Here is a 144,179-nt window from a genome sequence, read left to right as displayed (position 1 = left end):
TTTATGACATTTATGACAGCTGGAAAGCTGTGGAGAGAGGGATAAAGAGGGGTTGTGGGAAGCAAAACATCTCATTGTCTCAATGTTACAGCTAAGGCTGTTGAATGGCTCAGCTGCCCCTATAGGATGCCATGTGACTTAGCACTTGGACGGTGTCATTTTGTTAATGACACCGTTAAAGGTGTCATTTTGTTAATCTCCTAGACCTTCAGTTTCACCACATCATTCACTGTCATATAAGGACACACAGTCATGGGAACCAACTCCAGCCTTCCCATGCCAGAAACTTTTTCATGGTCTTCCTTAACCTTTGCAAATAGACTCAAATATCTGGGAGTAAAAACAAAAATTTTTTTAATAAAAAAATGAACTCCAACTATTCCCTGGTGGGATGTTGAACTGAAAAAACTTCCAATGTCTCCTTCTAATTCCGAAATACCATTGTCCTTCCTGCCAGATTGCAAGTCATTCATGTAGCAGGCTCTGAGCTTATCTTACATATGACCTATAAAAACTTTAGCACTCTGTTAGAAAAACAACTGCTGAATCTGGGAGATAGGGTAGAAGATGTGTATGTCACCCTGGAAACCTTCAGACACCCAGGACTAGTGATTCCCAACTGTTTATTCTAGGAAAAACTTCAACAAGGTTTTGTGTGTGTGTGCAGACGTACACACGTGGCTGTATCAGAAAGAAAGCAAGAGAGAGGGTGAGCGAGAAAGAAAAAGAAAAAGAAGAGAAAAAGAAGATAAAGAAAAAGAAAGCTCTCCACTTTACGTTGTATTATATTGCACTTCAAGAAAATGTAAGCAACACAGAGCTGAACCTCGTATTCCAGGACCCTCTTTCATCAAACTGTTAACAATTGGGCAGCTGACAGTTACAGTATAGCGCCATCTAGCTCTTACTACCAAAGCCTGACGTCCTAATCACAGCCTGGCTGAGAGGTTTAGGGTTAGTCGCTACCCAGTGTAACTCAGCTGATTTCATCCCATTATGTGAGGATGAAAGCAAGCAAAATCCCAAAGCAGGTTTATGTTTAATAATAACTCATACTTAAATTTTGTTGTCTACATTCCAAACCAGTTTTCAGTAAAAATATAAAGACTTAGATCTTCCTTGTTGAACATAGGTTTAATGTTGCCCTGGGTTAGTTTTGTTAACCAAATTTCCACAGAGTTTGCATTACCTCCTGTCTTCTTTGGAAAGGCTGTCAGCAGACAGTGTTACAGACATAAATCTAAAGTCAATAGATCACTGATTTTGCATATTCTTAGGACATTTACAAAAATCTCTAATGAGGATACTTGGTAAAATTTTACTTTATTTCACTTACATTGAATAGCAAAGTTGTTCACATAGTATGTGTGAGGAGGAATGTTGAGAAGGTCATATAAATAAAATAATGAATGGGTGTCATGCCTGCAGAAGATCAAAGATCCTTGCTGAGGGCATGATCTAGAAAAAAGTCTAAGAACAAAATTCTATGAAGCTTCCACATAATAAATTATTTACTAAATTAACCAATTGCATGGGATTGTGCCTGCTTCCCATCACTATCGCTGGCTAGTGCAGGGGAGTGGGAAGGGCACACTAAATGTCAAAGGGACAAGAACACAAGAATTGGATTTCTTCCCTCTAATAAACAGTGTCATGGTGGAAAGATCATGGCTTTTGGCTTTACAGACTTGCATTCAAATATTCAAACAGGCACTTTCTAGATGTTTAGGGGGATTAATCTCCCTGAGCTTTTCAGTGTTATTGCAAAAAATAGTGGAGATAATGTCTGTAAAATATCTAAAACTATTTTTCAGGAAAATGGTGTTTATGATTCTACGTAAATACTATTGAAACATCAAAGAGGAATATAATTGTGTACTGGCATCTTTATGGGCATCATTAGACAGTACCTATTTGGATCCCTCGTAACCTGGTGATGATTTGAGTCAGTGATTTAAGAGGGGCAAAATGTTCCCTATCGCATTACCTTTGTTCTGCGTCATCCAGCTTTCAAAAATAGGGACAGTGCATCCTTTAACAGGAGTAGACATCTGAAATAGCTGTTAAGCTGTGTGAGTGACAAAGTTGTAAGTATGAGGTAAATTAACCTGAAATAGAGCTGCAGTGGAGAACAGTCAAACATGTGTGACTGTATTCAGCAATGGGGACAGTGCTTGCGTGCAGGATTCCTTCTGGCTTCAGTGGGGCAATTTGCGAGGGAAATAGGCAACAGACCGACTGCATCTAGAAGCCCGAGTTTCCCACACAGCCTCTCCATTTACTAGCTGTGTGGATAGAAACAAATCTACACTCTCAGAGGCTTAATTACCTTATTTGTAAAATGGAGATTATATTTTTACTACCTCTCAAGGATTGTTGTAAAAGCAAATGAGATAATATATCTGAAAGTCTTTTGCAAATCATAAAGCTGCAGGCAAATATTGTTCCCCTTCTCAGTCAATTCACCCCCATGCAGTGATGGCTGAAGCCAAAATCCAGCAGCTTCTCTAAAACCACACTGTCTTGATTACTGCAACTTTACAGTAAGCCTTGAAATCTGGTAATGTTAAGACCTTAAACTTTGTTCTTTTTCCAAATGGCTTTGACTATTATAGGTCCTTTGTATTTCCATGTAAATCAACTTATCAATTTCTACAAACAACAAAAAAAAACTTACTGTCTCCTAGTCCCTTTATACCCCACTGGCTCATTTTATTTCCTGTATAACACTTAACAATTTTTAAATTGTTTACCCAGTAGAATATAAGCTTTAAGAGGGAAGGGAATTATCTATTTTTTCTTTTTTTCTCCACTGTATCTCCAGCTCCTTGAATAATGCCTTTCACATAATAGGTTTTCAATAAGTATTTGTTGAATAAATGAATTCAGTAGTCTCAAAAGTCATTTTTCTTATGAAAACCCCTATTGTTTTGAAATCTCTCCTTTGCCATTGAAGAATTCAGGGTTAGAGCAACTTTCCATAGTATGCTCTTGAGTTAGAAAAATGTTCAAGACTGCCATCATCTCCTCTTACCTAGAAAGAATGAGAACAGCCAAAATGTAATAGAAGGAGCATTGGCCTAAAATTTAGAAGATCAATATTTCTAATTCTACTCTGCAACTAACTAGGAGTGTGACCTCAGGAAAGTCACTTAACTCTCCAGACCTCTTTTTTTTTCAATCTGTAATTTGGAGATAATAATTGTATCTACCCACATGTGTATCATGAGAATTCAATGAGGTAATGTTGTAAAGTATTTGGTACACGCCCTGTCATATAGCAAGCAAGTGATCAATAAATATTACTGTTGTCATTGTGTAAATGAATAAAACTTTTGAAAGCTTCTTTGGGGTTGTTTCAGGACAGATTGAAAGCTAGGGAAAAAACAAAGAGAAAAAAATAATAATAAATAAATAATAGAAAATTTTCCAGAGGTAAGAGTTAGAGAATTATTAGTAACTCTGGGCCTGGCTGCCGTGGGTGTAAGGTTGTACCACTTCCTGGTCTGAAATAAAACTTCTTATTAGAAAAGTCATTTCTCACCAACAAGCCTCCTTTCCAGAAAGTAGGATTCAGATCTTCACCGACAAATGTTTTAATTCCCAAATGTCTTTTGCATTTTACCCAAACCCAAGTCTTCATGCCATCACCCCAGAACCTGTCTCCCTAAATGCTAAAGATATATATCAAACCAGCAGTTCATTCAGGCATGTTTAAAGCCCTAGTTCTTTAAAATCAGGCTATGTGAAGTTGGTGGTCTTCCTTGTCAATGTCATCATTCTCTAGAAACAAGATTAGACTGGGCAAGAGGGAAAGAAAGGCTGGAAGATGCTGAGTGAGGGTACAGCCTGCTTTATGTGTGAGTGTGTTCGGGTGTCTGTGTGCGTGTGAGAGAGAGAGAGAGAAGTAACAGGGGAAAGCACTTGCACTGGCAGTGGTTGTAACTGGAGAGGACACCTCAACCACCTTTCTTAAGGGCTCCACTAGGGACTCAGACATTCCTACATCTGCTAGAATAGGGTTGGAACCCGAAGCAGCAGACTGGAGGGAAACAGCTCTATACTGCAGTCAGGATGAGGTAGACGTGACAACTGGATAAATTTGTCCATTCATTGGCCTCAGTTAGGTATATACACAGCACAGGGTGGGCTGGCCAACTGAAAGGCATTCAAGCGATGTGGGAATAGAGACTATCTCTATAGAGACTATAGTCTATGGGATAGTCTATTCCCATAGACTATCTATGTATCTCTTTGAACAGCCTTTCTTGACCCTCACTATTTGAAGGGCCCAAATAGGGGATAGGACTCTCCTCCCTTCCCAGGGCTGGAGGGAAGAGAGAGTGGGCAAAATGCCCTATTATGGCGAAGCTTCAGAACTGTTCAAAGGAACCATGACTCTCACTGCTAAACACTGATAAACAGCATGGGGCAGGTGATCAGACTAACCCGAACCCAGAGGAGAACAATCAGTGTATGGGAGAGGTGGGTCCCGTTGTTGGCACGCAAGTAGCTGCTCAAACTGCCCCGGCACAGGCTTCCAGGAAGAACACTGAGCGCCACAGGGCAGGGGCATGGTTCACAGTTCACTCCCCATTGAAAACACAGGGGATGCAGGAGACTGCTAAGAATAGTCTCAGTTTCCTCCACAGTGGATCACACGTTAAAATCTAGACAGACTAGAAAAACATTTTGTTTTGTTTTTTTTTTCCAACAGGCCTTGCTTCCTTGCCTCCCACTTGCCAACCATTTGTCCCACTCACTTCCTCTGACAGAACAGTGTATTGGGCACACAGAAAAGGGGCACCCAGGAAAGAGGAGGCACAAGGAGCTAACAAAACCTTGTCACCAAAGGCTACCTTCAGGACAACTGGAAAGTACCACGTCCTTGGAGGAGAGTATACAATCCTCCAGAAATAATACTTTTCAAAACAACATAATAAGGCTCAGAAGAGCATCCCCTAGTTGTAGTGCTCTGAGCTTGCAAAGCAATTTTGAACATCAGAGCTCAAAGCATATAGGATGCTTCACCTGGCTGCATTCTAGTTCCCACAAGGTAGAAGACAGCAACTATCTCCAAAGTACCCGAAGGAAAAGGTTAAGGAAAACAAAACAAAGGGAAGGAGCTTAAAAGCCTAAAGACCCTCCTCTGCCAGGACAGTCCCACCAACCACCCTGCAGGTGCTTGTCCCAGCTCTGTTTAAACCCACCTGGTGACGGGAGTTTGCCACTTCCTCAGGAAGCCCGCTTGAATACTGGCAGCAATCCTGATAGAGTGATTTCTCATACTGTGTCAACATCTGTCTTCTGCAACTGCCACGGAGGTGACAACTGTCCCTCTGCTCAGCCTTTGGAGCAATACTAATAACTCTATTCTTGCTCTTCTATACAATGACCCTTCAAATATTTGGATATGACTACTAGCCAGCCTGAATGCATCCTCAGCCCGTCTGTGTATCCCCTCTTCCAATCAAGTTGCATGTGATGGGCCTTTTAATCCTCAGCATCTTAACTGCCTTGTTTTTCCCAGGTCAGATCAACCCCTGGACCATCAGTCTGAGGTCGGAAGGGACCACTGTCCTCCTTCTTGCATCTGACAGGCAACAGATCTGTAATCCCTTCTGAGAGCTGGGAGAAAGGAAAGCCCTCTGTCAAGCAATGCAATTTCTGAACCTGGTATAGGATGGTCTCTATTGACTGTGGTATTGTACAGAGAGAATCCGGACAGAAACTGCCTTAGGTTATTAAGGATGGACATTGGCATAAAGTTTAATACTCACCTTTCAAATGTAGAAGCAGATTTTTCCTGTTCCTCTTATTTTTGGCAATGGGAGCGGGGGAGTACTCCACCCACCACCCCCTGCACACTCACACACACACACGTGCTATATGAATACTCTGAAGAAGAGTCAACATGCTTACTGTGTATCTGAGGCCACCCAGGAGCTGGTCCAGGAAGCACTCTGAAAAAGAGCTCGTTTTCCTAGAAGACACATGACACCCAGAGGGAACAGTTGATCTGAGAATTTCTCATTGCTTCACAGCAAAAGTAAGTGAGATTTCCCCAAGAGAGAACAGCTTTCTACCTTGACTCAGTTTTCTGAGTATAGCTAAGAAGAGTACTGCTAATTTAGCTAAGAAGCTAAAAAATGTTAAATGACTTTTGGGTGGCTTTCCTTTTTTTTTTTTAATTTTAGAATTTTATTTGTTTTATACATCAGGTTCTTATTAGTTATCCATTTTATACATATTAGTGTACATATGTCAATCCCAATCTCCCAATTCATCACACCACCACCACCCCCACCACTTTCCCCCCTTGGTGTCAATACGTTTGTTCTCTACATCTGTGTCTCTATTTCTGCCCTGCAAACCAGTTCAACTGTAAAATTTTTCTAGGTTCCACATATATGTGTTAATATATGATATTTACCTTTCTCTTTCTGACTTACTTCACTCTGTATGACAGTCTCTAGATCCATCCACGTCTGTACAAATGACCCAATTTCATTCCCTTTTATGGCTGAGTAATATTCCATTATATATATGTACCACATCTTCTTTATCCATTCATCTGTTGATGGACATTTAGGTTGCTTCCATGACCTGGCTATTGTAAACAGTGCTGCAATGAACATTGGGGTACATGTGTCTTTTTGAATTATGGTTTTCTCTGGGTATATGCCCAGTAGTGGGATTGCTGGGTCATATGGTAATTCTGTTTTTAGTTGGGTGGCTTTCTTCAAGGAGTTCTAAAACACCATCAAATAGCTGATTCTATACCATCAGAAACATGCTGATGGCTCCCCCAAAATTTATCATCGTCATTTGTTATCTATGTCTCCAACACCCACTTTGGCCATCTCTGCTCTTTCTCTAGGTTTAGAGAGGACCTAGATAAGGGTCTATTTTCAGCAAATGCCTCCTCATGCTGCAAATGCATGCATTCAGCAAATGCCCTTCTTCCCATGCATTTCTCCCTCCTCACTGGATCTGTTCAGGTTTTGGGGGTGTGTGCATTTGAGCATCAAGCCTCGTGCTTTCTGTCCTGGTGTCTCTCATATGATTGTCTTCTACATTTGATCCATGACTTTATGTGGATTAGTGATAAAAGCCTGAATCAAAGAAATAGTAATGTAGTTAAAATAAAATACCAGGAACAGGAGCAACGGTGGAGAGACTACTAATTAGGGAAAAATTATATAGCAAAGGTTTCTTAGTTGGTGGCTTAGACTTCTAAGTAGATTTTCTCATGGTAACCATGTTATGCACAGCATGTGATGCAGTTGAAATAGTATAATTATTGTCCTACTTTGAGTAACAAAGGTCTTGGGAACTAGCCTGATTACCCTATCATCATTTATAATAATATCTCATGGGAAGATACTCTCCTGTTCTTTTTTTTTTTTTTTTTTTTTTTTTTTTTTTTTTTTTTTTTGCGGTACATGGGCCTCTCACTGTTGTGGCCTCTCCCGTTGCGGAGCACAGGCTCCGGACGCGCAGGCTCAGCGGCCATGGCTCACGGGCCCAGCCGCTCCGAGGCATGTGGGATCTTCCCGGACCAGGGCACGAACCCGTGTCCCCTGCATCAGCAGGCGGACTCTCAACCACTGCGCCACCAGGGAAGCCCTGATACTCTCCTGTTCTTAATCGCCATGACCCTTTCCTGCAATGGCCGGCATGATTGGGTTTTACTTGTTTTTGTAGGACAAGAGAATAAATACTTTCACTCATTCCTCAGATATTCATTAAATACCCACTATAGTCAGGTGCTCTGCTAGGTGCATATAGAGACAGAAGGAGCCCACAGTTGATAAGAGACAGATAAATAGACTGTCAGAGTATTGTGTGATGGTGCAGAATGATGGTTAAAGACAGGAAGAAGGAGAAGAATGTGATTAAATACAGAATAAAAGACCCCAAGGAATACCATTAATGGTGTTGGTGGGGAAGAGGAGTCTGCCAGGAAAACTGGGACAATCCAAGAGAGACTGGAAAATAGAATGGCGTCACAGAAGCCAAATAAGAACACTTCAAGGAGTGAGTGGTAATCGTACCTCGTCCATTTAGTCACCCACTTCCTCTCTTTGGAATGTATCTTGCCAGCCCAGACCTAACCCCTGAACTCAGAGCATCCACCTGTCCACTCCACGTCTCCACGTGGATATCTAATAGGCATCCCATCAAAAAGCCAACAATTAGGAAAAAACATTTGGATAAGTATAAGAGAATAGATATTAAACCCGTATTTATAAGAGCTAGAACAAAACCCTGAGGCATGGGGGATGTCAAAAAAGCTTCGTGGGGGAGTGAGCTATAAGATTTGCCCTAGGGAAGTTGGAAAAGATGAGAAGAGGGGAGGTCCCAATTTTGGAAAAAAGAGTTTGGATCCTTGAACAGTTCGTCCATTAACCAAAACTTGACCAGTCAGATGATACATAGATTATTTAGGGCAAGACCCTAAGTAGACAAACATTTGTTCTGCCCTCCCGAGTACTAATTATCCAGTCTAAGAGAAAATCCTCTCTTTTTTTTAATTTTATTTATTTATTTATTTATTTATTTATTTTTTGGCGGTACGCGGACCTCTCACTGTTGTGGCCTCTCCCGTTGCAGAGCGCAGGCTCCGGACGCGCAGGCTCAGCGGCCATGGCTCACAGGCCCAGCCGCTCCGCGGCACGTGGGATCCTCCCGGACCGGGGCACGAACCCGTGTCCCCTGCATTGGCAGGCGGACTCTCAACCACTGCGCCACCAGGGAAGCCCGAGAAAATCCTCTCTTATTAAATAGAATGATGCTCAGTTGGTAGGCAATTTCATCAAGCATGAATAGGTCAGCTCATCAGGACAAGAAGCTTAGGACAATAGGAATCATTTGATTCCTCTTCAAACCACTTATTTTTATTTGAAAGGTTAAAATCTAAAGAAGCCTTAAGAGCCCCTCATTTCCCATGCATTGGTTCATAGGATAACCTGGAAACCAACAAAAATATCACTGAACCAGATGGTCCTTCCTACAGTGGGTTGGAGCCTAAATGTTCTAATTGAGAAAACTGAGGTGCAGCAGGTGCTCCTGACATTTAAAGCAGTAAGCATCCTGCTTCTTTGCAAATGCACTTAATAAGTAGGGAATTAATAGAGAAGTGGATTTCAACAAAACTCCCTGTCAGCAGATGTTCAGCAAACCCTTTCCAATATGAGGGACTTTCACGTTAACTTTTTAATTTGGTTTAATTGCCTCTCAGGGTTCACATTAATTACATTTTATGTGATGTCAAGTAATGGAACACTATCAAAGATAAAATTTTATTTTGGGCTTTCTTGATTTATTCTATTTTCTTCTGGAAGAAAAGGTCTATACAATCTGCCCAACTGTGTCCCTGCTCTAGGCTCTGTGATCTCATACACCTTGGAGGTTGCCTTAGAAACTTGGCTAAAATTGCTGATTTCCTCTGGAAATCTGTGAACATGCTGTCTGGAGTATTCGGGAGGCAATGACTCCTGGTTTGTGTGTCAAAGAGTTAGTTTTTCTAAGGTTTAGATAAGTCTTGACCATTGACACTAGATTGACTTTTTAACCAAAGGTCAGGTTATCTCCTGTTACCATCCACTGTCTGCATTGGGATAGGAGGCATTCGAGTGTACTTTTCTACCAGTCATTTTCTCTGCTCGAGGCACACTGAGAACTTAGCTAATGCTCTTACCAGGTCGTGACTGTGTACAACCTTTCACCCCCTCAGTACACAGGACACTGAGGCCTGGTATAAAACATAAGGAATGAGAATTCATTAGATAGGATGCTTGCTAAATTAGACTTCTTGCTCAGAACATTGATGAATGAAGTTGGGATGAGTGGGGATCATCCACTATTATTATTACAATATGTGAGGGCCTCTCAAAGTAAGGCATAGTAGGAGGTATAAAAAATTAAGACAAGTTGCTTCTGGAGAAAAGACATTAAAGGGTCACATAAAAATATAACAGTGCAGGCAGAATTTGGTCTTCTGAAAACTAACATCACTGCCTTACCACCTGCCAAGGACAGCATGCCAAAACGTCCCCATGCAGTATACCCCAATCTCTTCGATGTTGCTGTGACCTTTGCCCACTTCCTTTGATGTCACTGATCTCTAGGATCACCTTTTTTACCCACAGGTGAAAGAGTTCCTGTCCTGGAACCTGTGGACCGCACTTGAAGAACTTATTGTACCTTCTCCTCTCCCCACCACTTAACCCCCCTCCTCCCCTCCCCCATCCTCCTTGCCATTGCCCGGTGAGGCTTTCTGCAAATGTTGTTTTAAGATGTTTATCTTTCAGGGTCTTTTGCTCCTCTTTATGGCTGTTGTAGTTTCTCTAAGAGGAAAGGTAATCTGATAAATTATTTCACATAAGGTATTAAGGATTTGATGGGCTGACTTCTCTCAAGGACATTACTTTTCAAAGAGTTTGACTTGAATAGCTATTAAGGCATTTTGGCCCCTGAAATATACAGGTTGGAAAGGAAATTTGGGGCTTCCAGGAGGTCTTCCTCCCCAATCTCTTCTTCAAGTCATAATTATGAAGGGTGGAGGTTCAGGAAAAGCAGTGAGAATAGACAGAAACTGGACCCTGGTCATCTCTTGGTGCTCCATGGAAATAGTTCAGGTGTAATATTGATATTTAAGCATGAAGTCTAATCAGATCATTAGTTTTCAGTCTTTGTCATTACTTCCCCTACACCAAACTAATGTTTTCATCCTCTAAAATAGTGATTTCTTTTCCACATCAGTTCTTATCATGTTTCTCCTGCCTTGCCCCCAGCTTCTCTTCTCTAGATTGGTGTCTGGAAAGACTTAGGGGTCAGAAGACCTGGAATTAAGTGTGCTCTAACCACTTGCCAGCGGAATGACCTGGAGCTTTTCCCTTAACTTCTTTGACTGTCCATTTCCTCATGTGTAAAATGGCCAGACTAGTAATAACACTCCTAAGATTATTGTGGGGATCTGACTCTGTCATGGATGTGAGAGTATAGCTTTGTAAACCTTATAAAGTCCAATAGATATTTCACCAGAGAAGAAACTGTTCTACTCTGAAGGATGCTGACTACATGATGGTGACATCTGGGCACAGAGACTGACCTGGATGGACACGTGTCTCAGAAGCAACTGTAACATGGCCATGAAAGGATCTCTCAGGGGTGATGGTGATTATGAATCCACTAGTGACTCTCCTGGGCGGTTCGGGGCACATGCCAAAAAGTCAGCACTTAAAAGTGGGAGGAAGAAAACAAACCAAAAAACATGGACAGGGGAAACAGCAAGGCAGAGTCTATTAAGGAGAAAGAAGGGAATAACAGGAAGAATGGCAAAGGGTAGCAGAGCAACCAGCACAGAGAAAACACTAGGGCAGAAACCAACAGATGCCTGCTGCTGAGTGGGGACAAGAAAACCAGATTGCTCAGGCTACACCAAACCCTAAATGACCCAGTTTCTAAACAACAGTCTCTGTGTGGTCTGGCATTTCAATGCTTCCTTTCCTTCATGAGGTCCATGCGGTACAACTCCTATTTTCCTTAATTCCCTGTGTATGTTTAAAACAAACCCTGTTACCTGAGGAAACCCCAGTGGACCTCTTTCTTCCAGCCTGAAAAAGCCTAACATCCAAATGGTAAATCTTATTATTTGAGGCCATTTTCCTCATTTATTTGGCCCCAAACCCTTGGGTTACTTACTAATTATCATTTTTAAAAATCTAGCAAAACTTCCTGAAATTAAAAAAAATCAGTATATTGAATAAACAAATAAATATGATCGTAGATAGATTGAAAAAGAAACATTCATGTAGTTGAAAAGACACTAAAAAGATAATATTCATAAACTTTTTGCTTGACTTTCAGACTTGCCTGAGGAAACTCCAGACCTATCACTATCTCAAAATAATGTATGTGAATATATAAGTCAGAATCTCCTAGGAGGAGAATCCATGGATTGGCTTTAGGGAATCTATGAACTCCACAAAACTGTACACAATATTTGGAATTGTTTTTTGTCCATGGGTTTCATCAGATTCTCAAAAATCACTGACTAAGTTGTTCCTAAATGCTTTCTTCTTGGGACCCCTTTGACCTCTGGATATATTTTACAAATTTAATCTTCTTTTATTGGTCATCCCTATAGCTTCAATCCTAGAAAAATAATGACATTCCTTTTCTACCTTTTCCTCAGGCCACCCTTTCCTTTCTCTTTTTTGCTTCCCTCCTTTTGTATTGAGCTCTTCCCTTTGTCTTTTCTAACTCCAACTTCCCTCTTTCCTACCTTTCATGTGACTTCCATGTTTCTCATCTCTCAGAGCTAAAGAGGGTGCTACTTCCCCATTTAAAATATTTCATCAAAGTCTCAGTCCCTCTCCTCCCTCCTTATTTTTGTAAATCTATCCCCACCCTTCCCCTCCCTCCAGCAAGTGCCTGAAGAGTCACACAGTATGAGTCACTGTGATATTAATAATGTCCTCTGTGTAGGAAGATGACATCACTAACCCACCATCAGTGGGACATGTGCCCTTGAGCAATTTCTCTATAGTAGGAACAGTGGGCATTGATGTCTTCCCACACCCCAACTCAGTGCCCCTAAGAACAATTTCAATAATTTTCTAAACTGAGATTTGTGGTACAGAAGAGGACCCAGAATAGAAAAAAGTCAATTTACTGTCTTCTGAAGTTTTGATCCAGGGCAAGAAGAATCTTAGGAGGCCCATGCCCCAAACTAGTCAGAGCATTGAACTGAATTTTTTTTGGTTATGGTTAGTTTTTATTATTATTCTCTAATTTGAAAAAGCTCAGGTGTTTCTCAATGATAGAGTCCTCAATGATGACATTGCCAGTCAGTGAGCATGGATATGTTACATCACCTCTAACCCTCCCAACCATCCTCAGGAAACTGAAAATCACTGAGATTCAGTAATTTACAAAAGCCACTGAGCTAGTAAGTAATAAATCCAGGACTGAATTTCCCTTTCCTTCTATTACACCATACTGCCATATGTGTTACAGCTTCAGTTCCTCTCTTCTTGGATATTAATAAAATGAACCTCAATTATGGCAGAGAAGAGCCCGTGAGCAGCTTAAGTGACTGAGATGTCCTCCTCTGTCTGACCTTCCAGTTCACAGTCACTTCCTACAACAAATCTGAGACTCTTTCAGTCACTGGAGGTCTAATGGCTAACACTCGTCCTCATAGTTTTTGTTTGTTTGTTTGTTTTCAATTAATTAATTTATCTATTTAAGTTTGGCTGTGTTGGGTCTTCGTTTCTGTGCGAGGGCTTTCTCTAGTTGCGGCAAGTGGGGGCCACTCTTCATCACGGTGCGCGGGCCTCTCGCTATCGCGGCCTTTCGTTGCGGAGCACAGGCTCCAGACGCGCAGGCTCAGTAGTTGTGGCTCACGGGCCTAGTTGCTCCTTGGCATGTGGGATCTTCCCAGACCAGGGCTCGAGCCCGTGTCCCCTGAATTGGCAGGCAGACTCTCAACCACTGTGTCACCAGGGAAGCCCCATCCTCGTAGTTTTAAGTGTACATTTTTACAACTTGCTACCTCATCCCTGGCACGGAAGTAGGATTCATTTTTTCCCTGACTTTACCGGTCACTTATCTGCTCTAACTACTTTGATCAGCTAGTGCAGGAAGCAATGTAAACCGCCTAGGAACAGTTTGTTTCCTTTCTGTCATCCCCGGAGAGTGATCTTTTCTTGATTGGAACCAGCTGTGCTATCCTCGTGCTCCAAGAGGAAGGGAGGGCTAGTAAATATTGGTCTTGTACTGTGCTCTGGTGGCATTTCATATGTGTCTTCCTTCCCTACTTAGAGTATAGGCAGGACAGACATTGTCTCTCTGTTGATGATGATAATACCTACAATGACAATAATAATAATAGATAACATAATATTAGCTGCTTACGATATATCAGGCAATACACTCTGTTACTGCTGAAATGCGATTCCATAAGAGGTCTACTGACTTCAGACACTATACATTTACTCACGACTCTATATTGTTCCCAAAATTCTGATAGGGGAAGTTTGGGAAAAGAGAGAAATGAGCCCCTTCTAAATGTAGGTCAGTTTCTCAGCTTTGAAGATTAGAGAAAACTCTCAATGAATTCTACAAACACTTGTTACACGTCTACTACATCCTAGTCTTTCTGCTAAATGGTAAGGAGATTCAGAGATATATAAAAAAATTTAAATCTAGCTTAAGAGACAGACATGCAAGGAAAGAGACTTCCAAGATGAATTGGGGAAGGGGAGTGACAATGATGCAAAATGGAATAGGAGCCCAGAGGAAATAAGATTAAACCTGTCCAGGAGAATCTGGGCTAGAATTTTTGTGGAGACTGGCATCAAGTTGGTCCTGAAAAGGTAAAAAAAAATTCTGTACATGGAGAAGAGGAAGGATTTTCCCACATAAGGAATCCACAAAACTCACCAATAATCAGAGGTACCATTGTTGGATATATACTATATACCCAATGCTATTCATAATACAATTATATTTATTGATTTATTAAATTCCAATAACAATCTCAAGGATGGGTTATTGCGGTCTCATTTTATACTTCAGAAGAGTAAGGTTCTTGGAAGTTAAGTAGCTCATCTAAGTGCAGGTGAGCTAAAGTATCTCTGTCTCAAAACCCCATATCTTCCCACTACTCAAAATGTTACTTCACATCACATCTTTGCTGAGTTTCAGAGATGGGGATGTCATCCTTGTATAAGATCCAAGTTAATCAATCTATTAATTTTTGTTGCTTATTTATTTATTTATTTATTTATTTTTTTTTTAAACATCTTTATTGGGGTATAATTGCTTTACAATGGTGTGTTAGTTTCTGCTTTACAACAAAGTGAATCAGCTATACATATACATATGTTCCCATATGTCTTCCCTCTTGCGTCTCCCTCCCTCCCACTCTCCCCATCCCACCCTTCCAGGCTGTCACAAAGCACCGAGCTAATATCCCTGTGCCTTGCGGCTGCTTCCCCCCAGCTATCTACCTTACTACGTTTGTTAGTGTGTATATGTCCATGACTCTCTCTCGCCCTGTCAAAACTCACCCTTCCCCCTCCCCATATCCTTAAGTCCGTTCTCCAGTAGGTCTGCGTCTTTATTCCTATCTTACCCCTAGGTTCTTCATGACATTTTTTTCCCTTAAATTCCATATATATGTGTTAGCATACGGTATTTGTCTTTGTCTTTCTGACTTACTTCACTCTGTATGACAGATTCTAGGTCTATCCATCTCATTACAAATAGCTCAATTTCATTTCTTTTTAAGGCTGAGTAATATTCCATTGTGTATATGTGCCACATCTTCTTTATCCATTCATCCGATGATGGGCGCTTAGGTTGTTTCCATGTCCTGGCTATTGTAAATAGAGCTGCAATGAACATTTTGGTACATGACTCTCTTTGAATTTTGGTTTTCTCAGGGTATATGCCAAGTAGTGGGATTGCTGGGTCATATGGTAATTCTATTTGTAGTTTTTTAAGGAACCTCCATACTGTTCTCCACAGTGGCTGAACCAATTCACATTCCCACCAGCAGTGCAAGAGTGTCCCCTTTTCTCCACACCCTCTCCAGCATTTATTGTTTCTTGATTTTTTGATGATGGCCATTCTGACTGGTGTGAGATGATATCTCATTGTAGTTTTGATTTGCATTTCTCTAATGATTAATGATGTTGAGCATTCTTTCATGTGTTTGTTGGCATTCTGTATATCTTCTTTGGAGAAATGTCTATTTAGGTCTTCTGCCCATTTTTGGATGGGGTTGTTTGTTTTTTTGTTATTGAGCTGCATGAGCTGCTTGTAAATTTTGGAGATTAATCCTTTGTCAGTTGCTTCATTTGCAAATGTTTTCTCCCATTCTGAGGGTTGTCTTTTGGTCTTGGTTATGGTTTCCTTTGCTGTGCAAAAGCTTTGAAGTTTCATTAGGTCCCATTTGTTTATTTTTGTTTTTATTTCCATTACTCTAGGAGGTGGGTCAGAAAGGATCTTGCTGTGATTTATGTCATAGAGTGTTCTTCCTATGTTTTCTTCTAAGAGTTTGATAGTTTCTGGCCTTACATTTAGGTCTTTAATCCATTTTGAGCTTATTTTTGTGTATGGTGTTAGGGAGTGATCTAATCTCATACTTTTACATGTACCTGTCCAGTTTTCCCAGCACCATTTATTGAAGAGGCTGTCCTTTCTCCACTGTACATTCCTGCCTCCTTTATCAAAGATAAGGTGTCCATATGTGCGTGGGTTTATCTCTGGGCTTTCTATCCTGTTCCACTGATCTGTCTTTCTGTTTTTGTGCCAGTACCATACTGTCTTGATTACTGTTGCTTTGTAATATAGTCTGAAGTCAGGGAGCCTTATTCCTCCAGCTCCTTTTTTCGTTCTAAAGATTGCTTTGGCTATTCGGGGTCTTTTGTGTTTCCATACAAATTGCGAAATTTTTTGTTCTAGTTCTGTGAAAAATGCCAGTGGTAGTTTGATAGGGATTGCATTGAATCTGTAGATTGCTTTGGGTAGTAGAGTCATTTTCACAATGTTGATTCTTCCCATCCAAGAACATGGTATATCTCTCCATCTATTTGTATCATCTTTAATTTCTTTCATCAGTGTCTTATAATTTTCTGCATACAGGTCTTTCGTATCCTTAGGTAGGTTTATTCCTAGATATTTTATTCTTTTTGTTGCAATGGTAAATGGGAGTGTTTTCTTGATTTCACTTTCAGATTTTTCATCATTAGTATATAGGAATGCCAGAGATTTCTGTGCATTAATTTTGTATCCTGCTACTTTACCAAATTCATTGATTAGCTCTAGTAGTTTTCTGGTAGCATCTTTAGGATTCTCTATGTATAGTATCATGTCATCTGCAAACAGTGACAGCTTTACTTCTTCTTGTCCAATTTGGATTCCTTTTATTTCCTTTTCTTCTCTGATTGCTGTGGCTAAAACTTCCAAAACTATGTTGAATAAGAGTGGTGAGAGTGGGCAACCTTGTCTTGTTCCTGATCTTAGTGGAAATGCTTTCAGTTTTTCACCATTGAGGATGATGTTTGCTGTGGGCTTGTCATATATGGCTTTTATTATGTTTAGGAAAGTTCCCTCTATGCCTACTTTCTGGAGGGTTTTTATCATAAATGGGTGTTGAATTTTGTCGAAAGCTTTCTCTGCATCTATTGAGATGATCATATGGTTTTTCTCCTTCAATTTGTTAATATGGTTTATCACATTGATAGATTTGCGTATATTGAAGAATCCCTGCATTCCTGGAATAAACCCCACTTGATCATGGTGTATGATCCTTTTAATGTGCTGTTGGATTCTGTTTGCTAGTATTTTGTTGAGGATTTTTGCATCTATGTTCATCAGTGATATTGGCCTGTAGTTTTCTTTCTTTGTGACATCCTTGTCTGGTTTTGGTATCAAGGTGATGGTGGCTTCGTAGAAGGAATTTGGGAGTGTTCCTCCCTCTGCTATATTTTGGAAGAGTTTGAGAAGGATAGGTGTTAGCTCTTCTCTAAACGTTTGATAGAATTCACCTGTGAAGCCATCTGGTCCTGGGCTTTTGTTTGTTGGAAGGTTTTTAATCACAGTTTCAATTTCAGTGCTTGTGATTGGTCTGTTAATATTTTCTATTTCTTCCTGATTCAGTCTTGGCAGGTTGTGCATTTCTAAGAATTTGTCCATTTCTTCCAGATTGTCCATTTTATTGGCATAGAGTTGCTTGTAGTAATCTCTCATGATTTTTTTTTTTTTTTTTTTTTTTTTTTTTTTGTGGTACGCGGGCCTCTCACTGTTGTGGCCTCTCCCGTTGCGGAGCACAGGCTCCGGACACGCAGGCTCAGCAGCCATGGCTCACGGGCCCAGCTGCTCCGCAACATGTGGGATCTTCCCGGACCGGGGCATGAACCCCTGTCCCCTGCATCAGCAGGCGGACTCTCAACCACTGCGCCACCAGGGAAGCCCTCATGATTTTTTTTATTTCTGCAGTGTCAGTTGTTACTTCTCCTTTTTCATTTCTAATTCTATTGATTTGAGTCTTCTCCCTTTTTTTCTTGATGAGTCTGGCTAGTGGTTTATCTATTTTGTTTATCTTCTCAAAGAACCAGCTTTTAGTTTTATTGATCTTTGCTATTGTTTCCTTCATTTCTTTTTCATTTATTTCTGATCTGATTTTTATGATTTCTTTCCTTCTGCTAGCTTTGGGGTTTTTTTGTTCTTCTTTCTCTAATTGCTTGAGGTGCAAGGTTAGGTTGTTTATTCGAGATGTTTCCTGCTTCTTAAGGTGGGCTTGTATTGCTATAAACTTCCCCCTTAGAACTGCTTTTGCTGCATCCCATAGGTTTTGGGTCGTTGTGTCTCCATTGTCATTTGTTTCTAGGTATTTTTTTATTTCCTCTTTGATTTCTTCAGTGATCACTTCGTTATTAAGTAGTGTATTGTTTAGCCTCCATGTGTTTGTATTTTTTACAGATCTTTTCCTGTAATTGATATCTAGTCTCATGGCGTTGTGGTCGGAAAAGATACTTGATACAATTTCAGTTTTCTTAAATTTACCAAGGCTTGATTTGTGACCCAAGATATGATCTATCCTGGAGAATGTTCCATGAGCACTTGAGAAAAATGTGTATTCTGTTGTTTTTGGATGGAGTGTCCTATAAATATCAATTAAGTCCATCTTGTTTAATGTATCATTTAAAGCTTGTGTTTCCTTATTTATTTTCATTTTGGATGATCTGTCCATGGGTGAAAGTGGGGTGTTAAAGTCCCCTACTATGAATGTGTTACTGTTGATCTCCCCTTTTATGGTTGTTAGTATTTGCCTTATGTATTGAGGTGCTCCTATGTTGGGTGCATAAATATTTACAATTGTTATATCTTCTTCTTGGATCGATCCCTTGATCATTATGTAGTGTCCTTCTTTGTCCCTTTTAATAGTCCTTATTTTAAAGTCTATTTTGTCTGATATGAGAATTGCTACTCCAGCTTTCTTTTGGTTTCCATTTGCATGGAATATCTTTTTCCATCCCCTTACTTTCAGTCTGTATGTGTCTCTAGTTCTGAAGTGGGTCTCTTGTAGACAGCATATATAAGGGTCTTGTTTTTGTATCCATTCAGCCAATCTGTGTCTTTTGGTGGGAGCATTTAGTCCATTTACATTTAAGGTAATTATCGATATGTATGTTCCTATTTCCATTTTATATATTGTTTTGGGTTCGCTACTATAGGTCATTTCCTTCTCTTGTGTTTCGTGTCTAGAGAAGTTCCTTTAGCATTTGTTGTAAAGCTGGTTTGGTGGTGCTGAACTCTCTCAGCTTTTGCTTGTCTGTAAAGGTTTTAATTTCTCCATCAAATGTGAATGAGATCCTTGCTGGGTAGAGTAGTCTTGGTTTCAGGCTATTCTCCTTCATCACTTTCAGTATGTCCTGCCACTCCCTTCTGGCTTGTAGGGTTTCTGCTGAGAGATCAGCTGTTAACCTTATGGGGATTCCCTTGTGTGTTATTTGTTGTTTTTCCCTTGCTGCTTTTAATATGCTTTCTTTGTATTTAATTTTTGACAGTTTGATTAATATGTGTCTTGGCGTGTTTCTCCTTGTATTTATCCTGTATGGGACCCTCTGTGCTTCCTGGACTTGATTAACTATTTCCTTTCCCATATTAGGGAAGTTTTCAACTATGATCTCTTCAAATATTTTCTCAGTCCCTTTCTTTCTTTCTTCTTCTTCTGGAACCCCTATAATTCGAATGTTGGTGCGTTTCATGTTGTCCCAGAGGTCTCTGAGACTGTCCTCAGTTCTTTTCATTCTTTTTTCTTTATTCTGCTCTGCAGTAGTTATTTCCACTACTTTATCTTCCAGGTCACTTATCCGTTCTTCTGCCTCAGTTATTCTGCTATTGATCCTATCTAGAGTGATTTTAATTTCATTTATTGCATTGTTCATCGTTGCTTGTTTCATCTTTAGTTCTTGTAGGTCCTTGTTAACTGTTTCTTGCATTTTGTCCATTCTACTTCCAAGATTTCGGATCATCCTTACTATCATTATTCTGAATTCTTTTTCAGGTAGATTGCCTATTTCCTCTTCATTTGTTAGGTCTGGTGGGTTTTTATCTTGCTCCTTCATCTGCTGTGTGTTTTTCTGTCTTCTCATTTTGCTTATCTTACTGTGTTTGGGGTCTCCTTTTTGCAGGCTGCACTTTCGTAGTTCCCGTTGTTTTTGATGTCTGTCTCCAGTGGCTAAGGTTGTTTCAGTGGGTTGTGTAGGCTTCCTGGTGGAGGGGACTAGTGCCTGTGTTGTGCTGGATGAGGCTGGATCTTGTCTCTCTAGTGGGCAGGTTCACGTCTGGTGGTGTGTTTTGGGGTGTCTGTGGCCTTATTATGATTTTAGGCAGCCTCTCTGCTAATGGGTGGGGTTGTGTTCCTGTTTTGCTAGTTGTTTGGCATAGGTTGTCCAGCACTGTGGCTTGCTGGTCGTTGAGTGAAGCTGGGTGCTGGTGTTAAGATGGAGGTCTCTGGGATATTTCCACCGTTTAATATTATGTGGAGCTGGGAGGTCTCTTGTTGACCAGTGTCCTGAAGTTGGCTCTCCTACCTCAGAGGCAGAGCCCTGACTCCTGGCTGGAGCACCAAGAGCCTTTCATCCACACAGCTCAGAATAAAAGGGAGAAAAAGTAGGGAGAATTAGTAGAAGTATGAGTAAAGAAAGAAGGAAAGGAGGAAAGGAAGGAAGGAAGAAAGAAGCAAAGAAGGAAAGAAAGGAGGGAGGGAGGGAGGGAGGGAGGAAGGAAGGAAGGAGGGAAAGAAGGAAAAAAGACAGAAAGAAAGATGATACAGTAAAAATAAAATAAAGTATAATATAGTTATTGAATTAAAAAATATTTAGGAAAAAAAAAAAAAAGGGACGGATAGAACCTTAGGACAAATGTTGGAAGCAAAGCTATACAGAGAAAATCTTACACAGAAGCATACACATACACCTTCACAAAAAGAGGTAAAGGGGGAAAAATCATAAATCCTGCTCCCTGAGACCACCTCCTCAATTTGGGGTGATTCGTTGTCTAAAGGAGGGAGGGAAGGAAGGAAAGAAAGAAAGAACGAAGGTAAAGTATAATAAAGTTATTACAATTAAACTTAATTATTAAGAAAAAGAATTTTTAAAAAAAAGTCATGGACGGATAGAGCCCTAGGACAAATGGTGGAAGCTAGAGTATACAGACTAGATGTCACACAGGAGCATACACGTACACCTTCACAAAAAGAGGAAAAGGGAAAAAAATCATAGATTTCGCTCCTAAATTCCACCTCTTCAATTTGGGATCATTCCTTGTCTATTCAGGTATTCCACAGATGCAGGGTATATCAAGTTGATTGTGGAGCTTTAATCCGCTGCTTCTGTGGCTGCTGGGAGAGATTTCCCTTTCTCTTCTTTGTTCTCACAGCTCACAGGAGCTCAGCTTTGGATTTGGCCCTGCCTCTGCGTGTAGGTCGCTGGAGGGCGTCTGTTTTTTCGCTCAGACAGGACGGGGTTAAAGGAGCCGCTGATTCGGGGCCTCCGGCTCACTCAGGCCGGGGGTTGGGGGATGGGGGAAGGAGGGGCACTGCGTGCGGGGCCGGCCTGCGGCGGCAGAGGCAGCGTGACGTTGCGGCAGAGGCCGGCGTGACGTTGCACCAGCCTGAGACCCGCCGTGCGTACTCCCGGGGAAGTTGTCCCTGGATCCCGGGAACCTGGCAGTGGCGGGCTGCACAGGCTCCGCGGAAGAGGGGTGTGGAGAGTGACCTGTGCTCGCACACAGGCCCCTTGGTGGCGGCAGCAGCAGCCTTAGCGTCTCCCGCCCGTCTCTGGGGTCCGCGGTTTTAGCCGCGGCTCGCGCCCGTCTCTGGGGTTTGCGCTTTCAGCCGCGGCTTGCGCCCGTCTCGGGGGCTTGCGCCCTCAGCCGCGGCTCGCGCCCGTCTCTGGGGTTTGTGCTTTCAGCCGCGGCTCGCGCCCGTCTCGGGGGCTCGCGCCCTCAGCCGCGGCTCGCGCCCGTCTCTGGGGTTCGCGCTTTTAGCCGCGGCTCGCGCCCGTCTCTGGAGTTCCTTTAAGCAGCGCTCTTAGACCCCTCTCCTCGCGCACCAGGAGACAAAGAGGGAAGAAAAAGTCTCTTGCCTCTTCGGCCGGTGCAGGCTTTTCCCCGAACTCCCTCCCGGCTAGTCGTGGTGCACTAACCCCTTCAGGCTATGTTCAAGCCGCCAACCCCAGTCCTCTCCCTGAGCTCCGTCCAAAACCAAAACCCTAGCCTCAGCTCGCAGCCCCGCCCGCCCCGGTGGGTGAGCAGCAAGCCTCTCGGGTTGGTGAGTGCTGGTCGGCACCGATCTTCTGTGCAGGAATCTCCCCGCTTTGCCCTCCGCACCCGTCGCTGTGCACTACTCCGCGGTCCCGAAACTCCCCCCTCTGCCTCCCGCAGTCTCCGCCCGCGGAGGGGCTTCCTAGTGTGTGGAAACTTTTCCTCCTTCACAGCTCCCTCCCACTGGTGCAGGTGCCGTCCTTATTCTTTTGTCTCTGTTTTTTTCTTTTGCCCTACCCAGTTACGTGGGGAGTTTCTTGCCTTTTGGGAGGTCTGAGGTCTTCTGCCAGCCTTCAGTAGGAGTTCTATAGGAGTTGTTCCACGTGTGGATGTATTTCTGGTGTATCCGTGGGGAGGAAGGCGATCTCCGCGTCTTACTCTTCCGCCATCTTCAAGGTCCCCCCCTGTTGCTTATTTAAATAAGATTTTCTTCATGATCGAGAAAAAGACACAGAAACCAGAAGCAACTCAGCCCTAGTCAAGGCATAATAATAAAATAATAATAGTATTATAACAGTATTATTATTATGTTTTTTCTAATATGTATTGAGCTTTATTATCTGCCAGATACTGTTCTCAGTACTTTATAGGTATAAATGAAGTAATCACTCCCAGGCTACAGAGATGAGGGCATCAATACATATCTACGAATCTAGGTGATAGGCTAACCTCCTATCTCATTTACTTTGTGCAGCTTTTGCAGGGGTGGCGGTCAGAGGAAGAACATTTTCTTTGAAGCCTATTTTATTTAAATCTTATCTAAACTTTACTCCTTCCCAGCAGCCTCCTTCCCTGACACCCCTCTTCCCTTTAACAAAAATTCCAAATCTACCCACCTGTGAATCCAGTCTATTAGTGTCCCTGGCCAAATGGATTCCATTGCAGTTCAGACCAGGCTCTGCTGACTGAGGATTCCAAAGGTCCCTAGGTCCCTTCTGGTGTAAAGGGCAGTGACCAGTGACACGGATTGCATGGAATGGCTGCCAGGCTGGCTTAGAACACAGTTGGATGCTTAAAATACCAGTGCAGTCAAAAGCTGACCTGCCAGTTGAATGATGACTGGCAGGAAGAACAGACATTCCAGAGAAAGGTCTGTCTCTCTTTAAGCCCCAGCTCTCATCTGGAATCAGAGTTTGGAAACAAAAAGCCAAGAGCTTCAAGAGCTTTTTGCACTGCAAGAAAAAATGAGAAAAGGAAGGGAGATGAGGGTACACCCTTTCCTCCCTGAACCTTCAGCCTAACTAGAGAAAAAAGCACAACCATGCTAACTGGTGTCACTTTCAATGGAGGTGGAACCTAACCTACCTGAGGCTCTTTGTGATCCTTCCCATCCTATTATCCTTAGTTTATTCAATCTCCATCTCTCCTAGACAAGAATTTCACACCTTCTCCTCTCTCCTTAAACCTCCAACAACTCCTCTCATTCTCAAGTGATGGCATTGCTTCTTATTTCCCATGGGAATTAGAAACAATCAGAAAAGGTCTTCCACATGCTGCTGTCTAACAATCTACTGGCAGCTCTACCTATGAGCTGTTTCATCTCCAGTTTCAATGCATGAACTATCCATGGTGCTGGCTGAAGTTAACCCTTACATTGTGCTCTGGGTCCCATCCCCGGGCACCTTCTCAAGGAGTCTGCTCCCTCCAATGTCTCATCTCTTTCCCACATAATAAATTTTCTTACCTGCATAAAAAACACACTGTTATTTATCTCACTTTAAGCCCATCTCTCAACCTCACTTCTGCCTTCAACTACTGCCCTAGTTCTCTGCTCCCCTTTGTAGCAACTGTCATAAGTTGTCTATATGTGGTGTCTTCCCTTCCACTACACCCATTCTCTCTTAAACTCACTCCAATCAGACTTTCCTTCTCAGCATGCATTAAAAACTGGTCTTGTCAATATGTTCAATCCCTCTCACACACACACACACACACACACACACACACACACACACACACAAACACTAACACCCTCAAAGCTAAATCCAGGGATGAATTCTCACAGTTCATCCTACTTGACCTAACAGCAGCATTTGACCCTAAGGATCACAGTTTCCTTCCTGAAATATTTTTTCTTGAACATCATTCTTGGTTCTTTATCTACTTCATTGACTGCTCCTTCTCAATCTCCTCTGTTAGTTCCTACTCATATCCCTGGCATCCAAATGTACAGAGAACCAGGGCTTAGCCTTCAGATATCTTCAGCATCTATATTCACTCCCTGGGTGATCTCCTCCAGTCTCATAGAATTAAATATCATGTCTATGCTGATAATTCTCTATGTTATAACTCTGACCTAATATCTCATGTGAACACCAGCCTTGTGAATACCGCTTCCAGTTAATATTTCCACTTGGTTTTTTTTTATAGGCTTTTCGAATTTATCATGCCAAAAAATAAACTCTTAATTTCTCATCCCATCCTTGAGCCTGCTCATCCTGTAGTCTTTCACATTTCAGTAAATGGTAGTGACGCCATTCCTCCAGTTGCTCAAGACAAGATCTTAGAGTAATCCTTGACTCCTCTTCTCTTCTCATCCTTCATATCAACAAAACATCAATTCTTCTCTCAATTAGTAGCCTGAATCTGACTACATCTCACTACTTCCACTGTTACCACCTTGGTTCCATCCACAATTGTGTCTTTCCTGCATTATTGCAAAACTGTCTCACGGATCTCCTTTCTTCCATCCGTGTTCCCTATAATCTATTCTCTAATCAGCAGAGTTATCTTCTAAAATGTAAGTAAGTTTGTGTCACTCCTCTGCTCAAAAACCTCCATGCTTCTCATGTCACTCAGAGTAAAATCCAAAGTCCTTCCTATTTTCAGTGGGACAGCAGGATAGCCTGAGTTTTTTCTGTGAGATGCACATCTTGAAAGAATAGAATTGACTGGTATCCTCTCATTTGTTCAAGTCAAAACCTTGGAATCACTCTTGACTCCTATCTTTTTCTCACACTCAATTTCCACTCCATCTTCAAATCCTATCAACTCTATCTTAAAAACGTCCCCAGAATCTGACCATTTTTCACTATTTACATTGTTACCATATTAGTATTCAAGTCACCATTATATCTCACAATACTATTTTAATAGCATTCTAACAGATGTCCCTGCCTTCACATTTGCACCTTTCAGAGTGACCTTGATAAAATATGTTACATTATGTCATTTCTTCTGTTCATAACTCTCCAATGGCTTCCAACCTCAGAGAAAAAACCAAGCTCTTTACTATAGTTCAAGTGGCCTGTAGACTTAGTGATACAGAGATAAACATAATAAGAGTAGTTTCAAGGAAGTAGTGGAAACAGAAACCTTATGAGTTGAATAGTTAATTAGAGGTGATAAAATGGGCAGCCAGAATAAACTACTATTTCAAGAAATGTGGCTGTGAACAGAAGGAAAATAAAACAGAAGAGTAGATGCGGGTGGCTTAGGCTTGAATGGGAATTCTTCCATAAGGTAGAATAGATGTGAGCATACTTTCGTGTTAAGGGTAGTTACTAGAAAGGAAGAGGTTGAAGATTTAGTAGAAAGGGATAGTGTATGGCCCCGGAGGAAGCAGAAGGGATGAGAAACTGGAGGTTCAGTTGAAAGAGGCAGCTTCTGACAGGAGGTAGAACATCTATTGTAATGAGGCAGAAAACAAGGAAAGGGTCGGTTCAACGCAGGTAAGCTCGCTGGTGGCAGGGTTAGAAGTCAAAGGTAACAAAGTGAACCATGTGATTTGAAAGTTTCACTCATATTGATCACACTCATTGAGGAAGAAATGTATTTTAAAATCAATATCAAATTCTTAGCAAACAAATACTAGTACATTAAAACAATTCCATTCTGGATGAATTTTGTTTTTTAAAAAATACTTTTCAATATTAGAGCTCTGGAGCACATATTCTAATTGATGTCAGGTCTCTATCACAAGGAGGATTATCAATGGTTCCAAAATGGCGGTTGGCAAAACCCAAAGGTTCAAAAATGGATTCCAGTGAGTTCATTTTATTAAAAACAATAATATCATGTTTCCACTGTTATTTTTCAAACATCAATCAATAAAATAAATTTTTAAAGTTTTTCATCACAAAATAAAAGTTTAAGAATGCCCAAGTGATATTAAAAGACACTTTATGGCAGTCAGTGGAATCCAGATGAACATGCCGATGACTCAGTAAGTCAGCTAAACAAGGTTAGCTACTGTGGAGGTTTTTACTAGTATACAGATTCATATTTCTTCATTCCTAATCATATATTATTTGACTTATACACATAATTAACATATATCCATAATTAACCACCATGAAGGCAGCTTAAGTCATGTTACTGTTGAAATATAGCAGGTTACGAGAGAGATAAGGAATTATAAGAAGCTTGCAAATTTGCCCCAAGATGCTCTTCACCAATACATGTTAAATGTATTTGTTCAAAATCCTCCTGCATTCCCTATCTTGGCAAATTGTACACTATCCATTCAGTCTTTAGACACAGAAACCTTTGAATCTTTTTATACTTTTTTCTCTCTCAATCCCCATTTCCAATCAATCAATTACATCACCAAGACTGCAAATGCTTTCTCCTTAACATCTCTTGAATAGAATCTCCAACTATCCTGCCAGCCTCGGGGAGTGGTGGGATAATTAGGGTGGGAGGGAGACAAGAGGTAAGAGGGAGGAGATATGGGGATGTATGTATATATATAGATGATTCACTTTGTTATACAGCAGAAACTAACACACCACTGTAAAGCAATTATACTCCAATAAAGATGTTAAAGAAAAAAAGACTAACATCCTTCCCCAATATCCTGTTTCCTCCAACCTATTGCCATACTGCTTCTACTGCTCTGATTCCAATCCTTTGAGAGTTTCCTACAGCTTTCATGGTAAAACTCAAACTCCCAAGTAAGATTAAACCACAAAGCCCTAAATGATGTGACTATTGCCTGATTCTGATCTGATCCCTCCTTATTTTATCCCACCTCTCATCTTATGTCAAGCCTATATATGTTTCAATTAAGACAACAATGAATGCTTTAGAGTACAATGGCATGACCAAATACTATTCCTTTTACTGGAATTCCTCCCACCTCCTATGTCTAGCTAACTTCTATTTTTTTCTTCAAAGCAGAGTTCTGGATTTGATATATACTCTGAGGGTTTTTTTTTTTCCTGTAGCAGGAATAGGTTTGTCCTAATATAACCTTGCTCTTTTCTCCAACCGCACTTGATTCAACAGTTTGTAGTTTTAAAAATTGGGGAACAAATGAATCCTTCTTATGAGAGAGAACTAGAATACAAAGAATTGATTAGGGTAAAAGGATAATAAGGTTAGTGGTATATCCACCTTCAAGTGGGAAATGCACTGGAAGCATTGAATACCCTACTCTGATATGACAACATGGCATCTTCTTCATGCCTATACCAAGCTATGTTGTTGGCTATGTTTGAATAATGTGGGATATCAAATCTCTCCTTTAAAAGGAGGTAGATGTAATTGTAGCACCTTTAAAAGATAATCATAAAAACACAAAATATATGAGTTTAACAATAAGAAACATAAAGTAATCTTGCTTTGACAATTCAGAAGGCACTAGAGATCTCATAATATAATCACTAGATTATAGATGCTCAAAAAATATCTGTTGAACAGAATTCTCTGGATAATAGAATGGCACACAAGTACTGTATCTATATGTCACAAATTTCCTGGGACAATTCTCTCCCATTCTAAAATGAAAATAAAAATTCTTTTTCAGACCATATGCCCTTACTTAAAACAATGCTTAATTTATTTCTATTTCAACTCTGGGTACTTAGTTAAGGAGTTTAAGGAGTACAAGTGTTAACCCTCTATTTTCTGGCACTGACTTGTGGAGGAGAAATATAATATACTTCTTTTCCCAAATTTTAACATCTATTTCAAATTCTGACTCCTCCACAGGGCCTTCTGGGTGATGGGATGCTGACAAATGTGTAACAACCAGCTCTCTAGATGAGTGGACAGAGGAAAAGCACTGATTTATAGTGTTTGCCAATTTCCATGGTGTAAATACCCCGTCACGGCCAATTTCAAACTACCAATTGTTTAACAGTTTGCAATATCCATGTATGTTTAAATTAGCCCTTGAGAGCAAGTCAAGCCAGCTCCACAATATCACTGCTTCCAGTCAACACTGGTCCACAGAGACCTCTTGCTTATCTGAGCTCTGATGTACTCATGTCTGTCCCTATCCCACAGCAATCCCCACACCACACTTGAGAGTCACCACCTTATACTCTGACATGGTTGAAACTTACCTGAGTCCTGTGTTCCTTTAAAACTCTAAGGTTAATATATTCCCCCATCCTTTTATTCCTCCAAACTTTTGGGTTCCAAAATCATTAACCACACTTTCCTCCAATATTTTGAATATTCTGAAATAAGACCCTTCCTCGAGACTCTCATTTTTCCACCCCTATAATGCCAAGTCTCCTTCCTTCCTTTTCTTTGAGACATTATTTATTAATGAATGTTCTTCCTATTGCAATAGCCTGAATTAAATAATCTCCTTAATTGTCTGGGTTATTTTGCCTTTCACTACTCTTTGTTGTTAGTTTATAGTATCCTGAAACCTCCTCCCAACTCCCAGTTGGATTATATTATGAGAGCAGTTAACAGTCTATCTTTTGGGCTGCCCCTCAGGTGCATGAAAACACAGGCCCCTGCACAGCAGCCCCAGCTGTGTTTTGATGCCCGCCATTGAGGTACCCCTGCAGCATTATTTGTTCTGATGAGAGGTCTCCAGGTGGGAGAATAGGAGCTTCTCAGAGCCACAGACACAGGCTTTCTTTTCCATGTTCTAGGATCTCTCCTTTACTTTGGTGCAGTGCCACTGGCCTGCAACCACGGTGCTAAACTGTGGTTCGGTGGGGGTGGATAAAAGAAGACCTGACACTTTCCTCCCTTCCCAGCACCCCTCCAATAATGCCTTCACCCATGAACTTATAAGCTCAGTCCCTGAGACAACATCTAGATTTGCTAACCGCTGGCCAGCCTGATATCACCTTTGCCCCAGAACAGCCCCCCTGCTGCCCTACCAGAGTCTTGCCCTGCAAACTCATTACAAATGCAAGATCTCAGGCCCCAGATATACCAAATGAGAACCTGCATTTTAACAACATCCCAGGTGATTTATTTGCACATCATAATTTGAGGGGGTAGCTGCTGTAGAGCATAGCAGAGGAAATACTGTGTTCAGAGGAGGGGCTCTTAATCCTCTTTGAGGGGTCTCAGGGCAAGTTTGCACCAAGAAGTGACATCTAAGGTAGGGTGTGGTGTCAACATCCACAGCCAGTTGCCTGCAATTTCAATGGGGACACAATGAGTGCAGCAGGGCCTGCTGGCCAGTCTCTCCTTCCTTCTCTCCTCTTCCCCCTGCCCTCTGGCTCTCTGCAGCCACACTCCACACCCTGGCTCTGTGCCTAGCACTCTCCAGAGCTCCTTATACCATCTGGGTGAGGAGAAAACCCCTTTGGCTCAGCGAATTCCCCATTCTAAGAATGGCTTCCACCCCTGGTAGAGAGCAAGTGCTACTTTTGGAAGGATTTTTCTCTATGTGTCGCTTGGATGGAGGGATGACTGATAGCTTGAAGAATTGAAATCTGAACTCTGACTTTCAGGTACTAAATATAGACTGTACACATGCTGGAAGAGCTAAATTTAGTGGAGTTGGCATGGAAGCAGGGAGGAGGGACTTCGGGGGCTCTCCCGGGACTGGATGGCAACAGCTCTGAGTGATGCCCTAGCAGCTGTTGCAGCCTAGGATTAATTTATTATTCCTGTCAGGGAAGGAGGTGCACTGGAGATTTCATCCTGGGTTTATTTGTTTGTTAAAAGAGTTTGCTAAGAGTCATTTTTCATGGTTCTGAAGAACCTAGGGGCAGGACAGGAATAAAGACGCAGATGTAAAGAAAGGACTTGAGGATATGAGAAGCGGGAAGAGTAAGCTGGGACGAAGTGAGAGAGTGGCATGGACATATATACACTACCAAATGTAAAATAGATAGCTAGTGGGAAGCAGCCGCATAACATAGGGAGATCAGCTCGGTGCTTTGTGACCACCTAGAGGGGTGGGATAGGGAGGGTGGGAGGGAGACGCAAGAGGGAGGAGATATGGGGATATATGTATACATATAGCTGATCCACTTTGTTATACAGCAGAAACTAACACACAATTGTAAAGCAATTATAGTCCAATAAAGATGTTAAAAAAAAGCATGTCTATATGTGAATAACTGAGTCACTTTGCAGTAAGCAGAGATTGGCATAACGTTGTAAATCAACTATACTTCAATAAAATAATGAGGATTTTTAAAAAAAGAGTAATTTTTCAGTCTTTTAGAAAAACAACAAGTGCAGATTGAGAAGGCTTCTGTCTGCCTCTGATTTGTTTTCTTCCGTTTAAGTTACAGCCAGGTACTGTCCTCCTCGGGCTGAGCTCTCACCTCCTGGTGGGTTATTTCTAATTCTGTCCTACGCTGCCCCAGATCTTCTTCGTTTAGTTAGATGAGAAGACGCTAATTATTTAGATTGAAGGTCAGAATGAGAGTGGATCTCTAAGGCTGCCAAATTGCAATACCCTGAAGTGCCCTTTCTGGTTAAAAATCCCAGTGGCCTGGCATACTTCAGGGAAAGCCACTTAGCTGCTCATCTTTGTTCAGGTTGGGGCGAGGAAGGAAGGAATAAGATCCCTTGGTCCTCACCTCTCTTCCAGTAGTGTGAGAAGAGAACATTAGTGCAGCACTTAGCCTCTCCTGACAGAAAGCAGGCAGTCGATACAGGGTGGCATCAGTTCAGGACACAAAATGTGTCTCCTGGCTCTCCATCCCATTGCCTCCTACACCCCAGTTGGCCACCCGTGGATGGAGAAGCCACAACAAATATCCATTTGCCGTTTCCCCTTCATTAACAAAAATCCATGTCCCTCTCCTATGGTAAGATAGAGATAAACCTCATCTTCATGTTGATTGCTGCCTTTGGTTAATGACAACTAAAAATACGTTCTGAACAACCCCCACACTCACTTTCCATTAATTAGACTTAATTATGTGGCCCGAGTAAAGAAAACAGGAAGAGAAACCATTTCTTTGTCTCCTGATGAATAAATCAGATTTGGTTGATTCCACTGTTTTCTTTCACTTCTCCCTGGTTCCCCAAACACAGGAGTTAGAGGACCACTAGGGTATATGTACTATATCACCAAGTAGCACAAACCAGGTGAAACTTACTCTATGACATTTCTCCGTCACCTTCCTTCCTCCCAGTGGTGTCTCTGAGAAATTGGCTGGTCTCACCTCCAAAAAAAGGAGATGAGAAAGAATCTGACCCACTGATCGTTTAAATGGCTTCATGTCCAGCAGTTTGGAGGCAACACCCAAAGTGATTGTAATTGAGGGGCTCCCAGACCATGCTTTGAGAGATACAGCTGATTCCCTGCTAGGAAGTAAGGGCACACTCAGCACTGAGTTCCTGGGGAAAACTGTTCAAGGAGTCTGAATCATGCAATTCTCAACATTTCTACTAGCCCATGATTATATCCAAAGTAATTAGAAAAAAGCTCCTACTTCATGGAGACTGAATGTGTTAATACAAATATTGTTTATGGACTTTGGGCAGACAGTGCTGGAGGAGCTAAGAAGTGAGAGAAAAGAGCTATTCTACTTTGTGTCCCAGTGGCTTAGCATTGATCAAACCACAAGAGGCCTGAGCCTCCCTTTTCCCCTTCCCTACCCCGACGTCGGGTTTCCTATCCCACTCTCTTGGAGACCTGTGGCTTAACTTCTCTCTCAAGGCTGCATTGCCTCTGGAAGAAGAGTCATCAAGCCATAGAATATCTCTGAGAAGCTTGTCGGCCAAAAGCAGCTTCTGCTATTAGCAATCCTAATATCAGCTATCACCTCTAAACTCTCACATATGAAGGAGGATGGTCTTGATCCTAGGAACCCCAAGGTGTTTGATGAGGTAACATCACAAATATAAATTCACCTCAATTTATACAATCAACTTACAAGTGTAAATAGTTCTCCCAAATAAATATCCCTTCTTTCCAATTTAAGAGATATTTTATCTTTTGAATTATCTGTAATTATTAGGGACTTTACTGGGTGCTTTTTCAGTGAAGATCTGGATATCAGCTAGCAGACTCTCTGCGGACTCATTGCTTCTATAGGGTATGTATCTTCATCTGTTTTCATAAATTAGACAATTTTACAGATTTGTATGAATAGAAGTGAACTTGTAGAAAACTGATAGTAAAGCAAATTATTCTTGTCTCTAGAAATGCAAATGAATTTTGTCTGGTAGAGATCTGATTGATTTCCATCCTGTAAAAACATTAACTCCAAGTATTATACTTTATGGCACTATAGGCTATTAACCAGTTTTGTATCTATTAGAGAATTCATTTCAACATTCCTGATGCTGTGTGTGTGTGTGTTCTTCAAATACTCCTTTGAACAGATTTTAGCAACTTACTCATTCCCTAATTAATTGATGGGTTAAATAAAATGTTTGAAATTTATTCATTGTGTATTTGTATATGAGTCATGATTTTTACCTTTTTGAAAATTGTACTTTAGCATAACTGCTATATTTACTATTAAGACCTATTGTATCATATTAATAATCACTCCCTATGCCAACTTTAGCTTCCATTTTCTTAGAAGGAAAGTAGCAGTAGCGAAAGAAGAAAATTATCTACCCATATAAGACTTAGTTATGTGGTTCAGAGTGTTAATACAGGTCTTCTGTTGTTTTCTAACTCATGATAAGCAAAGAAAGGAGGCAATTACATGTACTCAGATTTATTTTCCGTGTACTTTTATGTATGTTGTCTAATTTATACCTCACAGCAACCTTGTGATGAAATTATTGTTGTTATAAAATTATTATATTATTTTAAAACACTTATTCTTTATTAGCCACTATTATTATTATAAAACACTTATTCTTTGTTAGCCACTATTTTAAACTCTATGCACATATTAACATATTTAATCATTACAGCAACCCCATGAGGTAGGTACTATTGTCCCCATCTTCCAGATGAAGAAACTGAGATGCCAGGAGGTTCAGCAACTTACCTAAGATCACAGTTAATAAGCAGTAGATTGTGTAGTCAAACCCAGGCAGTTTAACTTCAGAGTTGTGCTCTTAACCAGTTTTTATTTAACCCCACTTAACAGATGAGAAAACTGACAGTGAAGTTCCTTTCCCAATAACAAAAAGCAGGTAAATGACAGTGCCAAGATCTCTACTCAGGTCTGTCTGATTTTAAAGGCCAGCTTTCTCTACCAGAACAAAAAGAGAGTGAAAATTATTGAAGTTGAACAGACGCTGAAATGTACCTACAGCTTTTGTCCTGTTGACACCCGGATCAGATTGCTGTGATCATACAGAATAACCCATATCTTGTTCCTTCAAAGCAGAAGATCAGCTGGAAGGAAAGGTGTTAAGTATTTGAACCTACAGGAAAAAAACATATGGCACTTTGCATCTTCCTCAAGGGTTTCAGGTACCATGTTCAGCTGTATGCTTTATTTATCTGGGCCCTTGCCTATTTCTTACAATTATCCTGAAAGACCCAGAGGGCAGGAATATGCCCTGAAAGGTTTTGCCTGGTACCTTGTTCAGAATAAACTCAAAGGGATTGCAACCACCTGATTGGTGCAACATGGAGGTGCCTACTTAGCTGAGATGCTGCCATGTATCTCCAAACATGATGACTCCAGCAGAGCTTCTGCTGGTTACTAGGTGCTGGGGTGGGCAGCTGTGGGCCATGGTTTAGGAGAGCCAAAGATGGGGGGAAGTCTGGCTGAGATCATAAGGAAGAATCTTGCTGCTTTAATTCCTCCCCCCCGGCGAAGCAGCTCAAAGGCCTCTGGCCTTTTCCTCTCCCCTCTGCCTCCTCGCTCCCTCCCTCACTGCACACCCCCACCTATTGCCACAAACAAGCCCCAATAAGGCAGCTTTCCCACCATCTTCAGCCCTACCCGCTGAGCATTGCCAAATTAGGGCTTTGCGTCCCAGCACCGCAGCTAGGAGCTCATAAACCCTCCTCCGCCCCTGCTGCTGTCTCTGCATTGCAGCAGTACAGTCCTCCGCACCTCCACGCGCAGCTTTCCAAGCTGGGATCCGCACTGCCGCGCCTGCCTCACCGGATCTCCCTGCCCCGCCTGTCTTCCCGTTCCCCACTCTGCGCTGCTACCTGCAGCTTACATAAGCGCTGCGCACACACGCAGTGCGTCCATCTTCTGCTTTACGGAAGGTCCCGGCAGGACAGCGAAGCTGAAATGCTACTAGATGTCCTTCCCCTCCCCCCGCCCCCGGAGCTGTCAAATAGTCACGCCTTAAATCAACAAATCCAGCTGCAGCAAATACCCTGTGACAGGACAGAAAGGCGGCCGGATCTAAGCCTGAAAGGAGAACTCGGTCCTAAGGAAATAGGAATACTTGGGAAGGGGGCATCTGAGCAAGTGCTTTAACCTCTCGGCTAGCGCAGCGCTTCATCTAATCTGCTGGGACAACCTGCCAGCCGCACTGGGTCGGGTAAAGCCAGCCAAAGTCATCAGACCTACTTTGCCAAGAGAAATGAAGGACAAACTGGTTTGTGCTGAATCTTCTCAGTTACTACGGTAGACTGATGTCGTAGGTAATTGCTCCCTGCTTGACTTTACTAGAATGTTCTATTCTAAAAACATTAAAAATTTTCCCTGGGGCAAATGGGATAGTCCTAATTTCCTCCTGGCAGGAGTGAGTGGCATCAATATCTCTCATTTCCAGCCAGCCACAGCCACTCTCTTCCACTCCCAGGAGCCTCTCAAGTCTCATTCTAGGAAGCCCAGGACCCAGAAAAATCTGTCCTGTAGCTTCATGGGGACTCTCTTTGTCCCACAGAACAAAAGACCATCAAGCCCAGTTCACCAATCCACCTGCCTTGGTTAGATGTAGATAGAGCCACAGAATGTCTTTCTAGTGAAGACAGAGCATTTTGCAGGATCTGATTCATCACCCTCAGAAGCAGGAAGAGGGAACTCCTTCCCATCAACACCATCATGCCTAAGTTGGGAGATCCATGGAAAGCCCCCTCTCCCTCTGCCCCAGGCTATCTCATGGGATTTCTATTTGCTATTAACAACACCCTGTCCTAGAAGGATCAACTTTGCAAAAATTAGCCCTAAATGTAGGAATGCAAGAGGTATGGATTCACAGGGGAGCTGATGCAGAAAATCAGGGCCATGGTAGGATGACCAACTACCCCAGTTTATCCTGGGTTAAAAGGAGGACACGGGACTTTCAGCTGGAAAAGTCCCAGGCAGACTGGGACAAATTGGTCACCCAAGGCAGGGGTAGGGGTAAAGCAGTTTATTCTTGGCAACTTGAGCTCTGGACTGAAAGGAATTTTTTTCCTTCACAGAGTATATGAGAGAGTATTTGTTCCCTGCCAAATGGCAGGAAGAGGACATCACCTCATGAACATTTTAGAAATTTGATAAACAGAAACTTGATTGAGAACGTAAACAGGACAGAATTCTGGGAGATGGTGTCAAGAAATCTAATGGTATAATACTGTTCAGGACATTTAATCTTCAGCTATGTCTTGTTTATGCCAGTTGGAGTGGCACAAGCCATAAAAAAGAGTCCATATCCATGATGGCAGGATGGCATCCCCACACTCCACCCCCGGGCTGTACCCACTGCATCCCCCCCCCAACTTAAACTTAGAATAGTAACAGCAGTCTTCTACATGGCATTTTCTGGACATTGGCTTTGGGTCTCTTAGAAGCAGCCAGCTGCAGCATAATGGAAAGAGCCCTGACCTAGAAGTTAAGGTACCTGATTCTATTTTCCTCTTAGTCCTCTCTGACTGTATGACCTTGAGGAAGCACTTAACCTTCTCTCAACTGTGAAAAGGAGAAAACATTCCTACTGCCATTTCTCCCTCCATTCTCATGAGAATCGAATGAAGTAACGTGGGCTCTCAATGACCGTAAAAGAACTAGACCCTGATCTACAATTCCCAGGCTGTCTTAAGTTTTCCAGGCTAACCCAACTTTTGCCCCAGCTTTGGGAAACATCAGATCCACTCCATTTGATTTTTTGTGTGTCTTTTTCCTGTGCATCTTCTGAAGGTATAAATTAAATCTCTTTCCAGGCATGTTTGGACCAAATTTACACTCCTTTAACAATCATTCAGTCAGAGGGGCAGATCTTCAAAGATAGGGGTGGGCTGGAGGCCAGTCATGACCAGAGGCTAAAAGTCTATAGCAACAACTCAGGTTGGAAGAATCTGAAGATCAACTAGCCATGGAAGAATTCCCAGAGTTTGAGTCCCTAGGAGGTCAGCACTTGAAGAGACTTGGGTATGAGAGCTACCTCTGCAATTTACCACATGACACTCTAAACTTCAAATTCATCATCATTAAAGCAGGGGTAGGGCAGGGGTGCGGGAAATGGTAAATATTCTGCCCTCTTCGTGGAACTGTGAGGATTAAATATCATGACAATCTTTTGTAAACTATAAAATGTAGTACCATTTTAATGTGAAAGACCAAAGCAACAGATTTTTTTTAATTGTGGTCAAATATTAAAATATATTATTGTGGTAAAATGTTTAAAATATATTAAACATTTGTAATTTTAGGAGTTCAATTCAGTGGCATTAATTATACTCACAACATCATGGAACCCATTACCACTATCTTTTTCCATAACTTTTTCATCACCCCAAACAGAAATTTTGTACCCATTAAAGCAATAATTCCCCATTCCTGCATCCCCTCAGCCCCTGTCGACCTCTGCTTTACCTTCTGGCTCTATGAATTTTCCTATTCTAGATATTTCATATAAGTGAACTCATATAATATTTGTCCTGTTGTGTCTGGCTTAATGTTTTCAAGGTTTATCATGTTGTAGCATGTATCAGAATATTATTCCTTTATATGGCTGAATAATATTCCGTTGTATTACACATAACAATTTGTATATCCATTCAACTGTTACTGAACACTTGAGCTATTTTAATTTTTCACCTATTATAAATTATGCTGCAATGAACACTGGTATACAAGTGTCTGTTTGGGCCCTTGTTTTTAGTTCTTTTCCAGAGCACAATTGGTGGGTGATGTGGTAATTCTATATTTAGCTCTTTGAGGAACCAACAGACTGTTTTCCACAGGGGTTGCTCCATTATGCATTCTTACTAGCAATATATGAGTGTCCCAATTTCTCCACATTCTCACCAACACTGATTATTTTCTGTTTTGTTGTGTGTGTATGTGTGTGTGTGTGTTTTATAGCCATCCTAGTAGATGTGAAGTGGTATAGAGATTTTTTTTTCAAGACACATACAATCCTCAGACAAAAGCCATCAATCAACATATGTATGTGAATTGAGTACCAACTATAGGCAAATTGCTTCATTTAGAAAGTATTTCTTGAGTAGAGTACACTGCATGTATATGTAGCTCAGGAGAGGGATAGGAAAGCTGGAAATAAAGATAGACTCAAAATTAGAGACATTTGGCCCAACCAATCAGGCAGCAGAAAAAATATTTGCTAAGTGGTTATAGGTGATAAGAAAAGACTCAAGACTTCTGGGATCCATTGTTCAAGCTAACCCTGTTTTTTATTTAATGTCACTAATCCATAAAATCTGTGTCACTGTCTTTATTTGACCAGTAATTTAAGAAACTATTTTTGTGGGCTGTTGTGCGCTTGATGAGATGCACAAGATATATACAGTACCATGGTGAAATCCCATCTCTGTAAATTGGTCTGAGTCTACTGATATATTTCTTTCCATTAAAGCTCCTTGGCCTGTCCAAATTAGGTTTTTTTAATTTGGATAATGGAAGCTATATTCAGTGTAACTTGAGATGCATATCACAGAAACTTGCTGTCTTTCTTCTCTCTTAGCTTTTTTCTTTGCTTCCAGATGTTTTAGTACATTTTTGTTTTTCTTTTTTCAAGTAAAGGATATGAAGCAAAATTCCAGGCTCACAACTCACCTGCTGCATTTGCGTGTTTATTCTCAGATCAGTTAATGGCCAGACAGTGAGGCTTGGCTAGGAAGGAGAGCAAAGCATGAGAAGTTACAGCTTTCTGAAGTCCAAAACAAATTTGAAGTATATCTCTAGAACTATAATCTATGTCAAAGGAAAAGCAGACTATAATTAAAGGAAACAAAAACAGTAGGCTATTATCCACAGCATTGTGTTTTCTATGTAAAGGAGGAACATAGACGTTCCAGGAGATAAATAAATTGTGAGTCATTTAATAACAAACATCATATATTATAATTAATATGCGTCTGAGACAGGAATGTATTTGTTCCTCGGTATCTGTTCTTTACTTAACTCCTCTGATTTTTAGCTGGAAAATGATCACATGGAAAAAGAAAAGACTGCATTTCTCACCCTCCCTTGGAGCTGAACTTGGCTGTATGACTCACTTCTGGGCAATGAGCTGTAGGAAGAAGTGATATGTACAACTTCTGCAAAATGTCTTCAGGAAGGAAGAAACATGACTTCTCTTTTCTCCTCCTGCTGGATGGAATGTGGGTACAAACTTGGGAGTGGAAAATGGATAGAACCTGGTTCAATGGATCTCATACCATTCATGGCCTGCTTAACTCCTGATTTTGTCGGTATGAGAAAGAGGGAAAAGTCTATCTAGCTTAACTCAGTGTATTTTGGATTTTGGGTCATTCACAGCTTAACCTACTCCTTAGCAATATACCACTTCAGCCTCTGGAAGAATACCTTGCATTCAATCAACAGTTACAATTGTCACAATTACCATTGACTAAACAAATGTCTTGGGGGTGTTACTTTTCTCGCATTTTTGGAATGTTTGGTGTTTGAGAGTCTCAATGATGTATATGAGAGAGGACTGAGTCATAATTCAATTGATATGGTGAGCAAAGCAGCCTCAGGGAAATTATATAAATATAGACATATAGATATAAATATATTACATACTTCACATATATAGAATATGGGCAAATATCTACATAGATAACAGGTAGATAGATAGATAGGTAGATGATAGTAAAATAGATGATAGATAGATAAAATACCATTCAGCAGAAGGCTCAGTGAGCCAGGGTTCAAGTAGAAGCCCTGTTACTGGCTGGTAGAAGTATAAATTGGTAAAAATTTTTTGGAAGCAATTTGCTAACAATTTGTATCACAACCTTAAAAATGTTTATTTTCTTTTCTACAGTGTGAAAAATTAATAAGCAGAGACCTCAGTTAAATAAAGTTGGGAGACCAGCAGGGGGCGCTCTCATGTCCTGCAACCATAGCAGAGTCCAACAGGAAGAAGAAAGACTCCTCTTCCTTTCCTGCAAGGACTCAGCCAATGAAAAGTTGTGGACTACTATAGCACTCCCAACTTCCTTTTCCTCTCTATAAAAGTATTCTCCTTGCCTTTCCTTGCTAGGGACTTGCACATTTCTCCTCATAATTGCAGACCCTGAATTGAAATTCTCTGCTGATCCCAAATAAACCCATCTTTGCTGGAGAAATATCTGTCAGTCTATTTGTTTCAAGTCCACAACAGTGATTCCATTTTTAAGAATCTAAGGAAAGACACTGGACAAAGAGCCATGTCCAAAATTTTCATCATAGCACTAGGTATGGAGAAAGTTTCTGAACCTAAGGGTTCAGACAATGCATACATGTCGTGAAATGTCAGAGTTGGTAGTTAACTGGTGTCTTCTGCATGCGTTGATTTTCACTGAGGAAAGAGTTTCTGAGAGGGGAGTTTGGCTTGTACACTGAGGGGAAGAGATTAGGGTGAGTGATGGAGCAGGCAGTGAGGTGTCTCCCTCCAACCCAGGCCCATGGGTCAGTTCCACCACAAGGGAGAAAGGATTACTCAACACAAGCTGAAGAAGCTGTTTCCATAAATGAGACATAGAGGCCTGAAAACACTGTCTGGTACTCAGGAAAGAGGTGGAGGACTCAGTGCAGAGCCATCGTCACCTGGGGGACAACTTTGTTTGGGTTCAAGACAGTGGGGCTGGAGGCATGCTTTGGTAACCTGAGGGTCTGCAGCTGTGGGAGGATGAGGAGACCTAGCCTGGGGAGAGGCACCACCTGCAGCGGTGGTGGGGACGTGCTGCCCTCCAGTGGCTGTGCAGGCAGTAAGCAGAGCTAAGGCCCAGGAGTGAAGAGCAGGGAGGACCATTTGTGAGCTCACTTGAGCTCCCAGAGAGAACTGAAATGGGGTGCGTGGTTAACATGTATGCAGGTGGGGACACAAGCCAGTGAAATCTGAGTTACCACTGTCTCATTTGTAGTCATAGGCCAAGGCATTAACATAAATGTACCACGATGGGGAAAATTAAGTAAAGTCTGGTCTGTCTCGTAACCTGTGGATTTGATATCACCTATGCATCTCCGTATCTTCCCTGTCATTCTAAACTTTCCCCTGCACCACAGGTACTGAAAGCCTGGAAACTATATGTCACAGACTTCCTTGGTAGCAGGTGTTTGTGGATATCACCAGGGGTGGCACTTTCCAAGGTTTACAAGGCAGGAGAAAAGGATGGGCCATTGTTTCTGGCATGTGTGGGCATCAGCAAATAACCTATATGGGCTTTTGCCAGCAGCTCTCAAGTGCTCCTGGAAGCTGAGATTAACAATAGTGGCATCACTATTGTATTTCTAGATCTAGGGCCTTCCTGACTGTTGCTCTCTCCCAATGGGAGGTGGATGCAAGGTTGTATGAGCCTTACATTCCCTGTATTAAATCCCTTCATACTGAAAAAAACTTTCTATTTTTCTGTTTTCAAAACCAACACCTGATGGACACAGCCTACTGGTTAGCAGCTGAGCTCTGGGATCACTCAGACTTGGTTCAATCAGACCTGATTCTGCACTTAATTCTGGTGAAACCTTGAGCAAGTTCCCTAACCCACATTTGCCCAATTTCTTCATCTTCAAAATGGGTTAATAAAATCACTTACCTCATAGGACTGTGACATGGGTAAAATTATATGCTATATAGCAGCATCAATAAACATTAAATGGCATCATTATTGAATATTGCACAACAATTAAGTTAAAGTGTTTGAACAGTAGGTGGAAAAGGGAAGAAGAAATGACCTATGTGGAATAATCTCAACTATCTGAAATACACAAATAGAAATATACCAAAATGTTTTCTCTCTAGGTGTTGGGTTTACAGGTGATTCAATTTTCTTCTTTTTATTTTTCTTGTAGTTTTAAAATTATCTATAATAAGTATATGTGTACTACTTTATAAAAGGAATAACATGAATGTTATTAAAATAGCCTATAGGGAAATTTATTAAGTATACATTCAATACTCAGCATTGTTTACAAATTCAATGTCCCATGCAAACACACTGAAATAATATGATCTTCTTGACATTTAATATTCACATCTTTATTTAGCTCTTTTCCCACAAGCCCGAAGACAAGTAAACATTGTGATAACTCCAGATCTGAGAAAAGTAAAGCCCCAGTTCAGGAAATTTGCAAAAGGTGAACTCTGGAAGTGGCAGAAAAGTTCGTGGGATTATTCTGGGGAGACTGTTTCACTCTTACTGCAAATAGGAGGAGAATCTATTTCTGAGTCAGATGTGGCTTGATATTCTATTCAGAAGAGGTTTCCGGAGTCTGTGTCGTCTGTTTATGTTTTAGTTTGTGCTTAAATTCTCTTTATTCACTTTGTCAGTCTGCAAGACTAGGGTAGCCGTACTCCAGGTTTCTGTCTGCTGTTGTCACAGAGTAATTAATAATAGTAGTGCTCCCTTTTGCTTTCAAAAATGTCTCCGTTTAGATAATAATATTTATATGTACTCTATGCAAGACCTATCCAAATAGCAACAACTCTTGGATTTCAGTCTGTATACAAAAATCTGCATAGAATTGGTCCTTAGTCAACTACCCAAGAAGAATAGCAACTGTTTTGGTTTTGGGTTTTGAGAAGTTTTTTTTTTTTTTTAATTTAAGGTATAATTGACATACAACATTATATTAGCACACCTGAAACTAATATAATGTATGTTTTGTTTTGTTTTGTTTTTGCGATACGCGGGCCTCTCACCGTTGTGGCCTTTCCCATTGCGGGGCACGGGCTCCGGACGTGCAGGCTCAGTGGCCATGGCTCACGGGCCTAGCCGCTCTGCGGTATGTGGGATCCTCCCGGACCGGGGCACGAACCCATGTCCCCTGCATCGGCAGGCGGACTCTCAACCACTGCGCCACCAGGGAAGCCCTATGTTTTGTTTTTTGATGAGCTTCCTGGCTTGAAAGGTTGCAGCTCACTTCCTTTCTACCTGAAACCATCATACCCTATATTTTTCCCTTTTCCAACTAGGAGTAAGTTGGAGTCCTAGGGTACGTCTTTGAAAAACGATTATTGTATTTAAGAAAATAATAGTTTCTTGTATATCTGTGTTTCTATCTATGTCTGTATAACAAGCCCACCTGCTAGGAAATTCCAAGCAGTCATATCAAATGTAACCCTATAATCACATCTTATTTTTCTCTATGTCCCCTGCTCTATGTCATACAGCAGCAATTTGTAGAAATTAAACAAACCCTGATTAAACTGAACTGAATTTGCTGTGAGTTACTAATAAATAGGTGATAGAGGAATTCATTATTTGAGCTAATCTATTAGTCATTTTGTTACCAAACCAAACTTGGATCTGCCTGCCCTCTCACGTTAAAGCCAATCTTCTGACACCGAGCTGAGGTGAAGAAAAGTACAGTGTTCATTGCAAGGTGACCAACATGGGGTCAATCAAGGAGAATAGGCAGCTAAAGCTCAAATTACCCACACTTCCCAATGGCTTTCAGGGAAGGGTTTTTAAAGATAGTATGAGGGAGAGGGTCATGGGGTACATGATCAGCTCATGGACATTCTTCTGATTGGTTGTTAGTAAGTAACCGGGTGGTATTTTGGGAGTCAACATCATCAATCTTCTGGTTCCAAACTCTCTGGGGTCTGTATTCTTATGGTCAGCATGTAGTTAACTTCTTCCACCTGGTGAGGTTTTAAAATCCACCCAACAATTCAAGGATATGACTCAGAATATTATCTATAGCCTTTGAGGAGGAACTAAAGGTTCTTGACTTTGTTTTACGGCTAAACTATTATTATTTTGTCTTGCTTGATAGTTTTTCTTTGTTTCTGAATTTTTCTCACTTCTCTGATTAAATTTTTTCTTTGGAACTCAGGAAAGACCTCAGAGGCTAAAGCTTTTCTACAAACAAGAGGCAGAGATCATGGAAGAGAGGGGGTGATATCTTTAATTTTTATTTCTTCACTGTACTTGGAATAGAGTCAACATATAGCAGACATATCTATCAATTGGGTTTTATGCTGGTAGAGATAAAAAATCATTAATACAAATATGTTGCCTTTGAATTATAGTATACTGCAAAAGATAAAGTATATACACGGCATGTTTTTGACTTGGTGCATAATCTTCATAACCTACCATAGACATCTACATTTTCTCTCCATTACCTGTGCCTCCCCTCCTCACCCTTCTACATGAGCTTGTAGACTTCTTAGCTGCAAGATGGAGTACTAATTTATTTGAGAAAGACATATTAATGCAGATCGGAAGGTAAAGGTGATGGAGCCCATCCCTAAAAAGTTCTACAAACACTCATGAAAAGCTAAACAAGACAATGCCTGCATGACAAGTTCTAGATGAGTGCTATTGGATCCTCAAAGGGAAAAGAGGTGAAATGAGCTTTGGAGTCACAAGGAGAGGTCTCTTATAGGAAGTGAGCTTGAACTAGGTCTTGACTACTGAGATGAGCAGGAGGATGGCTCTTCTGAGAAGGACCAAACTGTGGAGAGAGAGCTTAGGCCCCTAGCAGAAATTCTGGGACCCCCAGTGGGGCACAAAAGCAGAAGTATAATCCCATAGCTCAGAAGTGGAGGAGAGAGTAACATGGATGCAACTGAGGGATGTCCCAATGGCGACTGCATGGAACAGTGGATGTTGTGTGAGCCAAGGACTGGAAGGGTCCTTGCCCCAGTGCACTGTCTTTATTCACATCTCTTGAAATTAGACTTAACCCCAAGATGGTAATGGCAGTGGGAAGAAGAGACTCCAAATTGATTGAGAATGCTTTGCCTGATCCTAGTGAAATGAGGCTTGAAGTTACCAATGAGTAGAGATTTGGAAAACAACTTGGAAAATAAAGAAAGCTAGGTTCCTTGCACACTTAACGTTTGTAGACTGAGATATATACTTGTTATTTGTGTCTCTGTGACAATCCTGAAAATGACAAACTCACCAACTGTGCATGCTGCTGGCTTGGGAAGGGAGCAGGGGAGACACTTGTCTCTGGGGTCCATCATCAGTCCCATTGTGCATTTGACTTATCAGGGGTCGACTTGCAAGGTGAGGTTGTGGCATGGAGGACCTCAAGTCACAAACAGAGCAACATGGGTCTGGGCACTTCCCTATTGCCAAAGTAAATTCAATGCAAACTTTACCCAATCCAATTTGAACTGTAAAACTGGACTATAAATCTCAGAAGAGCAGCCAGCATTGCCTGTCAGGTGGTTAACTTACCATCTGCCTCAGCTCCTCATGAACCAGATGAACAATTTTCCCTTTGGTGCTTAATTTGATAAGTCTGTTCCCATTGTAAGCATAAAAGATGAGGTGTTAGAGCAGACAAAATGAAAAAGGGTGGTGGGGCAACGTGCATTCCATAAATCAGCATGAAGATTGTCTTTATTAGTATAACCAATTGACTATGGGTATATAATCATACATTTTCAAAAATAAATATATATTCTTTGTTTTAAAGAAAAGGTCACATTACTGTATTCTTTACTACATCAGATTTATGTGTCTGTCTTCCTTGCCAAAGCCAAGTTGGTGAGCTAATTTCCAACATGAAGTGATTCTGCCTTGTGGAAGGCAAGGGCCTGCCAGTGGCATGAAATAGCAACAGGACCAACCTGCTCTCAGAAGCATACTGTGAACATTGGTCTGGAAAATAGGCAGGCAGTGTCATCATAAATCCCCTTTTTTCAATTCTTTTGAAATAGGAGTTGGCCAGCTCAGTTCAAATCACCCATAGATCATTCTCAGACATCTCCTGGGTAGAGATAAAAATCTCACTAAAATTGGAGTTATTGAGTGACATTTGTGATTTGTCCCTTTTCCCAACATCTCAGGGTCATAATGGAATCTACCAATCATAGCAACTGGCCACTTACTCACTGGAAGTGAAGGTGAAAGGCTCCCATTATACTGAGGCAGGACAGAAATTGAAAATGTCAACTTACATTTTCTGTTTTATTATTTTTCTTTTCCTTGTGGCTGGAGATGAGGATGTAGACTAGGAAGGGGTCAGTCTCTGAAAGAACCTTCCAGAATTACTTCAAAAAATACCAGTAGTAGTGGATACTTTGTATTAGCTGTACTGTAATTTTACTTTATCTTGTTTATTGCTTTCAATCAAATTAATCAACAATAAGATCTTAAAGAAATCTTTGGTTATGGCATTTATATTCTCAGAGTAAGGCACAAAGTTGTATATAATCACAATTTTTTAAAAAATCATAGGGGCAGAGTGGAAAGCAAGATAGAAATAGCAACAACTCCATGATACCTATGGATGGTAAGATTGTAGATTTTTGTTTTCTCCTTTTTACTTTTCTGTGTTCTCTATGTTTATTATTAGTATCATACATTTTACCTTTTATGTTTGGAGGGGAATGAAATTGTAAGTGCCTGAGAGAAAAAAATACTTTAAAACCATCTAATAATTGTGAGTATTGGGATATACAGAACTGACTGGGAGTATGATAAATTAGGCAAACATTGAAAAAAAATGCTGTGGTTTATATCAGATGGAATAAATTGACTATAGCCCAGTTGAATCAACAGTGATAGAAAATGGAATGGTCCTATGTTCAACCCATTCTCTGCGAAGGTCCCTATACTAGTACTATATTTTTTTTTAATCTGATCGTGGGTTTGTGCTTAGATCAAGATCTATCATCTGATCTGATAGAACAATGGGATGTCTACAAGTGTACCTCATTTTTGAACATGACAGCGCCCCTCCCTCTAAGTATGTACTTGCATCCAGTGATTCATGAAAATGCCAAGGAGCCTGGAAAAGGGGTAAAGACGGGAACTGAGAGAAAAAAGAACAAACTTATAGTGGCTGTACAATTGGCACTGAGGTATATGCAAAAATTGTTTAAAAAAACAAAAAACAAAACTCCTTTGTTTGGAGGTTTTGGAGAGAAGGCTGTCCCTGAAGTTGGGTTGCAGTGAGATTGCAGGAAACTGGGACGGAGTCTGAAATTGAAAAAAAAAAAAGGGGGATCTTTGTGATGACTAGACTCTGAATGGGAGGGGAGTCACGGCTTCCACATTCTTTGTGAGAACTGGTGCTTAGAACCTGTCTTAACTCAGCCACCCTGATAGGCATGTATGAGGTCTAGGGGAAAAGGGATTTCACGAAACTGCTGCAAGTTTATCCTCTTTTTAACACTTCAGGGACCAAGCTATCCTTTTGCAGGATCCTCCCCATTCCCACTTACCCATAACTAGAAGGAGTACACATTCTCACTCTTACAGCCAAAGAGCATCATGGGCTCAGGTAAGTCACCTACACCACAGAGTGACAGAGGCAAGCAAGAGACAGGACTCAGGTCAGAACACACCCCTCAACACCCTGGATGAGCAACTCTACTGGCTACAAGGACAGCTGAGCTCCTACAGCAACAGAGGTCCCAGCAAGGTAGGAGCAGGTCTTTTATGGAAGTTGTAAGAGACCTCTTGGGGAGTCAAAGGGACTTTGTAAGGGGTTTGGGTGCTGCGTTCACAGGTACAGGTCAAGAGTCAGAATTCATGCTACTGGGACTACAATAAAACTAAAAAGCTGATGATGCCTGAGTACTAGCAGATACAGAAAAAAAGAGCCTTATTCATGGGTTTTTAATCCCTCTAACAATTATATAATTTCACACAGAGAAAATACAAGTTCATAACCAAAGAAAGGGAACTAACTTCAGCCACCATTTTACCTCCAAACTGTGTAACTCTGAGGGACAGTGACATTTTCAGTTGTTTTTTGAGTATTCTTGAGGGTATGTGTATGTCTTTCACTGTGTTCCAAGAAACTTTTAGGTCATTTAAGACAAATCAAAACATTAATATGCCTTAAAAGTGAAGTTAGAGTACTGCAAATTCCAAGCCACTACAGACTTTAAGCCAAATAACAGTTAATTTAAAAAGTAAGACATGCAGGTTTTGAAAACCTCTGCTGCTGACTGTGAAAAAGTAACTGACATTCTTGGATTACCTGCTCTGTACCAGGCACACGATGGCCGTTTTGTCTGCTGCACTACGAATGCATCTGGTCTGGAGACAGATTCTAAGCACCCTTCTTGCATTTTATTGCTGCTTCCAAACCACTCTTTCTGCCTCACCTCTATTTTTCCCTACACAGAGACTCTGAAGATAAGATCACGAGACAATACTACCAGATACCTCCCTTTGTTGCAGTCCTCTCCAGAATTAAAGAATCCCAACCTTCAGTACTTGAAAATGTTCACACCCAGTGCTTGTCTCTCTCTGTCTTGTGCTATAGTTCTTGCTGATTTCAATACCCATGTGGACTATTTTCTCAAATACTGGCCAGCTCTCCTCCCATATTTTACACCATACCTGAGACTCTTATGCCCATGACCATACCCTAGATACTGTCATCACCTAATTATGACATCTCATCCATTATGCTGGTTTCCTGGCCATCATAACCTATCTTTGTATCTCATTCATTCTAGTATCCTGATTCCAACATTTCTTTCACCCCACTCCACTAAGACCCCAAATATATGACTTAACTACCTCTCCACTGGCTATCACTTCCTAAGGTACTCACTTACCTCTCTTCCAGCTTAGATTCTATAGCCCATCATTACTATCACTCCCTTACATACACCAAAACTCCTTTATTTCTTTTTCACTCCTTCAATCTCATCATATTTCTCTAGCCTAGTAACTCTTCTACTCTTCTAAATGTCAACTTTATGTTTTCTTTTCTCTCCCCAAACTAACAGTATCTTTCCCTTCCTTCCTCATCTCAGCTGGTGACCATGAAAAAAATAAGACCAATCAGAAGCAAGCTTCCCCACACTCCCATCACCAAATCTACCAACCCGTATACAATGGTCCTTATAAACTCTACCTTTTTTCATCTACAATGGATCAACCATCCATGTTCCTTTTTATGGACACTTGTTCACTGGAACTTAGCTCTCACATTCTCAGGAATCTCACTTCTGAAATTATCTCCTCTCTCTCCTGCATTAATTTTTTTCCTTTCTGTTGTAATATCTCCCAAATTTAAGAAAAAGAGAGAGAGAGGAAGGGAGGAAGGGAGGAAAGGAGGAAAAGAAGAGAGGAGAAGAGGAAGAGAGGAAGGAAGGAGGGAGGGAGGGAAGGAGAGAGGAAGGAAGGAAGGAAGGAAGGGAGAGAGGGAGGGAGATAAGGAATGTAGTACCTCCCTTGGTGCTACATTTCCCTCCAGCTACCATCCAGTTTTGTGCTATTCATTATGGCTAATCTCTTCCTTATGGCTAAGAGTTGTTCCTAACCACACTCTCCACTTTCTCTCCTTCCGTTCTCCCTTTCACTGTTCTAGTCAGATTGAGTCCTCATTACTCCATTTATATTGTCCTTACCAATAACACCAGCCACCTCCATGTTGCCAAATCCATGAACCAATTTTCAGTTTTACTGCCCTCATGTATCTGCACACTTTGACTAGTCACTCACCCCTTCTTGAAACAGCTTCTTCTCATGTCCCCCAGAGCACCACTCTCATGGTTCATCTAACACACTTGATGCCCCTTCTCAATCTCCACTCTGATTTCTTCCCTTCTCCCTGACTGCTATTATTTTAAGTCCTCCAAAAGTCAGTCCGTGGAAGTCTTTTCTTCTCTACTCACATTCACTCCTTAAGTAACATCACACAGGCCATGGTTTTAAATACCATATTTATGAGGATGACTTGAAGTTTTATCTCAAACAGTTGAGCTCTAAGTTTCTAAATCTGTCTCCTTTACATCCTTACTTGGATGTCTAATAAAAACCTTACATCTAACTTGGGTAAAACACTTGTGATTCCCACTCCCTCACTTTTTCTTTCTCCAGTCTTTATTCACCCAATAAATGGAAACTTTTTCTGATTGCCCAGAACAAAAGGATCAGTCATCTTTGACTCTTCTTTTCTTTTATACCCAACATGCAATTCATCCTCAAATGCTATTAGATTTATCTTTAAAAAGAACCCAAAGTTCTTAGATGTGAAATCAAAATCACAATCCATAAAAAAAAATAAGTAGGACCTTATCAAATTTTAAAACTTTTATGGTTCAAAAGGTACTTTAAGAAATTAAAAGACAAGCCAAAGATTAGGAGAAAATATTCGTAAAGGATAAATATGACAAAGGTCTTATGTCCCAAATATATGAAGCACACTTATAACTCAATAACAAGGAAGAAAGTAAACCACTTAAAAGCTCAGTAGAAGATTTGAATAGACAATTCATTAGAGAAGATATACAAATGGCCAATAACTGCATGAAAATATGTTCAATATCATTAGTCATTAGGGACATGCAAATTAAAATGACAAAATACTACATCATATCTACTAGAATAGCTACAATAAAAAAGATGATAAGTTTTGGTGAGGATATGGAGAAACCTGAATCCCCACACATCATTTAATGATAATATATAATGACACAGTCACTTTGGAAAATTGTTTTTCACTTCCTTATCATGTTGGATATAAACTTACAATAAGATCCAGCAATTCCACTCCTAGGCATCTATCCAAGAAAGATGAAAGCATACATCCACCCAAAGACTCATGTATAAATATTCAAAGGAATATTATTCATATTAGGCATTAAGTAATGACTAATGTCCATCAATTGTTGAATAAACAAAATGTGATCTATTCATTCAGTGGAATACTATTCAGCAATGAAAAGGAATAGACTACTGTTCCATGCTACAACATAGATGAACCTCAAAAGCTCAGTGTTAAGTGAAAAAAGCAAGATGCAAAAGACTACATATTGTATGATTTCATTTATATGAAATGTCCAGGAAAGGCAAAGACAGAAAGCGTATTAGTGGTTGCCTGGAACTGGGAGTGGGAGCAGGGATTAAATGTAAATGGCAATGAGAGATCTTTTGGGAATGATGGAAATGTTCTAAAACTGAATTGTGGTGATGCTTGCACAAATCTATAAATTTTTTATAAAAATTACGCATTTTAAATGGATGAAATTCATGGTATATAAATGATACCTCAACAAAGACGTTAAAAATATGGGGAAAAAATCTGAAGTATGACCATTTTTTTACTACCTCTCCTAGTGACCATGCAGCCACTGTCTCTTGTGTAAATTACTTTAAAAGCTTAACAGAAATCTGTTTCCACCCTTTAGAATCTAGTCTTTACACAACTGACAGAAGAATCCTTTCAAAATAAAAAACAAATTGCATAATGGCTCTGCTCATAAATCTCTAATGGCTCCTCATCCTGCTCAGAATAAAATCCAAAGTCCTTCTATGGCCAACGAAGTGCTGCATGTTCTGCTCTGTGAGGTCCCTGACTCTCCTTCTATTATTCCCTTCTCATTCATCAGTCCCAGCCACCCAGGCCTCCTTGCTGCTCTTCAACACATCAGTCATACTCCTGCCTCAGGGCCTTTGCATTAACCCTTCCCCCTGCCTGTAATATTTTTTCTTGAGGTATCTTCATTGCCACTCTCACTTCACTTGGGTTTCCTGAATCTTATCAAAGAAGACATCCCTGACTACATCATATTTAAGGGAGAACACCATTACTCATTCCCTGTCCCCTCATATCATCACTATCCTCTTATCCGCTTTATTTTTTTTATAGCACTTATCATATTTTTACACCTTTTGATTTGTGTGTGTGTGTGTGTGTGTGTGTGTGTGTGTGTGTGTGTGTGTGGTCCCCTCACCACCCTGCCTAGAAAGGAAGCTCCATGAAAACAAGCATCCAATCTCTTGTCTATTTTGTTCATCGCTGAATCTCATTTGATTCCCACAAACACCATGTGACCTAGGTCACTTACAGAGGAAAACAATGAAGCTCATGAGATTTAGGCATTTATCAAAGGTCATACAGACACTGATCACGTAAGCTGAAATTCAAGGCTAGGGCTGCCTGACTCCAACCAAGAGAGACTCCCAAGAAAAAGAGTTAAATCACATCCCATAGAACAAAGTTTTATTTATTCTGTTCCTCTTAAATCAGAGTTAACAGTCTTAATCACCATGTTGAATTCCTTGAGTCTTTGTATGGCAGCAACATCTGTGTAATACAAAAGTAAGAGATGTTGCTGCAATATCTTGGCTTCTTCACATTTGCTTCAGTTTTAAAGAATTCACCCCCCTTGTTCCATAAGTAGAAACATTTCAAAAAGAAAAATTAAAAATCCCAACGCTTACATAACTCCAATTTAACGTCAAGATTAGAAGGGTAGGAATATGTAAGACAGATGACACCAATCCATCACAATCCCTCTCTTCCTCCAGAGCAAATACACTTACTACACGTCTTCATAGCAATCTGCATGATATATTAGTGTAATCACAAGATAGCCGTACCTTTTATTTTTTTTATTTTATTTTTTTAACATCTTTATTGGGGTATAATTGCTTTACAATGGTGTGTTAGTTTCTGCTTTATAACAAAGTGAATCAGTTATACATATACATATGTTCCCATATCTCTTCCCTCTTGCGTCTCCCTCCCTCCCACCCTCCCTATCCCACCCCTCCAGGCGGTCACAAGGCACCCAGCCGATATCCCTGTGCCATGCGGCTGCTTCCCACTAGCTATCTACCTTACGTTTGTTAGTGTATATATGTCCATGACTCTCTCTCGCCCTGTCACAGCTCACCCTTCCCCCTCCCCATATCCTCAAGTCCGTTCTCCAGTAGGTCTGTGTCTTTATTCCTGTCTTACCCCTAGGTTCTTCATGACATTTTTTTCCCTTAAATTCCATATATATGTGTTAGCATACGGTATTTGTCTTTTTCTTTCTGACTTACTTCGCCTTACCTTTTAAAATTGTGGTTTTGTTCAAAAATTGTACGCATAAAATGTAATCAAGGAAAGAATAAACTATTTATTTACATCTAAGCTCATTTCAATGCCAAGAGACTTTGTTTTTACAGTTTCCTTCTTTCTATCTCTTCCTTTATATCTTAGAAATCTTCCCGATATACAGATGTACTTATGGACACAGCGATGACTCCAGGATGCTCTGAGGATATTAGTTAGTGCCAGAGAGAAAAGAAAGAAAAAAGGAAAAGTGATGCCTGGGGCAATGATAGCATGACTTAGGAAGTGTTCTTGAGGCTGAAGATTTAACTTTATCTTGTAGTCATTTTGAAGAGTTGACTACAGCTCCAGTGAATAATGCAAGTAAAAATGTTCCTAAAAGGACATATGTAAACAGAAATATTTGGTGTTTTTTCTTATTTTCAAGGCATTAAGATAATGTGCCAAGGGTGTACATCAAGGGTGTACTGGGATCTTTTCATTTTTATGCAGTTTTCCTCTGCTTGTTGATCTTGCTTTTGGCAAGATAGATGGAGAAACACTTCATTGGTTAGGAGGAAAAAGATTTCCAAACTCTTAATCTTTCATCTTTAGCCATGAAGTTATTCATTATCGGAAACACACAGGTGCTTATGATTAATATATCAACTCTATGAAATTAATTTTTCAAGGTGAATGTGGTGAGAAATAAGCTATCTTCTTACATTACTAGCCACCCTAAATCTTCCAACTTTCAAATAATCTGCTACCTCTATATTTTGTCAAATTTAACTCTCCTGTGTTCTTAATGGATTCCAGCCTTAAACATGATGAAGAGAGAGCTAACTAAGCAATGACTTCTTTCAAATTTTTATTGAAGTATAACACACATATCAAAAAATACACGTAAGTTAACAGCTAAGAGAATTTTCATGATCTGAACACATGAGTGTATGCACTATGCAGATCAAGAAACAACCTCAACTGCACTAAGTAACTCATTTTTTAATTTAACGTTCATCTCCAATGTCTTCTTTACTAAACATTATGAATCTATTATATGGAATGTAAACTTTTTAGTATACTCACTTTCAATCCTATAAATATAAGTTTTAATCAAAACATACAAAACACGATTTCTTTAACAAATATCGAAGGATTGTTGATCTCGATGAAGTGCAGCCAATCTCACCATTATGTTCCTTTGCTGTTGTCAATCAAAATATTTAAATAATCTTGATTCCTTCAGTTCCTTGGAATTGACCCAAGACAATTGTTTCCAAACATCCCACAAAATTTGAATACTGTAGTGAGATAATAAGTTGGGGAATTCCAATCAAGGGACAAAAATAATCACAGAAAATAATTAAAACAATCACAACAGTACACTAATAATCAGTTTGCCTATTCTGTTTCCAATGAAGAATAAACACTAAGGCCTATATTTAGCCCAGGTGGAAAGTTAATGGCTTAGATGTAAATAACCATTTTTCCTCTCAACTTATTTTGATGTGGATATGCCTCAAAGGCCAAAAGTACAGCTCTTTCATGTAGTTATCCTAAGGTATGAAATGAATCTTCTTCCCAAATGGAGCTACCATTAGTGGTACCAGGAGGACAGAGAAAAGTATTCATGCTACAGGTTTCTCTGCTCATGACTGTGTGGCTTTGGTCTGCGGCCCACTCACAAATGGTCTGTTGGTCTGTGGCATGAGACAGTAGCCTGTCCATGGAACACCCGAGGCACACAGGATACTCGACCTCAGCTGAACAGCCCCGGAGATTTGCTTAGATGTCCACAATTCATTGGGACTTGCACTTCCTACTGGTGAAGGTACAGGTATATGATACTGTAAAGAGACCCATCATGGGAAATGTTTCTAAATAAATTATATTAATTTGGTTGTGAGATATATTACCCAAATACCACAGAAATCCCAATGGAACTCAAGTTGTCCCCTAAAAAAATCTCAACTCTTCAAAATGACTACAAAATAAAGTTAATTCTTCAGCTTCAAGAACATTTCCTAAGTCACATTTTTGTTTATCCTTCACTGCTTCTCCTTTCTTCTTTCCTACTCATCTCCTGGCTATACTCCCTACTCACCTAGCACATATTTGCTGAGTGTTTGCATTGTCCCAGTCACTCTGCCAGACACTGATATAAAGTCCTGAATAGAGCAAAACTTGGCCTTACCTTAAAAGAGCTTATAGTCTAATGCGAGAGGCAAATTAATCAAATAACCAACAAAAATATCTTGGTCTGTTATACCTCCACTCCTTTTTGCTTACATCATTGCTCTCCTTTTTTTTTTTTTTAACAACTTTATACGAGTATAATTGCCTTACAATGGTGTGTTAGTTTCTGCTGTATAACAAAGTGAATCAGATATACACAAACATATATCCCAATATCTCCACTTTCTTACGTCTCTCTAGACCACCCCTCTAGGTGGACACAAAGGAACGAGCTGATCTCCCTGTGCTATGTGGCTGCTTCCCACTAGCTATCTATTTTACATTTGGTAGTGTATATATGTCCATGTCACTCTCTCACTTCATCCCAGCTTACCCTTCCCATTCCCTGTGTCCTCAAGTCCATTCTCTACACCTGCATCTTTACTCCTGTCCTGCACTAGGTTCTTCAGAAACATTTTTTTTTACATGCCACGTATATGTGCTAGCATACGGTATTTGTTTTTCTCTTTCTGACTTACTACACTCTGTATGACAGTCTCTAGGTCCACCGACCTCACTACAAATAACTCAATTTCATTTCTTTTTATGGCTGAGTAATATTCTATTGTATAGAAGTGCCACATCTTCTTTATCCATTCATCTGTTGATGGACACTAAGTTTGCTTCCATGTCCTGAATATTGTAATACAGATGCAGTGAACATTGTGTTACATGACTCTTTTTGAATTATGTTTTTTTCAGTGTATATGTCCATTAGTGGGATTGCTGAGCCATACGGTAGTTCTATTTTTAGTTTTTTAAGGAACCTCCATACTGTTCTCCATGGTGGCTGTATCAATTTACATTCCCATCAACAGTGTAAGACGGTTCCCTTTTCTCCACACCCGCTCCAGCATTTATTGTTTGTAGATTTTTCGATGATGGCCATTCTGACCAGTGTGAGGTGATACCTCATTGTACTTTTGATTTGCATTTCTCTAATGATTAGTGATGTTGAGCATCCTTTCATGTGTTTGTTGGCAATCTGTATATCTTCTTTGGAGAGACGTCTATTTAGGTCTTCTGCCCACTTTGGGATTGAGTTGTTGGTTTATTTCATAATGAGCTGGATGAGCTGCCGGTATACTTTGGAGATTAATCCTTTGTCAGTTGTTTCGTTTCCAAATATTTTCTCCCATTCTGAGTGTTGTCTTTTCATCTTGTTTATGGTTTCCTTTGCTGTGCAAAAGCGTTTAAGTTTCATTAGGTTCCATTTGTTTATTTTTGTTTTTATTTCCATTTCTCTAGGAGGTGGGTCAAAAAGGACCTTACTGTGATGTATGTCATAGAGTGTTCTGCCTATGTTTTCCTATAAGAGTTTGATAGTGTCTGGCCTTACATTTAGATCTTTAATCCATTTTGAGTTTATTTTTGTGTATGGTGTTAGGGAGTGTTCTACTTTCATTCTTTTACATGTAGCTGTCCACTTTTCCAAGCACCACTTATTGAAGAGGCTGTCTTTTCTCCATTGTATATTCTTGCCTCTTTTTATCAAAGATAGTGTAACCATATCTGCATGGGTTTATCTCTGTGCTTTCTATGCTGTTACACTGATCTATATTTCTGTTTTTGTACCAGTACCATACCATCTTGATTACTGTAGCTTTGTAGTATAGTCTGAAGTCAGGGAGCCTGATTCCTCCAGCTCCATTTTTCTTTTTCAAGACTGCTTTAGCTATTCGGGGTCTTTTGTGTCTCCATACAAATTTTAAGATTTTTTGTTCCAGTTCTTTAAAAAATGCCTTTGGTAATTTTATAGGGATTGCATTGAATCTGTAGATTGCTTTGGGTAGTATAGTCATTTTCACAATATCGATTCCTGTAATCCAAGAACATGGTACATATCTCCATCTGTTTGTATCATCTTTAATTTCTTTAATCAGTGTCATACTTTTCTGCATACAAGTCTTTTGTCTCCTTAGGTAGGGTTATTCCAAGTTCCCTATATGCCTACTTTTTGGAGGTTTTTTGTCATAAATCGGTGTTGAATTTTGTCAAAATCTTTTTCTGCATCTATTGAGATGATCATATGGTATTTTTCCTTCAATTTGTTAATATGGTGTATGACATTGATTGATTTGCATATATTGAAGAATCCTTGCATATCTGGGATAAACCCCACTTGATCATGGTGTATGATCCCTTTAAGGTGCTGTTGGATTCTGTTTGCTAGTATTTTGTTTAGGATTTTTGCATCTATGTTTGCCAGTGTTATTGGTCTGTAGTTTTTTTTTTAGTGACATCTTTGTTGGGTTTGGTATCAGGGTGATGATGGCCTCATAGAATGAGTTTGGGAGTGTTCCTCCCTCTGCTATATTTTGGAAGAGTTTGAGAAGGATAGGCGTTAGCTCTTCTCTAGATGTTTGATAGAATTCGCCTGTGATGCCTTCTGGTCCTGGGCTTTGGTTTGTTGGAAGATTTTTTATCACAGTTTCTATTTCAGTGCTTGTGATTGGTATGTTTATATTTTCTATTTCTTCCTGGTTCAGTCTCTGGAGATTGTACTTTTCTAAGAATTTGTCCATATCTTCCAGGTTGTCCATTTTATTGGCATATAGTTGCTTGCAGTAATCTCTCATGATCCTTTGTATTTCTGTAGTGTCAGTTGTTACTTCTCCTTTCTCATTTCTAATTCTATTGATTTGAGTCTTCTCCCTTTTTTTCCTGATGAGTCTGGCTAGTGGTTTATCAATTTTGTTTATCTTCTCAAAGAATCAGCTTTTAGTTTTATTATTGTTGCTATTGTTTCCTTCATTTCTTTTTCATTTATTTCTGATATGATCTTTATGATTTCTTTCCTTCTGCTAACTTTGGGCTTTTTTTGTTCTTCTTTCTCTGATTGCTTTAGGTGTAAGGTGAGGTTGGAGATGTTTCTTGTTTCCTGAGGTAGGATTGTATTGCTATAAACTTCCTTCTTAGAACTGCTTTTGCTGCATCCTGTAAGTTTTGGGTCATCGTGTTTTCGTTGTCATTTGTTTCTAGGTATTTTCTGATTTCCTCTTTGATTTATTCAGTGATCTCTTGGTCATTAGGTAGTGTATTGTTTAGCCTCCATGTGTTTGAATTTTTCACAGATTTTTTCCTGTAATTGATATCTAGTGTAATAGCGTTGTTGTTGGAAAAGATAGTTGAAATGATTTCAATTTTTTAAAATTTACCAAGGCTTGATTTGCGACCCAAGATATGATCTATCCCGGAGAATGTTCCATGAGCACTTGAGAGGAAAGTGTATTCTGTTGTTTTTGGATGGAGTGTCCTATAAATATCAATTAAGTCCATCTTGTTTAACGTATCATTTAAAGCTTTGTTTCCTTATTTATTTTCATTTTGGATGATCTGTCCATTGGTGAAATTGGGATGTTAAAGTCCCCTACTGTGATTGTGTTACTGTTGATTTCCCCTTTTATGGCTGTTAGCATTTGCATTATGTATTGAGATGCTTCTATATTGGGTGGATAAATATTTACAATTGTTATATCTTCTTCTTGGATTGATCCCTTGATAATTTTGTAGTGTTCTTCTTTGTCTCTTGTAATAGTCTTTACTTTAAAGTCTATTTTATCTGATATGAGAATTGCTACTCCAGCTTTCTTTTGATTTCCATTTTCATGGAATATCTTTTTCCATTCCTTCACTCTCAGTCTGTATGTGTCCCTAGGTCTGAAGTGGGTCTCTTGTAGACAGCATATGAACAAGTCTTGTTTTTGTATCCATTCAGCCAGTCTATGTATTAAGTGTAAATGGATTAAAGTCTATGTCTTTAATCCATTTACACTTAAGATAGTTATTGATATGTGTGTTCCTTCGACCATTTTCTTAATTGTTTTGGGTTTGTTATTGTAAGTGTTTCCCTTCTCTTGTATTTCCTGCCTAGAGAAATTCCTTTAGCCTTTGCTGTAGAGTTGTTTTGGTGGTGCTGAATTCTCTTAGCTTTTGCTTGTCTGTAAATGTTCTAATTTCTCCATCGAATTGGAATGAGATCCTTGTTGGATAGAATAATCTTGGTTGTAGGTTTTCCCCTTTCATCACTTTAAATATATCCTGCCACTCCCTTCTGGTTTGCAGAGTTTCTGCTGAATTATCAGTTGTTAACCTTATGGGGATTCCCTTGTATGTTATTTGCTGCTTTTCCCTTGCTGATTTTAATATTTTCTCTTTGTATTTAATTTTTGACAGTTTGATTAATATGTGTCTTGGCATGTTTCTCCTTGGATTTAACCTATATGGGACTCTCTGTACTTCCTGGACTTGATTGACTATTTCCTTTCCCATATTAGGGATGTTTTCAACTATAAACTCTTCAAATATTTTCTCAGTCCCTTTCTTTTTATCTTCTTCTTCTGGAACCCCTACTATTTGGATGTTGGCGTGTTTAATGTTGTCCCAGAAGTCTCTGAGACTGTCCTCAATTCTTTTCATTCTTTTTCCTTTATTCTGCTCTGTGGTAGTTATTTCCAATATTTTATCTTCTAGGTCACTTATCCATTTTTCCCCCTCAGTTATTCTGTTATTGATTCCTTCTAGAGAATTTTAAATTTCATTTATTGTGCTGTTCATCATTGTTTGTTTGCCCTTTAGTTTTTCAAGGTCCTTGTTAAATGTTTCTTCTGTTTTCTCCATTCTATTTCAAGATTTTAGATCATCTTTACTATCATTATTCTGAATTCTTTTTCAGGTAGGTTGCCTATTTCCTCTTCATTTGTTTGGTCTGGTGGGTTTTTACCTTGCTCCTTCGTCTGCTGTGTATTTCTCTGTCTTCTCATTTTGCTTAATTTACTGTGTTTGGGATCTCCTTTTCGCAGGCTGCAGGCTCATAGTTCCCTTTGTTTTTGGTGTCTGCCCCTAGTGGCTAAGGTTTGTTCAGTGGGTTGTGTAGGCTTCCTGTTGGAGGGGGCTGGTTCCTGTGTTCTGGTGGATGAGGCTGGATCTCATCTGTTTGATGGGGGGGACCATGTCCCGTAGTGTGTTTTGGTGTGTCTGTGAACTTATTATGATTTTAGGCATCCTCTCTGCTAATGGGTGGCATTGTGTTCCTGTCTTTCTAGTTGTTTGGCATAGGGTGTCCAGCACTGTAGCTTGCTGGTCGTTGAGTGGAGCTGGAGCTGGAGATCTTTGCGTTGAGATGGAGGTCTTTGAGAGAGCTTTTGCTGTTTGATATTACATGGTGCTGGGAGGTCTCTGGTGGATCAATGTCCTGAACTCTGCCCTCCCATCTCAGAGGCTCAGGCCTGACACCCAGCTAGAGCACCAAAACCCTGTCAGCCACACAGCAGGCTTGTCTTGGGCACTGCAAGATGAGCAGACCTCCGCACTGGACTCCAGAACCTTAAAATGTATATAAAGGCTTTAATGAGGTTCAGTCATGTATACAGACCATCCAGATGGTCTCAGCCACCTATTGTACTCCTTTTCTTTGGCTTTTAAGTACTACTCATCTTCCATGGCCAGGTTGAAGTCTTTTTACCCATACAAGCTTTCGTTGACTTACTGCAGTCAACCCACAGTAACCTGCACTTTCTCTGAAACCCGTACACCATTGACCTTACCAGCATCATCAAATCATCTAAATGCATGCCACCACTAGTGAGTTTATAACACAAGGCAGACATCAGTAACTGATCACAACACTCTTTCCACTGAGCCAGGAAGTCGCCTCAAGATTGCACTCAATACAGAATGTCAGGCAGCCTTGCCAGTCAAGTGGAGTTTATTCTTTTAAAGAAACATACTGTCATCCTCCAACCATTCCATTAACTAGGCAATTATCATTCACCTCTATCTTCTGTTGTTATTACATCCTCATGTGTAGGTATTATCTCCACAACCACATACTAAATACCTTAAGTGATGGCAACTATGTCTTATGTTTCTTTTAATAGTTCTAATTCAGCAGCTATATGTTGAGCTCAGAGGATGGGAAAGCCCTGTTTTTGGTGCTACAGAGAATACAGGGATGAATAAGACACGGTCCCTCCTGCCAAAAGTTCCATTTTTTTGAGGGATAAGTAGTTCATAAATATCTACAACTCATAGCAGAGTAAAACGAATGTCATAAGAAAGTCCTGAAGGTTCAGAGAAGCCACAGATCAGATCCAGTTGGAAGGAGAGGGAAAGGTTTCTTAGAGAAAGTGGTACCTGAGATGAACACTGATGACTGGAGAAAGAGAAAGAGGAGGAAGAATGTCACTCTCCAGGCACAATGAAGAGCATTAGCAAAGCCACCAAAAGAGGAAAGTTTAGAACCCTTCACATATCTACTTTGGCCTCAAAGTATTGATACTTAGCATGATCTCTCATTCATAGTAGATATTCAGTGAGTGCTAGTAAGTAGATACTTTAGGCAGTACCTGATTAATTAACAACATAAAGGAACCAAAGAGTCTGTGAGCACCTTATATGAACACACGCATACCCACACAGCACACTCCAGAAGATCAGACATTTCCAAAAATGGGACTCCAGGCTCCAACAGGTTACAGAGATATAAGTGAGGGAACACGGAGCAGATTCCTTTTTCTGATTGTGTTGATGCTGTTGATGGATTACGGTTTTATTCTTTTGGGATTATGGATCTGAGAGATTTTTAGTCTTCAATCTTTTGAGGAATTTATGTTTCAATAGATGTTCTTGGATGTTTTATCAATGGTATATGGAAAGAAGTTTTGTACTCAGGTTAACTTGAGGAAACACCTGTCAATTGAGGAGAAAAAAAAAAGCACAACATGAGAATTTTGAGTTAAGTTTTTATTTGGGACGAAAAAAGGACTATAGCCTGAGAGACAGCTTCTCAGATAGCTCCGAGAAACTGCTCTGAAAAGGTGGGTTGGGGGTCAGTCTATATGGATTTTGGTGAAGGGGGATACATGCAATCAGGCACACATTTTGGCAGAGGCTTGCTGCTAGTCACAAGGAGCAGATGTCTCCGTTAATGATTTTAGTGCTTTTCTGGATATGAGAAGATGCAAGAATTTGGGCTCATAAAATCTCCTGAAAATATTTATCTGAAGGCCTGTTCTGCCAGTTTTTCTCAGAGCAGAGTGCCTCATTCCTGATCTCCACACTGAACTCCTTTCACGGTGTGTTGAAGGTCAGCAACTGCAGTGGCTAGTGACTTAATTCTTGTAGAGGCAGATGGCAAGTGACAATTCTTAGCTGGCACACAGGGCTAAGTGAGGTTTAATGGCTATCTTTTTCATAGTACTTTTCAGAGACTTTGACAAGCTATGTCACCATGATTCTCCAACAGAAGGAGGATGGTATGATCATTTCCTAAATACATTTGACTATAGTACCTTTTTTTAAATGGAGGCTCTCATTGTATAAATATTCCATAGAACAATTTATGACTTGATGAGTTAAATACAATTATTTAGAAAATATAGAAAATTAAATCCAGTTTTGCCTAAATGGTGAAGACAGAAGCATCAACCAGTAAATGTAAGCATACAGGAAATCTTATAGATTCTTGATCTATTCCCTTTTTTAATCTATCCTCCATTTTACCACCTCCTATTCCAGCCTATCCACTAGGGATAATAAAAGCTATCATTTATTGAGTCTTCACTATGTGCCAGGCTCTGTTTTAAGTGTTTTGACCCTCGTAATAATCCTATGAAATCAGCACTATTATTATTCTAATTTTATAAATGAGGCAACCTAAGGCACAGAGAAATTGAAGAATTTCCCCATGGTCACCTATATAGTAAGTGGTAAAGCCAGTATACAAATGCATACCAGGCAGAGCTACACTTCTAACTACCACATCAGTGTCTACCCCAGAGAGCAAGAAGGGGAGAGAGAGAAAGATAGAGAGAGCACTCGACTAGTCTTCTCTCCTCTTTCACCCGCTGCTTATGACAGGTTAATTTGCCAATACTCCTCTCACCCACCCATCTCTGCACCCACGCATCTCCTCTACCCAGGCTTCAGAGAAATGGGAATCCACTCTTCCGTCATACAGCACCTGGTGCTCCTGGTTAAGATCATCTCAGTCTAGCCATGTGGCCTTTTGTTTCCTTACTCTATAATGTGAAACTTCTTCCCAAATACCTCATTCAGCAGTTCCACCTTGATGAGAGAAATCACAAGTTTCAGGAGGAAGCAAATTATACAGCCTTAGCAATTACTCTAGGTAGCACAGTGTGAAAGGAAATCAACATATATTACTTGTATTTGATTGAAATTTCTTTTGGAAGGATTGAGGGGAGAGGCGGTGGGGGGGGGTGCAAATTTCTCTCAGCAGAGATTCCTCTAAATTTCCTTCCTAGCTTCCAAAATAATAATTCCAGGTCACCGCTCTGGCCTTCCACTTTCAGCAGTCTGTCCCAATTTTTACTACTTCCTCCCAAAGAAAGAAAAAAATCTTTTTGACCTTCTCCCTCGACCTCTCTCATCAAACTCCACCTTGCTGTCATGCTTGGGCACTCCTAACTCCCACACAAAACCTTTTCTTTCACCTCATTTCTTTTTTTTTTTTTCCCATTATGGATTCATATCTTTGCCCCTCTCTGCCTCTCACTGCCATGTGACAAATCCCTCTTAAAATAACACTGGTGACTCACCCAGTGGATACTGTATTCCCTTTATGTATACCTTTTTTCCCCAAGGGGCATAAGGTTTCACAGATATTCAGTTTTATTTTTACCTCATCCTTGTAAAAAGATAGTCTGTCAAACAGGGATAGAAATGTAGTTTGGGCTTTAAGTCTGAATTATTTGAGTATTAAGGTTGATAATCAGTTTTTTCATCTTTCAGACCTCCTCCTTCTCTGCATCTCTTCCTTGGTACTATTTATTTTCTTCAGAGTCTATTAGTAACCACACTAAAATCTTACAAATCAGTCGTGCTGTTTCTTAACCATCCACCCAAGCTGGAAACCTCAGTGCAGTTTCAACTCCTCCAACTAACTTATTCTCCACATCCAGTTGATAACCAAGCCATTCTAATTCTGTCTCAGGCCCCTCACTGCTACAGCCTAATTCAGGCCACCATATCCTCCAGCCTGGACCCATCTTTTCCAACCTGACTCAGTGTTCACTTCACTATTCCCCTCCACCCTCAACCATTTTCTGCCCTCCTCCAAGTCAAATCTGATTATGCTGCTCCCTGGGACCCACTATTTAAAATCACACCCTTTGGCATGGCACTCTGAGTGATCTCAATCTAGCCTTGGCTTCCTTTCCTCTGTGATTCCTGAGCTCTATATCCCAGCTACCCCAGAAATGAGCAGTTTCCCTGAACAGGCCTTGATTTACCTGCCTCTGTTCTTTCTCATTCACACAGTTCCCTCTGGCAGGAGTGTCCACCCCTACTGTTTCATCCTGGCATTTTTCTTCTCAGGTTTAAAGGTACAGTTTTTATATCACCTTTTCTGCAGAGCTTTTCCTAACTTTCCCAGCACAGATTTAAATATTCTCTCTTCTGCATTCCTATAGCTCTTTATGATAACTGCTAAGGTACAGATACGTATAATGTAGTGTATATTCCCCAAAAATTTATTGGAAGCCTATGATGTGCCAGGCACTATACCAGGTACTAGCTACACAGAGATCAAATTTGCAGTCCCTACCCTGACTACTAAGTAAGATAGAAAGTAAAGAAAAATAAATTTGTATTTCAGAGTAATATGAATGATAGTAGAGGTAAGCCCAGGGGCTGAATGGGCCCATGAGAGGGGTGTCACCTAGGCTGGGGACATCAGAAAGGTCTCTAAGAGGAGGTGAGCCCTGAGCTAAGTTGTTTGGAACATTCAAGTGGGAAAGGCTTCGGTGACTGCACTTTCTCCCCATGAGATCATGGGCTTTATGATAGCAGACTAGATCCTGTGCTCCTTGTAGTAGGCAGGTGCTCCACAAATATTCAGAAAATTGAATAACTGATATCAAGTTTATTGCCTCTCAACCCTGCCTTCCCCTTCCTCTTGGTGGTTGGCTTCAATCTTGACTACACAGATCCAATCTCAGCTCAGCCAATAAAAAAGTGTAAATAATAAAGCAAGTCCCATAAATGCAATATTCTCCCATCTCAAACCTGGCTCCCCACATCCAAAGAAGCAGTGATTGGATTTGCTGGTCTGAGGCATTTGGCATGTACAGCGGGGCTACACAGCCAGAGTTAGGCAATTATGCATCGTTAATGTGCTCTTGGGCTAAGCAGAAAAAAAACATGAGGAAAAGGAAAAATGTGTCACAGCATGCCAGGCCAAGTTCAAAAGTTATCAAGCCCAGAGCCACTTCCCAACTGTCTTCCCAGCTCCTGTCTTCCTCTCTGCACACCGTTTACCACCTGGCAGCCAGCGTCATTTCCCACTACCTTTAGGATGGAGTAAAACTCCTCCACCTGGCAGACAAAGCCATTGGTGATCTCCTCCATCTCTCTAACCTCACCTTTTGCTCACACTCTCTTTTTTGTCAAAGCTTAGCTTTGTCCCTCAGTCATATTAAACTACTTTCATTTCCTTAATGCATCTGGATTTCTCTCGCCTGCTGGTCTTTTCATGTGTTGCTTGTTCCTTTGCCTGGATTGCACTGAACTCCCCTGGATAACTCTGACTCATTCTTTTGGTCTCAGGTTAAAAGGTATTTTCAAGGGGAAGCCTGTCCTGACCCTCTCCACCTGCTAAGACCTGGACAGGTTTGCTCCTGTCTGCCCAAACTTCACACTCCCTGCTTCCCCTATCATCACAGGTTACAGTATTGTTGAAATTGTCTGCTTAGTTGGGTAAGCTCCCTGAAGGTGAGGATTGTGTCTGGTTTCACCACTGCGTTCCAGTGCTCAGCAAAGTGTCTGAACTACGTTAGGCACTCAGTAAGAATCTGTTGGTTGAGTGAGTAGATAAAAGAACTCTGGGGTGGAGTGGAAGGTTGGGGTTAGCAGATGCAAACGATTATATATAGAATGGATAAAAAACAAAATCCTACTGTATAGCACAGAGAACTATATTCAATCTCCTGTGATAAACCATAATGGGAAAGAATATAAAAAAGAATATACATATATAATATACACATATATAAAAAACTGAATCACTTTGCTGTACAGCAGTAATAACACAACATTGTAAATCAACTGTACTTCAATATAAAAAAATAAATATAAATAAATAAATAAATACCCTGGAGTAAGGAATAGAAGGCACATCTTATCAGAATGTAAGCTCTGTGAAAGCAGGGGCTTTGTTCTGCTTATGGTTACAGCCTCTGGCATATAATAGACCCTCAACAAATATTTACTGAATGAATGAGCTAATTAATTAATTAGGTTGGTTAAATCATGTAGGTCTTAGTAGACTTTTCATGGATATATTACATATGGTTTGGTCTTCAGGAAACTGGCTCCTAAAGCAACGAAGGCAGCATGACATAGTGGTCAAGAGCATGAACTTGGAGCCAGGTTTCCATGGGTTCAAATCTGAGCTCTATTCAACACAAGCCAATAGTTTATGTCTTAGGTGTTTTGTCTTTAACTGAGGTCTATAATGTGATTAAATGTCTTAACATTTGCAAATCAATGAAATAGTGCTGGTTACATAGTAAAAACTATTTAAGTATTTGCTATAGACAACAGAACAATATTACAAAATGGAAAGTCAAGAAGTATTGTCCACAGTTGACCAAATAAGAAATAAATGATAGGTATATTACCTAAATCTACAAACATAGATAATTAAAATATCAACATAATTATATGTAGAGAATGGAAGAAGTGAACTAAATCCTCGTGTATCATAAAGGCAGCCACAAACAATGCCCCAAATTCATAGCCCAGGAATTAATGGTGACCAAACATTGGTGATTTGAAGGTGACTATCAGAAGAACCATCAGCTAAAAGAGTTAAAGCAGTTGTCTGTGAGGAGGAAGGTTAGAAAACAGGAAGAATAGGGCAGGAAATTATCCATTTTCATTAGTACTCCTTTTGTACTACTTAAACTTTTGACCATGTTCATGTATTACTTTGATAAAATAAAAATATTTTTTAAATAATTGCATAGAAAAAGGCAAATGGGAAGTACTTGTTATAGTCTTCAAATACTTCTAATTTATTTGTAAAAATCTGAGACTGGTGAGATAATGTGGCCCTGCTCAGAGATTGCCTACATCATACCCACTCTAAGAAGACTTGTACATTATCACTCTCCTTCCTGAGGCTGAGATATCATAGAAAGTTGCTATCTGAGATCAGGCTCAGTTTCTCAATAACTGTGTGCTCTTAGCCAAGACAATCAAGCTCTCTGTGGCTCAGTTTTCTCACCAATTAAATTGCAGTAACTCACTTGATTGTTTTATACTCACTTGATTGTTACATCAAATATCTAGGAAAGAATAGAATACGCTACAAATGTTACAATCACAGTGGAAGAATTTCCTAGAGAAGAGAGAAATACGTGACACCATCTTTCTTCAAACTTAGGATGCATCCTCCATTTCTTATTAATAATAGTCATTCATAATTATATATAAATTCAGAAAAAAATTTAGAGAACATTCTCAGGATAATTATTCCCTTCTCTCTTGAGCATGCCCATATTATTACCTGTTTCAAACGCTCGACTACAATTGGTTTTCTTACATCATAATGTCATCCACTGGACTATGATTTCCTGGAGAGCAGAAGTGGTGTTTTACTTATCTTGATGTATACCAAGCTTAACACAGTGACTGTCTTATAGCAAGTACCCAAAAATGTTTGCTGAATTGAACTTTCTGTTAATAAAGTTTATTTTGTGTTATATATAATTTTAGAAATATGAAAGAGTAGAATGAAGGAAATAATGTAATATATGTTATTCCTCCCATTCATCCAACAAATATCAATTGACTCCCCACACACAGTTCTATGCTAGGCACTGGGGACCTGGTGTAATAATACACACAAGCAGCTTCCAGTCTAATTTCAGGATTGGGGTGGGGGAAGCACAGACAGGCAAATAAGCAATTTCAATATAAATTGGTAAGTTTTAGGCTAAAGTTAAGTATAAGACACCACAAGAGCACAAAAGGGGGGTCACCAGCCACTAAAAAAAATTAATATTTTGAGATCTCTTCTTCTTAGATTATTTCTTTGAATTGAATTGAAATCCATTAAACCACAGCACTATAGTTAGTAGACACAGGTCCTACCTAAATGATTCAAAACATCGAGTCAGTTAGTTAAAAGTTACGTGCACTATTTGGTTGAAACCACTTAGCATCACATAGCCACCTTAGATAATGTGCCAAGTTAGTAAACTGTGTTTACCCATATCCTTCCACATGTCGTATTATTATTAACTCATGAAAACCTCTAGGGTTTGAGAGACATTTGGGGAATGCAAGTACATGCTCATTAAGGAAACTTTCCTTTCATTTTCTGTGACTTGACTTTGCTATGTTTCACCCCTCATAAAACAGGTGTTTTCTTCTCAGTGTTTTCTTAAAAACCAGCTTTGAAAGTTATTGTGGGCAAATAGCAATAGGGAAGGATAGATGACCCCACATTTCACTATGAGGAAGTGTTTTAATGGTTTCCTCTGTGGTTCACTAGTTGGATGAGATTAGAAGTAAAGCTGATTCCAACAAACTGCCCTCAGGTAACACTCTAAAAATACTTGACATTGTGGAGTGTCCCCTTAGGACTAGAAAACAGTTAGTCCTTTCTCTTCCCTTGAAGTTATCAAGGCCTGATCAGTTCTTAACTATTTAAAGTCAGATAGAAGTGAACGTGTACATCATCAGCTACTTGGATAGTAGAGTCTTAAACACGAAGCAAATTAGAAATTTAATAAGAACAGGAGGGCATGAGTCTGGGGTGTTTAGTGACCAGATGAAGTAACTTTAATTAAAACTTTACTGCAAATTGTGATCACATGCAAAAAATGTTACTGGTGACAGTTTGGGATGTTATAACCTTACTGGCAAAAAAAAAAAAAAAGCATGACTTGTATGATAACTAGAGTAGTGACAATTATGGAAATCACAGAAAGACAGTGAGATCATTGCCCAATTTGAGGAGAACTGATTTTTGTTTGAATAAAGTATCCTTTCATCAAAAGTCTAATCCTTGCTACTTTGGCAAATGAAAGAAGTGGCAAGTTATATTTGTTTTCTTTCCTTTACAGGACATCAAATGAAACACAGAGGTATGTGTTTGCTCCAGATCAAACTTGAATGAAGCCACTTTTTGAGTAGCAAACCCTCAGTATGGGGACCAAATAATTGTTGGATGATTTTCTTGCTTATTCCATAAAAAAAGAACTCCATTATGAAGACAGGCTGAAATAGATATTAAATTGTCATTATCACAGGTGTCAACTATGACTCATGTGTAGGTTGAAATAGATATTAAATTGTCATTATCAGAGGTGCCAACTATGACTCATGTGTAGAGAACCATTTCACTCTAGAACCTAAAAATGATGAATATATCTTTCATCGCTGATAAACACTGACCAAAATCTCTCCCATTATGGATACCATCAACAAAGTACAGTTAGGACAGAAACAGAACACAAATGATGTATTATTTTTCCCAATATGTAATGAATAAACTTTGGGACTATTCTTAATAATAAATATTTATTAATTAGAGCATCTAAATGAATATGAAAGACATAAAAATATTAAAAAAATAATTTGACTCAAGCAGCACTTTATAAAAGGTGAATATAATGTAATTAGTCCATGAGCTTTAAAGGGAAATGAGCTGCCTGGCTAGTGAGGGGACAAGATGCCAGAGGGTCACTACCCACTCAGGGTCACAGCTGTATTGCTGGATTGTTGGGCTCCTGTAGGCTTGGTCTGGCTCACATTTCTCCTGGTGGACTTTATTGTTCGGACTGCTTTGTTCACCCATTCAACTTGTGGATCAGCACAGACTTTAAGGCCACGTCTGGTAATAAATCTGCAATGCAAAGAAAAAATAGACAAAGTTAGTCACATCCTCAAAGTCTTGGGACCAGAAGTTAAGATCAGATCATATATAAGAGATCTTGTGCAGAAATGACTGGACAAAACAGTCTTTCAGATTCAGGAGAACATAAATGAAAATCTTTCCTCTGCAATCTATTTTCCCATAACTGAGAAATAGCTCCAGGTAATACCCAGATCCCTGGTTCAGCATAACTTGCAGGCTCCTTTTCTCATCATTGCTACCAGGTGATGTAATTAAACTGGACATTTGAGGTCATCTAGTCCAATTATTACATATCATCTTCTTTTCCAAATTAAAACACACTCATCTTATTTTCTGGACAAAACGTAATTTCTTTATCATAGTTTTGGGGGTAAAGTTGCAATTGTGTGTTGGGAAGAGTTACTATTCTGAAGATGAGATCCTGGAAAGAGAACGGTACCATGAAGGCTAGTTGTTGACACTATTCCTCGAGATATGGCAACTGATAAAATATGGCACTCTACTCCAGCCCACCATAAGGGCAGAGAAAGGCAGGGAAGGGGAAGGATGGGAAGGAAGGCATCCCACACCAGTGTGTCTCTATGGTCAAATCCTGATCTGAAACAGCCAACTCTAAACCTAACCCTCGGGACTGAGCATACTATTCATCTGGTTCCCAGTTAGATTCTTCTGCTAAGATAAAGCAGAAAGGAGGGTGATAGTCTTCACTCGGTTGCCAATTTTTTGTCATAAACATTGTTTGGGGCTACGTAAAGGCATGGTTCATATGGAAGAACAGAAAGACTATTGGCTATGTTGAGGTTTTCCTCCTTGTTGACATTTTTCCTGAGGAGGGCAGCATTTCTATATACTGTGTTCCATCAAGCCCAGATTTGGGGGAGAGCAACTCACATCACTGCTTTCATGGGGCCCTCCTTGATGGTGTAGGTCTTGATGTTTTTAATTGGCAGTCGCCGGGTAGTCAGACTCACACAGATGTTCTTGTCTAGGACTTCAGTCCCCACACCTGGTAAAGAAAACCAAACAAACAAAAATAAAATATAATTGTTAATACTATCAATGTTAGAGTGCTGTAAATAAAATAAAGAGTGATCTGATAAAGAGTAATTTGGGGAAGGCAACACTAAATGTGGGAGAGGTAGTTCATTTTTGACTGAATAAATAAAGGTGTCCTCATTTTAAATGGTAAAATGTGAAATATGTAAGGGAAGTAGTTCATTAAATACTCATCCTCAATAGAAATGGCCCCGGAGGATTAAACCTTCTAAGTTTAGAGAACATCTTACATTGGAGAAGGGAAAATAACTTGGGAGAGTTAATAATAGTAAGGGTTTTCTAAAATCTAAAAAGGGTTTCTAAGTGCTGATTTATTCCTAAGCTGGAGACTGGCATTTGCTACTCAGGGAAGCAAGTATTCTCAGAGAATATTTCTCAGAGAAATATTCAGCAAAAAAGCATCTTAAATAATAGCCAATGTTGATGAAGTTTGAGCTATAGTGTTGCTGGTATCAGAAGGCTTTTTATAAACATGAAACTGACCAGGTGTCCACTACCATTGCTCTTCAGCTCTCCTTCTCTCCATCACACAATATCCAGCCTACACATTCTTAATCCTCTACATTTGCCAACTTACTTTTAATGCTGAACTGTCGCTGAACGCAGTGAAAGAGGGAAATACCCAAGTGTCTACAGCCTTCCTCAGTCTTATTTCCCCTACCCGTACATGGGTTTCTACCAAATGGCAGCCTGTTTTCTCAGACAAATGCCAGCCAGCCATGGTTAAGACATTTGGCCTAAAGTTTTTGTTTCATCAATATTTTTTTTTAATTTGGGGCACAATTTTAGGGAGTTCCAGATATTGCCATCTCTATTTACGGACACCCTTGGCATCCACGATCAGGTTCAGATATTCTAGTCTAAGTAATAAGTCTACGGATTAGGAGGTTGAAAGGAGAGTTAACTGACACATTAATTATGCCCAAAGGATATTCCCTCTTGTGGCCAGAGCCACAAGGAGAAATATACTCCAACCAGCTTGGAAAAAATGATCTTTGAAGAAATATGTGTAGAATGCTCAGGTAAGTCTCAGTGTAGTTAAGTCTCATCTGGGTATGTCTTGTAGGCTTATCTGACTGTATATAAGATGTTGATATTTGTTAGCACTTATGGTCTCTTATAAACTCAAGAAATTGATCATCAGTGGGAACAACATTCAGAGCAGTAATAACAGACTCTCTTACACATTTAATTTAAAATTGATTTCCTGGGTGTAAAGGTGTGAGCTACCAGTCATTTTTGTTTTAATAGAACATTGCTTTGTTTCAGAACATAAACCATCTACTTCAATCCCACTTTGTGAACTCTCAAAATTTTTGAGAATTTATCAAGGTCAATATTAAATAGGCAAAAGCTTCAAAGGTATATACAATCGTCATCACCATTCCACAACTAACATTAATCAAGAAGTTAGGACTTGTGTGGAAACCTGATAAGTGATCATAAGATTTACCTCATTTTAATCCCAGGTAAGGGTATCGGTTATTACATTCTTCTTATAGATAAGTAAGCACAGGCACAGAGAGGCGAAGAAATTTACCCCAAATCACCCAATTGTGAAAAATAGGAGCCCAGACTGTAACCAAGTTTTATCTTCGAAATCTACAGTCTCCTAGAGTCAAATTATTCCCATTTTGCACATGGGAAGCCTGAGGCTTAGGTCGGAGAAAGTATACTCCAGTCAAAGCCTGAGTTAAAACCAAAATGTGTGGCCACTGCCTGCATACATAGATGCTCCTTATCTCATAAATAAGCTTTTGACTTACCTTCCACAGTGTATGCAGCGAGACAGCAGATCCCGAGGAAGGCCAGGATGAGAAGTCTCATGGCTGAGGTCCTGATGAGCTGTGCAGCGAGAGGCTGAGGAACTGATCCTTTCAGTCTCTTTTATTCCTCCAATGATCAGCGCACTTCCTGTGGTGAGAGGGCGCTTTCGAGGTGGGTGTGGAATCACGGAAAGTCTTTGCAATACTGATGCTTTCTTTGGTTGAAAAAAAAAGTTCCTTTGTCCCCACTCATACTAACCCAACACCTTGTGGCCTTTTCTCCTCCTCCTGTGGTTAATGTGTCCGTGAAACCAAATACGTGCACAGAAGAAACATAGTGGTCTCATCTCCTGCCACCAGTCTAAATTAAAACCTTCCACTGCACACATGCCAGTGTCATGGCCCAGCACAGGGACAGTGTAAAGGAAACAAGGTGGAGTGGTCCCTGTGGTCCATCTCCCCCACCTGCCTCATGTAACATCAGCTGTGACGTGAGGCTTCCACCACTGTGGATCCTAAGCCCAGTGATACCTTAGGGAGGTGAAGGGATGCTGTTGCTTCCCTGAGTTCCTCACTCCTCTGCCTTAATCTTCTTATTTCTCTCCTCTGCCCTCATTCAAGTGATCGCCTTTCTTTACACCAGCCTCCCCACATACCCAAGAAACATTTCAATAATGATGATTGGAGCCTGTCTATATGCACAGGTTTGCCTTATTTTAACTTAATACATACCTTTTTAAAAGATTTTGAAAAGTTGTCCTCAGAAAAACTTTATTTTGGAAAAAAGAAAAAGGAAATTATCTATAATCTTACCATTCTGACTGTTTTCATTTTTATTTTTCTTCAATGAGTACCTATCGGTATATATATGTTTGCAGAGTTGAGACAATTATAAAGACTATTTTTACATCTATGTAAATATGCTGCCATGTTTCTTCATAATCTTCCTGTTTCTACTCTGAATAAACACATACACAGACACATTAAACCATTCCCTTTTAACTTATTTTTATGTAAACCACATCTATAAGGTAAATTTTCATTAAATACACTGAATCTTTTGCTTTTAATCATCAGGAGTAGGATTACTAGGCAAAATCATATGATCATCTTTATAACTCTTGCTACATATTGACATATATACTTCCCAAAATGTAATTTCCATTTGCAATGCTTCCAGCAGGGTTTCACTGTAATTGTTGCAAGACAACCTCTCTGTCGCTCAATTTGCTTTTTTGGGTTTTGTCTTGTTTTGTTTAATATAGGTATGTATAAAATACATTTATTAATTATATGTGTAGCTAAAAGGTTTTTTCATTACTATTCAGGGATATGAAAATAATATTCTGATTAAATATATGTATAGCTAAAAGTTTTTGCCATTGCTATTAAGGATATGAAAACAAATTCCTATATTTCTAAGAAAATTATAGGTTAAGCTCTAAGATAGTTTTCATTAGTGGCATTTAATTTACCACCCAGGTTTTACTCAGAAATTCAAATAGCTTTTTAGTTATCTCCACCTAGCTACACCATCAGTTCTTAAACTCTGAACACACCATTCCACTCAAAATGCTTCTCTTCCTATTACTCCTTGACATGGAATAATGTGTTGTCATCTATTCAGTTTCCAAATACAGATTACTTGCATCATCTTAGACATTGCTAGTCACCCATATGTTGTTCTCAACCAAGCTGGACTAAGTATACCTTCAAAGTAGCTCTTCTATATGTCTTCTCCTCTCTCTCCACACTGCTCAAGGCAGGACCTCATCACTCCTTGTTAGGACTACTGCAGTATACCAACTGATTCCCCAGGCCTGGGTCTCCTCTCTTTCCAATGTATCCTACACAGCCTTGCCAGAATAACCTTTCTAAAGCCTTAATCTAATCAACTTGTTCTCCTGCTGAGAACCTTTTTGCTACTTCCCATTGCCTACAGGATTCATTTCAAACCTCACATTGTCATAACTAAAGGTGTTCAAGATATAACACGCTTTTCTTTCAAGACTCATCTTTCACCACTCATGCACATTCTCCAAAACCTCTAGCCTTAATATCTGCGCGATCATCCAAATGGGCCATTCTCTTTTCTTCTCCCAACATGGTGCTTCCTTTATCTGGAATGCCCATCTCAGCTCCCTACATAATTATTTGTAAACTCCTCCTCTTTCTACAAGTTTTTCTGAATTCTCTAGATACAATTAAGTTGTGCCATCTTCAATGACCTCTTGGAACTTTCTAGCCACCACTGTTCTATCACTAATCTCATTTTATTCTCCTACTCAATTACATTTCTGCATCTTCCACTAGATGGCAGGCTCCTTGAGAGTAGGGAATTTGCCTCAGTGTTGTCTGGGTCTCTGGCACTAGCAAAATGTTTGCTATATAGTGGTCACTCGTCAAAGGGTTTTTGAATAAATGAATTCTTTTCAAAAGACCAACATTATAATGATTGTACATTAAGTAAAGGATGAACATCTAAATACATAAAGCCAGAAGATTGTGCCTTTGTCTTCCTCTCATGTTTATAGTCAAATCAGCGAATTGACCAATGGCTGAATTTTTACTTAGCATTTTGAAAGAGAATTTCTTAAACTCTGAGAATGAATTATTCATTTCAGTTTTTCCAAGCATGCACTAAAGTCTCTGATGGAGAAGAATTAAGCAACCAACAAAAATCTAGAAACTTAGTACAAAATGGGCATGATCTGCTAATGTGTGGACATTGATTGACAACCAACTGAAAGATATTAGAACAAATATTTCTCATCCTTGACCCCTCTCTTTCTCTTACATGGCACACCCAATCTGTCAGAAAATACTGTTGTCTCTCTGTCTCCAAAATAGAATCTAAACAATTCCCACCACCCAAAGAGACCCAACTCCAAGCCACAGTCACTTCTTACCTGGATTTGTCCAACAGCCTCCTAACTGATTTTCCTAATTCCACCCTTACTTTCTTTTGGTCAATTTACCAACCTGACAAAGTTGATCACGTCAAAATGTAAGTAATATGTTACTTCTCTGCTCAAAAATCCTTTGGTGTAGCAAATTTTCATGAGTGAAAACCAGAGACTTATTTTTCCCCATGTATTGTTTAATATAGTTAGATGCTCTGCTGTACATTAACCACTTAACTCTAGTGTAAAGGGTAAAGGGCAAAAGTACTAATAATAAATATAGCGGAGAGACCTCCAAGATAGTGGAGGAGTAAGATGTGGAGATCACCTTCCTCCCCACAAATGCATCAGAAATATATCTACATGTAGAACAACTCCTACTGAACACTGGCAGAAGACCTCAGACTTCCCAAAAGTCAAGAAACTACCCACGTACCTGGGTAGGGCAAAAGAAAAAAGAAAACAACATAGACAAATGAATAGGGATGGGACCTGCACCTCTGGGAGGGAGCTGTGAAGGAGGAAATGTTTCCACATACTAGGAAGCCCCTTCACTGGTGGACACGGGTGGTGGGGAGAAAGCTTCGGAGCCATGGAGGAGAGCACAGCAATAGGGGTGCAGAGGGCAAAGAGGAGAGATTCCCACACTCAGATGATTGGTGCCGACCAGCACTCACCAGCCTGAGAGGCTTGTCTGCTCACCCGCTGGAGCAGGTGGGGGCTGGGAGCTGAGGTTTGGGCTTTGGAGGTCGTATCCCAGGGTGAGGACTGGGGTTGGCTGCATGAACACAGCCTGAAGGGGGCTAGTGCACCACAGCTAGCCAGGAGGGAGTCCAGGAAAAAGTCTGGAACTGCCTAAGAGGAAAGAGACCATTGTTTCAGGGTGCACAAGGAGAGGACATTCAGAGTACCGCCTAAACGAGCTCCAGAAATGGACATGAGCCGCGGCTATCAGCGCAGACTGCAGAGACAGGCATGAGATGCTAAGGCTGCTCCTGCAGCCACCAAAAACTCTGTGTGCAAGCACAGGTCATTATCCACTCCTCCACTCCTGGGAGCCTGTGCATCCCGCCACTGCCAGGGTCCCGTGATCCAGGGACAACTCACCTGGGAGAACACACGGTGCATCTCAGGCTGTTGCAATGTCACACCAGCCTCTGCTGCTGCAGACTTTCCCTGCATTCCATACCCCACCCTCCCCCCGGCCTGAATGAGAGAGAGCCCCCTAATCAGCTGCTACTTTAACCCCATCCTGTCTGAGCAGGGGACAGATGCCCTCAGGTGACCTACACGCAGAGACGGGGCCAAATCCAAAGCTGAACTCCAGGAGCTGTGCAAACAAAAAAGAGAAAGGAGAATTTCTCCCAGCAGCCTCAGGAGCAGCAGATTAAATCTCTTACAATCAACTTGATGTACACAACATCTCTAGAATACCTGAATAGACAACGAATCATCCCAAAATTGAGGTGGCGGATTTTGGGAGCAACTGTAGACTTGGGGTTTTCTTTCTGCATCTAATTTGTTTCCGGTTTTATGTTTATATCAGTTTAGTATTTAGAGTTTATTATCATTGGTAGATTTGTTTATTGATTTGGTTGCTATCTTCCTTTTTTTTAAAATATAGATATATATTTTTTTCTTTTACTCTTTTTGTGAGTGTGTATGTGTATGTATCTTTGTGTGATTTTGTCTCTATACCTTTACTTTTACCATTTGTCCTAGGGTTCTGTGTGTCCGTTTTTTCTTTTCTGCTTTTGGGTCATTTTTTTATATAGTTTATAGCTCTTGTTATCATTGGTGGATTTGTTTTTTAGTTTGGTTGCTCTCTTCATTCTTTATTTTTTTAATTACTTTTTATTTTCTTTTATTTTTCATAACTTTTTTACTTTAATAACTTTATTTTATCTTATTTCTTTCTTTCTTTTTTACTCCCTTTTCTTCTGAGCCATGTGACTGACAGGGTCTTGGTGCTCCGGCCAGATGTCAGGCCTGTGCCTCTGAGGTGGGAGAGCTGAGTTCAGGACATTGGTCCACCAGAGACCTCCTGGCTCCACATAATCTAAAATGGCAAAAGCTCTCCCACAGATCTCCATCTCAATGCTAAAACCCAGCTCCACTTAATGACCAGCAAGTTACAGTGCTGGACACCCTATGCCAAACAATCAACAAGACAAGAACACAACCACAGCCATTAGCAGAGAGGCTGCCTAAAATCATAATAAGGCCACAGACACCCCAAAACACACCACTGGACATGGTCATGCACAGGAGAAAGACAAGATCCAGCCTCTTCCACCAGAACACAGGCACCAGTCCTCTTCACCAGGAAGCCTATACAACCCACTGAACCAACCTTGGCCAGTAGGGATAGACACCAAAAACAATGGGAACTACAAAAGTGCAGCCTGAGAAAAGGAGACCCCCAGTAAGTTAAGCAAAATGAGAAGACAGAGAAACACACAGCAGATGAAGGAACAAGGTAAAAACCCACCAGACCAAACAAATGAAGATGAAATAGGCAGCCCAGCTGAAAAAGAATTCAGAGTAATGATAGTAAAGATGATCAAAAATCTTGGAAATAGAATGGAGAAAATACAAGAAATGTTAAACAAGGACCTATAAGAACTAAAGAGCAAACAATGAGGAACAACACAATAAATGAAATTAAAAATTCTCTAGAAGGAATCAATAGCAGAATAACTGAGGCAGAAAATGGATAAGTGACCTGGAAGATAAAATATTGGAAATAACTACCACAGAGCAGAATAAGGAAAAAAGAATGAAAAGATTTGAGGACAATCTCAGAGACCTCTGGGACAACATTAAATGCACCAAAACTCGAATTATATGGGACCAAGAAGAAGAAGAGAAAAAGAGAGACTGAGAAAATATTTGAAGAGATATTAGTTGAAAACTTCCCTAATATGGGAAAGGAAATAGTCAATCAAGTCCAGGAAATGCAGAGAGTCCCATACAGGAGAAATCCAAGGAGAAACACACCAAGACACATATTAATCAAACTATCAAAAATTAAATACAAAGAAAAAATATTAAAGGCAACAAGGGAAAAACAACAAATAACATACAAGGGAATCCCTATATGGTTAACATCCGATCTTTCAGCAGAAACTCTGCAAGCCAGATCTTTCAGGAGTGGCAGGACATATTTAAAGTTATGAAGGGAAAAACCTACAACCAAGATTAATCTACCCAGCAAGGATCTCATGCAGATTCGATGGAGAAGTTAAAAACTTTACAGACAGGCAAAAGTTAAGAGAATTCAGCACCACCACACCAGCTTTACAACAAATGCTAAAGGAACTTCTCTAGGCAGGAAACACAAGAGAAGGAAAAGACCTACAATAACAAACCAAAACAATTAAGAAAATGGTAATAGGAACATACATATCAAAAACTACATTAAATGTAAATGGATTAAATTCTCCAACCAAAAGAAGTAGACTGGCTGAATGGATACAAAAACAAGACCCATGTACATGCTGTCTACAAGAGACCCACTTCAGACCTAGGGACACATACAAACTGAAAGTGAGGGCATGGAAAAAATTCCATGCAAATGGATATCAAAAGAAAGCTGGAGTAGCAATTCTTTTATCAGACAAAATAGAATTTAAAATAAAGACTACTACAAGAGACAAAGAAGGACACTATGTAATGATCAAGGGATCAATCAAAGAAGAAGATATAACAATTGTAAATATTTATGCACCCAACATAGGAGCACCTCAATACATAAGGCAAAGGCTAACAGTCATAAAAGGGGAAATCGACAGTAACACAGTCACAGCAGGCGACTTTAACACCTGACTTTCACCAATGGATAGATCATTCAAAATGAAAATAAATAAGGAAACACAAGCTTTAAATGATACATTAAATAAGATGGACTTAATCGATATTTATAGGACATTCCATCCAACAACAACAGAATACACTTTCTTCTAAAGCACTCATGGAACATTCTCCAGGATAGATTATATCTTGGTTCACACATCAAGCCTTGGTAAATTTAAGAAAATTGAAATTGTATAAAGTATCTTTTCCAACCACAACATTAGAGACTAGATATCAATTACAGAAAAAAATCTTTAAAAAATACAAAAACATGGTGGCTAAAAAATACGCTACTTAATAACCAAGAGATGACTGAAGAAATCAAAGAGGAAATAAAAAAAATACCTAGAAACAAATGACAATGAAAACTCAACAACCCAAAGCCTCTGGGATGCAGCAATAACAGTCCTAAGAGGGAAGTCGATAGCAGTAGAATCCTACATCAAGAAACAAGAAACATCTAAAAAAAGCAACCTAAACTTACACCTAAAGCAATTAGAGAAAGAAGAACAAAAATCCAAAGTTAGCAGAAGGAAAGAAATCATAAAGATAAGATCAGAAAAGGAAATGAAGGAATCAATACCAAAGATCAATAAAACTAAAAGCTGGTTCTTTGCGATGATAAACAAAATTCATAAAACATTAGTCAGGCTCATCAAGAAAAAAGGGAAAAACTCAAATCAATAGAATTAGAAATGAAAAAGGAGAAGTAAAAACTGACACTGAAGAAATACAAAAGTTCATGAGAGGGCTTCCCTGGTGGCGCAGTGGTTGAGAGTCCGCCTGCCGATGCAGGGGATGCGGGTTCGTGCCCCGGTCCAGGAAGATCCCACATGCCGCGAAGCGGCTAGGCCCGTGAGCCATGGCCGCTGAGCCTGCGCGTCCGGAGCCTGTGCTCCGCAACGGGAGAGGCCACAGCAGTGAGAGGCCCGCGTACCTCAAAAAAAAGAGGCCCGCGTACCGCAAAAAAAAAAAAAAAAAAAAAAAAAGTTCATGAGAGATTACTACAAGAAACTATATGCCAGTAAAATGGACAACCTGGAAGAAAAGGACAAATTCTTAGAAAAGCACAACCTTCCAAGACTAAACCAGGAAGAAATAGAAAATATAAACAGACCAATCACAAGCACTGAAATTGAAACTGTGATTAAAAGTCTTCCAACAATCAAAAGCCCAGGACCAGGAGGCTTCACAGGCGAATTCTATCAAACATTTAGAGAAGAGCTAACACCTATCCTTCTCAAACTCTTCAAAATATAGCAGAAGGAGAAACACTCCCAAACTCATTCTACAAGGCCACCATCACCCTGATACCAAAACCAGACAAAGATGTCACAAAGAAGGAAAACTACAGGCCAATATCACTGATGTACATAAATGCAAAAATCCTCAACAAAATACTAGCAAACAGAATCCAACAGCACATTAAAAGGATCACAACACCATGATCAAGTGTGGTTTATCCCACTTGATGCAAGGATTCTTCCATCTATGCAAATCAATCAATGTTATACAACATATTAACAAATTGAAGGATAAAAACCATATGATCATCTCAATAGATGCAGAAAAAGCTTTCAACAAAATGCAACACCCATTTATGATAAAAACTCTCCAGAAAGTAGGCATAGAGGGAGCCTACCTCAATATAATAAAGGCCATATATGACAAACCCACAACAACATCATTCTCAATGGTGAAAAAATGAAACCATTACCTCTAAGATCAGGATCAAGACAAGGTTGCCCACTCTCACCACAATTATTCAACATAGTTTTGGAACTTTTAGCCACAGCAATCAGAGAAGAAAGAGAAGTAAAAGTAATCCAAATTGAAAAAGAAGAAGTAAAACTGTCACTGTTTGCAGATGACCGGATACTATACATAGAGAATCCTAAAGATGCTACCAGAGAACTACTAGAGCTAATCAATGAATTTCGTAAAGTAGCAGGATACAAAAGTAATGCACAAGAATCTCTTGCATTCCTATACATTAACAATAAGAAATCTAAAAGAGGAATTTGGAAACACTCCCATTTATCATTGCAACAAAAAGAATAAAATATCTAGGAATAAACCTACTTAAGGAGACAAAAGACCTGTATGCAGAAAACTATAAGACACTGATGAAAGAAATTAAAGATGATACAAACAGATGGAGAGATATACCATGTTCTTGGATTGGAAGAACCAACATCGTGAAAATGACTATACTACCCAAAGAAATCTACAGATTCAGTGCTATCCCTATCAACCTACCAGTAGCATTTTTCACAGAACTAGAACAAAAATTTCACAATTTGTATGAAAACACAGAAGACCCTGAATAAGCAAAGTAATCTTGAGAAAGAAAAACGGAGCTGGAGGAATCAGGCTCCCTGACTTCACACTATACTACAAAGCTACAGTAATCAAGACAGTATGGTACTGACACAAAAACAGAAATATAGCTCAGTGGAACAGGATAGAAAGCCCAGAGATAAACCCACGCACATATGGTCACCTTATTTTTGATATAGGAGGCAAAATATACAATGGAGAAAAGATAGCCTCTTCAATAAGTGGTACTGGGAAAACTGGACAGCTACATGTAAAAGAATGAAATTAGAACACTCCTGAACACCATACTCAAAAATAATCTCAAAATGGATTAAAGACCTAAATGTAAGGCCAGACACTACAAAACTGTTAGAGGAAAACATAGGCAGAACACTCTATGACATATATCACAGCAAGATCCTTTTTGACCCACCTCCTAGAGAAATGGAAATAAAAACAAAAATAAACAAATGGAACCTAATGAAACTTAAAAGCTTTTGCACAGCAAAGGAAAACATAAACAAGACGAAAAGACAACCCTTAGAATGGGAGAAAATATTTGCAAATGAAGCAACTGACAAAGGATTAATCTCCAAATATACAAGCAGCTCATGTGTCTCAATATCAAAAAAACAAACAACCCAATCCAAAAATGGGCTGAAGAGCTAAATAGACATTTCCAAAGAGCATATACAGATTGCCAACAAACACATAAAAGGATGCTCAACATCACTAATCATTAGAGAAATGCAAATCAAAACTACAATGAGGTATCACCACACACCAGTCAGAATGGCCATCATCAAAACATCAAAGCAATAAATGCTGGAGAGGGTGTGGAGAAAAGGGAACCCTAATGCACTGTTGATGGGAATGTTAGTTGATACAGCCACTATGGAGAACAGTATGGAGTTTCCTTAAAAACTAAAAATAGAACTACCATATGACCCAGCAATCCCACTACTGGGCATATGCCCTGAGAAAACCATAATTCAAAGAGTCATGTACCACAGTGTTCATTGCAGCCCTATTTACAATAACCAGGATGTGGAAGCAACCTAAGTGTCCATCGACAGAAGAATGGTTAAAGAAGATGTGGCACATATATCCAAAGATATTTCTCAGCAATAAAAAGAAACAAAATTGAGTTATTTGTAGTGAGGTGAATGGACATAGAGACTGTCATACAGAGTGAAGTAAGTCAGTGAAAGAAAAACAAAAAGTGTATGCTAACACATATATATGGAATCTAAAAAAAAATGGTTCTGAAGAACCTATGGCAGGATAGGAATAAAGTCACAGGCATAGAGAATGGACTTGAGGACACGGGGAGGGGGAAGGGTAAGTTGGGACAAAGTGAGAGAATAGCATGGACATATATACACTACCAAATGTAAAATAGGTAGCTAGTGGGAAGCAGCCACATAGCACAGGGAGATCAGCTCAGTGTTTTGTGACCACCTAGAGGGGTGGGATAGGGAGGATAGGAGGGAGACGCAAGAGGGAAGAGATATGTGGACATATGTATATGTATGACTGATTCACTTTGTTGTTCAGCAGAAGCTAACACACCATCGTAAAGCAATTATACTCCAATAAAGATGTAAAAATATTGTATTTCTTTAATTACTAATAAATTGACTGACTGCAATAAAAATAAATAAATAAGTAAATATAGCTACCACAATTTGTTAATGATACACAATATAAAAAAGAGGAATATTAAGGCATAAAAAACATAAAATGGAGCAGGGATTAAAGGGATAGAGTTTTTCATGCAAAAAGTTAGGTTCTTAATCAGCTTACAGTAGATTGCTATATTTGTAAGATATTTATATAAGCCTCACTTACAATATATACACTGAAGAAAAGAGGAATCAGTGCATATCACTATAGAAAATCAATTCACAAATAAATTCAGCAGAGGAAGAAAGAAACAAGAGGACTACAAAACAACTAGAAAACAATTAAGATGCCATTAGTTAGTCCTTATTTATCAATAATTACTTTAAATGTAAATTGATTAAATTCTCCAATCAAAAGGCATGAAGTGACTAAATGCATTTTTTTAAAATGACCCAAATACATACTGCCTACAAGAGACTCACTTCATCCCTAAGGACACACATCATCTCGGAGTAAAGGGATGGAAGAAAATACCTCATGAACGTGGAAACCATAAGGAAGCAGGCCTAACTATACTTATATCAGACAAAATAGACTTTATGTCAAAAACCATAGCAAAGTGACAAAGAATGTTATTTTATAATGATAAAGGGGTCAATTCATCAAAAGGATATAACAATTGTAAAGACTGTATATATTTACAGTCTTTACAATTGCTATATTGTAAAGGGTTTACAAGTACCTCCATGAGCTATGCTCTCATATCCCATTTACTCTCTGACATCATCTCCTTCTACTCTTCCCCCCTTCTTTCTCCACTGCAGTCACAATGACCTCCCTGTTGTTTCTCAGACATGTCAGCGTGCTCCTGCCTTCAAGTCTTTTCACCTTCTGTTTACTTCACCTGGTATTTTCTTCCCTCATAATCATGGCTCAGTCCCTTACCCCCTTTAATCTTTTGCTCAAATAGTGTTTTCTCATTGTGGCTTTCCCTGACCCCCCAATTTAAAAGTGCACACACATATCAATTCTGGTATCATTTGATTTCTCTTTGCTGCTCTACTTTCGTTCATAGTACCTAGCACGTTCTAATATAAAAATAATTTACTTTTTTATTATCCATCATTTTCCTGGAATTGTTTGTCTTTTTCATTTCCTCAGAGTCTAGGACAATGCCTTGCACAAAGAAAGTGCTGAATTAACATATCCATACTAAATGTAAATGTATAAGAATGCATAAGTGTATGACTGTGTAAGAAGGCATAAGCACACATAAAACATTTGTAACCGCAAAGTCTAATACTCTGGAAGATCAGTACCATTTATATATGATTGACCGCAGAGTGGAATTGTAGAATCCTTTTTTGAAGGAAAACATTGCTTTTTATAAGAATGAAGGGTGAAAGCAGGAAAACTCAATATATTTTCTCTTTTCTTTTTACTGTATGGTTTGAATATTTTGATTCATCTGAAAAGAAAATTAATTCATATTTTATCATATGTAATATATAATTCACATAAAAATTTCTTCTTCTGTAGAATGCATGTTTGTATAATATTCCATTTTTCTGTTGGATACTTTGTCATTTTCTTATTGATATATATGATTTCATTATGTATTTCCATACTAATTCTTTGTCTTTTATAAGTGTTGCAAATATTTTCTCTCAGTTGGTAGCTTAGCTTTTCACTTCCTTTATGATGTCTCTAATGGAAAAAAATATTAATACCAATGCAATCAAATTTATCCATATTTTATTCTATAGTTAGTACTTTCTGTGCTTTAATAAATTCTTTTCTTCCCCAAAGTCAGCAAAATTTACACCAATAAAAATTTTAAACTCTTGTATTTGACACTTAAATTTTTAATCTTTCTAGTGGGTATTTCTGTATGTATTGTGAGATAGAGATCCAAATACATTTTTTTCCTCTTTAGATCCTGAATTTTCTGGCTCTGGTTTTGAATAGTTCTTCCTCTTCCCATGCTACCTGTCACATATTAAATTTCCACATACATGTGCATCTCCTTCAAATTCTCTACTCTGTTGCATTGGTAAATCTGTCTATCCTTGACTCATACCATTCTATTACTATTTAATCACTATAGGCTTATAATTTAACCTTAATTTCTAGTAGGGCAAATCACCTTTCATTGATCATTTTCTTCAGAAGTGACTTGGCTTAAGCTCACTAGTGATCATGAAAATGTAAACAAGACCACAGTGTGACCCCAATTTATTCCCATTCAAATGGCCAAATTAAGTCTGATAATTATTGTGATGGCAGCGATATGGAGCAACATGAATTACTCATGGCATTAGAAATTGGTACAACACTTTGAATAGCAGTTTGGCATCATTGTATAAAGCTACACATTTGCATATCCTGAAGCTCCAGAAATTTTACTCCTAGATATATACTTAGAGAATATCAAAAGGAAGGAGCACATAGATAGGAGTTATTTGAAATGCTCAAAGTTGGAAGTAGGTTACTAGTGGAACATTATACAACTTAGTTAATTGCATAAAAGAAGGTCATATGCAGACCAATGATGGTAACCTATAATTCCATAACTCAGCTTGGACTAACTGCTATAACAAGCAAACAAAACTCTCACTGCCATAACACCAAAAAAAAATAAAATTTACCATTCACTCACACAAAAGTCAATGCAGAAGTTCCTAGCAAATTGTCTTTCTTCAGAGCTCTTCTCCAAAATGTGATTCAGCAACCTAGTCTGCTTCCACCTCTGAGCAAAACCATCCCTTACAGCCTGGGAGTCCTTTTCTTCCAGCTGCAGGAAGGGAACAAAAGAACATGGAAAAGCACACCTATTCTTAACTACTTTGATCTGGAAGTGACTTTTTTCCTTTGGTCACATTTCACTAGTAAGAACCAGTTATCTGGTCTGATCTAGAAGCAACGACAGAGGGGAAGAATGGGGTTGCATGTGGGAAATGTGATCTAGATCTGTGTTTGTAAAAAAGAGCAATTCAGGTCTAGCATGCCCTGCTGCAACTATGCAACAGTGATTAATCCAATTGTGCAGCTACGGTTCTGGTTTTTTTATACACTCTAAACAGCTTTATTATTCTTCTGCCATTTCATTTCTATTTTTTTCTCACAGTTTCATCGAGATGTAATTAACATACAGCACTGTATAAGTTTAAGGTGTACAGCATAATGATTTGACTTACCTACATCGTGAAATGATCGTCACAATGTTTAATGGACATCCATTATTTTATAGAGATGCAACATTAAATAAATAGAAAAAATATTTTTCCTTTTGATGAGAACCCTTAGAATTTACTTTCTTAACAGTTTTCATATATAACATACAGAAGTGTTAATTATTTTTATCACATTGTACATTAATCACTAGTACTTATTTATCTTACAACTGGAAGTTTGTACCTTTCAAACACTTTCATCCAATCTCCCCTCTCCCCACCCGCCGCCTTTCGTAACCACAAATCCAATCCCCTTTTTTTCTGTTTGTTTGTTGATTTGTTTGGTTTTGACGTATAAGTAACCTACAAAACTATGTTAGTTCCTGGTACCAACATAGTGATTCAATATTTTTATACATTTCAAAATGGTCACCATGATAAGTCTAGTTGTCACCCACCATACAAAGATATTACAGAATTATTGACTATATTCCCCACAGTGTACATTTCATAACTGACTCATTTATTTTGTCACTGAAAGTTTGTACCTCTCAGTTTCCCTCACCTATTTCTCTCCTCCCCTCACCCCCTTCCCTCTGGCAACCACCAGTTTTTCTCTCTGTATCTCTAACTCTGTTTCTGTTTGGGCACGTTTTTTAATTGTTTTTATTTGTTTTCTTTTAAGATTCCACATATAAGTGAAATAATACACTATTTGTCTTTCTCTGACTTATTTCACTTTACATAATTCCCTCTAGTTCCATCCATGTTGTTGCAAATGGCAAGATTTCATTATCCTAAGGTTCTATCTTTTCAAAGACAAAAATAAAAGCAAGGACTTCCCTGGTGGTGCAGTGGTTAAGAATCTACCTGTCAACACAGGGGACATGGGTTTGAGCCTTGGCCCAGGAAGATCCCACATGCTGTGGAGCAACTAAGCCCATGTGCCTGCACTCTAGAGCCCGTGAGCCACAACTACTGAGCCCACGTGCCACAACTACTGAAGGCCGTGTGCCTAGAGGCCGTGCTCCACAACAAGAGAAGCCACCACAATGAGAAGCCCGTGCATGGCAACGAAGAGTAGCCCCTGCTCACAGCAACTAGAGAAAGTCCGCACACAGCAACGAAGACCCAAAGCAGCCAAAATAAATAAATAAATTTATTTATTTTTTAAAAATTAACCATTCATTTAAAAATAAATAAATAAAGACAAGATTACTACTATTGTTTTCTTTGAAACATACTTCCAGTATATTTTTTCTTATATTGTACTTAGTTTTCTTCCCCCTAATTTAAAATAGCTTTGTCATATTTTTTCTGATAAAAACAGTATGGTTATTGTAAAAAAAAGTCAGACACTATAGAAAAAATAATTTTTTTAAGAAAATTCACCTAAATCCCACTACCCAAGATAGCTATTTAACCACTACTGATGGACCTTCTCCCAAGCATCTCTCAGATAAATATGCCTACACGTATATCACTTCACAGTCTTTTTGCAGCATTCAATGGCTGTAGATTTATTGTACATTTGCAATGTGTGAGGCTTTGTTCTAAGCACTCAAGGGCATTAACCTATTTAAGAATAGCAATATTATAAATTAAGTAGAATTATTATCTATATTTTATAGATGAGAAAATTGAGGCTAGGAGAAGTTAAGTAATCCACTCACAATCCCAAGGCTTAGTGATAACAGAGTGAAGATTCAAACTCAAATCTGCGAGATTCCAAAGCCTAAGCTTTTAAGCAGTGCCCTATGCTGTCAGATCTTCTCTGATGCACTTACTACTCCCTATTGATAGAGTCTCTAGGTAATTTCCTTTCTAAACCACGACCACACAGCAACAAGAATAGACACGTCTTTGAACTTTCTGTACTTTTCTGTATATCTCTTTGTCATCAGTTCCCTCCAGAAAGTTTTCACAAAACAGTCTCTTACTTTCATACATACTGCTCTCTTAAAAAGCTGTGCAAAGGTTGAATATGTAAAATGAAGCTTGCTGGCAGGTAAAATGCCACATAAGATACCTCTCAATGGTCGTTACTTTTCCACTGATCTGCAGAGCCAAATTTGTTACATGAAAGTCAATTTATACCACTCAGACTTTGGAAATGCTTCCATTTATGGTATGTATTGACGTGCAATTTTTAATTTATTTTATACCAGCTCAATGGTTCTCAGATACCATGCTTTGTACCCCTCAATTAGAAAACATCTTTCTAAATCAGAACACCTAGAATCATGTAGTTTGTTGGTCAGATACTCCATGTTGCATGCATGTGGATTAATGGTTCATTAACTTGTTCTTTTACTAAACTCTCACATCGTTTGGAGTGTGTTGTTTTGATACCTTTAGTAAGTGTTCGTTGTTGTATATTGGAAAGGCATGGTCTTGGACATCAGATAGAAGTGGCCACAAATACCAAGTCTGCATTTTTAATAGTTGTGTAAATGTGGGTGAGGCACTTTGCATTTCTGAACTTCAGTTACCTTATTTTGAAAGATGCTTTAGCATTCTTCAAGCACTATTGAGAATACACGATTATGAAATAGATGAACATAAAATAAGTAATCAATAAATTTGTTTCCTTCCTTCCTAAAAAGAACAAATCTATGGATATTTATTTATAACATATGAAACTGTGGCTTATAGTAAGGTCAAAATAGGGCCTAAATTACCCTCCCACTAATAAGGTATGAAAACACAAGTTTTCCCAGATTAACCAATACTGGGTCTTATCAATCATTTTAGCCATTGCAAACATATAGGTGAAAGGTTAATGTTTATACCTTCTCAGTCTCAATTGCTTTTGACTACTAGTAAAGCTGATAATATTTTACAAATTGCCTTTCAGTAATTTTTGCCCATTTCCTTTGGAATGTTTGTACCTTTCTTTTTATTGTGAGAGTGTGCTGTCATATTTATTACAACTATTTTTCTACTAGATTTCCTGACTATTGCAATGCTAGTAATACATAAAAAGTGAGAATACTAGGTATATACTGGTTTATTCACTTTCACAGGAACTACACATACTTCCTGCAAACCTCAAAAGTGTCATTTCTAACAGAAAACCTCAGCTTAAAAGTACAGATAAAATATTTTAGTTTGCATATTTCTTATGCAAGATCTAGGCCAGGGGTTTCTCCATGAGGGGAAAGTATCTTGTTGCTCTGACATTTTGTTTGGGGACTCTCATTTAATCCATAATGAATAAAACACTGCTTATTACTCAGAGCTCTTCTACTATGTGTTCCTTACTTATTAATTAGGTGACTTATAAAGAAACACCGCTTAAAATGGAGTACAAGAAACTATGCCATGGATACCAGTAGTGGCTCTACCACAAACTAGTTGTGAGGAATCAGCCAACCAGTGACTGTCAGTGACTCAGTGCTTCTATCTTTACTTTCATTAACCTCTTGGACATATGGTGGAAGCTGGTAGTATTATGTCTACAAAATACTCAGATAATATACAAAGTACAAGTGTAATTTGTAACCATGCTCTTTCTCTTTTGCCATGTAGATCATAGTATGTCAGACAATAATGCAGGTAAAGAAGTGAAATTAAGGAAATTAGGTAGCTCAAGGGTACATTTTTATGTTCAAGTTCAGGATAATTAAAAGGCAAAGAGGAGAGGGAGAGAGAGAGAAAAAATGGTACCTAATATGAATTGAATGAGTAGCCTGTTCTCAGTCCCAAGGGTTTCTAAGCAGAGTTTTGCAGGTACTGCCAATGGGTACTGTGAAAACAAGTGGCCTTCATACTTTGAGTTTCAAGTTGCCACCAAAATCTCTCCTGACCCAAAGCGATACTCCCATGATTCTGACATAATATCAGAAATCCCTCCATTAAAGTCATTTACTCATAAAGTTACACCTTCATTCAACAAAAACAGTTTTTATTATGTGTAAGATACCATCTTAGAAATAAGGGAAAAGAAAAGAATAAGGTATGATTCATGTTCTGGTGAGTGATATATATCTATATCTACAGACATATAGATATATATCATAATCCATTGCAACATGAGCTGTACTATCATAGCTTGATTAATTACTTGAAAAGGAACATTGAATCTCCAGGAGCCACAAACAATCCTGGGGGTGCATAGAGCATAGAGCCTCACTCTCAGATATTAACACTGAATTATGGTTAATACATTACGTAATAGAATGTCACTCTATGAAGCAAGAAGGTCCCTAAGGGAGCTCACAGAGAAGATAATTCTGAAGAAAGAACGTGGGAAGATTGGCTCTATTGGCATTTTCCCAAGTGTTTTATACCAAACACTAGTTTTGAAAGTTATTCTATGAAAAAAGAAGATGGGGTCCACTTCTAATAAGCTTGGGATATTTTTGTGTATTATTAAATCACAGTATACATCACCATATTAAAAGTTCTGAGAAGACCTGCAGTAAAATTTAGCTAACCCAGCTTTTCCTAAATATTTTTAACTTACAGAACCCTTTTTCATAGAAGACTTAAACAAACTGGAGATGTATTTTAGAAATACTAATCCAGTGCATTGGTATTCTGTCTAGCGAGGGCCATACTAAAAGTTAGGTGTGATAGGGGTGGGTGCTAAACATAGCACTGTCTAAACTAGTAAGCACAGGAGTCATTTTAAGTTTTGTTTTCCTTTTTTTCAGAAGGCTGACATTTTGGCCACAAAGTCTGCCATAATCTTAAAATCCTCTGTCATGCAGAATTCAAACACTTATGGGTTTCCTAAACTGGATGTCAGGTAGCCTCAATCTGCCTGAAAAGAAATATACCTGAGGCCTGACATCCATGGCCAGCAGCCATCCTAAGGAGCCTTTCCTTGAGAAGCCACATACTGCAATGGAAACCACGAGCTGTAAAATCACATCGTTCAAGCTTATCCTGATCCTGGCTCAGTTGATACAAGATGTGTTACACGAAGGAGAATCAAGATCATCCCCACCTCACAGACATCAGAATTAGAAACAGAACATATAACTTGTCTGGATCATAGGAGGGACTCAATAAATGGCAGTGATTACAGTCAAAAGGTAGTCACTGAAACCAACACAAAGACTCAAAACTAGAGCCAAGACTGCCAGAAAAGTTGGTGACGAGAGGAATGTGGTTTTTATGAGAGGTTATGATTTTATTTTTATGAATACTAATGATTGATTTTTTGGAGTCAGCCAAACCTATGATCCTCTGTTTCCCTTACCTGATCTCCTCCCCATACTTGAAATACCAGGAGGAAGATGTATGTCACTAGACAACTTTGACCTCAGGCTAGAAGACATTTCCATCTTCCCGATGAAGGACCACTCACAAATACAATAAGACCTCTTTATTGTGGAATAATTAGTGTGTGAGTGTTATGGATGACCTAACTCTCTGATCAACCAAAACAATTTTTAACTTTATTCTTTACTGAAAATTTTTCCAATTTTTTTTTTTCTGATAGAGCAGAGGAAAAATACTGAATCCTTAATGATTGAGCCTCAGTCAACACATTTCATATTAGTACCACACCAATAACCAATACACAAAACCTAGAAGGATTCTGACCGTGTATGCATTACCTTAAAGAGCCTATGATACTAGATTGAACCTGAGTGGGTCCCCAAAGCTGATTCCAAAAACAAATTGATCAAATGTGGTCTTATCAGAGTCTTAGCCTGGATATTCCATATAAAAGAGCAGCCACCATCCCACTCCTAAAATTTCTCGTCACCTGCTTTATCTGGACTCATAGCTCTTATCATCACCTTTGACACATCTTTGTATATTCTGTGTATTGTTCTTCTCTCTCTACTAGAATCTAATGTCCTAAGAGCTGAGACTGTTTCAGTCTTGAATTCTCAGTGCCTATAATGTAGGAATTCAATAAACATTTATTGATTAAATAAAGGAATAGAAACTGATTCTCTTGTCATTTTCTTCTAAGAACAAAAAAGAGAAGCCCTGTTCAATTTAACTCGGAGCAAACCACTATATGCTGATATTATCCTAGTATCATGAAACATATGGAGGGGGAAAAGCTTAAAGTTTATGGGGACTAGAACAGATCTTAAAATGATCTAGCCAATCCACTATCTTTTTATGAATGGGAAAACAAATTACACTTATGGATGCACACAGTTCAATGCATTTTGAGAAATGAATACCCCTCTGTAACTAGTACCACAAGACATAGAACATTTCTGTTGTCCTTTGTGTCCTTTCCCACTCAATCCTCTCCATCCCTGGGCCCAGGCAAAAACTGATCTGCTTTCTGTCACTGTAGATTAGTTTTCCTGTTCTAGAATTTTATATAAATGGAAGCATGCAGTGTGTAATCTTTTGAGTCTGCTTTCTTTTACACAGCATTGTGTTTTCAAGATCCATCTATATTGTTCCATGCATCTGAAGTTCGTTTAATTTTATTGCTGAATACTATTTCATGGCATGGATTTAGAAGAATTTTTTTATCTAGTCACCTGCTGATGGACATTTGGGTTGTTTCTAGTTGTGGGCTTTTATTAATAAAGTTGCTATGAATACTCTTAAAAAGCAAAATTACAGTTATGGGCAACACCAGGAAACTAATGCCTGTTCTGTCACATCCCTAGGGCAGGGCTCAGTGGAAGTCAGAAGAGTGACCCCGCCAACAAAAAATGTGATATAGGGCTTCCCTGGTAGTGCAGTGATTAAGAATTCACCGGCCAATGCAGGGGACACGGGTTCGAGCCCTGGTCCAGGAAGATCCCACATGCCACAGAACAACTAAGCCCATGCGCCACAACTACTGAGCTTGCATTCTAGAGCCCATGAGCCACAACTACTGAAGCCCATGAACCACAACTACTGAAGCCCGCGTGCCTAGAGACCGCACTCTGCAACAAGAGAAGCCACCGCAATGAGAAGCCTGCGCACTGCAACCCAGAGTAGACCCTGCTTTCCGCAACTAGGGAAAAGCCAATGCGTAGCAATGAAGACCCAATGCAGCCAAAAATAAATAAATAAAATAAATACATTTAAAAAAAATAAAAGAATAAAGAGATGAGATTGACAAACATGAATCATTTTTTCAAAAATGTGATCTATATGGGGGAGAATGATTAATGCATTTCTGTGTTTGCTTTTCCAACTACACAAGACAGAGCCCCCATGGAAAAAGTACACAGCGATAGGTTCATGTGGTGGATGCATGCTTGCACGCTAGTCTTCCCCCATCACCTGTAGTGGCTCCTTTTCTGCGATCCTCTTCACAGTTCACTGCATCCAACCAGGACAGACATTAAAGTAAAATTAAGTATGAACTGCATTGTGACCTGGGGAATACACACAACTCTAACCCCTCTACTTCCCTTCTTTCTGTAAATGACATTACTCAAGTAACTTCTAAAAAATTCAAAGTGTTGATCATCTTCTTTTTAAAAGTTGTGATTAGTACCCCTAATTTCATTATACATTTTCTTACTTATGGTATTTTAATATGTTCCATAATAAGCTATAAATGTAAAGCTGTTCCCGAAAATTTCCCTCAAATACCTATAAAAGTTTTATACTCCCCTTCGCTGCTTAGCTGAGTTTACAGCTTACCTTTTCCTTCTCTTTACGACCATGATCATTTTTCTTTGGGTCACAGTCAATAGTCTACAAAAATGAGTCACCATATTTGCACCAATCTCTACACTCCCAGAGCCTCCCATTTTTTTTAGTTCTTGTTTCTTCTTTCTTTCCTCATGTCACTTATATTATCCCTGCTGTAGGAATTTACTTAATCTTTGTATTATTATCTCCTATTGGAATAAAGCCTATTAATTTCTGAGTTTACCATCAAAACCAAAGATGGAATCATCCTCCCACTGTTAGAATCAGTTGATAGTCCTAACATTTAAAAAATAAATCTTTAGATATTCAGCATCTGGATTTTTCTTACATAGTCAAAATAAATTTGTTAGAGGTATTTACATTTGTATAACTGACATGAAAGGAGTTTAATAAATGTGTAAACTTTGCGAATTTAGTGCCTAAACTGTTAGTGTGAGGAAATGCTAACACTTTTATTAAACAGTTCCTAGAAGTGAATGTATGAATGTATTGAAAGAAGGTAGAAAAATTACACGTGCACTTAAGTATTTCTGGCAGGGATATCTCCACCAAAAAAAAACACAAAAAACAAAAACAAAATGGTGCACGTATAGAAACAAAAATGGCGTACATATAGAAATTCAAGGAAGCAAATATCAAAATGAAGAAGACTTTTTTTCCCATTCAATGGGGAGAAGAGAGTGAATTAATTATTCAGGTATTATGCCTATAATGGAGTTACTCATTGAAATATATTAATGTGGGTTTTTTCCCTTTCCACATTGGTGTCTGTAGTGGGTATTTGCCAGAATGGTGGCAATATGACTTCCTATGTCTATGGACATTCCCATATCATAGTCCTTTCTCCCAACGTAGAGTCCTGAGTCCATCTCCAACCTGTCATTGTCATATGGCTTAGATTGAACCAATCAAACTACCGCTACAAGTTTGGATTTGGAAGAGATTAATATGCAGATGGAATGCTCCACATGGAATCCATGTTTTGGGAGAATTTTGTGATTGTGGACAAAAGCCATGGAGTTTGTTTGTTTTTAGTTAACTGACTTTATTTTTAAGGTCAGTTTTAGTTTCACAGCAAAATTAAGCAGAAAGTACAGAGTCCCCATATATCCCCTTGCCCCACACACAGGTATAGCCTCCTCCTATCATCATCCCACACCAGAGGGGTCCATTTGTTCCACTGATGCACCTACATTGACACATCATCACCCAAAGTCCACAGTTCCCATTAGGACACAATCTCTGTGTTGTACATTCTATGGGCTTTGACAAATGTACCCACCCTTTACAGCTTCATACAGAATAGTTTTACCACCCCAAAACTCACCTGTGCTCCACCTATTCATCCCTCCCTCAGGCTAAATTTCTGGAAACCACCACTCTTTACTGCCTCCATAGTTTGCCTTTTCCAAAATGCCATATAATTAAAATCATATATTATGTAGTCTTTTCACTTTGACTTTTGCACTTAATAGTATATTTTTAAGTTCCTTCCATGTCTTTTGTGACTTGATCGCTCATTTCTCTTTACTACTGAATAGTATTTCATTGTATGGGTGCAGCAGAGTTTATTTATCCAGTCTCCTGTCGAAGGACATCTTGGTTGCTTCCAAGTTTTGGCAATTTTGAAAAAAAGCTATTAAAACATCCGTGTGCAGGTTGTGTGTGAGCATATGTTTTCAACTCATTTGGGCACATTCCAAGAATAGCAAGTGATGGATCATATGGCAAGACTATGTTTAGCTTTGTGAGGGACTGCCAAACTATTCATAAGTGGCTGTGCCACTTTGCATTCCCACCAATAATGAATGAGAATTCCTGTTGCTCCAAATCCTTGCCTTCATTTGGTGTTGTTAATGTTTTCAGTTTTTACCATTGTAATAGGTGTGTAGTGGTATGTCATTATTATTTTAATTTGCAATTTCCTGATGAGGTATGACGTTGAGCATCTTTTCCTTTGTTTATTTTCCATCTGTATATCTCCTTTGGTGAGGTGTTTGTTAAGATCTTTTGCCTGGGTTATTTAGTCAAGTTGTTTGTTTTCTTATTGTTGAGTTCTAAGAGCTCTATGCATGCTTTGGATAACAGTCCTTTATCAGATAAGTCTTTTGAAATATTTTCTCCTAACCTGTGGCTTATCTTCTCCTTCTCTTGACAGTCTTTCACAGAACAGAAGTTTATAATTTTAATGAGCTCCAACTTAATTTTTTCTCTTAAGGAGCAGACCTTTGGTTTTATACCTAAAGCAAAAATAATCTCCAAACACAAGGGCATCTAGATTTTCTCCTATGTCATGTTCTAGATGTTTCATAATTTTGTGTTTTACACTTGGCCTAGGATACATTTTGAGTTAATTTTTCTTGAAACGTGTAAGGTCTGTGTCTAGATTTTTTTTTTTTTGCTTGTGGACACCCAGTTGTTCCAGAACTATTTATTGAAAAGATTATCCCTTCTCCCATCATACCCACTCTAAGAAGAGTTGTACATTACCACTCTCTTTCCTGAGGCTGAGATATCACAGAAAGTCACTATCTGAGATCAGGCTCAGTTTCTTAATAACTGTGTGCTCTTAGCCAAGACAATCAAGCTCTCTGTGGCTCAGTTTTCTTACCATTTAAATTTCAGTGACAGTTTTAGACTCGCTGTATCCTTACATCTAATATCTACGAACAAATATAACGCTCTACAAGTATTACAATCACAGTGGAAGAATTTCCTAGTGAAGAGAGAAACATGTGACAACGTCTTTCTTCAAACTAGCTAAGGATGCATCTTTCATTTCCTATTTAATAATCGTAACTCATACTTATATATAAATTCAGAAAAATTTTAGAGAACATTCTTGGTATAATTCTCCCCTTCTCTCTGTTATTTCTATTTCTTGATCATGTCCATATTATTACCTATTTCAAATGCTGTACTGCAATTGGCTTTCTTACATCATAGTGTCATCTGCTGGATTGTGAGTTCCTGGAGAACAGAAGTGGTGTTTTAATTATCTTGACATATACTAAGCTTAACAAGCTGTCTGTCTTATAGCAAGTACTCAAAACTACTTGCTGAATTGAACCTCCTGTTAATAAAGTTTATTTTCTGTTATACATAATTTTAGAAATATGAAAGTATAGAATGAAGGATATAATGTAATTTGTTATTCCTCCCATTCATCCCCAGAATATTAATTGACCCCCTTCCACCGTTCTGTGCTAGGCAAGGGGACCTGGTGTCACACAAGCAGCTTCCAGTCTAAATACAGGATTGGGGTGAGGGAAGCACAGACAGGCAAAGGAGCAATTTCAATATAAATTGGTAAGATTTAGGTTAAAGTTAAGTATAAGATGCCACAGAAGCACAAAAGAGGGGTTGCAGTCACTAAAAATACAAATTAATATTGTAAGATCTCTCCTTCTTAGATTATTTCATTGAATTGAATTGAAGTCCAAAAGACCACAGGGTTATTGTTAGTAGACTCAGGTCCTACCTAAGTGATTCAAAACATCCAGTCAGTTAGTTAAAAGTTATGTGCACTATTTGGTTGAAACCTCTTAGCCTTACCTAGCTCCCTTAGATAATGTGATAACAAGATATGTATACCTATATTCTTCCACATATATTATTATCTTTTGAAAACCTCTAGAGTTTGGAAGACATTTGGGAAACTCAAGTACATGTTCAGTCAGGAAACTTTCCTTTCATCTTCTGTGACTTTGCTAGGTTTCACCCCTCATAAAACAAGCATTTTCTTCTTAGTGTTTCATTTAAGACCAGCTTTGAACATTATTATAGGCAAACATCAATGAGAAAGGACAGATGACACCACCCTTTGCTAGGAGGCACTGTGTTAATCATTTCCTCTCTGGTTCACTAGTTGGATGACTAGAAGTAAGCTGATTCCAACAAGCTGCCCTCAGTTAACCTCTGAAAATACTTGACATTGCTGACTCTCCCCTTAGGACTAGTAAAACAGTCCTTTCTCTTCCCTTGAAACTATCTAGGTTTGATCATCTCTTAACTATTTAAAATCACATAGAAGTGGATGTATACATCATCAGCTACTTGGATAGTAGAGTCATACACATGAATCAAATTAGCAACTTAATAAGAACAGGGGGGCATGAGTCTGGGGTGCTAAGTGACCAGGTGAAGTAATGTTAATTAAAACGTTACTACAAATTGTGATCACATTCAAAAAATGTTCCAGGTGACAGTGTTTGGAATGTTAAAATCTTACTGGCAAAACAAAAAAGCATGACTTGTATGATAACTAGAGTAGTGACAGTTATGGAAATCACAGAAAGGCAGTGAGATCATTGCCCAATTTGAGGAGAATTGATTTTTGTTTGAATAAAGTATCTTTCCATCAAAAGTCTAATCTTTGCTACTTTGGCAAATGAAAGAACTCGGAAGTTGTATTTTTTTTTCTTTCTTTTAAGGAGATCAAATGAGACACAGAGGTATGAGAATTTGCTCCAGATCAAACTTGAATGAAGCTACTTTTTGAGTAGTGAACCCTCAGAATGGGACCCCCAATAGTGGTTGGATCATTTTCTCCTTTATTCCATAAAAATAGAACTCCATTATGAAGACAGGTTGAAATAGATTTTAAATTGTCATTGTCACAGTTGTCACCTATAACTCATGTGTAGAGAACCATTTTGCACTAGAACCTAAAAATGATGAATATAGCTTTCATCTCTAATAAACACTGACCAAAATCTCTCCCATCATGGCTATCAACAAAAGGAGGTACAGTTAAGACAGAAATGGAACACAAATGATGAATTACTTTTCCCAATAGGTAATGAATAAACTTTGGGACTGTTCTTAATAACAAATATGTATTAATTAGAGCATCTAAATGAATATGAAAGACATAAAAATATAAAAACAATAATTTGACTCAAGCAGCACTTTATAAAAGGTGAATATAATGTAATTAGTCCATGAGCTTTAAAGGGAAATGAGCTGCCTGGCTAGTGAGGGGACAAGATGCCAGAGGGTCACTACCCACTCAGGGTCACAGCTGTATTGCTGGATTGCTGGGCTCCTGTAGGCTTGGTCTGGCTCACATTTCTCCTGGTGGACTTTATTGTTCGGACTGCTTTGTTCACCCATTCAACTTGTGGATCAGCACAGACTTTAAGGCCACGTCTGGTAATAAATCTGCAATGCAAAGAAAAAATAGACAAAGTTAGTCACATCCTCAAAGTCTTGGGACCAGAAGTTAAGATCAGATCATATATAAGAGATCTTGTGCAGAAATGACTGGACAAAACAGTCTTTCAGATTCAGGAGAACATAAATGAAAATCTTTCCTCTGCAATCTATTTTCCCATAACTGAGAAATAGCTCCAGGTAATACCCAGATCCCTGGTTCAGCATAACTTGCAGGCTCCTTTTCTCATCATTGCTACCAGGTGATGTAATTAAACTGGACATTTGAGGTCATCTAGTCCAATTATTACATATCATCTTCTTTTCCAAATTAAAACACACTCATCTTATTTTCTGGACAAAAGGTAATTTCTTTATCATAGTTTTGGGGGTAAAGTTGCAATTGTGTGTTGGGAAGGGTTGCTGTTCTGAAGATGAGATCCTAGAAAGAGAACGGTACCATGAAGGCTAGTTGTTGACACTATTCCTCGAGATATGGCAACTGATAAAATATGGCACTCTACTCCAGCCCACCATAAGGGCAGAGAAAGGCAGGGAAGGGGAAGGATGGGAAGGAAGGCATCCCACACCAGTGTGTCTCTATGGTCAAATCCTGATCTGAAACAGCCAGCTCTAAACCTAACCCTCGGGACTGAACATATTATTCATCTGGTTCCCAGTTAGATTCTTCTGCTAAGATAAAGCAGAAAGGAGGGTGATAGTCTTCACTCGGTTGCCAATTTTTTGTCATAAACATTGTTTGGGGCTACGTAAAGGCATGGTTCATATGGAAAAACAGAAAGACTATTGGCTACGTTGAGGTTTTCCTCCTTGTTGACATTTTTCCTGAGGAGGGCAGCATTTCTATATACTGTGTTCCATCAAGCTCATATTTGGGAGAGAGAAACTCACATCACTGCTTTCATGGGGCCCTCCTTGATGGTGTAGGTCTTGATGTTTTTAATTGGCAGTCGCTGGGTAGTCAGACTCACACAGATGGTCTTTTCTAGAACTTCACTCCCCACACCTAGGAAAGAAAACCATGTAAATAAAAATAAAATATAATTTCTAATACTATAAATGTTTGAATGCTATAAATAAAACAACAAAGAGTGACATGATAAAGAATAATTTGGGAAAGGAACACTAAATATGGGAGAGGTAGCTCACTTTTGACTGAATAAATAAAGGCATTCTCATTTTAAATGGTAAAATGTAAAATATGTGAAAGAAGTAGTTCATAAAGTACTCCTCCTCAATAGAAATGGTCCAGGGGATTAAACTTTTTAAGTGTAGGGAACATCTTACATTAGAGAAGGGAGAATTACTTGGAAGAGTGAATAATAATAAGGGTTTTCTAAAATCTAAAAAGGGTTTCTAAGTGCTGATTTCCTCCTAAGTTGAAGAGACTGGTATTTGCTTCTCAAGGAAGCAAATATTCTCAGAGACTATTTCTTAGAGAAATATTCAGCAAAAAAGCATCTAAAATAATAGCTGATGATGACAAAGTTTGAGCTACAGTGTTGCTGATATCAGAAGTCTTTCTATAAACATGAAACTGAGCAGAAGGTATTCACTAATATTGCTCTTCATCTCTCCTTCTCTCCATCACACAATATCCAGCCTGTACATTCTTAACCCTCTACATTTGCCTATTTATTTATTTACTTATTTTTTATTTTTTGCCAATTTATTTCTGATGCTGAACTATCTCTGAACCCAATGAAAGAGGGAAATACCCAAGTGTCTACAGTCTTCCTTAGTCTTCTTTCCCCTACCCATACATGGGTTTCCACCAAATGGTAGAATATTGTCTCAGAAAAATGCCAGCCAGCCATGGTTAAGACAACATTTGGCCTAAACTTTCTGTTTCATCAATATTTTTTTATTTGGGGCACAATTTCAGGGAGTTCCAGACATTGCCATCTCTATTTACGGACACCCTTGGCATCCACGATCAGGTTCAGATATTCTAGTCTAAGTAATAAGTCTACGGATTAGGAGGTTGAAAGGACAGTTAACTGAAACATTAATTATACCCAAAGGATATTCTCTCTTGTTGCCAGAGCCACAAGGAGAAATACACTCCAACCAGCTGGGAAAAAATGATCCTTTAAGAAATATGTGTAGAATGCTCAGGTAAGTCTCAGTGTAGTTAAGTCTCATCTGGGTATGTCTTGTAGGTTTATTTGACTGTATATAAGACATTGATATTTGTTAGCACTTATGGTCTCTTATAAACTCAAGAAATTGATCATCAGTGGGAACAACATTCATAGAAGTAATAATAGACTCTCCTACACACTTAAATGTAATATTGATTTCCTGGGTATGAAGGTATGAGCTACCAGTCATTTTTGTTTTCATAGAAAACATTGATTTCCTTCAGAACATACACCCTCTAGCTCATTCCTGCATTACGAAATGTCAAAATCTGGAGAATTTTCAAGATCAATACTAAATAGGCAAAACCTTCAAAGTCGTCATCACCATTCCACAGCGAACATTAATCAAGAAGTTAGGACTTGTGTGGAAACCTGATAAGTGATTATAAGATTTATTGCATTTTAATCCCTGGTAAGGGTATCGGTTATAACATTCTTCTTATAGATAAGTAAGCATAGGCACAGACAGGCGAAGAAATTTACCCCAAATCACCCAATTGTGAAAAATAGGAGACCAGATTGTGACCAAGTTCTATCTTCGAAATCTACAGAGTCTCCTAGAGTCAAATTATTCCCATTTTCACTAGGGAAGTCTGAGGCTAAGCTGGGCGAAAGTTTACTGCAGTCAAAGCTTGAGTCAAAACGAAAATGTGTGGCCACTGCCTGCATACATAGATGCTCCTTATCTCATAAATAAGCTTTTGACTTACCTTCCACAGTGTATGCAGCGAGACAGCAGATCCCGAGGAAGGCCAGGATGAGAAGTCTCATGGCTGAGGTCCTGATGAGCTGTGCAGCGAGAGGCTGAGGAACTGATCCTTTCAGTCTCCTTTATTCCTCCAGTGATCAGCGCACTTCCTGTGGTGAGAGGGCGCTTTCGAGGTGGGTGTGGAATCACGGAAAGTCTTTGCAATACTGATGCTTTCTTTGGTTGAAAAAAAAAGTTCCTTTGTCCCCACTCATACTAACCCAACACCTTGTGGCCTTTTCTCCTCCTCCTGTGGTTAATGTGTCCGTGAAACCAAATACGTGCACAGAAGAAACATAGTGGTCTCATCTCCTGCCACCAGTCTAAATTAAAACCTTCCACTGCACACATGCCAGTGTCATGGCCCAGCACAGGGACAGTGTAAAGGAAACAAGGTGGAGTGGTCCCTGTGGTCCATCTCCCCCACCTGCCTCATGTAACGTCAGCTGTGACGTGAGGCTTCCACCACTGTGGATCCTAAGCCCAGTGATACCTTAGGGAGGTGAAGGGATGCTGTTGCTTCCCTGAGTTCCTCACTCCTCTGCCTTAATCTTCTTATTTCTCTCCTCTGCCCTCATTCAAGTGATCGCCTTTCTTTACACCAGCCTCCCCACATACCCAAGAAACATTTCAATAATGATGATTGGAGCCTGTCTATATGCACAGGTTTGCCTTATTTTAACTTAATACATACCTTTTTAAAAGATTTTGAAAAGTTGTCCTCAGAAAAACTTTATTTTGGAAAAAAGAAAAAGGAAATTATCTATAATCTTACCATTCTGACTGTTTTCATTTTTATTTTTCTTCAATGAGTACCTATCGGTATATATATGTTTGCAGAGTTGAGACAATTATAAAGACTATTTTTACATCTGTGTATATATGCTGCCATGTTTCTTCATAGTCTTCATGCTTCTACTCTAAATAAACACATGCACAGGCACTTAAACCAGCCCCTTATAACTTATTGTTATATAAACCACATCTGTAAGGTAAATTTTGATTAATTACACTGAATCTTTTGCTTTTAATCACCAGACGTAGGATTACTAGGCAAAATCATATGATCATCTTTATAACTCTTGCTACTTATTGACATATATACTTCCCAAAATATAATTTCCATTTGCAATTCTTCCAGCAGGGTTTCAGTGTATCGGCTACAATAGAACCTATCTGGCACTCAATTTGCTGTTCTTGGTTTTTGTCTTGTTTTATTTAACATAAGTATCTATAAAATGCATTTATTAATTATGTGTGTAGCTAAAAGGTTTTGTCATTACCATTCAGGGATATGAAAATAACATTCTGATTAAATATATGTATAGCTAAAAGTTTTTGCCATTGCTATTAAGGATATGAAAACTAATTCCTATATTTCTATAGAAATTATAGGTTAACCTCTAAGATGCTTTTCATTAATGGCATTTAATTTTCCACCCAGATTTTACTCAGAAATTCAAATAGCTTTTTAGTTATCTCCACGTGGCTACACTGTCAGTTCTTAAACTTTGAACACATCTTTCTACTCAAAATGCTTCTCCTCCTATTACTCTTTGACATCGAATAATGTGTTATCTACTATTCAATTTCCAAATACAGATTACTTGGGTCATCTTAGACTCATTGCTAGCCACCCATATGTTGTTCTCAACCAAGCTGGACTAAGTATACCTTCAAAGTAGCTCTTCTGTATGTCTTCTCCTCTCTCTCCACAATGCTCAAGGCAAGACCCCATCACTCCTTGTTAGGACTACTGCAGTATACCAACTGATTCCCCAGGTTTGGGTCTCCTCTGTTTCCAATCTATTTTCCACAGCATTGCCAGAGTAATCATTCTAAAGTCTTGATCTAATCAGATTGTTTTCCTGCTGAGAACCTCTTTGCTAATTCCCATTGCCTACAGGATTCATTCGTTGTCATATATAAAGGTGTTCAAGATATAACACTGCTTCTTTTAAGACTCATTTTCCACCACTCATGCACATGGTCCAAAACCTCTAGCCTTAATAAATGTCTGTGCAGTCAACCAAATGGGCCATCCTCTCTTCTACTCCCAATGTATTGCCTCCGTTTTCTGGAATGCCCATCTAGCTCCCTACATAATTATTTGTAAACTCATTCTCTTTCTACAAGTTTTCCTGAATTCTCTAGATACAATTAAGTTGTGCCATCTTCAATGACCTCTTGGAACTTTCTAGCCACCACTGTTCTACCACTAATCTCATTTTTATTCTCCTACTCAATTACATTTCTGCATCTCCCACTAGATGGCAGGCTGCTTGAGAGCAGGTATTTGACTCAGTGCTGTCTGGGTCTCTGGCACTAGCAGAAAGTTTGCTATATAGTGGACGCTCACCAAATGGTTTTTGAATAAATGAATTTTTCAAAAGACCAACATTATAATATTGTACATTAAGTAAAGGATGAACATCTAAAAACATAAAGCCTGAAGACTGTGCCTATGTCTTCCTCTCCTGTTTATAGTCAAATAAACAAACTGACCAATGGCTGAATTTTTACTTAGCATATTGAAATGGAATTTCTTACACTCTAAGAATGAATTATTCATTTCAATTGTTCAAAGCATGCACTACAGTCTCTAATGGAGAAGAACTAAGTAACCAACAAAAAAGTAGAAACCTATTGCAAAATGGGCATAATCTGCTAATGTGGACGTTGATTGACAATCAGTTGAAAGATATTAGAACAAATTTTTCTCATCCTTGACTCCTCTCTTTCTCTTACATGCCACACCCAATCTGTCAGAAAGTACTGTTGTCTCTCTGTCCTCAAAATACAATCTAAACCATTCTCATCACCCCAAGAGACCCAACTCCAAGCCACCCTCACTTCTCATCTGGATTAACAGATTCATGCAACAGCCTCCTAACTGATTTTCCTAATTCCTCCCTTATTTGCTTTTGATCAATTTACCACCCTGACAAAGGTAATCATTTCAAAATGTAAGTAATATGTTACTTCTCTGCTCAAAAATCCTTCAATGGAGCACATTTTCATGAGTGAACAACAAAGTCTTTTTTTTTTTTTTTTTTTTTTTGCACAGGCTCCGGACACGCAGGCTCAGCGGCCATGGCTCACGGGCCCAGCCGCTCCGCAGCATGTGGGATCTTCCCGGACCGGGGCACGAACCCGTGTCCCCTGCATCGGCAGGAGGACTCTCAACCACTGCGCCACCAGGGAAGCCCCTCTTTTTTTTTTCTAAGTATTGTTTAATATATTTAGGTGCTTTGCTCTATGTTAATCACTTGACCCTAGAGTAAAGGTTAAAGGGCAAAAGTATTAAAAATTAATATAGCTACCATAATTTGTTAATGATACACAATATAAAAAAGAGGAAAATTAAGGCATCAAAAACATAAAATGGAGTGGGGATTAAAATGGATAGAGTTTTTACATGCACACAACGTTATGTAGTCATAGTAGGCTGCTATATTTGTCAGATGTTTATGTAAGCCTCACGATAACCACAAAGCAAAAACAGTATATACACAGAAGAAAAGAGACAGGGATCAAAGCATATTACTATAGAAAATCATCAATTCACAAATAAATTCAGCAACAGAGGAAAAAAGAAACAAGGGGACTACAAAATAACTAGAAAACAACTGACATGGTATTAGTAAGTCCTTAATTATCAATAATTACTTTAAATGTAAATGGATTCAATTCTCCAATCAAAAGGCCTAAAGTGACTAAGTGGGTTTTTAAAAAAGACCCAAGTACATACTGCCTACAGAGACTCAATTCATTGTTAAGGACAAAAAACAGCTCAGAGTAAAGGGATGGAAGAAGATATCCCATGAAAATGGAAACCAAAAGGGAGCAAGGCTAGCTATACTTATATTTAGACAAAGTAGACTTAGGTCAAAAACCATAACAACGTGACAAAGAATGTTATTTGTCTAGAATGTAAAGACTGTAAATATATACAGTCTTAACAAGGGTTTACACGTACCTCCATGACCTATGCTCTCATCTCCCATTTACTCTCTGACATCATCTCCTGCTACTCTTCCCCACTTCTTTCTCCACTGCAGTCCCAATGACCTCCCTGGTGTTTCTCAGACATGTCAGCATGCTCCTGCCTTCAAGTCTTTTCACTTGCTGTTTACTTCGCCTGGTATTTTCTTCCCTCAGACATAAGCATGGTTCAGTCCCTTACCACCTTCAAGTTTTTGTTCAAATACTGCTTTCTTATTGTGGCTTTCCTGACCACGCAATTTAAAAGTGCACACACATACCAATTCTGGTATCACTTGATTTCTCTTTGCTGCTCTACTTTCATTCATAGTACCTAGCACCTTCTAATATAACAATAATTTACTTTTTTATTATCCGTCTTTTTCCTGGAGTTGTTTGCCTTTTTCATTTCCTCAGAGTCTAGGACAATGCCTGGCATAAAGAAGGTGCTGAATTAATATATACATTCTAAATGTAAATATATAAGAATGCATAAGTGTATGAGTGTGTGAGAAGTCATATGATCACATAAAATATTTGTACCTGCAAAGACTAGTACTCTGGAAGATCAGTACCATTTATATATGTGTGACCACAGAGTGGAATGGTAGAATTTTTTTTGAAGGAAAAAATTCTTGGGGGGAAAGAAAGTATAAGCATGAAGGGTGAAAGTAAGAAAATTCAATATATTTTCTCTTTTCTTTTTACTGTATGGTCTGAATATTTTGATTCATCTGAAAAGAAAATTAATTCATATTTTATCATATGTAACATGTAATTCACATAAAAATTTCTTCTTCTGTAGAATGAATGTTTGCATAATATTCCATTTTTCTATTGGATAAGTTATTTTCTTATTGATGTGTATGATTTCTTTATGTATTTCCATACTAATTCTTTGTCTTTTATACGTGTTGCAAATATTTTCTCTCAGTTGGTAGCTTATCTTTTCACTTCCTTTATGATGTCTCTGATGGGCAAAAAAATATTAATACCAATGTAATCAAATTTATCTATATTTTATTCTATGGTTAGTACATTTGTGCTTTAATAAATTATTTTCTTCCCCAAAGTCAACAAAACTTACTCCACAGAAAGTTTTAAAGTCATGTATTTGACACTTAAATTTTTAACATTTCTAGTGGTTATTTCTGTCTGTAGTGTGAGATAGAGATCCAAATGCATTTTTTTCCTCTTTAGATAACTGAATTTTCTAGCTCTGGTTTTGAATAGTTTTTCCTTTACCCATGCTACCTGTCACATATTAAAGTTCCACATACATGTGCACCTCTTTCAAATTCTCTGTTGCGTTGGTAAATCTGTCTATCCTTGACTCATACCATTCTATTACTATTTAATTACTATAGGCTTATAATTTAACCTTAATTTCTAGTAGGGAAAACCCCCTTTCCTTAATCTTTTTCTTCAGAAGTGTCTTGGCTTAAGCTCACTGGTGATCATGAAAATATAAATCAAACCACGTGTGACCCCACTTTATTCCCATTCAAATGGCCAAATTAAGTCTAATAGTACTACTGTGATGGCAGGGATATGGAACAACATGAATTACTCATGGCATTAGAAATTGGTACAACACTTTGAATAGCAGTTTGGCATCATTGTGTAAAGCTACACATTTGCATATCCTGAAGCTCCAGGAATTCCACTCCTAGATGTATACTTAGAGAATATCAAAAGGAAGGAACACATAGATAGGAGATATTTGAAATGCTCAAGTTATCTGAAATGTTAAGTTGGAGGTAGGTTACTAGTGGAACATTACACAACTTAATTAATTGTATAAAAGAAGGTCATATGTAGACCAATGATGGTAACCTATAATTCCATAACTCAAATTGGACTAACTGCTATAACAAGCAAACAAAACTCTTACTGCCATAACACCAGAAAAAAAAAAGTTTACCATTCACTCACACAAAAGTCAGTGCAGAAGTGCCTAGCAAATTGTTTTTCTTAAGGGCTCTTCTCCAAAATGTGACTCAGGAATCTAGTATGCTTGTACCTTTGAGCAAAACTAACCCTTACAGCCTGGGAGTCCTTTTCTTCCAGCTTCAGAAAGGAAATGAAACAACACAAAAAAGCACACCTACTCTTAATTACTTTGAACTGGAACTGAAATTTTTTTCTTTGGTCACATTTCACTTGTAAGAACCAGTTATCTGGTCCCATCCTAGAAGCAAGGACAGAGGGGAAGAATAGGGTGCATCTGGGAAATGTGATCTAGATCTGTGTTTGGAAAGAAGAGCAGTTAAGGTCTAGTATGCCCTGCCTCAGCCATACAAGTAGCTAAGGACTCAAGGGCATTAACCATTTATGAATAACAATATTACAAATTAAGTAGAATTATTATCTATACTTTATAGATGAGAAAATGGAGGCTAGGAGAAGTTAAGTAATCCACTCACAATCCCAAAGCTTAGTGATAACAGAGTGAAGATTCAAACTCAGATCTGCCAGATGTCAAGGCCTAAGCTTTTAAACAGTGTGCTAGGCTGTCAGATATTCTCTAATGCACTTACAGTTCCCTATTGATAGTCTCTAGGTTATTTCCTTTCTAAACCCCAGACCACACAGCAACAAGGATAGCCATGTTCTCCTTCTCAATGGTGAAAAACTGATACCATTTCCACTAAGATCAGGAACAAGATAAGGTTGCCCACTCTCACCACTATTATTCAACATAGTTTTGGAAGTTTTAGCCACAGCAATCAGAGACGAGAAAGAAATAAAAGGAATCCAAATTGAAAAAGAAGAAGTAAAACTGTCACCGTTTGCAGATGGCATGATATTATACATAGAGAATCCTAAAGATGTTACCAGAAAACTACTAGAGCTAATCAATGAATTTGGTAAAGTAGCAGGATACAAAATTAATGCACAGAAATCTCTTGCATTCCTATACACTAATGATGAAAAATTTGAAAGAGGAATTAAGGAAACACTCCCATTTACCATTGCAACAAAAAGAATAAAATACCTAGGAATAAACCTACCTAAGGAGACAAAAAACCTGTATGCAGAAAACTATAAGATGAAAGAAATTAAAGAAGATACAAACAGATGGAGAGATACACCATGTTCTTGGACTGGAAGAATCAACATTGTGAAAATGACTCTACTACCCAAAGCAATCTGCAGATTCAGTGCTATCCCTATCAAACTACCAATAGCATTTTTCACAGAACTAGAACAAAAAATTTCTCAATTTGTATGAAAACACAAAAGACCCCAAATAGCCAAAGCAATCTTGAGAAAGAAAAACAGAGCTGGAGGAATCAGGCTCCCTGACTTCAGACTATACTACAAAGCTACAGTAATCAAGACAGTATGGTACTGGCACAAAAACAGAAATATAGATCAAGGGAACAGGATAGAAAGCCCAGAGATAAACCCCCGCACATATGGTCATCTTATCTTTGATAAAGGAGGCATGAATATACAATGGAGAAAAGACGGCCTCTTCAATAAGTGGTGCTGGGAAAACTACACTACAATGGACAGCTACATGTAAAAGAATGAAATTAGAACATGTAAAAGAATGAAATTAAAACACTCCCTAACACCATACAAAAAAATAAACTCAGAATGGATTAAAGACCTAAATGTAAGGCCAGACACTATAAAACTCTTAAAGGAAAGCATAGGCAGAACACTCTATGACATAAATCACAGCAAGATCCTTTTTGACCCACCTCCTAGAGAAATGGAAATAAAAACAAAAATAAACAAATGGGACCTTATGAAACAATAAAACTCTCTCACTTCATCCCAGCTTATCCCTCCCCCTTCCCATGTCCTCAAGTCCATTCTCCACATCTGTGTCTTTATTCCTGTCCTGTCCCTAAGTTCTTCATAACTATTTTTTTTTACACTCCTGTGTATGTGTTAGCATACAGTATTTGTTTTTCTCTTTCTGACTTACATCACTCTGTATGACAGAGTCTAGGTCCATCCACCTCACTACAGATAACTCAGTTTCATTTCTTTTTATGGTTGAGTAATATTCCATTGTATATATGTGCTACATCTTCTTTATCCATTCATCTGTCGATGGACACTTAGGTTGCTTCCATGTCCTGGCTATTGTAAATAGAGCTGCAATGAACTTTGTGGTACATGACCCTTTTTTGAATTATGGTTTTCTCAGGGCATATACCCAGTAGTGGGATTGCTGGGTCATATGGTAATTCTCTTTTCAGTGTTTTAAGGAACCTCCATACTATCCTCCATAGTGGCTGTATCAATTTACATTCCCAGCAACAGTGCAAAAGTGTTCCTCTTTCTCCACACCCTCTCCTGCATTTACTGTTTGTAGATTTTTTTTTTTTTTTTTTTTGCTGTACGCGGGCCTCTCACTGCTGTGGCCTCTCCCGTTGCGGAGCACAGGCTCCGGACGTGCAGGCTCAGTGGCCATGGCTCACGGGCCCAGCCACTCCGCGGCATGTGGGAATCCTCCCGGACCGGGTCATGAACCCGTGTCCCCTGCATCAGCAGGCAGACTCCCAACCACTGCGCCACCAGGGAAGCCCTGTTTGTAGATTTTTTGATAATGGCCAGTCTGACTGGTGTGAGATGATACCAAATACTACTTTTGAAAGTTATTCTGTGAAAAAGGAAGACTGGGGTCCATTTCCAGTAAGTTTGGGAAATTTTGTGTTTTATTAAATCACAGTGTATATCACCATATTAAGGGCTCTGAGAAGAACTGCAGTAAAATTCAGCTAACCCAGATTTTCCTAAATATTTTTAACTTACAGAACACTTTTTCATAGAAGACTTAAACCAACTGGAGACGTGTTTTAGAGATACTAATCCAGAGTGTTGGTATCTACTTAGGAGGGTCATAATAAAACTTGGGTGTGATAGGAGTGGGTGCTAAAAATAGTCACTGTCCAAAACTAGAGCCTGGCCTAGAGCAAGGGAGGTTGGAAATATTTTGATGGTGAATTCAACACAGGTATAGAACTTGATGCTAGTTGGAAATCCAATTGTATTATACATTTTTCAGTTGAATTACCCAGCCAGGGGAGAAATCTTGACTCTGTGGCAGTTTTCTCCATGATTACTACTCTGTTTCTACTTACTTTCCAATAAAATGTGTAATTGTACATCTTGTTTTTCTCACAGCTTAGAAAAAATATTAGATCCTAATCAGTAACCAATTAAAACAGTAACTGATGTTTTTTCTTTCAGAAACTGCTAACAATGAGTGCTTAACTTTTACAGGATTTTTTTTTTGTACACTTAAGTTGAGATACTGTGCAAAGAGAATTAATTTTTTTCTCCTGAAAACAAGAATTATATAGAAAATATCTATTTATTTCACTGGCATGAACTTTGAGTAATTAATTATAGTCAAATCTGTAAAATTTTATTTATTAAACTGAGTCACTGGATTTTTTAAAATTAGTGAATTCTAATGAGCTGTGCCGCACAGATATTATCTCTAAATGATAGATACTGTTAATAAGTCTATACTAGTAGCATAGCACATACACCCACCTCATGTTTTGTAAATAAATTTTCATCAGAACACATCAATGCCCATTTGCTTACATTTTTACTGGATGCTTGCATACTGCAACAGCAGAGTTGGTGAGTTGGTCTTCAAAGGTTAAAATATTTGCCGTTATAGAGTTTGCTGACCCCTGGGTCCCCCCCTGATTTGTATGTATTATTGAAACCAAGCTATGTTTAATATACTATCAATGAGGTAAAACATGCAGAGAGAGAAAAAAAGACTAAATAAGTAAACCAAAACATTTCCGCGCATTCCCTTAGGAAGTTATCAAGTTCATGGTCAGGCTGGCAGAGTGAGGAAGACATCCAGTAAGAGCTAGCTTCTGACATTTCAATTCCCTGGGTCATTTATTAGCTATTTAATTTATTCATTCTTTATTAATAAAAGTATATGCCACTAGCAGGCAGGCACTTCGTCATTAGGTAGGTTTGTATTCACCTTTGTTCCTTGATAAAAGGTACAGTCACCAAAAAGGACTCAAAGAAATTTCTAAAAATGTTTGTGGTTATCGAAAGGTTAAAAACTACTGCTCTCCACTATATGGGAATGTGTTACTCAGGGCCAGGGATCCACAGGATCAAGCAGGATCAAGGTGACAGAGGAAATACTGCATGTTGGTCACTGTACAGAAGTTGCTTAAACATAGTGTTGCTTACATTGTTCATTGTTCACAGATCAATGAGGAAGCTGGACAGAACAGGCAATCTAGTCAAAGTAACCAACTCTCCAGGGAAGCTTAGGTTGGGACGAAGAAGTGTGCTTAGTCTCTATGATGTCAAGTCAATCACTTTGTCGGGAATTAAAATTAGTAAGCACGGGAGTCATTTTTGGTTTTGTTTTCCTTTTTTCCAGAAGTCGGCATTTTGTGGTGCAGAATTCAAACATTTATGGATTTCCTAAACTGGATGTCAGGTAGACTCAATCTGCCTGGAAAGAAATATACCTGAGGCCCGACATCCATGGGCAGCAGCCATCCTAAGGAGCCTTTCCTTGAGAAGCCACATACTGCAATGGGAATCATGACCTGTAAAAGCAGATCATTCAATCTTATCCTGATCCTGGTTCAGTTGATACAAGATGTGTTACATGAAGAAGAATCAAGATCATCCCCACCTCACAGATATCAGAATTAGAAATGGAACATATAACTTGTCTGGATCATAGGAGGAACTCAATAAATGGTAGTGATTACAATCAAAAGATAGACACTGAAACCATCACAAAGACTCTGACCCTAGAACCAAGTCTGTCAGAGAAGTTGGTGACAAAGAGCGGAAAGTGTTTTTTATCAGAGTTTATGATTTTATTTTTATGAATACTAACGATTGATTTTTTGGAGTCAGCCAAACCTATGATCCTCTGTTTCCCTTACCTGATCTCCTCCCCATATTTGAAATACCAGGAGGAAGATGTATGTCACTAGACACCTTTAACCTCAAGCAGGAAGACATTTCCATCTTCCCAGTGAAAGGATCAGTCACAAATACAATAAGACCTCTTTATTGTGGAAATATTTGTATGTGAGTGTTATGGATTACCTAACTCTCTGACTAACCAAAACAATTTTTAACTTTATTCTTTACTGAAAATTTTTCCAATATTTTTTCTGATAGAGCAGCGGAAAAAAACTGAATCTTTAATGTCAGAGTCTCAGTCAACACATTTAATATTAGTGCCACAGGCCAATAACCGATATACAGAACCTAGAAGGATTCTGACAATGTATGCATTCACTTAAAGAACATATGATATTAGATTGAATCTGAGTGGGTCCTCAATTTGTTTGATTGTAAAAACAAACTGATCAAATGTTGTCTTATCAGAGGTTTATCCTGGTTATTTCATATAAAAGAGCAGCCACCATCCCACTCCTAAAATTTCTCGTCACCTGCTTTATTTGGACTCATAGCTCTTATCATCACCTTTGACACATCTTTGTATATTCTGTGTATTGTTCTCTCTCTACTAGAATCTAATGTCCTAAGAGCGGAGACTGTTTCAGTCTTGAATTCTCAGTGCCTATAATGTAGGAATTCAATAAACATTTATTGATTAAATAAAGGAATAGAAACTGATTCTCTTGTCATTTTCTTCTAAGAACAAAAAAGAGAAGCCCTGTTCAATTTAACTCGGAGCAAACCACTATATGCTGATATTATCCTAGTATCATGAAACATATGGAGAGGGAAAAGCTTAAAGTTTACGGGGACTAGAACAGATCTTAAAATGATCTAGCCAATCCACTATCCTTTTATGAATGGGAAAACAAATTACACTTATGGATGCACACAGTTCAATGCATTTTGAGAAATGAATGCACCTCTGTAACTAGTACCACAAGATATAGAACATTTCCATTACCCTTTGTGTCCTTTCCCACCCAATCCTCTCCATCCCTGGGCCCAGGCAACTACTGATCTGCTTTCTGTCACTGTAGATTAGTTTTCCTGTTCTAGAATTTTATATAAATGGAAGCATACAGTGTGTAATCTTTTGAGTCTGCTTTCTTTTACACAGCATTGTGTTTTCAAGATCCATCTATATTGTTCCATGCATCTGAAGTTCGTTTAATTTTATTGCTGAATACTATTTCATGGCATGGATTTAGAAGAATTTGTTTATCTAGTCACCTGTTGATGGACATTTGGGTTGGTTCTAGTTGTGGGCTTTTATTAATAAAACTGCTGTGAATACTCTTAAAAAGCAAATTGCAGTTATGGGCAACCCCAGGAAACATGCTTATTCTGTCATAGCTCTTGGTAGGTCTCAGTGGAAGCGAGAAGAAAGACCACTACCAATAAAAAATAATGTGATCTATATGGGGGTGAATGATTAATGCATTTCTTTGTTTGCTTTTCCAACTACACAAGACAGAGCCCCCGTGGGAAAAGTACACAGTGATGGGTTCATGTGGTGGATGCATGCTTGCACGCTAGTCTTCCCCCCATCACCTGCAGTGGCTCCTTTTCTGCTGATCCCCTTCACAGTTCACTGCATCCAACCAGGAAAGACATTAAAGTAAAATTAAGTATGAACTGCATTGTGACCTGGAAAATCCACACAACTCTAACCCATCTACTTCCCTTCTTTCTGTAAATGACATTACTCAAGTAACTTAAAACTTTCAAAATGTAGATCATCATCTTTTTAAAAGTTGTGTTTTGTACACACGTAATTGCATTATATAGTTTCTTATTTATGGTATTTTAATATCTTTCATAATAAGCCATAACCGTAAAGCTGTTCCTGCAAATTTCCCTATAATACTTATAAAAGTTTTATACTCCCCTTTGCTACTCAGGTGAGTTTATTTACCTTTTCCTTCTCTTTATGATCGTGATTATTTTCCTTTGGGTCACAATCAATAGTCTACAAAAATGGGTCACCACACCTGCACTAACATCTACACTCCCAGAGCCTGCCCTTTTTTTAGTTCTTGTTTCTTCTTTCTTTCTTCATGTCGTTTATATTATCCCTGCTGTAGGAATTTACTTAATCCTTGTATTTTTATCTCCTATGGAATAGCAAAGTCCATTAATTATTGAGTTTACCATCCAAACCAAAGATGGAATCATCCTCCCACTGTTAGAATCAGTTGATAGCCCTAACATTTAAAAAACATGTCTTTAGATATTCAGCATCTGGATTTTTCTTACATAGTCAAAATAAATTTGTTAGGGGTATTTACATTTGCATAACTGACATGAAAGGAGTTTAATAAATGTGTAAACTTTGCTAATTTAGTGCTTAAAAAGTTAGTGTGAGGGCCTTCCCTGGTGGTGCAGTGGTTGAGAGTCCGCCTGCCGATGCAGGGGACGCGGGTTCGTGCCCCGGTCCGGGAGGGTCCCACGTGCCGCGGAGCAGCTGTGCCGTGAGCCATGGCCGCTGGGCCTGTGCGTCCGGAGCCTGTGCTCCGCAACCGGAGAGGCCACAACAGTGAGAGGCCCGCGAACCGCAAAAATAAATAAATAAATAAATAAATAAATAAATAAATAAATAAATAAATTAGTGCGAGGAAATGCTAATCCGTTTAGTAAACAGTTCCTAGAAGTGAATGTATTGAAAGCAATTAGAAAAGGTTACACGTGTGCTTTACGTATTTCTGGAAGGTATTTTGGTATTTCCACCAAAAAAAAAGCGCACGTATGGAAATTCAAGGAAGAAAATATCAAAATGAAGACGACTTTTCTTTTCCATTCAGTTGGGAGAAGAGAGTGAATTAATTATTCAGGTATTATGCCTATAATGGAGTTACTCATTGAAATATACTAATGTGGGTTTTTTCCCTTTCCACATTGGTGTCTGTAGTGGGTATTTGCCAGAATGGTGGCAATATGACTTCCTATTTCTATGGACATTCCCCTATAATAGTGCTTTTCCTCAACGTAGAGTCCTGAGTCCATCTCCAACCTGTCATTGTCATATGGCTTAGACTGAGCCAATCAAACTACCACTACAAGTTTGGATTTAGAAGAGTTCACTATGCAGATAGAAGGCTCCACATATCCATATTTTGCAAGAGTTTTATGATTGTGAACAAAAGCTTTGGAGTTTGTATTTAGCTAACTGACTGTTTAAAAACTTTTTTATTGGAATATTATTGATTTACAATGTTGTGTTAGTTTCAGGTGTACGGCAAAGTGAATCAGTTATACATACAAATATATACACTTTTTTATTGGCTTTCTCTTTAAGAGCAGTTTTAGTTTCACAGCAAAATTAAGCAGAAAGTACAGAGTCCCCATATATCCCCTTGCCCCACACCCATGTATAGCCTCCCCCTATCATCATCCCACACGAGAGGGGTCCATTTGTTCCACTGATGAACATACATTGACACATCGTCACCCAAAGTCCACAGTTTCCCATTAGGACACAATCTCTGTGTTGTACGTTCTATGGGCTTTGACAAATGTACCCACCCTTTACAGCTTCATACAGAATAGTTTTACCACCCCAAAACTCACCTGTGCTCCACCTATTCATCCCTCCCTCAGGCTAAATTTCTGGAAACCACCACTCTTTACTGCCTCCATAGTTTGCCTTTTCCAAAATGCCATATAATTAAAATCATATATTATGTAGTCTTTTCACTTTGACATCTTGCACTTAATAGTATATTTTTAAGTTCCTTCCATGTCTTTTGTGACTTGATCGCTCATTTCTCTTTACTACTGAATAATATTTTATTGTATGGATGTAGCACAGTTTATTTATCCAGTCACCTATTGAAGGACATCTTGGTTGTTTCCAAGTTTTGGCAAATTTGAAAAAAGCTATTAAAACTCCATATGCAGGTTGTGTGTGAGCACATTTTCAACTCATTTGGGTCCATTCCAAGGATCACAAGTGATGAATCATATGGTAAAACTATGTTTAGCTTTGTGAGGAACTACGAAACTATTCAAATGTGGCTGCACCACTTTTCATTCCCACCAATAATGAATGAGAATTCCTGTTGCTCCAAATCCTTGCCTTCATTTGGTGTTGTTAGTGTTTTGAATTTTTGCCATTCTAATAGGTGTGTAGTGGTGTGTTATTATTATTTTAATTTGCAATTTCCTGATGAGGTATGACATTGAGCATCTTTTCCTTTGTTTATTTTCCATCTGTATATCTCCTTTGGTGAGGTGTTTGTTAAGATCTTTTGCCTGGGTTACTTAGTCAAGTTGTTTTTTCTTAGTGTTGAGTTTTAAGAGTTCTATGTGTGCTTTAGATAACAGTCCTTTATCAGATATGTCTTTTGAAAATATTTTCTCCTAAACTGTGGCTTATCATCTCATTCTTTTGACAGTCATTCACAGAACAGAAGTTTATCATTTTAATGAACTCCAACTTAATTTTTTCTTTTAAGGAGCATGACGTTGGTGTCATACCCAAAATAAAAAAAAAAAATCTCCAAACCCACCGTCATCTAGATTCTCTCCTATATCATCTTCTATGTGTTTAATAATTTCCATTTTACATTTAGGCCTATGATATGTTTTGAGTTATTTTTCTCATGAAATGCATAAGGTCTATGTCTATTTTTTTTTTTTTTTGCGTGTGGATGCGCAGTTGTTCCAGAACTATGTGTTGAAAAGATTATTCTTTCTCCAACGATTTGCCTTTGCTTCTTTGTCAAAGATGAGTTGACTATATTTGTGTAGATCTCTTTCTGGGCTCTTTTTTTCTTCCATTGATAAAATTGTCTATTCTTCTGCCAATACAACACTGTCTTGATTACTGTAGTCACAGAGTCATGATTGTGAGAACCCACCTGTAGGTAGTCCCACAGTGTAATTTGGTAATTATTCTTCAAAAGCATGCTCTATTGTTTGCAACCAAGAACTCACAGGGAACGAATGATCTCCAAAGACAGTCAAATGTATTTTCTTGATAGTAAGTTGCCAAACAATTAGCTCTTTATTATTCTTCTTGAGGCAATATGATATAGATAAAGGAAATGGGATTTAAAATCAACGGACCTGAGTCTAAGTTTTGGTTTTGCCTATGGCTAACTGTATGATGCTAGGAATCACCTAACTCTTCCAAATCTCTGTTTATTCTTCTGAAAATGGGAATAATTTCTGTGTCATAAGGTTATTTTTGAGAAGTAAATGATACTAATCAAAACACTTGACAGGTAATAGAAAGCCCTCAATTAAAGCTCTTTACATTTACTGTCTGCCAAGATGATCTTCTTACTCCAAAGTATTGTACCTAAAAGATAAGGTAAGGCTTTCTATTTGATTGGATGTACCAGCTTAGGAACACTGGTAACAATAGAGAAAATAATTGAATATTTTAAGGAAATACAAAAAGTTTTAGCATGAGTAAGCTGAACTTTTTAGTAGTAACAGCTCTATAATTTAAAAATAATAATTAATTATTAGTATAGGATTCAAACAAAAGAAAGGATCAATATATCTTGTGACTAAGGTAGATCCATATACGTTGCATGTTTAGACTAGGTATTGTTAGAAGACTTCTCTTATCTGTTCTAGTTAGTTAAGGATCTGCAGAAGTGGTATTTTTATAAGCAACAATAAGCTTATATGGTCTACTTATTTCTGTTGAAAAACAATTTTATTTTTTCTGTATTATATAAAGTTTAATTAATAGTAATTATAGAAAATTGCTTGAAAAACAGAAAAGCAAAAATAAAGGTAATATCATCTATAATTCTACTATCCAGGGATAACCATTCCCAGGGTTTAGGTGTCTATCTTTCCAGAATATTTCTTATGCACTTAGGTAGAGAGATAGATGACAAAAATAAGAATATACTATATATTCTGTTCCTTAACCTGTTTTCTTTTCACCTAAAAACATTCATAAGCATATTCCACAGATACATAACGGCATCATTTTTAATGACCATTGAGAATCTCTTAAATCCATGTAACAAAATTTATTTAACTAGTCTCCTGTTGATGGATATTTAGATAAGTTTAATGAGAGAGAGGGGGTTATTACCAAAACTGCAATAAACATCCTTTCCCATATATCTTTGTGTACTTGACCAATCATTTCTTTAGGCAAATTACCAGAAGCACAGCTGCCATGTTCCATAAATGGTACCCACTGGTCTTAGCATCACCCTCATCTGTGGAGAAGCATCATTATACTCCCAGAACCCACTTCAATTAAAAAGAATAAAAGTAAGTCTGGGGTTCTTTTTGATAACATAGCACAAAATAATGGTAGAAGTGACCCTACTAACAGCACTAGCACTGCTGCTGAAGCCTGGTTATTCATTTCTTCATCCTAAGAGAATAGCAATGATGCTATTAACAGAGTATCATACCACGGCTGCCGTTTTCTTATCAGATCTGTGTGTGTGTGTGTGTGTGTGTGTTTCTCTGTCTCTCTCTCTTTCTCTGCCCCTAGAAGTATGTAAGCACGAATATACTACCCCTAAAGCATAGTCTAATCCACAGTAGGTCTATGTGGTTTGTTGAAAGTAACCAAAAGTTCAGTGAAATTTCGCCACTAGTGGTGATGAATACTTTCAAAACCGTTAGTCCTTAGACTCAGACCACCATCAGATATTCCTCAGAGGCTAAGCTTAGTCATATTCACAAAACTTTCTCCAGTCACTGCTTGCTGTCTCTAAAATCAGGCTTCTGTTCTGTGAATGACTGTCAAAATCCAGATGACTTTTCTCAATTTATCTGCTTTCTCCATATGTTTCCATGAATTCTGATACTAGGCTACTACTTAAGCAGAAGTTAAAACAACCTGTTCAGTGCAAAAATTTGCTTTTTGAAACGACAAGGGGGAAAAGAATTAGAGGATGCACTTCCACTAGGTATGGGAGCAGGTAAATGTAGGGATTTAATAATTTTTCACTACAAAAGTCCTACACTTAGATCTTCTGAAAAATGTAGCAGACTTAAAACACAAAAGAAAAATATTTCCCTAATTTGTACTCTTCACTGCCGAAAACTGGTTCAGAAAGACGATGAACATAGAATCACTATGGAAAGTTACCAGGACAGAATTTCCATTCCAAAGTTCCACAGAAGCAAATTTCCTTGTGGGCATCTTGTAAAAGATTATAAATTTGTATTTGAACATATACTAGAGTTTATGATAAGAAAATTTCTATGGACAGGTTTATACCCAAGAAAATAATATTCATGGACAACCACAGAACTTGAGTACGAGCAAATTTTTCTTCATAGATCAAAAAGAAATGGCTGAAAAAGTTGGGAGTGTTTGGACCAAAGCAGAGAGATGCTCAGGAAGACAGACTGATCTTTACCTATTGGCAAGGGATTGCTTGTAATCATATGTTCCACTGGATCAATCTAGAGTGCATGGGAAGAAAGTACCAGAGGAGAACCATCAAGAAAACTGGTATGTCTACTTTAGGAGGAGTTTCTCACCCTAGAGGTGTTAAGTACAAGCTGACAATGCTTACAGAAGGTACCATAATGTGGAGCCATTTAATCAAGCAGTTCAGACCAGGAAGTCTATTGAAGTTGTAGAACCAAGTGTGTAGTTTCAGACCCCAGAATACCCAGTTTACACAATATTTAATGTAATACGATTTCATTTATGGAATATCTACCTCCGAGAAGTAATATACTGTAGTGGTTAAGGGCCAAGTAGAGTGCTGTATTTATAGCCAGATTGATCATTTGGTAACTGTGTGACCTTCAGTCAGTTACTGAATGCACTTAATCTGTCTGTGCTTCAGTTTCCCTCTCTATATAAAATGAAAGTAATAATACTGATTACCATATGGAGCTGTTGCAAGAAGTAAATGAGCTATTAGCACATGCAAATTACTTAGAGTTGTTCCTGGCACAGATACAGCATTCAAAATATATTAGTTGATGTTATTAATGTAATGCTAGTATTATGCAAAATGTTATGTACAAGAGAGTAAAAGTTATTAAAAGAATATTTTAGAGTCATGTTATGTGAGGATAATTACCTACTTGATTCAGTAATGAAAGAAGAAAACACTTGCTTTTGCTTAAATGACTCAACAACTGAATGGGAGTTTTTCCTGATTTACCTAGATACTTAAACCTTCCTTTTCATTTTTTTTTTTTCAGATTTTGCATTTGAACACAAAACACTGACCAAGCATATTCTGTTCCTAAATGATCTGTTGCTTTTTGAATAGGGATATTGAGTGAGGTGTGGGGCAGACACCAGATCTGCTGCTCTGCAGGACATATTTCTGTATCAAGATTGGACTGAATTCCTTTGAGGTCTCCTCCAGCCAGGCTTGCCAGATAAAACACCAGATTCCCAGTTACATCTGGATTTTAAATAAACAACAAATAATTATTAGTATAAGTATATTTTAAGTATTGTACAGACACACTTTTACTAAAAATTATTTGTCTGAAATTCAAATTTAATTGGGTATCCTGTATTTTTATTTGCTAAATCTGGCAGCCCTACTTCCAGCTGTGAGACCGTGAAAGCTGTGATTCCCTTGAGCATAGTTCTCAGCTGCAAGTGACGAAGGGGTTGTCATTTTCCTGTTAGATTTTGTCCCACATCCAAAATACACTCTGATTTACTTTCTGTAACTTCCTATAATGTAAATAATTGTAATCTTACGTTGTGTATCTCTTTTTAAAAGCCCACTAATAAGCATGGCAGCATTTTCTAGTTTTTGCAATATAACATAGTCAACAAAAAGAGAATAAATCAGCTTCAATTATCTTCTATCTTCTCTAGTAAAGGGAATGATTTTCAAAGACAGAGCAAGTAGTTAAAAGAGTTAAAAGAGAGTCGAAGTTAGAGGTAGGTGGTAAACAGCAAGACAGAGGCTAGACATTTTAATAGATTCAGATCTGTGGACCAAGATGAATTATGTCAGCCCTGTCTCAATGGCTGGGCTCTGCCCTCTGTGTTCACCACAGCTGAGACCATTAATTTTCCGCTTTGTAGGCACAGTCCCACATTTGATCTCTAATAAATCTGGACATGGAGATTGGCTATCCCGCATCCAGACACCTGTCCTGCTGGGCCAAAATCCAAGATAAATGGGAATAAAATCTCTACCACCCACTATGGAAAATGAAGGACACATTTGTCTCTCAATAACCTGGACACAAGGCAAATTTAAATCAAGTAGATACTTCTCCTTAGAATTTTGAATCTAAAAAGAATGATGAAGTGGTTCAGGGACAGAGCTTATTCATGGTAGCTGTGACAGGATCTAGAGTCGGGCAGTAAGGTAGCCATTGTTGAAGGGCACTGGCATTCAGCATTGGGTTGGCAAGTGCTCAGTGGTGATGGTGCCAGCATCCTAAGGAAACTGTCCCTGTGACGTCATTTTGATTATCCCTTGCTCTCTGATCCAGGTTCTCCAGAATTTAGGACAATTCAGTGAGCTACTCAATATTCTTCTTTTCTTAGGTTTCTAGAGTTAGTTTCTATTTTTGCTTCCTATCCTAATCTGAAGAGCTTCCAAACTACTGCCTTCCCATACCAGACATGTCCCCATTTCCAGCACAGAGCTGCTCTTCTACTCTCTTACCTTCTGTAGCTCTTGCCAAACCTCCCCCTATGAACAGATCTGAGTAGATCCCCGTTCCTCCCCTACATTCAGACCACAGAGATATGAAATGACTGATTTCCAAAAGTGCATCTGCACAGATTCTATGACACTCTGCTTTGCCAGCCTGTTTGGGTCTTACTGTGGCTGAATCATAATTGAGTTTGTGCCACAACATGAATATGGGTCCAACCAGCCCACCCATGGTTGAGCTGCATCTTGTTTCTCCTCTCTCTCTCTCTCTCTCTCTCTCTCTCTCTGCCTTTGTGTTACCTCAAGAAAATGTGCCAGCCTGGAATACTAAAAGCGTGTAAACAGTGAGAATCTAAATAATCATGGAAAATAAAAGGAGGACAGAAGATGGGAAACAAGTAAGTATTGTCTCTATTTTCAAATATGAAGACATGGTAGATTTCCAAATGACACAATGTTGAGTTTGACCCAGTTTCTAAAACAGATTAGTAAATAAATTATTTGCTAGTACTTAGAAAAAGAAAGAATGTTTAGTAGACTCAGATTCACTAAAAAAATGTTGTATCATCCTAATTATATGTACTTTAAAGATTTTCATTGAAACACATGAAAATGGTTTTCTAAAAATGCCAAATAGCCCTAAAAGATGAAGATTTATCATGAAAATAAAGGATCTCTGCTCACCCATTCACAGCTCCCAGCCATAGTTAAACTATGTTTAACTCTTTTAGCTATTTCTTCTATAGTTATATTTGTCTCTCTATATAGATATTGCTTATAAGGTATATTTTAATTTATGAATTTTAGGTGCTATCAGTTGACTTACTATTATAACAGGTTAGGATTTTTTTATATACACATTATTTTTCCCTCCCGTACTTTCTCCTTCCAATAGATGAATGTAGGTTGATTCAATAATTACAGTTTATATTATTATGAATTTGGGACCATTGCTAAATGCAGAGCCAAACCACATTCAATTATTACATTTCTTTCCTTGCTCATGTTTTAGTTATCCTTGTAATTTCGAATTGACTTTTGTTTTGAATCTCTCATCCCATATGCAATCCACAAATCCTAAATTTTTCCCCCAATTGTTGTATATATCGGGTAATCTATTGAGTTGCCCTTATTCCTAGAGGCCTCCCTCCTAGAGCCCTCTCCCCTCCTGCTTCCCGGGTGTTACTTTAGGGCTTCCCATTATTGCTATCTGGGGTTAAATCCACTATTTCATAGGCCCATGTCTTCCTTTTTCTCAATTTACTCCTTTTGTTTTCCTGGAGAATATCCTCAAAAAGTTTTGTAAGAAAAGATCCATAATGAAGAGGAAGAAAAAGACTTGTTTTCATTCAACTTTTGAGCTCTTTTCATGGAATATCTCTGGACTAGTGACTTAAGGATCACACACTGATTAATAGTGCTCTATGTAAAAAACATAGTGGAGGGCTTCCCTGGTGGCGCAGCGGTTGAGAATCTGCCTGCCGATGCAGGGGACATGGGTTCGAGCCCCGGTCCCAGAAGATCCCACATGCCGCGGAGCAACTAGGCCCGTGAGCCACAACTACTGAGCTTGCGCGTTTGGAGCCTGTGCTCCGCAACGAGAGGCCGCGATAGTGAGAGGCCTGCGCACCGCGATGAAGAGTGACCCCCGCTTGCCACAACTAGAGAAAGCCCTTGCACAGAAATGAAGACCCAACACAGACAAAAAATAAATTAATTAATTAAAAAAAAAAACATAGTGGAAAAATGTGACATGCTATGTAATGCTTAAACCTAAAGCATTACCAAATTGCCACAATTCCAAGATGTCTACTTTTTTTCCACATTTTTAACATTTCTAAATTTGGAATCAGCTTTAGATTGTTTACTTTGAATGTGGTAGCATATTTTCATTTTTTTTCTGAAAATTCCTATTAAGTGCCTTACCACTGGTTTTATTTTAGAACAGAAGAAATGTGATATCTTTCTTGAGCACTTGTACACTTTACAGCATAAAGGCTTTCCCCGATCCTCCCAGATCCTCCAATTGTGGTAGATATTCATAAGGTGCTTGAGACTTTTCAAATTGCTCAACAATGTTAGCAGAAGGCTGAGCTAAAACCCCTTTTCTGGGACAAAGGATTTAGGCTACGAATGGAGGCAAGAGGCCTCACCCCTGAAATCGGGGTTGAGGAGATGAGAATTAGTACTTGGTGTTGCAAGAACTAGTTTAAGTAGAGATGAGAAGATTGTTGTAAGGATACAAAAGTTACTCGTAGAAGCCACGAGCAAAGATGTGCCCGGGCCTAGAGAGCAGTCTGCATGCAGGCTTGGAGCATTTTAGACAGGGCAGGAAAGCATGTCTATACCAGGTTCTATTCCCCTCTCTCACAGCACGTGAGCTTCCAATGCCTCATGAGACTCTACGTGGTATGTCACAGCTACCCTGGTTTCTATTTTCTCTGTTCAAAGTCCTGTCCAGACTAAAACTGGAATCGCTTAGAGACCCCTAGGGGACAGAGTCCTGAGTCAAATGCTCACTCTTGGATCAGTCAGCTGTTGTCGGGAGGATGAGGATTCTATTATAAGAATACGCTTCTCTCATGTAAACATTTGTATGGGACGGTGGAAAGGGTTGTCTTCAGAAAACGGGAAAGGAATCCAAGCCGACAAAATAACTAACTTATCAAAGGTCAAAATCAAAACCGAAATTAAAGCAAAAACAGAAAAGGAAAAGCCAATAACATTCTGGAACTCAACATGAGATGCGTAGATTTAGTAAGTAACAGACAGAGTCACAAAGCCAGCTCCTCCTTTCCTTCTCTTCACACGGTTGAGCCAATCTGGAAATTTGTTTATTCCAGAAAGAATCAAAGATGACCATACCTTTGTGAAATTTTATTAAATGTGGGGGAGAATCGGAAGGGTCCAGGGGCAGAGGTGAAGGTGGAATCAAAAGCTCTAAGTTTAGACCCAAGCTCTGATTTCCAGACACCTCTTCTCGAAAGTTAATCCACAATTCCATCAAACTAAGAAGAAAAGAATTCATCATTACTTTTCTCACTTTACTTAGAACTTCTAGTATCACTTGTTTTTCTCAAGTTAAGTCATGTTTAGGATCGTCCACTCCACCTTTGAGTGCAATTGCCCTGCTAGTGCGTTAACAACTGAGACTACTACTCAATACCCAGGCCAGTAGCTCCTGAAGAATCTGTCCCCTATCCCAGTTAGGTCTTAATCATGTAAATGATGCCTACAAAGCAGTTATACAATATGTCATGCTGCAAACTCGCTATTGTTATTTAAAGAAGATAACTGAGCACTTCTGCTTTTATTTTTTTGCCCCTTAGAAAAAAGACAAAATGAAAGTTATTTCTACTCAGTTGCCCCTACCTGACAAGCACCCAGCTACACTCTGGGGAACAATCCCATACTCCCTCTTTCCTTTATGTGATGATGTATTCAAGATTTTTGAGTCACCACCTGGTGCCAGGTGTTATTCTGGTTGCAGGTTCAGAGGTGCAGAGGACAAATGATTCCTATACTTAAGGATCTCCCAAGCAAAACTTCCAGATCATCAATATCTCTTTCTCCTGCTTACATTCGGACCTCAAGAGGCAATGCATTCTTCCCAGAGCTCTCTCATCAGCTCTATTCCTTTTTCATGCTGACCAGCCCAACATCAAAGACATTCTTCTTTGGTGTGACATGGGCTGAATCTTCCTCTGCTTGACGTAGTGCCTGACAGGAAGGTTGGCGGCTTCTCCACTGTCAGTCAGTACAAAATATTGTGGTAGACCACCTTGAAGCTGAGACTGGGGGCAGGTGGTGGAGCAGAGAGGAAATAGCTTCTATTTTGAAAGTGTTGAGTGGAGAAGTAAAAGCAAAAGAGGAAAACTCTGACCTGCTCCTCCCCCAAGTTTCTCAGCCTCTGCTGTTCACCAACCTAAAATGTTACTCATTAGACTTTCCATGGGAGACTCTAAGGTTCTTGGACCCTCCCTTGAGCTGGAGATTTCCCCTGGTACAAGACCACCAGTGTAGCCACCTAACCAGCAGGCTGGGGAAGGATCTGTCTGAGGAAGGAGAGATGTCAGTGGTCTGAGGGGGACTTCTGTATCAGCGGAAAAGCTGATTTTTGTTCCACCCGCCACACCATATAAGTATCACATTGCGATGTTTCTCCTCATAACGCTTCACCATGTGCCTATGGGTTACAGTGTTCTTATTCAATGTGGTTTTTGTGTACTGTATTCTGGGGGGGAGGTGCATGTGGCAAAGGCAAACCATTTCCTCTGATATCCACATGCCCTCATGATCCTTTCAGTGGCCTTTACCTGACATCAGTGGGGAAGCATCAGCTCCATTCTATGAGGGAGGATCCTCGGTACCTTTGCAGGGTTAGGCTAGCAAGGATGCTCCTTGAACACCTGAAAACATCCTGTCAATCCCAGTGGTCATGAGGGTCATGAGGTCCAACATGTCAGTGGAGGTTATGCCTCTGAATATTTCTTGTATGTTGAGCTCCATATTTCATATCATAGCCTACACAAGACAATTAAAATTATTTTGCCAATCATTACTTCATATTTGACAAACATTCACTCATATTAGTCATTCATACAATAGACATTTTACTAAGCGTCTAGCAATTCCAAACCCAGTGATAGCACTGGAGACAATGGGTGAATCAAGGAAAGAGCTGTAACACAGAGTAATAAAACAGTAACAGAAGAAAGCAAAGGGTTCTGTGGGAGCACAGAGAAGGGACATCCCTTCTAGTGGGTAAGGGCGGGGCAGAAGAGAAAGGAGTCACAGAGGATTGATGAGTAGGGGTTTCCAATTAAAGAAGGAAGGAAGGGTGTTCCAGCATTCTGGATGAAGGAAAAGTTCAATGACATAGAGAGGGTAGATAAAGAAAATATGTGGATATTGATAGGGCAAGCTAGAGTGGAGTGAGAGATAAGAACCAGAGGAAGGAAGAGACTAGATAGCAAAGGACTTCTATTAAACCAAGGCATGTGGACTTTAACCTCAAGGTGTTTGGGGGAGCCACTGGACTCTTTAAGCAGAGTGGTAATGAAATCAGATACTAAGTAAGGGAATTTTGTTGAGGTTGTCAGCCATCTAACCAAAAGTAGTGATCCAATCTTGCTTGTACTCCTCTCGGTGTCAGTCATACTATAGCCCTTTGAAGAAGGCTTATTGATTGGACTGCCATTTTCTGTCTCAAGGTTCTGTTCCTTCTTTGGCCATTCATGAACTATGGACATTTTATCATCTCACTGAGTGCCTAAGAGGATGTGAAAAAGGACGCAAAGACTTCTCTGTGGTTTTCCACATCTCACTGCTGGCCTCAGAGGACCTCTCCAAAGCAATAAGGGAAGGTGTGTTAGAGGGTGAGGTAGCTTAAATTCTGGCCAAGATCACCAACGTTGCAATGAGTAGACACCAGTTAAGTGAAAAGCAGTGAGGCTGTCACCCAGCTGACAGAATTAGTAGCGTAGGAACATCAGACACTCCAAAGAGAGTTAGTAAAGGAATCAGAGATACAGTTTTAGCTCCACGACTAGCCCACTCTGTCACCTTGGACAAATCACTTAAATAAGCTTCAGCTCTCCCTCTAAAAAAATTGAAGACAATAATATCAATCCTGGCTACCAAATGTATTTCAAAAATGAACTAAGATATGAGAAAGTGCTTGGTATGCAGTAAAATATGGCAAAATGTAAGTTTGTTGTTGTTGTTTTTAGTGCATCTCTCTGGAGTCAGTTAAGACTTCTCCCCCATGTTAAATTTATGTTCTCTTTAGCACAAGGAAAAAATGTTTTTGCTTTTTTTCAATTGTATTTATACGAGATGATGGATGCTAACTAAACTTATTGTGGTGATCATTTCACAATAGATGTAAGTCAAACCATTATTCTGTACACCTTAAGCTTATAAGTAATATATGTCCATCATATCTCAATAAAAGTGAAAAAAATGATATTCTTCTTGTCCCTTCTTCCCTGACAAGTACTACTTCCATCTCTACTCTACAGTAGGCAATAATGGGCAGCAATATCCATAGTGTTTGCAAAAGCATACATGTTAAAACATATTAATACTAGAAGAACCATTACTTCTAGTGAAGTTGGTTTTCTTGTGCAGCATGCAATTATGCATATATTGAACTTTTATACAGTCTTCAACAAGTCAGAGGGATGTCCTATATCATTGTCTCAATTTACAGAGAGGAATCTCTGATCTAGAGAGATTTAGTGACTAACTAAACACCTTCTCTTATCGCTTTGGAGAGGTCCTCTGAGGCCAGCAGTGAGAGGTGGAAAACCACAGAGGGTCACACAGTTGGTAAATGATCGAGCGGATTGTCTCCAAATATCTCTATTCTAATAACAATTCAGCAAATAGCCATTTCTGGCACTAAATGGGTACTCAATAAATGACCAATTAAAATATATATGTAGCTACAATTAATGTCATTTTTCAGCATTTGAAAATTCTGGTGGCTAAAGATTATAATGATTCTGTGACTAAGAATGGCCAAAATCATTCAACTTGAAAAGATGGAAGTATTCTTTTTAAACGTATGTTTGGAAAAACCAGTAGTGAAATAGAGCTCTAAGAAATATTTATCTTGTCCACAATTTATTTTTTATTCATTTATGCAACAAATATTTATTGAAGCCTACAACATGTCAGCCATTTTTTCTAAAAACTGGAGCTACAAGAATAAACCAAACAAAATCTTTGACTTTGTGGAGCAAACATTTGGCAGGAAAACCAGACAATAAACAGGATTAGACAAGTGAAATATACACCAGAAAGTGGTAAATGCTAAGGAGGAAAAATAAAGCCTGGAAGGGGAGAATGAAATATTGAGGAAGGGGTCATTGAGATTTTAAATAGGGTAGCTGTTAAAAGCCACGCTAAGAAGATGACTTTTGAGCAAAGAGCTGAAGGTAATGGGGAAGAGCACTCCAGGCAGGCAGAGGAAACAGCAAATACAGAGGCCCTGAGGTGGGAGTATGCCTGGCACATTCAAGAAATAGCCAAGAAGTCCAAAGTAGCTGGTTTGGAAAATTAATGGGGAGAAGGTAGAAGTTGAAGTCGTAGGGGTGACAGAGAGCAAGATAATAGATCACAGGAGGCTAAGATAGAAAGGCAGACCAGTTAGGAGGCTATTGCAGTAGTCCAAGTGGGAGATGACTGTGGATTGAATTAGAGTTGTGACAGGGGATTGGTAAGGAAGGCTCAAATGCTGGTTCTATTTTGCAGGTAGGACTGACACGATTTGCTGACAAACTGGGTGTGGAATAGTGGAGAATGAGGAGAATAAAGATGGCCCCGAGCCATTTGATGTGAGCACCTAGAAGAATGGTCCCACTATTCACTGAGCTGGGGAAAACACAAGAGTTGCAAGTTTGAGAGCTCAGTTTTGGACATGTTAAGTTTGAGATGCTTATTAGACATCCAAATGGAAATGTCAAGTAGACAGGTAGATAGGTCTCGAGTTGAGAGGAAACATCAGGGCTGGAAGTAAATTGAGAGACATCAGCTCTCACAAACCACAAGAGAAATTGAGAAGTAGTCAGAAACTTATCTTGGATAGGTCCTCATTTTCTGACCTATCCCAAGAATTTGACAAAATCGTACACTCCCTTTTTCCTGCAAACACGCTCCTATCTTGGTTTCCAGGACACCACATAACTTTCTGACTACTTCTCAATTTCTCTTGCTGGTTCTTCCTCATCTTCCCAACCTGAAGACCTTGGAGTGTCCTAAGGCTCAGTCCTCGAACCTCTCTTCTTTTTTCTATCAGCTCTCACTACCTATGTGCATTCACCCTTTATCATGGCTTGAAATGCAATGTATTTGCTGATGGCTCTCAATTTATTTCCAGCCCTGATGTCTCCTCTCAACTCGTGACCTATATACTTGTCTACTGAATAAAGAAGATGTGGCACATATACACAATGGAATATTACTCAGCCATAAAAAGAAATGAAATTGAGTTATTTGTAGTGAGGTGGATGGACCTAGAGTCTCTCACACAGAGTGAAGTAAGTCAGAAAGAGAAAAACAAATACCATATGCTAACACATATATATGGAATCTAAAAAAAAAAAAAAAAGTGGTTCTGAAGAACCTAGGGGCAGTACAGGAATAAAGACGCAGACGTAGAGAATGGACTTGAGGACACAAGGAGGGGGGAAGGGTAAGCTGGGACGAAGTCAGAGAGTGGCATGTACTTATATATACTACCAAATGTAAAATAGATAGCTAGTGGGAAGCAGCCACAAAGCACAGGGAGATCAGCTCCGTGCTTTGTGACCACCTAGAGGGGTGGGATAGGGAGGGTGGGAGGAAGAGGCAAGAGGGAGGGGATATGGGGATATATGTATAGACGATTCACTTTTTTATAAAGCAGAAACTAATACACCATTGTAAAGCAATTATACTCCAATAAAGATGTTTAAAAGAAAGATAGAAAAAAAAAAGAAACAGAAAATGAGGACTTAGAAATGACTGTTGAGTTTCATAACACAGGTGACCAACCATGAGAGGAAATATTTCATTGGACTGGCAGGAGCAAAAACCTACTGACAAGGGTTCAAGAAGGCCTGGGAGAAGAATTAGAGGCAGTCAGTATATATAATTCTTTAAGAATAGTTTTAGACTTAAGGTGCCTCAAAAGTGTCACTATAGAGGCTTGAAGAGAAAAGGACTATAGCCTAAGAAGGAAGTGGAGTCAAGAAAGGGTTTTTGTTTATTTTAATTTTAAATGGGAGAAATAACATCAAGGTTGTATGCTGATGGGAATAATCTAGTGGAAAGTTTAACAATTAGTATAATACTCAGTGTATCAGCCATATATATTTGCCTTCCTTCTAACAATTTGAATTTACAAATGCCTGTCCCCTAGAAACTAGTTATGCATTTCTGACTCTTTAATCTTTCAATCTCATTACTTCCACCAGGAACTAATCATATTAGCAATTTGATTGATGATTAAACTATTTCCTGGTATTTCCTAGAACCTATAATAATTGTGTTTTTTCAATAAAAATATGATTTCATTTAAAGAGCTTTATAAATAGACATTAAACATAAATTATCTACCTTTATGTTGTAGCAGTAAGAAAAATCACTATTGATACCAAAATTAAAAGGAAACTCATATCCAGGATAAACTGAGTCCTCTCCCCCATGCTTCAGCTACTGCTGATTAGTCTTTGAACCCTGCGTATTTGAAGTTCCAGGGGCAGTACAGTTGACTTAAGAGTCAGGTGTCTGTGGGCCATGCTCCTCCCAATGGGAGAGGAACATTCACTTCTGAGGTGATTCAACAGAAGTAGTTCCCTGCCTGGGCAGTCACTTTCTCTGACTTCAGCATTGTCACTTGCTGCTACTTTAACGAATTCGTTCAAGAGAATGTCATCTTCAGAGTTGCGGTTTCCTCCCCAACTGCAGCTTAACTTTTAATACAACACCCTTCAATATTTCCTTCCTGTTGCTTCTGCCCATGCCCCAAGCTAAGAGTAATGAAAACTCTGCTGTAATTACTCCTGACTTTCTCAGCCTCTTGATCTCTACTTTCCCCTTACATTATAATTACTTAGATAACAAAATGATTCTCAATTCTCACTGCAAAACTCTTTATCTCCTTTATATTAAATACATAATATTGTATCAGCTTCTTGCTGCCTCAATTTTATTCTTTTGTAGCCTATTTCAGTTCTTTATTTATCGAGACTATCTACCCTCCTGCGCTTGATTTGTTGACAGTTATGCATTTTGAACAGAACAAAGAAGAGTTATAGGCTGCAGTTTCCTTAGAAGGGTCATTTATGAGTATACACGCACATTTTCATATATTAGATTATAGCAAGTATAGCTTAAAATCGCTCATCCTAGTAGCTAACCATTGGTAAGCACTTACTCCAGGTCTGGCACTCTGCTAAGCATTGGGCATGCATCATCTGATTTGATTCTCCATTTTACTGCTGACAAAACTAAAGATTTGGAGTAGTTAGAGCATCTGCCCAAGGTTACACAGCTAGTAAGTGATTGATCAGGGATTTGAACATAAGTGATCTGGCCTCAGTACCCACATACTTAGTGACTCAGGCAGAAGAAAGCCATTTTGCAGATGTGTAAAGGCAGGACTCCTAAAACTTGTCTAGTCGAGTCTTGATAGAGGGGAGAGTCCACTCCCAGAGATGAGAAAGTCTTGGTGAGAAGGGAGTTACAATACTCCAACAGTTCCCTGAAGTCTCATTACTGACATTTTAAGTCCATGATAACTTTGCATTCTGCTTCATAATATATCCATATCACTTTGATATAAAAGGAATATTTGACTCTGTTAAAGGACACAAAAGACTTGTGTAAATATTTATGAAGTAGATGGCAAACACTGTAAAGATGTCAATTTCCCCCCAAATTCATCTAGTATTCAATGTCTAGTATGCAATTCAAAGTCATTCCAATAAAAATATCCAAATAATTTTGGGAAGAAATTTTCTAATCTTATTCTTAAATTTGTGTGCCACAAAGATATTCACAGATAGCTGAAGCAAGTTGGGAAGAGAAAAACATAGAGGAAAAATATGCCCTTTCAAATGGTAAGGCATAAGACAAAGCTCTGGTAATAAAAAACCTTTAGCGAAGAGCAAACAGAAAAATGGAAATTATATATATACTATGAAATTATGTATATATTATGAAACTAAATATATACATATATATTAAGTGATCAGAAGAGGATAAGATATATTATTCAGTATGTTTTGTTGGAATATTTTCTTTATTTTACAGAGAAATATAAAATGTTTCCTAACTTACATTATGTACAAAAATAGACTCCTGATGAATTAAATACCCAGATTTGAAAAACAAATACATACAGCTTAACAAAAGAAAATATAGGAGATTATTACTTCTAGGTAGAGAAAAGATACCATAACCAGATTCCCAAAGAATAACTCATAAAGAACGAAACTTATATATTTTGAAATTACAGATAAACTTAGAGTCACTGTCTACCTGATTGACCTATTCATTTCCTTCATGGTATTTATCTCTTTGTGAAGCTGTCTTCCTTACTTAATTTTTGGCCTTACACTCACCTGCTGTCAAATGCTCTACCCCTGAGCTATAGTCCCATTACACTCATCTGAAGGTACGCTTCCTGAGAGCAGGTACTTCACCTATTGTGTTTACACTGTAGACACCACACCTAGAACTGTGCCTATTATAATAGGTGTGCAATAAATGGGTTCTTTGAATGCTGTTTAAAGGGTTTTTTTAAAATGTTCCTATATTTTGTAGATCCCACTGCTGTCTGTCTAAGGCTCTCTTTCCTTACCGTCATGCAAGTTCTACTGTACTTTCCCCAAATGTAAGCCCTAAACGATATCTACAAGACTGATAATTAGAGGAACTTCATGGTTACTACCAAGCCTGAAACTCTGATTTAAACCCTGTAGGCAACAGTGGGACTATTATGACAGCATCTCTTGAATGCATTATGTAGGGCAAGTCTTTTTAAATGAAAAGATACTATCTTTAGGCTATAGCTAAGACGAAAGGATTGAAAATACAGAGAAGCATATTTTAGCTTAACACTATAAATTATTTTCTCCCAGTTGCAGTCGTCCAGAAACAGAATGGGCTGTCTTGAGATGCAATAAATGGTGCATCACTGGAGATGTTTGGGAAGAATCTGGAGCGCCACTTAACAAGAGAGAGAAAAAGTAAGAAGGAATTATTTCCTTGCATCCTCAGATCTTTGCTCTGTTCCTTCTTATAACCACCTCCTCTTCACAGGACCTTTCCCTTTCATCCCACCAGGAATATTCATTGAAGTACCATGATGACAAGAGCGGTGATGAACATTGTAAATTTTTGTTATTTTCAACATTTGATGAATGACACCAAAAATTAAAGGAAGGTTACAAAGTAAAGCAAGCATTCTGTAGGGCATTTATCTGGGCCTCTGGAATACAAAGATATATAGTCAGAGAAACACACTCATTCGCCATTCTTAAACCCCCATGCCCACCCCATTGAGAGAGGAGCTCAAGCAAACAACGGGCAAAAATCTCATGGTATGGGTTGAAATTCATAGACAGAAGGCTTAGCACAGAATAATGCATGCAGCCCTCTGTCTCTCGAATCCCATGAATAGGCTTGACAGTGCACAACTGGACACATCAAAGGTTTTGCTCTAGTTTTGTTCTGTCTACGAGACCCCATCCCTTGCTGCTCTCACTTTTTAATAGCGATTTCATGAAAGTAGCCTTAGAAATGCGGGGGGGGGGGGGGTGGAATTCTGAGCATGGAAACCAGATGCTCAGGAGTTGCATTCCCATACTGATAGCACCTAGAGAGCTTGTGGGAGGCTGAGGCTGCACCTACTGCTCCTCCAGCTGGCAAAAGAGCTTCCCTTACCCCAGTCCCAGTGCTCATTGCAAGGAATCCCCAAGATGGGCCTCAGGTTGGTTCAGCAAACAATCCAATCATTTTCAAATTCCTTACCTTGTTTGATCCTCCCAAGAGCCTTGTACAGAAAGATAGAGCAGGTATGATTGTGTCCATTTTATTCATGAAGAGACAGATACAAACAGGTTAAAAGGACTGGCTTAAGTCATCCTGCTACATGACAAAGCCAGGACTCATTGCAGTCCGTCAGAATCCTCTTCTCATGCAGTCTCACCCTAAATATATATCCCGTCAGGTTGCCCTGGCAATGATGCCGTCCATGTCAGAAAGAGGAACTCTAAGAGGAATGGTTATCTGTGCCCCATTTGCCCCGGGAAGAAGGGCAGCACCCAGGAGTTCTCTAAAATTCTGAAGAAGTGATAATAACAAGGCCAGAAGCAATTCCCTCCAGAAGCACTCTCTCCTGGAGATGTGTCACTTTCACATGTAGGCACTGCCTATGACCAACTGTGGGCCACCTGGGAAAATAATACGACAGACACAGAATAAGACTGAGATGTTTAGTTTACCCCTCCCCTTGCCCTAGATCAAGGAGTAGAGACTATATCAGAAGAGAAAGTGCTTTTTCTCAATATTTGCTCTTGGATTACATGTGATATTGCAATCACACCAACCACAGTTCCTGTGCCAAATTCAGAAGTGGGACAGGATATGGAGAAATCTAAGAGAAGAGAGAATGATTACTTGAAGATACCTCTTGAGAGATGACGTACACAGATTGAAATATGCCCTAAATTGTCCAATATCAGTGGGCTTCATATGGAGAAGATAAGACTAGAAATCAGGTTTTGGTGGCAAACCCTAGGTCTCTTGTGTTTGAATTAGAAACCTGTTTTGACGCCACTTAACTTGTATCAATGCTCTGAATTCTGGACTCATCTGCATTAACCAACCATGTGGCAATGAATATAGTAAAACTGAAAGAATACTGGATTAGAAGTCCTGTAAGTCTGTGATCCCTCCTTGCTTCACCTCTCTAGAAACTGATTTCTTCATCAATAAAGCGAGGGAGATAAATATAATCTCCAACTTTCCATTACGTTCTAAAAGTCAAAGTCATTTTCTACACGTAGAAAATTAGATGGTTTGAACATCATGTTTTCTAAACTCCTCTCTGGTCCTAACACTTTAGTTTCCAAAGTATATTTTCTGAGTCATTTTTTTCTTAGGATAAACATATGGTCCCTAGTATTTCAAGTGGTCCCTCTGCAGTAAACATACAGCATAAATGCTGTGGGTTGTACTGAACTGAAGAAATGTTATGGTTAGCCTATATGATACCTTCATGCAAATCATAAAAATGTTTTCTTCTCTGGACAAATTAGAAAAGGATGCCTTTCTCTACGGAAGCAGCTCCATAGATACAGGACTAAAAGAGGGTTGTTTGGGCTGAATTTCAGCTTCCTCCTTCCTCCTCAGCTGCACGTTCTTCTACAGTGTACAAAACACTCAACTGAACACAGCAGCCCTGGTGGAGTCCAAAAATCTGAAGGTATTTGCTTCAAGCCAAACTCAAACTTTCTGAGGAAAATTCTGAAAGATTATAGTTAGCAGCATACAACCTCTAGGCTCTCTGAGCTGGGCAAAGATTACACTGAAGACTGATTTCATGATTGGAATGTTGATTTTGCTATTTGTGCTCTGAAGGATAAAGACAGCACCTCTGTCACAGGAAGCAAAACACAATCTGAAATGGTCCATTATTGAAGCATTAATCTGATTAATTAACCTACTTAGGAAATAGATTACCCTACACTCTAAGCTTCTCTTTCAAATAGACTATAAGCTCCTCAGGACAATTGAAATTCTTGCTCATTTTTATACATCCAGAATTGACTACAGTGTCTGGCACAAAATAGTTGTTCAACGAACAATTACTGACTGAACTCATTATCTGAAGTTGATTTGATTCAAATACCCCAAGACTGGATATTATGGACATAAAAGAAATGCAATGAAATTGAAGTAGAATTGGAAAAGTCAGCCTAGAACAGTAGTTCTCAACCTGCATGTGCAATTACTAAACACCTGGAGATTCTAACACGTCTCCCCACTCTGTCCCTGCTCAATCTTGAGAACCCCTAAAGGGCTGAGATTTTCCAGACACCAGTTCTGAAGGTCCTCTCTCACCTTCCACAAACCTAATCAGAGTGCAGAGACATCGTTCTCAACCTGGAAGGGCAAAGGTGCTAGTCAGAATTAGCTCCCACCTCTCCATTTAAGGAGGTTGATGACAGCTTTTACAGGAATAAGGCCCCTGGGGCATTTTGTTTGTTTTTTTGTTTTTTTGCGGTATGCGGTACTCCCCTCCCTTTTGCGTCTCCCTCCCTCCCACCCTCCCTATCCCACCCCTCTAGGTGGTCACAAAGCACCCAGCTGATCTCCCTGTGCTAGGCAGCTGCTTTCCACTAGCTACCTATTTTACGTTTGGTAGTGTATATATGTCAGTGCTACTCTCTCAGCTGAAAAAGAAACGAAGTTGAGTAATTTGTAGTGAGGTGGATGGACCTAGAGTCTGTCATACAGAGTGAAGTAAGTCAGAAAGAGAAAAATACCGTATGTTAACGCATATATATGGAATCTAAAAAATAAAAAATGGCTCTGAAGAACCTAGGGGCAGGATAGGAATAAAGATGCAGACGTAGAAAGTGGACTTGAGGACATGGGGAGGGGGAAGGGTAAGCTGGGATGAAGTGAGAGAACACCATCAAGTCACTCTTGTTCCCTTCTTGTCTGTTAGCTCCCCTTCCCTCTCAAGAACAAAATACATTCTACTCTTTATCTCATGTCTCACAGCTGGAGAGCAAGTTTTATTGCTTGAGCATGCCCTGAAGTCTTACACTTCAACCCAAGCAATTCATCAAAGTATTTCTTCCAAACAAATATAATACTTTCCCTAAAGGAAACCTTGGTGAATAAAACATTTTCTTCACTTCATTGCACCCATCATTGGGATTGGTATGTTGACGGACTCTGAATGTACATTGGAAGAGCTCTCAACGGAAGGTGACAAACTCAACCAGCTACACACATCTCGCTACAAATTCGCTTTTACTTCCATCTGCTTCCCCCTTTTCAGTTATTAATATGAAAGAGAGAACAAAAAAAGAGAGACTCCATATTTTTTTGTGGGAGTAGGGAGTAGAATGTTTTATGAAGAAACATGAGTAGGGAGTAGAATGTTTTATGAAGAAAAGTGTTTCTTTTAGGCCAATATGCTGATATTTAGCAACATGGTTTTCAGTCCTCCTGAAAGTAGAAGGGGGGAGGCATCATGCGTCATTCATCCAACCCCCTTAAATGTAAGCCCTGCCCATAGGATGCCCTAAAAGTTCACGGCAGAGAATGAGGGGGATGCAGGGGAGAATGTGGTGACATTTGCAAGGGACCCAAGAGCTGGGGCAACACAGATTAAAATAGAAGAGGTTGGAGGGAGTGAGAGGGAAACCCACCACAAAGATCACAGAGTATTATTACTCTTTTCCCACCCAGGTGACATATACTCCTGCATCAAGTACCCAGTCACTTGGTCGCACCCACAGCTGCCGCCAGGGAAGCCACAGGGTCTTTCATCGCAGCACCACTCTCCCCAGCCCACTGAAGGACGTACCTCAGCAGTGAGGAAAGAGTAGGAGGAGCTGTGACCTGGGCCCCCTGCTCCCAAGCCAAACATTTGAAGCCTCTCAAGGGGAGGAGCTGTGCAGGAGGAAAGGGTGGAGGGAAGACTGGGGAAACTTGCAAGGTCTCATGGAAGTGAGACTGATTTCTCCATCTCCAGTGTCTCATCCTGCACCCTCTCCCTAGGATTTGTATTTCTCTCATTCCTCAAGGCCTCATGTGTAATCACCAAACCTGCTTTGGCCAAGAAGCAGAATGTGAAACTGAGCGGCCATAGGAAGTTACAGCTTTAAGGTATGTTCCTTTGTCTACACTTTCAGTCTGAGAGGTCTGAGTCCATTTTATAGGTCAGCTCAGATGGTACATGTGTTGAGATTACGAATAGATGAGAAACACAGAGCCTGAAGAGTAAGCAGAATGATCAAGAAGAAAGGGAAGGACCTCTAGTGCTAGAAATCACTGAAGACAGTTTTCTTTCCTCTAGTACTTTTTCTATTCATTGTGTGACTTTCAAAACAACTCGATAAGACAAAGAGTAATTGGAAAGGGGGAGGAGAGTGACACATTCATTTCTGGATGTATGGCCAACTAGATATACTGCAACAGCCTTCTAATTAGACACAAAATGTCAAGAATAGGCAAGACTACTGAATTAGATGAAGAAACCTAAGGAGGAGGAGAAGCATAGAGACATACCCCAGAGGTGGAGATGAACTAAAGCTTGTTTAAAGGTAGGTAATTAAGGCAGTGGTATGTTGGGAAAGGAATAGACAAAGTGACCCATGGAGCAGAATAAAGAGCCTAGAAATAGACCCACTTAATCTATGACTGACAGAGCATCACATATCACTGAGGAAAGAATAGGCAGTTTAATAAATGATTCTGAAACTATTGCTTAGCCATATAGGGGGAAAGGAAATAAGATCCCTTTCTCACAGTAACAAAAATTCCAGATGGATTAAAGATTTAAATGTGAAAAAAAATCTAAAAACTTTTAGAAGAAAATACAGAATATCTTTATGACTAAAACCACAAAAGCTAAAACCCTGAAAGACTGATAATTTTAATAATTAAAATTAACAACTTTTGTTCATGTAAAGATATACAAAGAAGGTAAAAACACAAACCACTATATGACAGAAATATTTGCTACACAAGTAACACAGAAAAATTAGTATCCTGAAAAATACATCTCCTAGAATTAGTAAGAGAAAGACTTCCCCTCCCCTCAAAAAAATAAAAACTAGAAAATGGGCAAAACCTGTGAAGAAGTATTTCATAGAAGAAGAAATGCAAAGTGCCTATAATTTAAATGAAAATATGTTTAACCTTAATCTCATTAGTGATTAGAAGGAAGCAGATTCAAGCTAAAGGAGATACAGTAAGTCCCCTACATACAAAGGAGTTCCATTCCAAGAGCATGTTCGTAAGTCTAATTTGTTCATAAGTCCAGCAAAGTTAGCCTAGGTACCCAACTAACACAATCGGCTATACAGTACTGTACTGTAATAGGTTTATAATACTTATTACACAAATAATACATAAAAAACAAACAAACACAAAAAATAAAGAAAACGCTTTTAATCTTACAACACAGTACCTTGAAAAGTATAGTACAGTACAACAACTGGCATACAAGGGATGGCATCGAGTGAACAAGCAAGAAGAACTACTGACTAGAGGAGGGAAGGAGGTGGGAGATGGTAGAGCTGAAGGATCGTCAGCAACAGGAGATAGCGGGCAAGCTGCAATTTCACTCACACCTGACGTTGATGGCACAGGTTCTGATTCCTTGCTGGATTCAATTCTTCTACCCCCTTGAAAAAATGATTCAGTGATGTCTGGGTAGTAGCTCTTTTTTTCTCATCATAGAAGGCATGGATTGCATTCTGAACCGCTGCTGCAACCTTCGCGTACCTTTCTATGTTCAGGTCCTGTGCCTCAAAAACTAACAGTGTCTCCTCAAAGAAAATCCCTTGCTTCCGGACATCCTGGGATTGAAATAAAGATACTGTACTACTGTATTCTATACAGTACTGTACAGTAAAGTACACAAAAGCACAGCCACCTGTAGAGAATGCACACACCTGACAATGTATGCCAGACACGTGAACTAACTTCCATGATTTGACATGCGAACGCAGGTTCGAATCTTTGAAAGTTTGCAACTTGGACTTACTGTACCAAGTTTCTCCTTTCAGATAGGTAAAAGTAAAAAAGTTGAACAATACCAGGTGTCAGCAAATATACAGAGGGAGGAAGAACTCTCGTTCACTGGTGCATACATTTATATAAGTGCTTTGGAGAGCAATTTGGCATAACCTAGGAAAGTTAAACATGCACAGATCCAATGACTCAGAAAGTCACTCCCAAATTTACACCTAGAGAAATTTTTGGAAGTGTGCTCTAGGAGTTATATGCAAGAATCTTCATAGCAGCCATGTTTGTAATCACAAACATTGGAAATAACCCAAATGTTCATTAGCAATGGAATGGGTGAATAAATAGTGGTACTATCATACGATGGAGTATTATGCAGCAGTGAAAATTAATGAACTCCAGCTACGTAGATCAACATGGAAAAATCTCAATTAAAACTGGGAGAAATAAGCACATCAGAAAATCACATCCAGTATAATTCCATTTATATAAGGTTCAAAAATATGCATACATTAAACAATATATTGAGTAGGAGTAAGTATGTAAGTGATAACACTATAAATAAAGCAAAAGAGTGATTAACACGAAGTTCAGAAGAGTGGTTATTTCAGGGTTCAGAGAGAGTAATACTGGGGGAAAGTTCAGGAGAGCCTCTAACTTAGTATAAACTTCTATTTATAGCCAACATGCACAGTTGTTCATTTTGTTATTATTCTTTATTTGCGCCCAATCTATCAATATTTTTTATTTGTCTTAACTTTTTTTGTTTGAATTTATTTTTTATTTATTTTTTTCCAACAATTATTTTGGGGTTTTATTTTTTCTATTCTTTTTCAAATTCTTTTCCCATTTAGGTTATTACAGGATACTAAGCAGAGTTCCCTGTGCTATACAGGAAGTCCTTTTTGGTTATCTATTTTAAACATAGCAGTGTGTACATGTTGATCTCAAACTCCCAATCTATCCCTCCCCCTCGACTCTTCCCCACTGGTGAGCATAAGTTCATTATCTAAGTCTGTGAGTCTGTTTCTGTTTTGTAGATAAGTTCATTTGTCTCATTTTTTTTCGATTCTGCATATAAGAATGTTATTATTATTCTTTAAATTGTAGTATTACAATTAGGATTTTTTTAATGAATTGAAAACAAAGATGAGACCATACAATGTACAAGCTGGCTCACAAGTAAGCTGGGGAGAGCACAAAACTACCTGCTCTCACTGTTACCGTGTCGAATTCTTCTGACTCCAAAAAATAAATTTTTAATAGATGATCTTTTAAAAATTGAGTCACAGCTCAGAAAAATACCAAAAGGAAGGGGGAAATAAGCACCTGCGTATTAACAATGTCTTTTATCTGAGATCCTCATGAGTTTGAGCTCAATATTGCCATCACAGAGTCAAGACAGCAAAGGAGAACAGGAACAGAGATTTTTAACTCTGACTCCACAGGTCTAGAGTGAATTTGGGTTTTGACTTTTAGGTTTTTGAATAGTTGATCAATGTGAAGTATGGTCAACCTTTTCTCTACAATAAATTGCAAACTTAAATATACTTTTAATTCTCTCACATACAACATTCAGACTTAAACTATAATTTCTAGTAACTGAAAGAGGCTCTTCAAAAATGTTGCCATGGTCTAGCATGAGAAAGAGAAGCAGTTTAATGATATGTTAACAATAAAGCCTTACAGAATCAGATTCATAATAGTTAAATGTACAGGCAGCATTACCCAGAGGTCTTCTATATTAAATATTATTATGTTAACTTCTCCTACCCATTATATAAATGCAAACCAGATGCTAACAACTGGTAGCCCCAACAAGCCTGTTTTAATGAGCAAAGAAAATATTGCTTCCAAGAACTTTAAAAGTGTGATTTCTCAGGCCATGAATTTCCAAGCTCAGCCAGTTGACTTCCAAATGCATATGGTTAGCTTTAACAGAGTCAGAGAGAATTGTGGACCTAGAAAAGTTAATCCTTTATCATGTTTGCAAAAACTCAGAGAATGTCTTAACTTCAGTGAGTTTGTAATGCTATCATTTTAGAAGTATAGAAATTATTTTTTCTGATGGTAAAACAATAAATATTCATGATAAAAATGTTAGAAAAGGTATAGAACATAGAGACAATTTAAATTACCCATAATTCTACCACCTAGAAATTACCACTATTCATGTTTTGGATCATTTCCTTTCAGCGTGTTTTCCCCCCCAAGGACATATACGTGTGTTTACGTATTTGAGACCATACAGTTGGTTATCTTTTTTCTTTTTCTGTTAGCATTATATTGCGAGCACTTTCCTTTGCCATTAAATATCCTTTGAAAATCATTTCTATAGTTGTATAATATTTCCCATATGGGCGTGATATAATTTAAAGAAAATTTTCTCTGTTTTGGGAAAATTTTGGTGGTATTGTCATCTTTTTATATCAAGAAGAGCCTAGATAGTCTTTTTTTTTTTTTTCTTTTTTACTATCTTATGTTTATCTCTCATGCTTGTCAATGGATATCAACTCTTGGACATCAGGACATTTTTGGAAAACGTGTCATCAACCTCATTTTGTAAGACTAGAAATCAGTTTGTACATTCTTTCATTCAGCAAATATTTATCATATGCCTATTACATGCTATGAACTCTTTAAGTGCTGGGGGTAAATCCTGGAATAAGAGAGGAAGTCCCTGTCTTCACGACCTTATAGCAGAAGAGACAGAAAACAAACAGGCAGATAATGTCATGTGGTTTTAAGTATAACAGAGAAAAATAAAGCAGGGTAGGGGGAATACAGAGTGTTTTGGGGGAGGTAATGGTAGTGGTGGTGGTTTTATTTTATATAGTGAGGGCTGTCAGGAAACATGACACATGAATAAAGACATGATGAAATAGGACCGTGGGGGACCCAAGAGAAAAGAATTCCATCCAGAAGGAACAGCCAACACAGAGACAGTGAGGTGGAATGGGCACAGGCTCAGTGTGCTTGAAGAACAATAAGGGGGCTGACTTGGCCACCATCGAGAGGGCCAGGAGGAGAGTGGGAGGCTCTGAAGTCAGAGAGGTACCAGGCCAGATCATGGAGGGTCTCATAGTCTATCACAGGACTCACTCAGGTTGTTTTTCTGTAGCCACTAGACTCTGAAAGAGATTAGGGGAAGGTAGATGCAGGAAGACCAGTTAGCAGGTAACCAAAGTAAAGAATGTAAAATATGATGGTGGCCTAGACTACAGAAATAGTAATGAAGATGGCAAAAAAAAGATCTCATCTGGACAAATTTAAAGCTGACAGATTTGCTGATGGATTTGATGGAGTATGATAGAAAGAGAGGAAGTAAGGATGGTTCCAGGATTTTGGCCCAAGAAAGTGAAAGAAAGAAGTTGTCATCTACTGATATGAGGAAGACTAAAGGACAGT

At 38.9% G+C, this 144,179-nt stretch overlaps 2 protein-coding genes across 3 annotated transcripts; both read right to left on the bottom strand.

The window, feature by feature from the left end:
* Positions 1-69,360: 69,360 nt before the first annotated feature.
* On the bottom strand, positions 69,361-135,153 carry LOC116744470 (lymphotactin-like). Its single transcript, XM_032614272.1, has 4 exons — positions 135,030-135,153; positions 72,468-72,615; positions 70,537-70,651; positions 69,361-69,633 (listed from the first exon to the last, which is right to left on the bottom strand). The coding sequence occupies exons 2-4, from the start codon at positions 72,526-72,528 to the stop codon at positions 69,474-69,476; spliced, it is 336 nt and encodes a 111-aa protein (XP_032470163.1). The 5' UTR covers positions 72,529-72,615; positions 135,030-135,153; the 3' UTR covers positions 69,361-69,473.
* Positions 98,749-135,147, bottom strand: LOC116744461 (lymphotactin-like). 2 transcript variants are annotated; one of them, XM_032614262.1, is made up of 4 exons: positions 135,030-135,147; positions 101,957-102,104; positions 99,994-100,108; positions 98,749-99,090 (listed from the first exon to the last, which is right to left on the bottom strand). In XM_032614262.1, the coding sequence occupies exons 2-4, from the start codon at positions 102,015-102,017 to the stop codon at positions 98,931-98,933; spliced, it is 336 nt and encodes a 111-aa protein (XP_032470153.1). In that variant the 5' UTR covers positions 102,018-102,104; positions 135,030-135,147; the 3' UTR covers positions 98,749-98,930. The 2 variants fall into 2 exon arrangements, with proteins under 2 accessions (XP_032470153.1, XP_032470143.1); XM_032614252.1 differs by lacking the exon at positions 135,030-135,147 and adding an exon at positions 102,689-102,725.
* Positions 135,154-144,179: the final 9,026 nt, after the last annotated feature.

The sequence above is a fragment of the Phocoena sinus genome, chromosome 1 (genome assembly GCF_008692025.1).
Source record: "Phocoena sinus isolate mPhoSin1 chromosome 1, mPhoSin1.pri, whole genome shotgun sequence".
Taxonomy (NCBI): Eukaryota; Metazoa; Chordata; class Mammalia; order Artiodactyla; family Phocoenidae; genus Phocoena; species Phocoena sinus.
The sequence above is the reverse complement of the archived record's forward strand: the minus strand, read 5'-3'. Positions and strand labels throughout refer to the sequence as shown.

Coding starts and splice junctions, on each gene's coding strand:
- LOC116744461 (XM_032614262.1), bottom strand. CDS start 102,017: ATGAGACTTCTCATCCTGGCCTTCCTCGGGATCTGCTGTCTCGCTGCA. Junction 100,109..101,956: donor CGCTGCATACACTGTGGAAG/GTAAGTCAAAAG, acceptor TTTCTTTCCTAG/GTGTGGGGAGTGAAGTTCTA. Junction 99,091..99,993: donor GGCCCCATGAAAGCAGTGAT/GTGAGTTTCTCT, acceptor TTTGCATTGCAG/ATTTATTACCAGACGTGGCC.
- LOC116744470 (XM_032614272.1), bottom strand. CDS start 72,528: ATGAGACTTCTCATCCTGGCCTTCCTCGGGATCTGCTGTCTCGCTGCA. Junction 70,652..72,467: donor CGCTGCATACACTGTGGAAG/GTAAGTCAAAAG, acceptor TTTCTTTACCAG/GTGTGGGGACTGAAGTCCTA. Junction 69,634..70,536: donor GGCCCCATGAAAGCAGTGAT/GTGAGTTGCTCT, acceptor TTTGCATTGCAG/ATTTATTACCAGACGTGGCC.